This window comes from Ailuropoda melanoleuca, chromosome 4 (assembly GCF_002007445.2).
Source record: "Ailuropoda melanoleuca isolate Jingjing chromosome 4, ASM200744v2, whole genome shotgun sequence".
NCBI classification, from domain to species: domain Eukaryota; kingdom Metazoa; phylum Chordata; class Mammalia; order Carnivora; family Ursidae; genus Ailuropoda; species Ailuropoda melanoleuca.
Window position 1 is genome coordinate 12,079,394 of NC_048221.1, and position 114,168 is coordinate 12,193,561.

A 114,168-nucleotide genomic window follows, 5' to 3' on the forward strand; every position below is an offset into this window, starting at 1 on the left:
CGTGGCTCACAAAAAGCAGGCTGCATGTGGCTCGTGATGGAGCAGGCACGAGCTCTGCTTTCCTGATCCTGTAGTCTAGGAGGGGCAGAAACCCATAAATCAGTAAACAAATACGTCATTACAACGGTGTTATTAAGGAAAACAACACAGTTTTTGATAAGGGAGGAGGGTGGGTCTGCCTCTGGGAAGTGAGGGGTGTACTGAGATCCTAATCAGGAGTGAGCTACGTGAATACTCCAGGCAAAGGGAGCACGTGAGATTGGTCTGTTTAGTATAAAGCTCAGTAATTTGGATAGTGTGCGTATTTTTCCATGCCAGTAAAGATCTATATCGGCATTTTAATTTGTGATCTGCCTTGGGTGGAATTCAGAGATAGCACACTGTTGTACCTATATGTTTTCGTGAGTTAAAGATACACAGCATTTTTCAGATTCTTAACAGGATCTGTGAGCCAAAACAGGTTAATGAATCTGTGTGGTCATTTTTTTTTAAAGATTTTATTTATTTAATTTATATATATTTTTTATATTTATATTTATTTTTTAAAGATTTTATTTATTTATTATGGGAATGAAGATTTTATTTAAAGATTTATTATTTTTAAAGATTTTATAAAGATTTTATTTTAAAGATTTTAAAGATTTTATTTGAGAGACAGTATGGGGGGGAGGGTCAGAAGGAGAAGCACACTCCCCACTGAGCAGGGAGCCCAATGTGGGGGCTCAATCCTGGGGCTCCAGGATCACGACCCGAGCCAAAGGCGGAGGCTTAACCGACTGAGCCACCCAGGTACCCCTGTATGGTCATTTTTAATGACTACTTAGAACAGTGTGGTGTGGATGTACAGTAATTCATTCAAACCAGACTCTGGAGTCTCTGGGGTTGGTTCAATTTTTAGGCCGCTATTAAAAGCGTCTTAGTGTAGGATGTGCACATTTAATACTGATAATGCTCAACTGTCCCTTCAAAAGATTGTAGACCTGTGATCACTGTTATATTCATTTCTTAATGTTAAAAATGCCTGAGACTGAGCGTTCAAGCTCCATGTGGCTTCACCCAGACTCAGTTCAGTGGGCCAAATTAGAATCCACGGGTCCGAAGAAGGCAGAGTTGCCGAAAGTAGAGACTGCTGCATAGATGGTCTCCAAAAACCTGGAAACACGGCTGTTAAGGAACCAATTAAAATGCACTCTTCCTGGATGAGATGAACTTGCTGATGGGACTCACCTAAGAGGCAAAATGGAAAGAAGTTTAAAGCCATATGCATAACCACTTTGATCTGCAAACAAGCTGTGAGGAATTTATCCCAAGTCAGAAGTATGCGCTACCCTGTGCATGGCACAGTTATCGCATAAGATGGTGTATAAATAAATGTGCGGCAATAGGGGTTGGTTAATTACAGCAGATCCCTCTAATAGGATACTACAGTATGTACACAGACCCACAAAATCAAGAAAGTATTTAATAAGAAGGGGAAATGTTTTTGGCACGTTTTAAAAGCAGATTATAAAATAATATGCATATGCCTGTTGTGGAAAAAACGTCTATATATCCCCAGAGGCAACTGCTATGTCCAGTCTTTTGTGTGTCTTTTCAGAAATAAACTGTATATTCACATTTATATATCAATATATTTTGGAAATTGTTTTCTCTGTACACAGATCTCATTCTTTTTGATGTGTGTAGAGTGTAGATGTCTTTTAGCTTTAACGATTTTTTTCAAATGTAACAAATATACAGAAGTTGTTATTAGAAAAGGTAGTGGGTGACTAAGGAACTCCAGGCCCATCCAGGCCTATAGTCTCAATAAAGGCAAAGCTTGGTGTGACTGTCCCCTCGTTTCTTACAGTAACAGACCCCCACTGTGGTCAACTAGCCGAAGGCACGAAGGCAGGGCAGAAGGAATGATGTGGGAACAGAAGATCTTGTTCCCTTCTGGAGCAGGCAGCATTCCTCGGACCTCATCACATCACCGAGCAAGCCTCTGGTCACAAAGGAGTTGCCCTGGGGAGACAAACAGGAGTATTCCCGTCCTTGGAAAGGACACTCCCAGGTATGAGTTGAGACTGGTGTCTGAACAATGGGGCCACGCACAGCACAAGCTCTTATTCTCTGCAGGAACAGGCCCTGACTTGTTGGAGCTGCAGCGGCAGTCTACAAAGCCACCAGGTCGCCCAGACAGGGTGGGTCCTTCAGGGTCTTGGCAGTATGGCCAAGGCAACTGCAATGAAAGGATACACCTCACATGGCACCAGCTCATCTTACGAATATATGACAAAGGTGAGGCCAAACAAAACCGCTCACTTTATCTTGGCTGCTCTGCAGGGCAAAGGGCCCTGGCTTGGGGTCAGACACTCCTGGGTTCCAGCCTTGCTCCATTGGCCGAGTTGGACCTTGTTTCTACTTCCCGCTAAAATGGGGCTAATATCTTGGGTGCTGATGGTTAAATGAGATGTATAAAATACAAAATAAGCAGATAAAATATCCCGGGTATGAAAACATTCCACTCCCCTCAAATAATTACTCTGGATTTTCCTTAGCATTTTTCACATACCTCCAATACAGCACCTAAATCCCACTTACCTAGTTGCACATCCATAAATGAAGCCCGGAGTGCTCTGAGGCTTACGTATCTCAGTGTCCTGTACTTGACACACATTAAGTGTCAGTAAGTCATTGAACAAAAGGATTATGGGTTAAGAGGATGTGCACAGTTGTTTTAGCAGAAACTCACCCTTCAGTTGCTCCTGAAGGAAATTTGTTGGGACCTGGTTTCTGAGTAACGGGGCGGGGGGTTGGGCTCTGGAGGCAGACTTCCTTAGTCTAAAGTCCCAGCCCCTGTGAGCCTTGTTTTCTTCTGTAAAGCAAGGTTAATAAAGCCTAAACATGAAGGGGTTATAAGGATGTGTGTGAGAAACGCACCGGTGTGCTGGGCATGTGGTAGATCCTCAGTATTAGCTATTACTCCTCAGAAATGCACTTCAGAAGCACAGCCGCCACACTTTCTTGGGTTTTCCGTGTTTCTCTGGTCAATAAAGGCATGTCATTAACCGCTGAGCTGTGATTGTAGTTTTCTTCTACCATCTCGTAAATTTACAAATCACACGTCCTAGTTTTTGGCTCAGGAAAAAAATAAAAGGTTGCAGTTTATTCCGATGTGAGAGTCAAGTTGGTTTGCTCTTTCTGTCTCTCCTGTTTGTTGCTGGGCACACTGAAGACAGGGTCACTCAGAAAGACCCTCACTGACAAACTAAGACCCAATCGTGATTCCCTGGAGATCATCGTTTATTTTTGGTAAATGCCATCAATGAGTATACACGCAGTATCATTCCCACAGAAGTCGATAGCATTTAAATCTTGAAAACAAGTGACGGTTGAAAAAAAGAATTCACAATTTTCAGTTCCTTGAATAATTTAATGTTCTGTCCCCTTAAGGCTGTGAGACCTTAAGGTATCCGGGCCTGGTTATGTCCTACCAATAATAAAGGGCCTGTTTTATGATGTATGCCAAATACACAGCAAAATTTGGAAATCCCAAGTACGTCTTCACTTTCATACTTGGCTTCTCTCCTTTGTAAAAGGGGTGTGATTTTCCCTATAACGAATGACTTAAAATAAGGTGCTTAAAAAGTCCACACTGAGTCTTAATAGTGAACAAACACTATTCAAAAATGCCCTCTGAGCCTCAGTTTCCCCTTCTGTAAAATGAAGGAGTTGGGTTTGAGTTAGTGTCGCAGGCAAGACCATACCATGGATGGGTAGACTAATTCGCTACTCAGACCCCAGCAGGGAGGAGGGTGACGGTTTGGAACAGAGCTGTGAATGTGGGAGTGGGGTGGTGGGCCAGGGCCAAAGTGGCTGGAAAACTGGCCTTCGGGAGGTCAATGTCAGCTCTGAACCTTCAAGTCTCAAAAGCACGTCTTTGTCTTTTGATCTGATGATTTGGTCTAATACAGTTGTCTCGTTCATTCCAGTGTATGTACTTGCTGTAGATTTATGTACAGAATTAAATACCCCATTTATTAATTTATAAACCGTAATAAAACCAGTCATTTCCCCTCGCCAGCAGATCTTGCATTGGAAAAGGGAAACAAATTAATATACAAATTTTAGCAACATCAGAAATTTCATTAAACCTGAAAAGACGTGTAAGTTCATTTTGGAGTTCAATTATCTGTACAAGGAATCAGTTACTATAATCACAAAGACTACTGTAATATCTTTGTGGTGCAAAATTATCCCCATTTGTTGCTATTTCCCAGTGAGAAAAGTTCAGCTACGGATTGTAGTGCCTCTGATGGAGGCACTCAGCAAGCTCTTTTCCCAAATCCCCTTCCGGATTTCTCCTTCCCGTTTTACACGGCAACTGTGTCAAAACTTGGGACCAAAGTAATTATAAAGCAAATGAATGGTACAGGGACCTGAGGCTGGTGGTGTGTAAACTCAGGCCAGAAGGGGACCAGGTGACCTCTCCAGGAACAGCCCATTCAGAAGCTAACAAAGTAACCAAACCAGGAATCAAACATAAGATCCGGTGCTTCCTCTGGTGGGAAAATGCCTCAACCACCAGGAGGTAAAGGGTGACCCACTGTCCCATCTGCTGCTTGCTCCAAGCGCCCATTCAAGAGGTTGGACACAGTGCTGAAGGAGGAAGACAGACGTCACCAAAGACCCCACCAGCTGAGCCAGTGGTCCCCTCTGTGAGGGCAGGGTCCTCTTGTGACGCTGGGGAAATTGGGAGACGCTTAATGGAACCTTGGCACATGGGCTACCTGCTGGGGCCACATAATCTTCCTGATCCGATTTATCCAAACCCAAACCATAGCGTCGAGCTCGCCCCTCCTCCCCTTCACCAGGACATGATTCAGATCCTAATGCAAACACCACCAGATCAGGTCATGGAATCAAAGTGCTGTGGTCTTGTCTATTACACAAACTACTGAGATGATGTTCTTGATTCATTCGGATTTCAGCAGCGGGGCCAGTAGGAGCTTGAAAACACTTCATTGCTTCCTACTAATGCTGAAATGTACCAACAAGACAGGCAGCACCAGTCGGGAGCTTTTCTTGTTTTTAAACATTTAAGAACAAAAGGGTTTTCAGTCCATAAGCCAGTCCTCCCTCATGTGTCCGCCTTAGAGGGGACCGAGGCATAAATACAACTACAAAATATTCCCTAGAAAAATGCAAGATCCTCATGAAATTAACATCTCCCCACCAAACATCCTACTAAGTCATCACAGGAGTGGGGAGGACTCCTCAGAAAAGACAAAACGAGTATTACAGAAAGAGAGCTTGAAACACTGACATGATTTCCTAATGCTCCTTCTGACAGCCCGGTAATCACTTCCTCCTCGCTATCCCCAGAGAGGAGAGAGGCCCCGCTCTGGCAAGGGGAGCAAGGGCACAGGAGAGTGCAGCTGCCCTCCTTTGGTCTGGACACACACCAGCTCTGACGTGCAAGTCAAAGAATTAGGCTCCAAGGATTCAAGGCTAATTGCAGGAGCTTTTCTCTTTGGGACATTTGCCAGTAACTGCAAATGGCCATGGGGTTGACCGGAAACTGGGTCCATCTTTGTTGTTGGAGATGCTTTTAATAAACTCTGGTGCTCCTCTGCTCCACGCCTGCCTCAGCCCTGACCCATCTGAGCAGCAGAATGAAAGTGGCTAATCTGTCACTCTCGAGCACCACCCTACAAGTCCCTTCCTTGGCGCCCAGGAACCCTCTTGCCTGCTCGGAGGTCTGCATCCACAGCGATCCCGCCTTTTCGGAGAGTTATCTGGAAATACTATCTGGAAAGCAGAACAAGAACTCTCAAATACATGACTTGGGGAAGAAGTACACAAAGAAAAGTAAAAGGCTGGCCAAGATCTCCATACCAACACAGCCCTCAGGATGACAGACTCCAGGAAGAAAGGGTCTGGAACACCGGAGCTCGAGGGCAGTGGTCCTTACTGCAGGGCAGCGTCCTGCTGCCCCCAGGGGCCTGGGAAGCCCGGGGTCTGCTGATGGTTATGCACCGTCTCCTTGGCTGGGTTGTACATTCACTGGTTGTCAGAAGTTTCTCGTACTGCTAGGGAGTGGGGGAAGGAGTCACACAACGGTCCCGCCCTGCCCTCTAGACTCTACACGTCAAAACGGTTCAAACTGTAGGAGTTTGGGTAGCTCTGCCGGCTGTACTGGAAGTGATCTGTTAAGATGTTGTTGCGGCCATACTGATAGTCCCCGTGCTGGGGGAAGAGGATGCCATTGTGGGGTTTTTCCAGGGGGCTCCGATGATGCTCCTTACTGCTCAGGTCCCCAGCGGTGACGGGGAGGAGGTGCTTCCGGGCTTGCTGATGGGCATCGTACTTGGTCTGCAAGGTCAAGAGAGCAATGAGACCATGGGCTCCTTCTCCAGCGCCCGCGCACAGCACAGAGGGGAGCAATTCACATCCGAGCAGTCCTTCAAGGCCCACTGAAGCAATGACAGAGGCAGGCCTCAGGCATGGCCGGCCTCCCTGTTAGCCACCTGTGTCTCTGCACTGGACCCAACAGCGAAACCTCTGACAAAGCCTCTGTAGACCCAAGAGCCACGGCTGGAGTCTGGCACGGACCTAGAATCATCTACACAGGAAAAGGAAGGTTGGGCCAGGTAGGGCCGTACCAACACCATAAACCAGTCCGTGACAAAGCTGGAGCTTTGGCCCCAGCCTCTCAGCTCCTGCTGAGGTCCCTTTCTTCTCCCCCCACCAACTCCTGGTGCCTCCCTGGGCTTGGAGGGAACAGCCTCCCCCACCCCAGACTCACTTTGTTGTACAGAAAGACCCCCAGGATGGCTGTCATCATGCCCAGGACGTTGGTGCTGGTGACTGGGTTTTGCAGCATGATCAGGGACACTGTGATGACCATGATTCTCTTGGTGGCATTGGCGACAGAGTAGCTCAGAGGACTGATGAGGTTGAGGATGCTGAAGGCGATAACATTCTGGGCGAAGTTACAGAAGCCGCTGACAGCCAGGAGCAGGAGCGTCCAGGGCCACTGGGACACATAGGTCTATAGAGACAGGGAAGCAAGAACAGCACTGGGGTCACATGCCGGCCCTGGCAGATGCAGGGGGAGGGGCACAGAGTGGCTGACTGGGGTCAGTGTCAGTGGGGAGCAGGTCCAGCTGTGTGGTGTATAACAGGTGCTTGATAGCACAACCTGACCGTCACAACACTCTGCACACCTGGCACAATGATGACGATAATTCGCTTCATTCCTACTGAGGATGGGGAGGCTCCAAGAGGCGAAGGCAGGTGTACCCGAAGGGTGCAGAGCACGATGTGAACTCAAGCTTCCCTGGTTCCTGACAGTGAGGACTGGGAGCTCTGGGGTTAGCAGAGCAGGGTCTGCTTACTGGACACTGTCTCAGTCCAATCGAGCTGCTAGAACAAAATACCACAAACGGGGGGGTGGGGGGTGGGGGGCGCTTATAAACAATAGATCAAGGAGACTCAGTGTCTGGTGTTAGCTCCCCGGTTCATAGGCAGGGTCTGCTTACTGTGCCCTCATGTGGCGGAAGGGGGGAGAGAGCTCACTGGGGTCTCCTTTTTATAAGGACACCAATCCTGTTTGAGGGCTCCACCCTTAGGGCCTCCCAAAGGCCCGACCTAATACCATCATCCTGGGGGGTGAGTTTCAACATAGAAATTGGTGTGTGGGGGAGGAACACAAACATTCAGACTGTAGCAGACATAATGCATGCTTACAGGATGGGGAGGCCCTGGGGAGGCAGCCCCTTGAAGAGTATGCAAAGAACCTAGTAATAAAAGAGCCCCAGGCTAGGAGCCAGAAGCCCTGGGTCTGCCCTGTCACTGGGAGACCCCTCCCCCCCCAAGCCACTTGACCTTTCAGGTCACACTTTCTTCCTCTATGCAACAGAAGAGACTGATTGATCCCTGCTGAGCCCACACAATGCTGCTGCCCTGAGGATCACCAGGGATCCCGGCTGTGAAAGTGCTCTAAAACCCAAACCCGGGATGGCATCAAAAGTTTGAATCATCTGACCCTCACCAGAATGAAGCACTCTGATTAAGGGGGCCCAGAAGTTAACCCACAATCAGCAGACATCCTTGACCACAGAACCCCCGCCAGAGAGCCTGGGCTGATCCCAGAACAGGCAGCAGGCAACAGTCAGGTGGGTGCTGCCCGGCCAGGCGGCCAGGGATGCCCAGCACTGAACATTTATGGACATCTATTCAGGGCCAGACACCAGAAGGCAGGCGGCACCACTCCCATGCCTCCCCACCTCCCACAGTCCCATCTCAGCACCAGTCCTGGGGAATCAAGAGGCTGCGGTAGGGCACGGCTGCCAGGCCAGTGGAACGACCTCAGGAGACAGTACACCAGACGTGGACAGCTCCAGTGTCTCACCTAGTCTGGAATGCTAGGACAATCCCCATGTCCCTGTGCTCTGAGGACAGAGCAGCCTCCAGACCCAGTGTGGCTCAGTCCAGGGAACAAAGCCACAGCTGCTCGGTGGCACTTGCTCTCTGCATCCCAATTCTCAGGCTGCATTGGTATTGGCCACAGGAGTCCCTTCAGGAAGGTGGCATTTAGTGGCCCTGCCAGGATGGGAGCTGGAAGTCTTAGAATTGCTGCCTGATTCCGTCTCCACCACCCTGGGACGGAAGGATCATGAGGTCCTCTGGAAGGAGAGCAAGTTACACTTAGGTCGTGACCTCCTCAAGGTCACTCTGACTTTGCCCCTAGTTGGGATAATAGCCTCTATAAGGCACGTAAGCCCATCAGCATGCTTTTGTTGTGAGCGGGCTTGTTCTCTTAGGGGTCTTTCCCTGAGGTGACCGATAGGGACTTAGAAACTATTTTTACAAGCCAGCCAGCTTGCACAGATATCTTTCGGGAAAGGAACCCAGCCAATCCTGCTTTTTTTTAAAAAAAAAATTGACTTGGAATAAAGTCAAGTGTTTCTTCCTCACACTGCATAGTTCCATGTGTTTTAACACATGCACTGAGTCACATAGCCAACACCACAATCAGGATTCAGAACCACTCCATCACCCCAAAACACTCTCCCAGGCTTCCTTGTATGAATCCGCTCCCCCAATCCAGGGAACTACTGATGTGTTCTCCTTCACTTTAGGTTTGTCTTTTATTTTTAATTTAATGTGATTTTATTATATTTTATTTTAGTAGGCTCCACGCCCAGTGTGGAGCCCAATGTGGAGCTTGAACTCACAACTCTGAGATCAAGACCTGAGCCGAGATCAAGAGTCTCATATGCTTTTGTTTCTCTCTAGTCACTAATGATGTTGAACATATTTCACTTGCCTATTTAAGGCCATCTGGGAAATTTCAGTGGGAAAAAGTCTGCTCAAGTCTTTTGCCCATTTTTAAGCAAGTTGTTCTCTGACTATTGAGTTTTGAGAGTTCTTTATATATTCAGAACACAAGTCTTCTATCATTTGTAAACATTTTCTCCCTGTTGGTAGCCTTTCTTTTCTTTCACTTAGTAGTGTCTCCACAGACTAAAAGTTTTAAATTTTGGTGAAACTCCTTTACCAATTTCTTCTTTATGGACTTTGCTTTTGGTGTAATGTCTAAGAACTAATTCCAAGTCATAAAGATCTTTCTCCTGTTTTTTCTTTTTTAAGACTTTATTTATTTGTCAGAGAGAGCGCATGAGCAGAGGGAGAAGCAGGCTCCCTGCTGAGCAAGGAGCCCGACGCGGGACTCTATCCCAGGAACATAATAACCTGAACTGAAGGCAGATGCCCAACAGACTGAGTCACCCAGGCGTCCCTCTCCTGTTTTATTCTTCTTTTTTTCTAAAGGTTATCATTTTATAGCACTTCTTTTAATTTTTTAAGTAGGCTCCACAAGTGTGGAACCCAGTGCAGAGCTTGAACTCACAACCCTGAGATCAAGACCTGAGCTGAGATCCAGAGTCAGATGCTCAACCTACTGAGCCACGGGCGCCCCTATCATTTTTGTTCTTACATTTAAGTCTAGAATGCACTATGAGTTAAGTTTTGTATAATGTGTGATGTCAAAGTCAAAGCTCAGATTTTGCGTATCGATGTCTTAATTGTTCTAACACCATGTGTTAAAGAGACTTACCCTTTGATTGCCTTTGAACCTCTGTCAAAAACTAGTTACCCAGATTTGTGTGTGTTTAGTTGCACACAATTCTGCTCCACTGATTTGTGTCCCTCCCTTCACCAGTATCTGTTCCTTTATACTAAGTCTTAAAATTAAATAATGTGATTTCTCCAAGTTTATTCTTTCTCAGACTTCCTTTGACTATTCCAGTTCTTTTGCCTATGTAAATTTTCCAATTAGCTTTTCTATGTTAAAAAAATGTAATATGTATCTATCTACACACGCACACACACACAAACACACACACAGACACAGCATACCTTGGCCACATTGCAGACTTAGTTCCAGACCACCACAATAAAGGAAATATTGCAATAAAGCAAGTCAAGTGCATTTTTTTGTTTCTCAGTGCACATATGAGTTGTGCTTACACTATACCATCGTCTGTTAAATGCACAATAGCATGTCTTAAAAGATGTGCATGCCTTAATTAAATGTACAGAACTTTATTAATCAGAAATGCTAACCATCATCTGAGCTTTCAGCGAGTCATAATCACTGATCACCATAACAACACAATAATAATTAAGAAGTTTGAAAAATTTGTGAGAATTACTAAAATGCAACACAGAGACACAAAATGAGCAAATGGTACTGGAAAAACGGCACCAACAGATTTCTTTGATGCAGGATTGGCACAAACCCTCAATTTGTAAAAAACGTAGTATCTGTGAAGTGTGATAAAGCTAAGCACAATAAACAAATTATGCCTGTATACAGTAACGTATCTCAATTTTCTTCATCACCTTTTCCAAGGAAAGAAATTAAATCCAAGCAATTATTTATAATTAAATCAATGCTAAAGAGTAAGATTTTGTTGGTTAGAGAAAATTTTATTTCTTCCTTTCAAATCTATTTCCTTTATTTCTTTCTCTTGTCCTATTGCACTGGCCAGGATGTCAAGTATGATGTGGAACAGACATGTTGAGAGTGAACATCCTGAACTTATTCCTGAATTTAGCAGTAAAGCCTCCAGTCTTTCATCATTATGTTAGCTATAAATACCTTTGATCAGGTTGAGGGCGTTTCCTTCTATTTCTAGTTTGTTGATATTGGTTTTTTCATGAATGATGTTGGATTATGTCGAACGCCTTTTCTGCATTAGTTGACATGAATATGTGATTTTTCTTTGTTAGACTGTTACAGATTACACTGATTTTCAAATATTGAATTAGCCTTGCATTCTTGATTTAGGTCCCATTTTGTCATAGTGTATTATGTTTTTTATACATTGCTAGTATTTTGTTAACAACTTTTGCCTCATTATCCATGAAGAACACTGGTTTTGATATATGGCCCAAAGTGTCCCCTTGTCTTCTGTTTTCTAGAGGAGACTGTATAGAATTGGTATTTATTTTTCCTTAAGGGTTTGGTAGAATTTCCCAGTGAAACCATCCAGGCCTGATGATTTCTTTTTAGAAGGTTTTAAACTATGAATTCAATTCCCTCAATAGCTATGGGACTACTTAGGTTTATTTTTTTATAGTTTTTTTTTTAAAGATTTTATTTATTTATTTGACAGAGATAGAGACAGCCAGCGAGAGAGGGAACACAAGCAGGGGGAGTGGGAGAAGAAGAAGCAGGCTCATAGTGGAGGAGCCTGATGTGGGGCTCGATCCCATAACACTGGGATCACGCCCTGAGCCGAAGGCAGATGCTTAACCACTGTGCCACCCAGGCGCCCCTACTTAGGTTTATTTATTTCATCTTCGGTGGGTAAGTTTTGGTAGTCGGTGGTTTATGAGGAATTGGCCTATTACACCTATGCTGTTGAATTTATGTATATAGTGTTGTCAGTAGTATTCTTATCATTTTAATATCTGTGAGGTCTATTGTGATATTCCCTCCCTCACTCCTGATATTTGTAATGTTGTTGTCATCTCCTCCTCCTCCTCCTTTTTTCTGGGTCAGTTTTGCTTCAGTCGAAAATATTTTCTATTTCCCTTGAAGCTTCCTCTTTGGCCCGTGGATTTTTTAGAAATATGTTGCTTAATTTCCAAAAGTTTGGAGATTTTCCTGTTACCTTTCTGTTACTGTGTTCTGAGAATATACTTAGTATGTTTTCAGAACTTTTGTTAAAGTTTGTTTTATGACACAGAACATGGTCTATCTTGGTGAATGTTCCATGAATACCTGGAAAGAATGACTATTATGCTATTGTTCATAGGATGTTCTATAAATGTCAATGAGATAGATATCCAGTTGGTTGATGGTATTATTCTTTATTCTTGTTGATGTTTTATAATTCTAATGGTTCTGGAGATTCTATACTGCCAGATAGAAAATAATGTGTTAATAGTTTCAGTACTCTAAAAATGTTATTTCACCTCTTTCTGGTATTCATAGTTTCTTTCTTTCTTTTTTTTAAAAAAAGATTTTATTCCAGAGAGAGAGCAAGCAAGCAAGGGGAGGGGCAGAGGGAGAGACAGAATCCTGAAGCAGACTCCTCGCTGGGTGCAGAGCCCAATACGGGGCTCAGTCCCAGGACCCTCAGATCAGGACCTGAGCTGAAACCATGAGTTGGCTGCCCAAATGACTGCACTACCCAGGTGCCCCTGGTGTTCATGGTTTCTAATGAGAAATCCACAGTCATTTGAAACTGCTGTTCTCCTATAAGTAATGCATCATTTTTCTCTGGCTGCCTCCAGATTTTTTGCTTGTGTTTTAGTCTTTTTTCTCTCTGTGGGTCAAACTGGGTAATTTCTCTTGATCTGTCTTCAAGTTATTGATTTTCCTCTGTCATTTCCATTCTACTATTAAGTCCATTCAGTGACTTTTTTGTTACTATTTCTAAATTTCCAAAATTTCCATTTGTTTCTCCTATTTTCCATCCTTCCCATTTATTTAAGAATATTCACACTTACCCCTTTTTAACTTTTAAAAAGATTTTATTTGAGAGAGAGAGAGTCAGAGAGATCATAAGCGGGGGGAAGGGTAGAGGGAGAAGCAGACTCTGCAACGAGCAGGGAGCCCAAAGTGGGACTCGATCCCAGGAACCTGGGATCAGGACGTGAGCAGAAGGCAGATGCTTAACTAACTGAGTCACCCAGGCGCCCTCACCCTTACCTCTTGGGACATGATTATAATCGTTGCTTTCAAGTCTTTGTTCAAGGGGCACCTGGGTGGCTGTCGGTTAAGCGACTGCCTTCAGCTCAGTTCTTGATCTCAGGGTCCTTCCCTGCTGAGCAGGGAGCCTGCTTCTCCCTCTCCCCCTGCTCATGTGCTCTCTCTCTCTGTGTCTCTCAAATGAATAAATAAAATCTTTAAAAAAAAATAGAGTCTTTGTTTAGTAATTCCAACATCTGTGTCATTTAAGTGTTGGTATCTGTTATCTTCTCCTACAAGACTTGAAATATTCATGGTTCTTCATATGCCAAGTAATTTTGGATTATACCCTGGATATTTAGAATATTATGTTATAAGACTATAGGTCTTATTTAAATCCTATACGGAATGTTGATATTTTGTTTAGCAGACTCAGATGGGTTTAGACTACAAGCTTGACCAGCCTCCCCTCTCCATGATTACCTCGGTACTTGCCATTTCCTAGAGTTCCCCTTTTCAGTCCTCTAATCAGACAACTGGGGCTTAATTACCCCACTCTGCTATGTCCTTCCTACAACTGCACCTCCTCTTGGGACCAAGCAGTGGGCAGATAAAAAGAGAAAAATACTCAGTGGGGGATAATCCCACTCTCTGACTGCAGAGGAAGGCTGCCCTCGCTCAGCGTCTCAGGTGCTGTGGGACCCTGCTGCCACCACCACCACGGGATTGCCAGGGGCCTGGGACACAAGAGAACCAAGAAACAAAAATTATAAAAATCCCTAACAGGGGATTTCCCCTGCTCTAAGTGTCAGGAATCCCCTTTCCCATTTCCCTGATCCAGAAGGAGAGGGCCTCTGGCTCTGTCTCACCCTGTGCCCACTTCTGCATTTCGGGCTGCCTCAAGTCCAAGCTGGACATATTGGAGACAAAAGAGAGGCAAACTGACTGCTGACTCAGCACTACTCTGAAATCTGTCTGCTGCCCTTTACCTTCCAGTTCTCAAACAGCTGCTTCACTCATCCTGTCCAAGCTTTAAAACCAGGCCACCTGCTCCAGAGTCTAGCGAACCCTGCCTGGTTTCAGCCCGGCTGTCAGCAGGGGGCTGCCTGTGTACAGGAACTACCCACTGGAGCCTTTGATTCTTGGTAACGTGGCACACCACCCTCCAGGACATGCACACCTGTATGATCCTTGCCCCCACCACTAGAAAGCCCAGGACTGGGACAGAGCTAAATCACTGGCATCTGTGTGGGAGACCTGGGGCACAGAGGAGGAGCCCAGATAGGTGGGCACCCTGCCTTCAGACTGCAGCACCATCAAATACTGCACGCTCCTAGGGCTACCATGCCAGTGTCTAAGGGCCCCAGAGAAGGTAAGAAGTATCTACGGCCTCAAGAAAGGACACAGGTTACTAAAGGTATTCCAAAGAAGGTAATCACTAGAAGAAAACTAAAAAAATGTCCTGAATACAAATAAAAAAAAAGTAAAGTGCCCAGAGCACAATCTGTCAGTACATATTGTGCGCATGTACTCATACAGACACCAAGGAGCTGTAACATAGGATGGAATGAGAGAATGGACACCAAAGCTATCAGCAATATTCTGCAGCCGATAAAAAGAAGGAGAAAGACCTAAATGTAAATATGTTAATAGGGAGTGATCCCCAGAACATGTCTGAGTGAAAATAGCAAGGTGCTCTTTTCTATCTAAAAAGTGGCTTTTTGTGTAAGGAGGAGAAAGGAATATATACAGATTTGTTTATACGTGCCAAAAGAAACACTGTAAAGGGAAACCAAGATCATAAAAATGACTACCTAGGGGGGAGGGACAAGAAAGTGGGGAGGTGACAGGGACTGAAACCAGACTTTGAATAAACTTTCTCATACCATCTGGCTTTGGAAATATAAAGGTCTGACAAATTCGGTGTGGAAAAGAAAAGGAATGCCTAAAAAAGGGAAACAAATGGAATGAAAAGAACCCAACTGGGCAAGTTGGTGATACAGGCACACTGAAAACAATTATTTCCATTGCCCTTAGAACACAGCATACCAGGGGTGCCTGGGTGGCACAGTCAGTTAAGCATCTGACTCTGGATTTCAATTCAGGTAATGATCTCAGGGTTCTGGGATCAAGCCTGGTGTTAGGCTCCGCGGCACTCAGCGTGGAGTCTGCCTGGGATTCTCCCTCCCTCTGGCCCACCCCCTGCTCATGCTCTCTCGCTCCAAAATTAAAAAAAAAAAAAAAGAACAAAAAGAACACAGTATTCCAATTGTACATCTTTAATGGAACATGTCCTACGGACAACTAGAGCAACAAAGAAACCTCAAACTTCTCTCAGTATCCCACCTGCAGTTGTCCTGTGGGGATTCGCACTCTGCAGCGATTATGTGTGTGTTCAGTAGACTCTCGTACGTGAATAGTTGGGGTAGGATAAACAACAAATGTGGCAAGGAACCAAGTGTACCAGAAAAGACATAAATTTAAAAATCACAGCAGTTGTAAGTCCTGTAATGTTAAGCTGGCACTGGAATGAATTGGTATGAACTCTCCCCTCTGCCCCAATAGGACTTTCCTAGCTTGTCACCGCAGAGACTCAGAAGCGAGGCCAACCCCACAGCGGTGAGCACACACGGCGCTCAGCCTGTGTCTCTGGACAGCACTCTCTATTATGGCCAACCCGGGTTCCCGAAGGAGTGGACGACTGCAGGCCTGGGACAGGAGAGGCGCAAGATGAGAACACCTTGATGGACCAAAAGCTACCAAAGGCTGACCTGTGGCTGTCGAAAGGACAGGGAGCCAATAGGAAGGACTCCATTGACCTGGACAGGATAATCTGAATATGAAAAGAGTAAGATATGCAACAGACACAGGAGTCCACAAGGATATTGAAAAAAAAAAAAAAATAGAAGGACCTTCCTTCACTGTCCCCCCCCCAAACCCCCCCCCCCCAGTGGTTAACATTTGCAATAGGCTAGAACTCTTCTCTGAACATTGGTAATTGAAAAAAATAAAAATAAAAAAGAGCAGCAGTGAACTTCCGTGTACTTCAAGGTAACAAACGAGTCCTGGTCGAAGATGGAAAGTTCTTTGCAGAAAACTTACAGACCATCAATATGGAAAGGAAGTTAGAACAGAGCCAGTCTCCTTAACTAGAGCCTGGAGATAATGTGCACTATGCCTACAGGTAGTGCTGAAGATTAAAGACCAAACTCAAGAACTCCATCAGGCCTCATTAAGTCCTAATACACATTTACTCCACTCTCTGTAACTCAGACTGGGGGGGGGGGGGACCACGCCCACCTTCTCCTTATCACTGTCACCTCTGTGTGAGTTTCTACTGCATTGTCTGGAGGCTGGCCCTGCAGGTGGTGGGAAGATTCTCTTTCCTGTGCTCGGAGAGCTATGGATACCACCACAGTAAATGGGAATACAGACAGAGATGACACCGAGAAAGGAATCCAGCAATGCAAGTGCAGTTTTAACAAGTCAAAGTGACACCTGAACCAGACTGTCAGGACAGAAGAGTCGCCCATGCTGGCATTTTTTTCTTCCTGATGCCACTGGCACAAATTCAGCAGCTGTTGACACCTGAGATTTAGCCTGCTGGAGGAGGAAATGCAAAGGAAGCCGACTTCCTCGACTGCATAAGAAATGAGTCATGACAAAGCTGAGTGCTAAGAGGGCTGGCTGCCAGGGCCCCAGACGTCCCAAAGTCAACACAGGTGTAACTCCCCAGCAAAGCAACTAATCTGGAACTAATCAAGAAAAGGGTGTGTTCACCGTGCTGGCCAACTCACCAGGTCACTGCTGACCAGGAAAGCTGAAAGGTCCACCAGGACCCACGTGGGGATCATAAAGAAGACAGCGTGGCAGCCCAAGATGTTCAGGAGTCGGAGATGGTGGATCCGTGAATCTCTCAATACCTAAAGAGAAGAAAATCTTTGTAAAGGCCAATTGAAACTCTAAGTGGCAAGAAGGGCTCCAATTACCCAGGTCCTAAATACAATGACTGTACATTAGCCCTGACATCCAACCTTGACCACCAAACCTACAAGTGCACCTGCAATGAGACAAAGATGTCCCAAACAAATATGAAGGACTGAGAAATGAAAAAAAAACCAGCAACACTCAGTACTGGTGAAGTTGCAGTGAAACAGGCACTCTTAAATCCCACTGGCTTATGTCTAAACTCACATATAGCTGTTTCAGAATACAACGAGGCAAAGTGTATCAGGAGCCATAAGTATCTCATACACTCCGACCCAAGAACAGTAAACCTATGTAAGGAAATAACTTGACAGACAAGAAAACTTTATGCACAGAGATGTTCGTTACTGCATTACTTGGTTTTTTTTTTAAAAGATATTATTTATTTGAGAGAGAGGAGAGAGAGAGAAAAGGAGCAAGGGGAGGGGCAGAGGGAGAGAGAGAAGCGGACTCTCCACTGAGCTGGGAGCCTGATGTGGGGCTCGATCCCAGGACTCCAGGATCACGACCTGAGCCGAAGGCAGACTCTTAACCAACTGAGCCACCCAGGCGCCCCCATTACTGCATTATGTATGATGAGGAGTTGGAGACAGCCTATACTGCAGTAGGGGAACTGACTGCATTAACTGTCATGTCAGAAAAGAGTGTACTACAGGATTTAGAGCAATATTTTTTAATGATATGGGAGAATGTTTTAAATAGTAAATGAACAAAGCAAAATTTTGAAATGTATCTATAATATTACAACTCTAAAAACTGTGCAGAAAAGACCCCTAGCATTAATAGAAGTTCTCTTTAGGGGACAGTACTGTGACTTTACTCAGCATGGAAACCCCCAGGCAAGGGGCAGGTCTCTACTGATTACTCATCTCCCGCACCCACTATGGTGTCTGGCACATAGTAGGTGCTCAGTAAGTTTTCTGATTTGGCGGGGGGCACTTTTCTCTATATTTTCACATAGAGCATATGCTAATTTTATAAGAGGAAACGAACTCTAAAAAAAAAAAAAAAAAGAAACAACAAACACAAAACCGGTAGAGGGGCACCAGGATTTTTTTCTTGTTCCAACACCACAGAAATCCCTAATGACCACTCTTTCACCCATGCCACCCCCAATCATCAGACATAACCCAGATGGTGCCCAAATACCTTTTTTTTTTTTAAAGATTTTACTTATTTATTAGACAGAGATAGAGACAGCCAGTGAGAGAGGGAACACAGCAGGGGAAAGGGAGAGGAAGAAGCAGGCTCCCAACTGAGGAGCCTGATGTGGGACTCGATCCCAGAACGCCGGGATCACGCCCTGAGCCAAAGGCAGACGCTTAACGACTGTGCTACCCAGGCGCCCCGCCCAAATACCTTTTTGGAGAAAATATTCTGAAGCGAGAAGCACAGTGTGGCAGCGAGGGCACTGATGAGCCCCCACATGTCGAAGGACAACTCGGTGACAGTGGCCAGCAGGACGCCGCTGATGATAGGGATGAGTGACAGGTACACCTGTGGGAGGAGGGCAGGAGGGGCTGACGGCCGGAGTTGAGCTAGGCTGCCTGACACAGATGCCTGGAGGAAAGCCTCAGCTGCTCTCTCCTCCCTCAGCAACGGGACCCCACCTACCCCCTGGTCAACAGTGCTACTGTGATAGTGATGCTGGAGGGGTGTGGGGGCGGGGGGAAGATGGGGCAGAGTCCCTGGGGGCAGGGTGTGTCACTGTGTGCAGCCCCACTCCCTGCACCGTCACTTACACTAAGAACCCCTGCTCAGGCCACAAACTGGGGCTGGCCCTAACAGCTCTATCCAGCTGCTGCCATCAACACACCAGGGTCTAAAACCCTGATCTTCCGAGAGGCTGGCCAGGTACTTTTTAGTTTGGTCTCTTCCAAAATGCCATTACCCTCGGCTGGGACACTCCCTCTATGCCTTTTCTGACTAGAGACCTCCTTCCCCCTCAGGTCTCAGCTCACAGACCAGGAGAACATTCACCTCCCCCGCAAGACCCCGTCAGGTTTCTCTGCTGCGTGTTCTGCGGCAGTGCTCTCCACCTACTAAAAGGGCCCGTCTGCATCCCTGTGCTTTTAGGGCAGGTCCTTGTTCACCGCTCTGTCCTGGTGTCCAGCACATAGCAAGCACCCAACAAGTGCCGGCTGAATGAAGAGTGAGCACCGTGACAGGAGGCTTTCTAGAAGGTCCAAGCTTTCCAAGGCCAAGTGTATGCAATGGTTCCTGAGCTCAGGGGCCTAAATAGCTCCAAACTTCCAGAGAAATAGGATCCATTTCTGACATCCAGCTTTTCTGACTCCCAGCTCACCCTCCTCCTACAAAGGACACTTTAAAGCATAAATTTTAGGAGGGGTTGGTGAGGCCGCTTCATCCATCCCTGGAGAATAGAGCAAGGGCTCTGGCCTGGGTTGGGGGGCTCAATTCTAGCTCCCCTACTATTGGCTGTGGGCCTTGGGCACTTGACTGGCCCTTTTCTGTCCCATCTCTTCAGCTGAGATCAAGAATGACAATTACCTGCCTTATCTGTCTCATAGGGTGGGTCCATACATATTCTGTCTTTATCATTTGTCCTTGCCTGGCCCATTCCTCAGTCCCTCTTCACTGTGTAAGATCCCGGCTCCTTGCCCAAGCTGCGTACAATGTCCCATACAACAGGGAAACCTGATAAACACGATGTGATATCAAGTGATTAAGCTGCACACCTTCCGGGCAACTCCGACCTGGAGACAATCACACCTGACATCACCCCGGGGGTGGGCTACAGAGCACACCCAGGTCTCGCAAAGAAAAAGGCTGAAACAAAAAATCAACCAGAGGTGGCCCAATTTCCATAAGCTGATCCAGGGCACCACCACTCTGGGTTACATAAAATACAGGATGCCAGAAACCAACCACGTAGAAAAGAAGCGCTCTGTCCAGCATGAAATGGATTCCAGCTGGGACAACAGGAGTCCACTTCCACTTAAGGACACGGAGCAAGGCTGTGTCTGGCTGAAGCCACAGCTTCTCTTGCCCCAAGCCAGGAAATACCCTGGCTTGGCATCTTGAACAGACTCTGGATTGTGCCCAAAGCATCTTCCTTATGCAGTCCTAGGCTCTGCATGTTGCTTTCACTTCCATTCCCAGACACAATTCCTAGTGGTTTTTATTTCGAAGACTTTGCTGGATTTTGCCAAAATCAGGCTGTTTGGACTGGCAATCTCACTTCTGACCCCAGAAGTCCCCAACCTGACCACCGTCACTTGCAAAGAAGTGAAACTTTGTCAGAGTTCCAGCCAGGGATCAGATGTTCTATCCCTGGTCCCCCTGGAGGGGCACGTGGTGCCTGGCCATGATGGGACCAAGTCATTGCCTACCAACAACCAAACGTAGGGAATCAAAACACCAAGGAAAGTTGGACCTGAGAGGGACAGGAGCATCCCCGAGACCACAGAGCACAAGCAACTCGGGGACACACACCACTGCCTCTAAAGCGATCACAGAACATTAGCAGTAAAAGGCCACCAGAAGCCTCTAAGCTGACTTCCTGATTTGAGAGGAAGCCAGGAGACTGGACCACGTCACCAGCTGGGTACCAGCCAGGAAGCCCTTGGGGCCCCCACCTGCCCAGAACCCTCCTGGGTTACCTTGGTGCTCTGCTTCTCCTTCATGATGATCCGGGACAGGAGAACCACCCAGATAGGCATGGTGGCTTTGACTGCAAAGAGAGGCAAGGGGCTCTCAGGGAGCCGCCCCAGTCCCAGAACCCACCCTGGGACCCTGTCCCAACTCCACTAGTGCGATGGCAGAGCTTAGCAGTCCTTCCATCCTCCTCAGACCTTCTTCTGTGGCGCTTCCCCAACCCAACAGTTGTGATTCCCGTGCTCAGCTCCCAGCTCTCTTCTCAGCCACTTCCCTCCCCAAAACCCTTGTGAGAGTCCCTCCCCTGCTAAAAGCCTCGTTGGCCCCCAGCGCCTTCCTGACAGAAGTTGACTTCTCAGGCCGTCGGGCCGCACCCCAGCCAGCGGACTCCTATCCAAGCGCCGAAACCCCGGGTGATGCGTCCCGGCCGCCGCCCCCTAGGCCGACCGCGGCACCCACCGGTGTGCGCGTAGGACACTGGCACCTTCCAGATGCTGACGTGCGCTGACACGGATGCGAAGTACTTGCCGAAAGCGAGTGGCAGCACGTAGCGCGGGTAGAAGCGCGGCGGCAGCAGCGGGCCGGGAGACGGATGCGGGCCGGGCCCGGGTCCCGAGACGGGCGGCGCGGGGGGCACGCGCCAGGCGCGCAGCAGCGGCGGGAGCCCCGCGCACAGCGCCAGGATGTGGCACAGCGACACGGTCACGGGGAACGGGAAGGCGCTCAGGATCACCTNCCCGCGCCCGCGCCCACCGCCGCCGCCGCCGCCGCCATCCTGCCCGAGCGGCCACCTCTTCCCGCCCGTCCGACGGCCCGACGCCGGGCGGGGGCGGGGTCGGGTAGGGGCGGGCCGCCGGCCAACGCCGCTCTCTATTGGTGGCCGTTGCCTCGCGTCACCGCCTCGCGCCGGCCGACGGGCCTGCCACCACGTAGCGGGCGCAGGCCCCGCCCCTCTGGTGGGTTTCCGGCCGGGGCGGTGCCAATCGCGGAAGCGGAAGGTGGGGACGCGGACCCCAGCTTAGTAGGGTTTCCCCGGCGGTGGGTTGGGCCGGGGGACCCCGGAGCCGCGGCTCGAGCTGAATGGGCAGGAGTGCAAAGGTCCTCTCTCGTCGACGTCTGTGAGCGGGCCATCGAGCTCGGGGGTTAAACCTCGATTCCCATGCTACATCGGCGCCCTCCAACCAGATTCCTGATGGGTGGGCGACGGCGGACACCAAAGATAAAAGACCAGACCTTTCCGGAAAAGAAACCGAATTGTGAAAAGCTTTCCATAGGCTAAGTTTTTTCTGCAAAAACACGGGAGCGACTTCCATGGCCGGACTCCAACAGAAGGGTTAGCCCGGAGCGCCCTGTCTCTGGGAGCTCGTTCTGGGAACCACTGCGACGTGTGCTGTGCGGTAGGTATGACCGTCCCCATTTCACAGACGGACGGACCGAAGCCCAGAGAAAGGAGGCGACTTGGCTGAGGTCCCCTGGCCAATTCGGGAGCCGTGGCCATGGTAGCCTACTCCCGCACCTGTCTCCAGGGCTCTTGCAGGTGGGAGAGGTGCCGGGCCCTGACTGCATGCCAAAGGCCCCAGCGAAGGAAAACATGGTGTTTTCAGCAAAATGGTTTTATACTAAAGGACTTTGATTTGTCCCAAAAATCATGTACTGACAACTTTTTGGGGAAAGGGGGATTTAAAATGCCCTTTTACGATGTCTTTACTTGGCAAATTAGAAAGTGGCAGCCCACTGATTTCCAAAAGGTGGGAGAGAAAGCTTAGCTTAACTTTGTATTCTCAAAAACGGGCAATAATCTTTATCCTGGGGCTTACTGGATACTCAGACACAGAAGTGGACCTTCAGGTGAGGGCAGGGAGCAGGGACCTGTTGTCCTAAAGCCCAGATCTGAGAAAAGGAGATGCTCGTAAGATGCCAACCTGTACCGAAGTATCTTCCAGCTGTGCTTATGACCGTTTGCCACAAAGTCATTCACTTCCTGGGGACACCCACACAGCAGCACGGTGGACTTAGGAAAGTAATTAATTACTCCATAGCACAAAGGATTCTACTGATATGCTTCCCCCTTTTCCCCCCCTCCCTTTTTTTTTGGCTTAAACTCTGATCGTTTAACTTATCCTCACAGCTCTGGGGTAAGCACTTTCATCTCCCAGATAGAGACCTGTGTATAGGAGTGACGTGATTATCTTAGAGCCATACAGCTCGTAGATGGCAGGTCGAGTTCAACCTCAGCCTGTCCTCAGAGCTACTTCAGCCACTGCTGTTATCTTAGGGTGGGTGTGTCTTGCACCAAGGCCATGTCAGAAATCCCTGCTGCCTCTGAAATTGTGGTTCTGGGTTGACTGTTCTGGACCCCCTGGTTTGCCCTATGGGACTGTCCCTCTTCTTCTTCTTTTTTTTTTTTAAAGATTTATGTGTCAGAGAGCTTGTGTGCACAAGCGCACAAACAGAGGGAGTGGCAGGCAGATGAAGCAGATGTGGGGCTTGATCCCAGGACCTTGGATGAGGACCTGAGCCTAAGGCAGACACTTAACTGACTGAGCCACTCAGGTGTCCTGGGACTGTCCCTCATAAGGGGCAGCTGCTTCCTCATCTGTGAAATGAAGTAGGTACATCCAACATGACCTACTCTGGACTGAAAAATTTTGAAAACCAAAGTCTTAACTTATGGTTTCAGGGATGTGGGAGAAGGAAATATTATCACTTTTATAGTCAAGGCAGAAAAGTTATTTTTAAAAAATAGCACCTGCCAGATACTAAGACAGCCCCAAGCCTGCATGGGGAGCTAGCAGCCTGGGGCCAGAGCCAAGGGGTGCACTGCCAGACATGGCTCTGGGCCATGCCCTGTAAGAGCTACATATTTTGTGGGGTAAAACAAGGTTACAAAGACCTGGGACATGGAACTTCTTTGGAGGGCTTCTTTCTCTGGGGCAGGTGAGGTCCAGATAGAGACGGGGTAACGTTCCTTCATGTGGACCTTCAGTCTCTCACCCAAAGCTAGCAGGGGACCCCGGAGGTGGGAGAGGCAACATGGCCCTGAATGAATGAAAGGCAGGTGGAGGTCAGTTTTCATGCAGAACACTAAATAGGCTGACTTGGCCACTTTGCCCTGCCCACCTCCCTAAAGTCTGGCAATGGAGCCCAGACCTCGGACACAAAGGGCTGACTTGACTGTAAAGGACCAAATCAGTAACGATTCTGAGACTGGTTTGTGCAAATGTTTTTTTTTTTTTTTATTTCCACATTTATATCACAAGGTGTCCACTTACTGGACCAAATAGCAAAGTTGCTCCCTTCTGTGTCCTGAGAACACAGAAGTCTAGGTACTGTACATTCACTAAGGCTCCTTGTTTTTGCAAATCGCGTTTATGACAAATAACCATAAGGCAAACGAATCTAAAGGAATGGTTATGAGTGTTTCCAGCGTACAGACAGGTCTCCTCTTGCCCAACAATACAGCTTACACACCAGTAGCACCCGCGGTTACTTTTGTTTTTTTTGGGAGGGGACTCTAGAAAGGTGAAATTTTCAAGATATGCGTAGGAAGGGGAAACTGAAAAGGGAGAAAGAGGAAAATTATTTGGCTGGTGGTCAGATGGAAGAGGGGGATAAAATAAACTCCTAGAAAACTTAAGATTTTGCAGCATTTTTTCCAAAACTGGGTTTTAACCGAAACCAGATGAAAATGTGTGGCTGCCCATGGAGTGTAGGTCATACTGGCTGGCTGGCCAGCCCACCTGCTGCCAGCAGCTTGCTGCGGCCAACAAGCTTCTGGCGTCAGGACTGAAGCGCTGGCCAGGTAGGGTGCAAACAGAGGCCACTGTGTAGGTACACCCACTGCCTCAGACACTCAGGGCCAAATTTAAAAAAGGAAAATGCAAATAGATGAGATGCGTGCTTCTGTTGCTGTGTTTAAAGGTAACCTCTCCCCCAGGTTTTCTGTGCCTGCCTGCAACTGAGGTCCCAGCTCACAGGTGCTGGGAAGTGTCCGCACCTCTTCCGGGGTGGGGAACTAACGCTTTTTATAGCTGGTTTGCTATAGAGTTCTGAACTCACTTTGCCGGCCTTCCTTCCACATGGTCCTTCCTTTGCAATTTTGTTAGTAAACTGGTAGCAGCATTTCACAAAAGAAGGAGAATTTTGAGGGAAGAGCACGGAGAGACCTCGAGACTCCTGTCCCCTCCCTCCCGCCCCAGGCCGGACTCCCCGGATTCCCAACCACTGGAGGCAGCCAAGCCCCGGCTGCCCACCTGCCATGCTAACTGCAAGGTGGGAATGCACTTAGAGGCCGACAGGCTGGTCAGTCCAAGCAGACATAAGGCAGAATGTTCAATCGCCCGTCGTCGCCGTGCGGATCGAGCGATATGCACTGCGTCCAGTCATACCAGTTACCCTGTGTGTCCTGACACCCGTTCACCCCTGGCCACTGGTGGGCCTGGATTCTGTCCAGATCGTCCTGCGTGACCTCACGGTTCAGCCCCGGGAGGTCCGTGGGTGCGCTGTGAGGCACCAGCACGTGTGGCTTCCTGGCCCCGCGCCGGGTGCTCTCCTCCTGCTTCAGGTACTCAGACATGAAGTGGTGAGCCCCTGGGGTCTGTGCGCCTGACGACGAGAGCAGGCTGCTCTGCCGGCTCAGGTAGGACTGGATGATCTCATTGCGCGACAGCTCCTTCCAGTTCGTCTGTTCAAAAGGGCTCTGGACGCTGGCCTTGGCCTCGGGCTTGTCCAGCTCTGTCCTGGGCTGCTCTGTGTGCACAGGGCTGTCAGCCCGCACTGGCTCTTTCTGGGTCAGAGGTTTGATCTGTCTGGTCATGGGGTCAAAGGTGAGCTTCCGCTCTTTTAACCGGACAGGCTTGACACCCGCCTCAGCCACCTGCCCATCCAAGTTCACCGTGTAGTCACGAGGCCGGTACCTCTTCTTCTTTTTGCTGTCCGAGCCACCAGACGAGGCAGCATCGCTGTCCGCCTTGGAGGAGTCAGGGGAAAAGCCCGCCCGGGGAAGGAGGGACTCGGCTGGAGGCAGCCCCACCTTGCAACCCTGCCCTGCCAGCCGCTGGTGGCCCTCGGGCTGCTCCAGCCAGCGCACCGGGCTCTCTGCACTGGGCAGCAGCTCAAGCCGCCTCACAGGTGGTGTGGACGGCTGGGCCAGTGGAAGCGGTGATGGCACCTGTGTGGCATCAAGTGCCTGGGGCCGTGGAGAGGGGCTGGGCATGGAGCCCTTGGGTGTGTACGGGCTCCTCTGCCGGGCAAAGGAGCCCTCGTGCCGTGAGTTCCGGGGACTGAAAGAGCAGCGAGGCGGCCCCCTGGAATGGGGGGGGCCCGGAGTCTCATCCACCCGGTCCAGCTGCTGCAGCACCGCAGCCTTTGTCTGCAAGCAGGGGCCCGGGGGCTTGCCCAGGCCCGGGGAGCTGGTGTGCGGCCGAACGGCGTTGACGGGAATCTTGCCGCTGTGCTTGTCGCTCTCGCCGTGCTCTAGGCGGCCACCCTCAGGGCCCGTGTGCCCGCTGCCGTCCAGGGCACCAGGGAAGCTCTCGGGGCTCCCGCCGATCCCGTTGGTGGGGAGGGGGGATGAGTTGGGTACCAGGGAGTCATGGCTGGCTTTGGAGACCTTGGGAGGTGGGCCAGGGTGGCCAAGGTCACGCTGATCTCCCCGGCGCTTGCGGCTGCCCAGCCTGTCCAGCCGCTGTCCGGGCAGCCTCTGGATGTCGTTGCGGTTCTTCAGGTCATGGATGCTCTTGGGCGTGCCGGCCGCCCCCGCCTCTGGCCGGCAGTTGTGAGCACCCCCGTTGGCGGAGCCGGCACTGGCCGCCAGCCCCCGCAGCGCCGCCTCATTCTGGTGCACGGGCTCGATGAGCTTCTGCCAGCTCCGCAGCAGCTTCTTGGCCCGCTTGGCGAGCTCCTCGTTCTTCGTTTTCTTGCGGACGTCGTTGATGAGCTTCCCAAGTCGAGTTTCCTACAACCAGAGAGAGACAATGACATGCTTTTGGGACAGGAAGTCCCCCATGAAAAGGGAGCTGAGGTCCCCTGGTCTTTGGGTTAACCCCACTGTCCCACAAACCACGGAGTTCCCTGGATAACAAAACCCATGGGGATTTGGGGTCCTTTGTGACATCTAACTTCTCAAATCTAGTCCTCAAACTTCAGTGTCCCAGGGCCATAGGCAGCATCTTCAGAAGCACCGTCCCACAGGCTCCTGGCACCTGGAAGCTGTGGACCGTCAGGCCAGTGCAAGGACACTTTGCTAGGGAAGCTCTTTGGGTAAGAGCACACAATGGCCAAGGCAACAGCAGAGGGCCTGAGCCAGCATCACTCACTGCAGCCTCTCGCCCTCCTCCCCCCAGGCATGCCTCCCAGCCCTGGGACTGAAGCCACCCAATTCCTGCAGTGCCCATAGGAAGATGTTGCTTTTGGCACAGGCTAGGCCAGGAGGGTAGGTGTACCCCTCACTCAGCACTCCTAAGTCCTCACCGGGCCAGTGAGAGCAAAGGCTCCAAGAAGCCTGGAAGGACTGGGGTTGGGGAAGCCCAGGCCCTGCCCACCCTGCTCTTCCCAATGTTGGGTCCTGGGGACACTCACCTCCAGTGCCTCTTTGGTAATGGGGTATTTCTCCAGGCTGGAGATGACTTCCAGCACCGCCACCATGTTCCGGATCTGCGAAACAAGAGCCACTTGTCAGACCTCTGCCCTTTTCCTTGTTCCAGCCCACTGTGGCCTCTCCCTCCCCAAGAGCCAGTGGAGTCAGCGACATCAAAGTTCTCACCCCATGCTTGCTCCTGAGGCCAAAAAGGTACCCAGTGCTCACCCTCCCGTCCGCCTCCTCTAGTGCATGGGGTGCAGCTGACCACGAGCCCGTCCATGGCCACGCCCACTTGCCCAAGTGGTTGTCACATGGCTGAAATCCACAACGCACATGAAGTTAAGATCTGCTCCTGCTCCGGGAGAGGTGTTCTACTCTACCATCTCATGGGGGGCAGTGTGCCGAAGGACTTATCAAATAAAACACAACAAACTTAAAAGATCAATAAAGGGGGGCGCCTGGGTGGCACAGCGGTTAAGCGTCTGCCTTCAGCTCAGGGCGTGATCCCAGCGTTATGGGATCGGGCCCCACATCAGGCTCCTCTGCTATGAGCCTGCTTCTTCCTCTCCCACTCTGCCTGTTTGTGTTCCCTCTCTCGCTGGCTGTCTCTATCTCTGTCGAAAAAATAAAAACCTTAAAAAAAAAAAAAAAGATCAATAAAGGCGTACCTCCTTTTGTTGTTCTTAGCTTTACCACACTTCACAGATACTGTGTTTCTTACAAATTGAAGGTCTGTGGCAGCCCTGCATTGAGCAAGTCTATTGGTGCCATTTTTCCAACAGCATTTGCTCACCTTGTGTCTGTCTCTGTGTCACATTATGGTAACTCTCATATTTCAGATTTTTTAAATTATATTTGTTGTGGTGATCTATGATTAGTGATTCTTGATATTACTATTGTGAATGTTTTGGGGTGCCACCAAGTGCACCCATGTAAGATGGCAAACTTCATTGATACTGTGTGTGTTCTGACTGCTCCACTGCCCGGCCATTTCCCTGTCTCTCTCCTCTCCTTGGGCCTCCCTGTTCCCTGAGACACAACAGTGTTGAAATTAGGCCAAATGATAACCCTACGAATGGCCTCTACGTGTTCAAGTGAAAGGAAGAATCACACATCTCTCACTTTAAATCAAAAGCTGGAAATGATTACACTTAGTGAGGAAGACATGCCCCAAACCAAGATAGGCTGAAAGCTACGCCTCTTGTGCCAAACACTTAGCCAAACTGTGAAGGCAAAGAAAGTTCTTGAAGAAAATGAAAGTGCTAGTCCAGTGAACAAACACTGGTGATAAAGTGAAACGACTTTATTGCTGATGTGGACTAAGTTTGAGTGGTCCGGACAGAAGATCAAACCACCACAACATTCCTTTAAGCCAAAGCTTAGTCCAGAGCCAGGCCCCGACTCTCTTCAATTCTGGGAAGGCTCAGAGGTGGAGAAGCAGCAGAAGGAAAGCGTGAAGCCAGCGGAGGTTGGCTCCTGAGGTTTAAGGAAAGAAGCCAACTTCACAACCTAGGAAGTGCAAGGTGAAGCAGAGCGTGCCGACATAGAAGCCACAGCAAGGGATCCAGAAGGTGGCGGTGAGGTGACTCAGGAAGGCGGCCACACTGCACCACAGAGTTTCAGTGCAGACCAAACAGCCTTCTCCTGGAAGAAGATGCCATCCAGGACTTTCACGGCGAGACAGAAGTCAGTGCCTGGCTTCAAAGGACAGGCTGACTCTCTTGTTGGGGTGAACGCCGTGGTGACTAAGTTGAATCCAATGCTCATTTACCATTTGGAAAATCCTAAGGCCCTTAAGAATTAGGCGAAATTGACTCTGCCTGTGCTCTAGAAACGGAACAGCAGAGCCTAATGACAGCACATCAGTTTACAACATGGTTGACAGACTATTTTAAGCTACTGTTGAGACTTACTGCTCAGGAAAAAAGATTCCTTTCAAAGTATTACTGCTCACTGACAATGCACATGGTCACCGAAGAGCTCTGATGGCGACAAGCAATGAGATTCATGTTGTTTCCATGCCTGCTGACACAGCATCCACTCTGCAGTCCGTGGACCAAGGAGTCATTTCAACTTTCAAGTGTTTTTTTTTTTTTTAAGANCACGCCCTGAGCCAAAGGCAGACGCTTAACCGCTGTGCCACCCAGGCGCCCCTCAACTTTCAAGTTTTATTCTTTAAGAAATACATTTTGTAAGGCTACAGCTGCATAGGTAGTGATTCCTCTGATGGATCTGGGGAAAGTCAGGTGAAAACCTTCTGGAAAAGGCTTACCATTCTAGATGCCATTAAGAACATCCGTGATTCATGGGAAGAGGTCAAAATATCAACATGAACAGGAGTTTGGAAGAAGTGGATTCCAACCCTCATGGATGACGTTGAGGGTTCAAGACTTCTGTGGAGGAAGTAATCACAGGTGTGATAGAAACAGCAAGAGAGTTGGAATCAGAACTGGCGCCTGAGGATGGGCCTGAACTGCTCCAATCTCAGGCTGAAACTTGAACGGATGAGAAGTTCCTTCTAATGGATGAGCAAGGAACATGGTTTCTTGAGCTGGAAACTACCTGGCGAAGATGCTGTGAGGATTGTTGAAATGACCACAAAGGGTTTAGAATATTACAGAAAATGAGCTGATAAAGCAGTGGCAGTGTTTGAGAAGATTGATTCCAATTTTGAAAGAAGTCCTACTGAGGGTCAAATGCTACCAAGCAGCATCGCATGCTACAGAAAAACTGTTTGCGAAAGGCAGAGCCAATCAATGCAGCAAACATCACTGTCATCTCATTTTAAGAAACTGCCCCAGCTGCCCCAGCCATCAGTGGCCACCACCCTGATCGGTCAGCAGCCAGCACCATGGAGGCAGGACGTTCCATCAGCAAAAGATTATGATTTGCTGAATAATGAGATGATGGTTAGAATTTTTTTAGTAATGAAGTTTTGGGGGGGGTTCTGTTTTTTTGTTTTAGAGACCAGGGGAGGGAGAGGGAGAAAGAGAGAATCCTGAGCAGGCTCCATGCACAGTGTGGAGCCCAACGCGGGACTTGATCTCACCATCCTGAGACCATGACCTGAGCCGAAATCAAGAGTCGGATGTTAGGGGCGCCTGGGTGGCACAGCGGTTAAGCGTCTGCCTTTGGCTCAGGGTATGATCCCGGCATTATGGGATCGAGCCCCACATCAGGCTCCTCCGCTGGGAGCCTGCTTCTTCCTCTCCCACTCCCCCTGCCTGTGTTCCCTCTCTCAATGGCTGTCTCTCTCTCTCTGTCAAATACATAAATAAAGTCTTTAAAAAAAAAAAAAAAAGACACAGGAGAGTATCTCTGCAACCTTGGGGTAGACAAAGATTTCTTAGGACCACCAAAGCAGTAACCGCCCAAGAAAAAATACTGACGAACTAGGCTTCGTTAAGATTAAGAACTTCTGCTTACTACCAAGAAGCAAACCTCAGCCCAGGAGCACGTGCTGACAAAGCATGCCCAGTGAAGGGCTCAGCTCCAGAAGAGATAAAGAGCTCCTGTGGGTCAACACCCCCCAGCAGCTGCAGGTTTCGGTGGTGAGACAGGGAAGCCCGCGCCCTGAGGAAGCCCCCCTCCCCCCAAGATCACACAGTGCGCATATCACACGCCCACACACACTAGAACTGAGTTATGCAGGCACTCGAAAGGGCACAAGGAAAGGTACATCTCCAGCCACTGCAGTGTTTCCCTGTATCTTTTCCAAAAATACACCCTGCATATAGAAAAGCTTTTGTATATACTTATCACGCATTAAAAAAGAAAAGAAAAACATGATTCTATGCCTTACTTTTTCTAACATCAGAAACACCCAAAATCATAGACCTCCTCCTTTTGCTCTTCCTTCCAGTTGGGGGGGGGTTCGGGGAGGGAGGGCCCCACTGGAGCAGTGCTGTGTCCCTCCTCTTCCACTTACTGTTACAAACAAGGCTGCAATCTCCACCTTTACTAGAGGCGATTCAGGGCTAACACAAGCTGCTAGAGGGGTTGTTGGCACCAAGGCCATGAAAGATTGTAATTAGCCGCCAGGGAGGCTGCTCCCATTCCATGCCCACTATAGGAGAGGAAGATGGGGAAGCCTGTTTCCCACATCCTTGCCAGCACTATGATGTACTGGTTTCCTTTGCTGCTAAAATGATCACACAGGATCACAACTGAGTGGCTTAAACACCATGCATGTATATATCATGTCAGGTTCTGGAGGGCAGGAGTGTAGGTTGGGTCCCTCTGGGCTGAGATTCAGGTATAGGCACGCCACCCTCCTTCTGGGAAGCTCTTGAGGGCTGTTTCCTATTCTTTCAGGTGTTGACAGAATTACTCCTCCTTGCTGTACCGAGGGCCCCCTTTACTTGCTGGCTGGCTGTCATCTGAAGGCCATTTCCAGCTTCTGGAGGTGCTATTCCCCAGCTCATGGCACCTCAGTTCACCTTCCAAGGCAGCAACAGGGCCGAGTCCTCACACTGCACCTCTCTGACCTGGCCAGGAAAGGGTCTCCACTTCTAATGATTTATTGAGGCTGGGCCCACCTGGATAATCCAGGTCTGCACCCTTAGTCACACGTGCATCGTCCTTCTGCCATGTAAAGTACCACATGCCCAGGTTTTCAGGACTAGGATGTAGACATCCTTGGGGCTGCGACTATGCTGGCCACGTATATTCCCACCTTATCTGCCTTATTTCCAGCTGAAGGCAGTTGTCACCTCCACCCACCATCCCAGGTTCTCTGTGTCTCCTCTGAGTGTAAATTGCAGTGACCACAGAGCACCAACAGTAGCCCCCACTCTGCCCGACAAAGCTCTCAGAAAGCTGCCACCCTGCCAGGGGGCCCAATCCACACCTTGCCAACAAAGGCCTCCCCTCAAAATGTTCTCATTCAGGGCTGTGCCGGAGAACACACACGCATCCAGACGGCACCAAAAACCTACTCCAAGCTGCAACAAAGGAAGGGGTCTGAGAGGAGACACACTCCATCCTTCACATACCTTTGACGTGCCAGGGAAGAGATTCGGCGCAGGAGGAGACCACGAAGCAAGGAGGCCAGTACCATAGGAACAGCGAGGCCACCCACTCCCTGTCCCCAGCCCTAGGATTCCAGCCCCGATGGGGTCCTGAGCTTGCCACATGGCCTGTCTCCATCCCAGTGACCTCACCCTGGTATATTTAGAGCCCTGGGTCCTCACACACTCCTGAACCACAGTCCCTGCAGAGCAAGCTCGGCAGTACAAACTGTCCTTGTCCTTGGGCAGACACTGTCCTACTGCCAGACAGGAGGGGGGAGGCAGAACACCTGGGCAACCCCGGAGGCTGGAAGCAAGCTAGCACCGTAGACCTCGAGCAGTGGGAGCTGCTCCTGGAAGCTGTGCAGGAGTGAGGTGGGCTGAGGTCTGCAGGCCCTACCGTCCTTGCTGAACAGCTCCCACACCTGAGTGCATGGGCAGAGTCTGGCTTGGAGCAGGCTCTCCAGCTCTCAGCCCTGTGGAAGATGCTATCTCTGCCTAACCTCTTTCTGCCCTGGCTGCCTGGAAATTCAGGACCATCCCGGGGGGCTCACTCCTCTGGCTCTGCCCTGCCCTGAAGTCATGATGGTGAGGGCACTGAGCACTGTGTGGGAAGCACCACCTGGGCATTCCAAGTGCAGTCAGTCCCTGAGGACCAGGAAGCAGACCCTGAGAAATGCTCCAAGGAGTCTGGCCCTGAGCCCTGACACTCACCACACCCGACAGGCAGAAGTCTGTGCAGCTCCAGGCCCGGCCCGGCCTCTGGCCTCAGACCCAGTAGGCAGTGTCGCCCCAGCCAGCCCGTGGCTCTGCCTGGATTGGGCACGCAAAGATGGAAGGCTCCTGAACCAGCCTTCCCAAAACATCCACCCACCCACACAGAAGCAGCTGGCCTCCCAGGATGAGATGTGGTCATCAGGAGGCTCCCAACCAGGTTCCAGGCCTGCAAAGCCCAGCACAGGGCCCTCAGGCCAGGGAGGTCAATGTCAAGTGGAAGACAGACCAGGCATGCATATGGAGAGGGCAGCACCTAAGTGGGGCCTCCAGGGTAGACAGCGGAGGTCCTAGCACCTAGGGAGATGGTGACATGGCACCAAAGCTCTGGAGAGGGGAGAGGACCAGAGTGAAGACAGTGCCATGAGCAAGGATGCCAGGAGGAAGAACAGACGGTGGGGAAGTTAGCTGGCTCCTACACAACCCTGCCTTTCAACTTTAGCCACTGCGGGAGCTAAGCTGCTGTCACGTGGCCAAGTGGCCAAGACCACTTGTCTTTGGCCTGTTCTGGGTCCCTCCTGGCACCTGTCTGTAGGAAAATATACTCGCTCACAATCACAGCACAGACACTGTTCCGTTCCTGTACAGGAAGAAGCCTCTGGGCACCTGCCCAGCACCGCCCCAAGGGGGTTTGAATACGTCTGCAGGCCAGAGTCCCAGGGCCATATACAAACCTGCTGCTGTCAGGAATAGCCTGGCGCACTGGTGGCCCTTTCCTCCTTTGGCTATCTCCTTTGGGATTTGTTCTCAAGAAGAACAAAAACAAGAACACCTCTCAAAACCAAAGGGCTTTCCCAAAAGGGACAGAATTCACAAATGAAGGATGCCTGACTGCCCAAAGTCTCTTATTTTCTCCTTAGGGCTCCTTCAACAGATGCGACTTAATTCATATATCATTAACAATTAACAAAGCCAAGTGTCATTTCCCCTTTCCATCAATGAGGATTTCCCATGTGAACTGCTCACCATCTCAGCCCACTTATTCTCTCTTGGACTGCCCTCTTTATTGGAAGTAATTAATCACCTAGCCAAGGAGCCCACAGGGTGATGGTGTGCCCACGGCAGTTGGGCAAGGAAGGTGTCAGGAGAGGCGGAAGACCACTCTTGAAGTGCAGGGAGCAGGCAGGGCAAGAAGCCAGCAGGTGACTACTGGTGGAAGTGACTTCCTTAACTACCTCACTGAGTGGTTTTAGATCCTGGACTGGAGGCTCATGGGGCATAATCACGTACACTCCGTAAGACAGGAAAGTCAGTGTCACACAGGCAGCTCAACCAGCCAGTGTCTCCAGCATTGAATACACAGGCACCCCCTAAATAGGGCATCTCCCAGCTTTGGCATGGGGAGAGAGAATGCACATCCTTGTTCAAACCTACGGGACACCCCAGGGACACATGCTCCTCACCACCAACCTAGTGCCCAGGGCTTTTATGGGGTCTTCCCATGACATGAGAACCAAGAGCAGGCAAAAAGGAAGCAGAAAGGTCTTTGTTCCTGGGGAGACCCTCAGCTCATAAGTCACTGCTCCAGCCAGACTAGCTAGCGGTGTTTGGTGCACAGGAAGAAGGGGGGCTGGATGCACACACGTGACAGCACAAAAGAGGGGATGGCACCCCATAGAAGCAGCCTGAGCACAATTCTGGACCACATAGCACAGAACGCTACCACACTGCTCGCACGCAAGGCTGGTGACATCCCCGTCTCCTCACTCCGCCAGGCCAAGCAGGGGCAACAAAGAGCCCGTGCAGCGCTCCAAGGCACGCTGCATTCCGTGTGAGCCGCTAAAGGTGCACCGCTCACCCCCCAGCTTTTAATGACACGTTTCGGAGTATTTACTGGAGAAACGATGCTTGGGTGTGGGTGGCAGAAGGGGGATAGATGAAACAATGCTGATCAGCTCCACACTGGTTTCTACTGAAGCCGGGGCATGGTTACATTATTCGCTCTACTTTTGTGTCTGAAATTGGTCACAAATCTAAAAGGCTACAAAATGCACCCGTTTCCTCACATATGGATGGGACATCTCTGTGACTGGAGGTGAAAGGAGATGGCAGTTGGCAGCTGCGTGGAGGTGAAGTGAGCAAATCCCCTTTTTCCAATTCCACACAGTGACTTCTCCCTGTACCATCTGGTACCTGCGTGGGGAGGGAGGCTGAGGGCTGGTGGGACACTGACTCCCTCCACAGTGAGTCTGTCTCTGGCCCCCTCAACCTCTGATTCAAACTAGAGGGCATGTTCTATCTGGTGCAACCTCTGGAGCTTCCCACCAAGGCCCCTGCAGGCCACTGCGTTGCTGCTCAACGACTCAGTGTAAAGACCGCCCACACCCCTGGTGGGGAAAGGGATCTGGGGTCTGCTCTCCGAAGTGGGTGTATGCCTCCTTGCAAAAAAGAGTCCACAGAGAGCTGGAACCCGGGCCAGGCCTGATTCCTCACGCTTCCAGACCTGCTCTTTGCCTCAAATAGGGAGGATGCCACAGGTCTAGCGGGGCACCCACCTAGACATAGGCCAAACAGCTTCCTGAGGGGCTCTCCAGAGAGCTGGCGATGGCTGCACCCACGGAGAGGGCAGGTTCTGTGGCTGGGTTCCCAGGGTGCTGAGGCCAGGGAGGGAGGAGTCGGCACTCCAGGCTTCTGACATGACAGCACGCCCCAAGCCACACCAAAGCCCTCACCCGTCTACAGAGGCTAGCATGTATATGTTCACACACGCATGAGGTCAGAAGCCAGGGGAAGGTCGGTCAGAGTCTGGGGGCATCTCACAGTGGGTCCCAGGTTGGGTCACCCCGTCCAGGGAGGGTGGAAACATGGTAAAGAGTAACAGTAACGCAGGAAGGGGACAGTCAGCCAACGCTGTGCTGTGGCAGAAAACCTGCCTACAACAGGGTACATGGAATCATCTTTAAAACCATACCACACTGGAAAAAATATTTTAACTGGCCCTCATCACATGTCTGAAAGTTGCTCTGTGAATCAGATCGCTGGTCTGATGCTGGATCTGTGTTCAGGGCTGGGGCCAGCGCAGTGGGGTACACCTGCCATTGACCAGCCTCCTCCTCCCCTATTTCAGGGGCGATGTAGGTAAACCCCAGGGCCTGAGTAATTACCGCCCTGTGGGGGATTTCCAACTCCACGTGAAACAAGGAACCGAGACACTGAGCTGCAGAGTCTGTGAGGCCTGTTGCTCACTGTTCTTTCCTGCATACTTCAAGGGTTCCCGCCCTGCCCCAAATCCCCATTCTCTCAGGAATTAAGCTGGATGTGTGCAGCCACGGTGGCGAAGAGGAAACCCTGTGCTCCTTGAGGTCTGAGCACTGGTGGGGCCCACAGTCAGTTAAGGTGGGGCAGGCCCACCTCAGCCTGACTCTTACAGGACCACCACTTGTGGGGTTCCTCCAGGAGCTAAGCTCTCTAACTTTTCATCCTTGCAAGCCCACTTTTACAGATAAGGAAACTGAGGGTCTGGGAAGGTAATAGAGATCCAGGGCTCACCACAGAGCTAGAAGGTGGCAGAGTATGGTCTTATACTAGCCTGGCACAGGCACTGCCTATCACATACAGCCCAACTGGTGCTTTACTAGGTGGGGTGAGGGAGGGCACCCAGATGCCACCAGGCTGGTTGGCATCCTGCCCACACACTCACCCTGACCTGCCACAGCAGGTAAGTGCACAGGTTACAGAGCTTCTTGAAGCCACATAGGGCCAGTGGCTTTGTGCCTAGCAGATCTCTGGGCCGCCTCTCCCTTCCCTCCAGGGCAGCCTAGAGCCAGGGACACTCACATACCTACCCACCCCAACAGGGGCTTCAGCCCACCCAGTGCTCTCCCTACAAAGCAGGCCACGTGGTAAACAGCAGCAACACGGGAGCCCGTTCCTCACGCGGCCCCCGCAATGGCGCACACCACACATCTTCCTGCCTCTGATGAACTGCACACATGTTCCCAGGTCAGGGCCATTCTTTCTGTGGCTCAAACTGCCTCTTCAAGAGACGGCAGCACCTGCATCCCTCAAAGATCCTGGCTGAGCCCAGCCCGCGTCCCACCCCATCTCCCTGAGTAAGGAAAAGTCATCAGTGCGGCTTGATCCTCTCTCTTGGCTCTTGAAGGTGCAGCCTCCTGGCCCTGCTCTGCCCTGCCTGGTTCCACAGCCAGGCAGGAGCGAGAGCAACTGCCCTCAGGTTGCCAGCACTCGGCCTGGCCAAGGTGCCTTCCGCTGCCAGCACCCGAGTGGGAGCCTCACACCTACGGGGTGAAATCGCTCTCATTCACAGCTTCTTAGAGGAAGAACGACACAGCTGGCGGGGAGGAGGCGCAGCAGTGCCGTGTCCCAGCTGCAGCGGCCAAGCTCACCACTTGCAAAAGCACAAAAGCACTTCCTCATCAGAGGGGCCCATATGCTCCCCAGGAACATCCACAGCTGGAGCATGGCCACTGCCTGCATGGCCCCGACTGTCACATTCACAGCCCACAGCTCTGTGGTCAGCCAGAGCATGTAATTGCAGCTGCAACTCAGGGGAGCTGCCCAGGGGACGGAAACCCCAGCCTGAGCCCAGGGAGCAGGCAGAGCAGTGCCTACATCCCACGAGCGGCACAGTGCAAGAAGGGGAAGCTCAAGGCAGTGGCTGGAGCTCCCCATCAGCACGCAAACAGAGCAGCACCTGCCATCCTGGCTGCCATCCTTCTTCACTAAGAGGCTAGCAGATGGGGAGGGGGACATGGGGGAGGGAAGGAGAGGTAGCACTCTCCCTACAGCCCCAGCCCCCAAACTGTCCCTCTTTCCCTCCTACTTTTTATCTCAGCAGCTCCTTCCCAACAAAACTATGTACTTAAACTTTTCTGACCTCTGAATCAGGTCAACAGGACACACTCAATTCTCATTATAATCCAGCCTCATCTGAGAGCACAAGAGCTCTCAATATGTCATCTGTGAGCTGGTTCATTCCTGCATTGATACAACTGGAAAGTCAGAAAGCCAAGCAGAGCATTTTTTTTCTGCCACCCATGCTCACAGAAGGGTCTGGCTAGCAGAGAATCTGATGACAGCACTTGTGGTCGGGTCAGGGTTTCCCCCTCCCATCCTCACACTTGGGAAGAACAGCCAGTAAGAATACCGGCTGCGCAAGACAGAAGGGCCCAACACCCACGGGAGGGGCACACACAATGCTCGACCCACATGCATGCAGAATATAGGCAATCCAAAGTGAGAACCGGCCAGCATTTTAGGAACTGATCGGGGCCGACCTCTGAGAGACTGTGAAGTAAAACCCAGAGGTGACAACAGTGCACTCCTGTGCCAAGTGAAACAGCCGGTGGTGGGGCTAGACAGAGAAGGGCCAGGCAGTGGAGCTGTACAAAGATACAGTGGGGCCGAACTGGGCCTCTAATGCTGTCCAGCTTGGACTTAAGCAAGACCAGCCCAGCTCCTCCTCCGTGAGCAGGGAAGCCCAGGTGGAATGTTGGGAAAACCACAGATCATCTCTGTAGATCCTGAATGGAGTGCTAACCACTGTCTTGAGGGACTCTGCCCGTGGGGGCCAGGTCAGGTGGGCCCTGCAAGTTCACCAACAGCCTGCTCTGTGGTCTCTGAGACCCCCTGAGGCAGTGCAGTGCCCAGCACGGAGCCAGGCTACAAGTCCACCAACCTGGGCTGCTGTAAGATCCTGGGAGCCAAGGATATTTCAGAATTCCCCTCGACAAGTCACCAAATCCTTTCTGAACACCTACTACAGGCCTGGAGTACGCAAGAAGGCATGTATGGCCCAGTCCTGAAGGATGGGTGGAGATGGCCAGAGACAAGGGCAGACACTATAGGGGGAACACCACAATGAGGCTCAGCTGAGCTGCCAGGAGCCCTGGTACAAGGAGCGCGGAACCATGGCAACATCCAGCAAGCTCTTTTAGAAGAGGATTACAGGGTAGGGAATCAAAGACACACCCCTTCTCAGAGGGACTCAAGCCCGGAACTGGCCCCACAACCTGAGGCTGCCATGCCACACAGGGTAAAAGTGACCACAGCACATACAAAGTCCAGGATGCCCCTGCTAAGCAGTAAGAGTGTATTACTGACATGTAAATAACATGCAGGGTCTGGTAGCCCTCACTTTCCTGAGCACTCCCACGGGGTCACCATGTCCCTTCTGAGCTGGGTGGACACGAAAAAAGCAACGGGAACTGCCAGAACCTGGGTGGGGGCCACACTGGTTAAGTAATTTGCCAAGTCTCAGGGTTAAGTATCAAGGAGCTCTTGTCTCCTTTTAAATAGGAACCTGACAGCTCTGCAAACTCATCAGGCCCTAAACATAATTAAAGGTGGGTGTGTCTGTCCTAAACGGGGTGGTGGCCATCCGCTAGGCCATGAACTCCATATTGAGTGCTCCAGGGCATAAAGCACCAGAGAAGACTATGCACCAGAGGTCAGTGGATGGCTCTGAGCCCACCCACCCACCCAATCCACTCAGCTGTTCCCTCGGCCACTAAGTGGGAGGATGACAGAGCTTCCTACAGGCTCCTGCAAGGGAAACAAGAGACACACATGGACACCCAGGATGCTGCCTGGCACACAGAAGTGCCCAGAAAGGAGTCACCTCCTACACTTGGTAGGGATATCAGGCCCAAGGCCGCTCCTCCCCCCACCTGCTAGCCTGCAACTCAAGGGCTCTGTGTGGAGCTGGCGGAACCACAGTGGGCACAGGGACTTTGTCAGTGGGCATTCCTATAATAGGGGCCACCTTGGAGAGAACCAAGGAAACGGTCATGAAAAAGGAAGGAGAGTCTGTACATTCTGTGTCAAACGTTGTGTAAGGATGGACGCTCATACCCCACGACCCAACAATTTCACTCTGAGGCACATAACCAACAGACACATGAACACCCATGCATGGAGAACATATTCAGAACAGCCCCAACTAAAAACCACCTGAATGGCCATCACCAGCATCGTGGGTGACTAAATCATGGTCTATCCTTTCAGCATGGAATGAACACAACATGAGATAAACCTCAAAACAGTGTCCGGCGAAAAAGCCAGGCACTAAAAAATACATTCTGTATTGGATTGAAAGCTCACAAGCAGGCAAGACTTCTCAGTGGTGACTGAAGTCAGGGAAACTGGGGGTGGCAAGTTGCTAGGAGAGGGAGCAAGAGTGGCTTCTGGGGAAACGCTCTATTCCTTGCCCTGGGTGGGGGGTTACTCAGGCGTGTTCATAAGCATTCAATAAACTGTAAAGCTCACAACTTGTGCACTTTTCTGGGTGAGGCCATCCCATCCTGGAAACAGATGTCAGAGCTGCTGGGGTTGAAGAGGAGGAGACACTGGTGAGTCACTGTGGCTACCACACAGTGGCATAGACCCACCCTCTGAGGGTCCCACAGAGAGGGCTGCACAAGTTCAGGCTACCTCTGAGACATGCAGCATGCCCTATACTTCAAAGTTCACAGGGAAGCAGGTCCACACACTCCTGCCCTGAGCAGGGGGGTCAGGTCTGGGGAGGACAAGGGTGCTCTGCAGGTTCCAAGGAAGATGCACTCAACAGCTCAGTGTCCTCAAGAAGAAGTAAGCTCTAAACTTACTGGAGAGGCAGGCAGACAGCACCCACTCCCTGGGCACTACTGGCCAGCATTGTGCTGGGCATCTCTTATGATACCACAGTCTCTTCTGAGACCACAGACCCCAAAGCAGGTATCATGCTGTTTCCCCAGCATGGAAGCCAAGGCACCCATTAAACATCTGGCCACAGGTTCATTACTGACCTAAGCTACTAATCTTGTGCAGTCAGCCCATGCCAGACTCCATGCAATAGGCCATTAACAAGTCATCCTGGTGACCTGGGCAGAAACAGACAGCTGGCTTGAAGGAGAGCAATGAGCGATTAGGATAAGGAAAGTCTTCAAGCCTAACACAGGAAAGAAGATATCAAAGCAAAGGAGACTAGAAATTAAAGTGGGGGAGGCAGATAATATTTGAAAATCAATGTAATTTGTCCTATTACAAGGGCTGAAAATGAAAAAGCCTTACGATTATTCTAAAAGGTAGGGGAAAAAACATTTGACAGAACTGGGCATTTCTTCATGATAAAAACTTTCAGCAAACTAGGAAAACAAGAGAACCTACTAGGCCTGATAAGTGCTTCAACAACACCCACAGCTGACATCATACTTGATGGTGAATGGCTCCATGTTTCCCCCTCACAGGTGCAAGACAAGGACAGGCGCTCACCACTTCTATTCAGTCTTGTCGGGAGGTTCCAGCCAATGTCATAAGGCAAGAAAAAGAGGGGGGGGGACATCCAAATCGGAAAGAAGACTGTATTCACAAATAACAGAATTGTCCATGTGAAAAATCTTATAACACCTATAAAAAAACTACCAAAATAAATGAGTTTAGCAAGGTGGCAGGATACAAGTTCAATAGGGAATTTGGCTATATTTCTTTTTTTTTTTTTTGAAGATTTTATTTATTTATTTGACCGAGAAAGAGGCAGCAAGAGAGGGAACACAAGCAGGGGGAGCGTGAGAGGGAAAAACAGGCTTCCCGCCGAGCAGGGAGCCGAATGCGGGGCTCAATCCCAGAACGCTGGGATCATGACCTGAGCCAAAGGCAGACGCTTAATAACTGAGCCACCCAGGTGCCCCTGGCTATATATATATATATATATATATATACAGGCAACAAACATTCAGGAAATGAAAATTAAAAAAACCAATTCCATTTATAATAGCAATTAAAAATATTAAGTACTTAGGGATACATTTGACAAAAGACATGAAAGAGGGGCACTTTCTTGTGGGTGGCTCAGCCGGTAAGCGTCTGCCTTCAGCTCAGGTCATGATCCCAGGGTCCTGGGATCAAGCCCCGCATCAGGCTCCCTGATCGGCGGGAAGCCTGCTTCTCCTTCTCACACTCCCCTTGCTTGTGTTCCCTCTCTCGCTGTCTCTGTCAAATAAATAAATAAAATCTTTTTTAAAAAAAGAAAAAGACATGAAAGAGTTCAACACTGAAATGTGCAACACTGAAAAGTGCAAAACATGCCTGAGAAAAATTAAAAGAAGCATCAATTAATGGAGAAATATACTAGATAAATGGATTGGAAGAGTCAATAGTGTTAAGTTTCTCCCCTAAACTGATCTATATAGCTTCAATGCAATCCCAATGAAAATTCCAGCAGGATCTCTGCGAGAAATTGGCAAGTTGGTTCTAAAATGTATATGGAATCATACAGAGGTCCTAGAGTAGCCAACAAACTTGGAAAAAAAGAAAACCAGAAGATTATAATCAAGACAATCTGGTACTTGAGTAAAGACAGACAAACAGATCAATGGAATAGAACAGAGTCCATTAACAGACCCACACATGCATGGTCAACTGTTTCTTAACAAAGGTGTTAAGGAAATTCAATGGGGGATGAATAATCTTTCAACAAATAGTGCTAGAATAATTGGATAGCCATATGGAAACAGCAACAACAAACAAAATCCTTGACCTCTGCCTCACAAGATACACAAATATTAACACCAAATGGATTACAAACCTAAATGTAAGAGTTAATTGAAACTATAGACCATCTAGAAGAAAACATAGGAGGAAAACCTTAGTGACCCTGGGTTTGGGAAAGACTAAAAATATGCCAGAAAAAGCAAAAAGTTTAGAGAAAACACAAACTGGATTTCATCAAAATTGAAAATCTTTCCTCTTTAAAACGTAACACTTATGAAAAAAAAGAAGGCAAGCCACACACAGAAAATATACATGAATCACATAACTAAGAATGGACTTGCATCTAGAATACATTAAAAAACTCTTTCAACTCAATGATTAGGCGAAGAACCCAAGGGGAAAAAATGGGGAAAATGGTTTGAAAGGATATTCAAATCTTTCATCAAAGAAGAGAGATGCACAGCATTATTAGTCATTAGGAAAATGCTTAAAACCACCATGAAATATCACTACATACCTATTAGAATGGCTAAAATTCAAAAGACTGACCATACCAATTGCTGGCCAAGATGTGGAGCAACTGGAATTCTCATACACTGCTGGTGGGAGTATAACACAGTATAACCACCTTGGAAGACATTCTGGCAGATTCTTAACCTGAAAGTCCATCAACACATGGGTCAATAAATGAATCATAGTATATCCACGAAATGAACTAATACTCAACAAGAAAGAAGAATGAACTATTGATAAACACAACATGCATGAATCTGAAAATAAATATGCTGAATGAAAGAAGAGCCCAGACCAAAATAAAACAAGAAACAGTACATAACGCATGATTTCACAAAATTCTAGAAAAGGCAAGCAAATTCTACAGTGACAGAAAGCAGATCAGCAGTTGCCTGGGGATTGGGGTAGGCCTGGAGGGAAGATTACAGAGGGGCAAAAAGAAACTTCTGAGAATGATGGATATGTTTATTACCCTGTGGTGATGGGCTTTGCAGATGGATATAGGTCAAAATATATCACACTGCATACTTTCAGAGTGCACAGTTTACTGTATGTCAATTATACTTCAATAAAGCTCTAAATAACTGTGGAGGCCAGTGATACATGCAACAAGGGCCCAGAAAAAAAAAAAAGTGGTAGTCAAACAGCAGGAACACTTCTTTGTTGCAGGGGAGGCACAGACCCCCACCTGGGCTCAGCCCTCCCCGAGGTTGGAGGATGAGACCGAAAGTTCCTTCTCCCCTCAGTAAAATGAAGAGGACCATCATGCCTGGGCATCCCAGGGGTATCATAAAGACTGAACAACAAATTCAATGTTGCATGTAATAGCTCCAGCAGGCACCAAACATCAGCTTTTCTTTCTGGGACATTCTATGCGTCCCCACAAACACCTGTGCATCCAATAGACCGCACATCCAAACTGAGCCTTGGAATAGGTGATCTGTGGCTTAGAGCCGGACCCCAGCCCTCTCAGGAAGACATGCTACAGCTGAAGCTGGGTAGCACTGTCTCACGGTTATGAAATAAAAGGCTCACTAGCCACCAAAGGCTGAACTTAAGGACATGTGCCCTCCTCAGCCTGCCCTGAGGGTTTTATCATACTTCTAACTGGAGACCCAAGAGAGGGAGCCAACTTCCTGTGCTCACATGAAAGAAAGGCCAGTGGCCACAAACAGCTACAGAAAATCTGAGGCAAACGACAGTCTCTTCTTCCCCCACACAGTGCCATGAGCAATAACCTACATCCACCCTCCTGACATGAAAATAGCCTCCATGCGTCTGACAGCTTCCTTTCCCTCCTAGCTCTGCATGTTTTTTCCAATCAGACTTAAGCTCCTGTGACTGAATTTGTCTGAAACTCTGATTTTTCCCTCCAGACAGCTGAGCTAGACCCCTACTACTCTCAAGTGTGACCTGGGGCTCAGTAGCACCAGTGTCACCCAGAGCTGCTTGGATGGGTACAATCTTGGGTCCAATCCCAGACCTCCCAGATCAGAGATGCATTTGAACAAGCCCTTGAGAAGATTCACACACAGAGAGATGGTGGACAGAACCACCCTTCCTAAGGTAGAAGGTTCTGCTTGGCACCTCGTGCTCAGCCCATTCAGATACTCCCCAGCAGTAATGCCACCAACACCACCTGCATCGTGCTTTCCAGAGCACAGGGCTCCTCCAATTCTGATGCCAACCCTAAATCTGGACAAGGATGTGATGTGCCCAAGTTCACACATCTACAGGCCAGACAGATCACTGGACTGCCCCACCAACGGTGCCCTAGAGAATCCACAGAGCACACTGGGCCCAGCTGTGGGACCCTGCCCATCCCATGCCAACCCCAGAGACGGCTCTGCCTAGAGGTGGTATGACAGGGTCCAGGTGAACCACCACAGAACAGAAGGACAGTGACTGGCCAGGCTGAGGGGCAGAGGAGGATGTGCCGCCATCGGCCAGCAGTGGTGCCGCTCATGGCATGTGGCAAATGTAGGCTTCGGGGCCCACAGAGCCCTGTGCACAGGCAGTCCCCCTCAGCGAACATTAGCAAATCATTCCACACATGTGCCTTCCAAACAGGAGCCCAAGACCAGCAAACCTGACCCACTAGCCCCACAGGACATATGGAACCTGTCACCACCAGCTCCACAACCTACGGCAGCCCCCACCATCCCCCAAGGGCTGCCAGGGCCCAGGCCTCATCCACTCCCAGAGCTCCTGTCCCCAAAGGCACCTCCCCTCTTCCAAACCACAAAGCCAGGGTTTCTGAAATAATTCTGCTTCAGCTCTAATGAGGACCAAGTAGCTTCTGTGGGCTGGGCTGATGACCAATTACAACATGGGTGACATCTTCTAAGGGGGAGACGACACTTTCCAGGTTCCAGTCAACTGCCTTCCATACCGCTGCCTTGGAGGAACACACCTGCTTCAAAGGTTAGCAGCTGTGAGAACATCACCAAACCCTCAGTCCTGAAAACACAAGTCAACTAAAAAACTCACAGACACCTCACACTCACAGCTGCACCCCTCACAGGACTCGACCAGTCAGCACGCGCAGGGCTGGTGCTGCCTCTGCCGCAGACTCCTACCCGTCCAAACTCCACCTACTGCCTGGCCCCCTGACCTGCAAGGGGAAAAAGCACACGTCCCCAGAGAGGAAGGGACTCAACAACCCTTGGCAACACCTCACCCATCAAGATCCTGGTGCCAAGGACCCTACCTGGAAGGGCGCCCCTCTCCCACCTGTGCGGAAAGTAAAGCCAAGCCACCATGTTAGCCCTGGCCAGGAGCTCTGACAAGCTCACCCTTTCCTGGGAGGGTGGCTGGGCGGGGGAGAGCGAGCTCTGCGAGCAGCCCACATGCTTCCTCTGTCTTTCCTTAGCCTTCACCCCTCACAACATTCCAGCTTGCTGTTCACTGTCTTACTTGTTGTCCGAAGGTGCCCCCCCACCTGCAGGAAGGCTCCACAAGAGCAGGGGCTTATTCACTGTCACCTCCTCAGTGCTTAGAACAGTGCCTGGCACAGAGCAGGGACTGGAAAAGCGAGTGAATGAATGAACGAACAAAGGGATAGATGAATAAGGTCCCATTTTACTATCCTCGGTTGAGAGGCACCATGTTTACTCCAATATTCAAATATCTCAAAGTTCTCCCTCTGTGGCAAGTCGGAATCTGCTGCCACCAACTTGGTGTCCAGAAAACAAATATGCCCTGTCCCATCTCTAGCTGTCACCTGCACTGGTCACCTACCTCCCGAAGGTCTTGGGAACAGGGAGGTGACTCTCAGTGGTCTTCACACATCCCTACAAAGGAACAAGGCAAAAGGCACCATTGTCTGGGGATGGGGGAGGGCAGCCAGAGGGAAAGCCAAGGCAAGAGCAGGAGGAGGCTGGCTGTTCTTGTCCCGAGGCTGTGGCGGCACAGACTTTGTTACTCTTCCAGGCAAACGTATTTGCTCAGCAGGACTCAGTGGCTTGGGGAGAGTCTTTCATTTTCAATACAGTGGCCTGGAAGTTACTACAACTACAAATATCTTCTCTAACTTACCTTCTTGGCAACCCTGAAATTATTCCAAAGGGTTACATAAGGAGGGAGAAGAGAAGCCATGTGAGGTTTTTGCAAAGCCAGACATAAAAGTAACATGGAAACCAAACATCACAATCCACTGTGGTAACTTGGGGACAGCAGTGACAGCATTATCTGCAAGGCGGCAGTGCTGCTTGGCATGGCAGACGAGTGGAAGACTGCTGTTGGAGGATGAGGGCACACTGGAGGGTCACCACAGCTCCCGAGGCCACTTGCTACCAGAAGCCAAATCAACTGCTTCTTCCCAACCTTCCCTGCTGGAGGCCTCAAAAGGGAAAGGCTGACCGCCCAGCAGCGGCCCACAGGGCCGGAGTGGACTCCTGTGGCACTTCTATCTCGCTCCAAACTACTTGCCTCTCACAGGAAGTGGCAGCAAAACTGACCCCGAGGCCAGGAGCCTGCCGGATGGCTTGAGTGTCAGAGGACAAAGCCCTGCAGTGAGTCTGAAGGTCCCCTTTACCAAGGTCCAAGGAAGGCAGGGTCCTGGCTGGGCCCCAGGAGAAGCACTGCAGCAGCTTTTCCTCATCTTAAACGCACGCAGGCAAAGAACGCTGAGCAGCACTGGGAAGAGAGGATTTCGCTTTTCACTGTATTTCCTTCTACGTATCATTTGCTAACATTACTTCCTCAATATTTTAAACCTATTTTTTGACGTGTTGTCTTAAGTCTGTTTTTTCCCTTTTATCCTCACCGTACAGTTGGGTAACCAAACACAGTCAGCCACAGCAAGAAAAAATGCAGTAGTGCAACTAGAGGAGGAAACAGAAGGCAGGATTTTACTACAACCTACGATAACATTAAAAAGGATCTCTACCTGTCACCGTACCAAAATGGCTCTGCCTGGGCAACCTGTCACCAAAGCCCAAAGCCGAGGAGTTGTCGGCCCGGCCTCCTCTCATCTCTCACAGCAGTTCTTCTGGGCAGCCCCTCCGCAGCCTCATCTCCCTCAGTCCAGCAATCCTCAAGCCCCAGCCCCACCTCACGCAGCTCCAAATCTACACTGCAAGCCCAGGCGCCACATCTGGACCTCACCCACCACCTGGGGGCTCTTCTTCCACATCTCCGAGGCACCCGGGGCGTCCACGGGCCACTGGCCAACTCCCCGGCCCCACAATGGACCCTGCTCCTGCAAGGCTGTGTGCTGGGAGCAGCACAGGCAGAACAGGCTCGCCCGGAGCCCATTAGCCAGCCCCCTGTCCCCTCCCCTGCTGCAGACACTGCGCCTCCAAACAAACCCACCCACACTAACCCCTGAGTGTGTCTTCTTTACACTCTCATTTCAATCCCCTGACACGGGGGGCCTGAGCCCACCTCCTTAGCCGTGACAGGTGCTCTGTCTGAACATGCCTGCATGTGGCTCCGTAACTCTTCACGCCAAGTCTCCTCAACCCCTTTGGTTTTCCTCTCCTCTGAGAGCATCTTCCGAGCCCCCACCTGTGTCATATGTGTGTCCTCGAACTCCCACAGCCCAAGAAGCAGATACCAACATGGCTCAGGTCTGACCCCAAAGGTCAAACTCTGCAGCACTGTCTCCCCAGAGCTCCTAGCATTCCCACCAACCTGAGCCATGGCAACGTTTCTGTGGGTGACTTTCCCACACTCGTCCCAAGCAAGCGACAATTAAGCAGTTGAAACTGCATTATAGATGCTATTTTCTCTTTTCGGTTAACCCTTACTTCCTCCTGTTGCTACATAATCTTTATAAAGATCACGTTTAACAGCTCAATGTTTCATCAATGCATCATAATTTCCCTGACCTCCAACTGCTGGACACACCTTCTCCTTAAGGGTTCTCCTACTGCAATCAATGTTGAAGTAAACATCTTCACACATACCACTTCCCTCATTTTTTTTTCCTTAGGAATAAACTCCCGAGTATTAAAATTTGCTCCAAGGGTCCAAATACTTTAATGGCAACTGGTATTGCCCCGACTGTTTTTGACTCTCCGCTTACGCAATGCGATGACCCCACTGCCAAGGGGAGGAAGAAAGCAAAGGGTCCCAGAGAGGTGGGCCTACCTGCCTGACAAAGCCGCACAAAGGTTGTCAGGGCTGTTATCCTGCTCTTATTATCTATCCATCAACTCTGCATGAGTATGGCAATGTGTCTCCAGATGTGAGGAAGCAGAGGAAGGAAAGAGGACCCAGCACAGGCAATCCTCCAAGTCTGGCACTGAAGCCACCTCCTTGCACAGAAACACAGAGAGAACTGGGCTCCCACCACCCAACTGCTGGAGAGACAGGCGCATTGTCAATGAGACTGTCACTCTACCCAGGACGACAAGGACATACCTGCATGGACACGATGGCACAGGGCTGGGGACATTCCCCAAGAGGGTTTAAGTCGAACATCACTTTCTTGTACCTCTCCAAAAAGGAATGGGGGCAATAGGATCTGAGGTGGGATCTCTAGAGACTCCTCTGGGTGTCTTGGGCAAAGTGAGGCCCTGAACAGGGTATGACGGCTTGCTCTCCCTTCCTGTCTACCCCACCTCTCAACCCATGACCACTGTGTGGCACACCATGCTACAACCCCAAGCCTGAAAACAACCAGCCTAAGGCAATGCAGATTCAAACCCCACAAGAGGACGGAGACCCCACCACACGGGCTGCATCCTGTACACCGTGCACCAAGAGGCTGGCCCTTTCGTGCTCACACGATGGAGGATGGCAGAGGTACAAGGCCCATGAAGACAGCAAGCATGAGCCCTTGAGCACGTCCACCAGACATCACCCAGATGGAGGCAGCGTATGGCTCCCCTTCTCCCGGAGCTCTGGGTACTTTTAGGACCTGTGTACAGTAGGTGAGCCAGAGCCTGGGATGACAACCCCAGCCGCTGTTCCCGTCTTTGCGCCCAGCACTACCAGCTGGCGACCACAATCTCTATTCAGAGCAGCCTCTGAGGCAAGTTTAATTCTCATTTCACAGATGAGGAGACAGAAGCTCTGAGAAGTAGAAGAACTTGCCCAAGGTCAGACAAGGTGAGGCAAGATCTGAACCCACACCCATCTGACTCCAAAATCCACGGGCTCTCTCTGGTGCTGCTACCCTATATAGTGCATCGTGGTATAACAAATTCTCTAATGTCTACTTTTTAGAGTCTATTTTAGCAATCTATTTCTTTGGAAGCAAGAAATTGTCTTCCCACTGTTGTTTAATGTCCATCTACTCAAGATGAGAAATTGGAAGCAACCAACTAAGACAATCATGCACAGGCAAGCATTAGGACAAGCTCCTTTTCAAAAAGTGACACTGGAAAACACCAAAGAAAGCACACTGAAACCACCTCCCGAGTCTGCCCTCTCCAGTTCCCACTGGCGCACAAAGGTGCCCCTGACTCCATGGGCTACTTGGGGGCCCTGCAGCCATCGTCTGTCCATAGTCCTGTGGCATCACAACATGGCCACGTGAGGCTGTTTTCAAGCTGCCTCTTTGGAGCGACCAGAGCCCAGGCCTGTTCCAGACCCAGGCCAATCCAAACACAAACTATCCCCTTTGATCCAGGTCCCATGTGGGCTCTGGGGACACAATGGTGAGGGAGCTTCATAGTCTTAATTCAGCAGCACCTGCTGATAGCACGCCCCGCATCAGAACCCTTGTTTTTCTCTCTCCCAATACAGCAAATAAAATTCACGAAACTTGTTACCACTGAGAAGTCACATCAATAGTTAGCATCCTCTGCACACCTTCTGACAGCTGAACTGTGCACACAGCACGGCACTGGACAACAGTCCCAGTCTCCTGGGCTGCTCCAGAGCTAGGCCCCTAGCTTGCCGCCCCAAAGCCCCATGGGTCCACAGGCCCCAGGCCACCTGCAACACAGATGATGAAGATGACATCACTTCGGACACTGCCACATCAGGCCTGCCCAGCTATGCTGATCATCTGTAGTAAGCATTAGGACGAACTGTAAGGGAGAAAATGTGCTAACACAACAAACGTATCAGAGAGAACAAGTTCAGCAGTAGCTGAAAACTCAGACACTGTTAATGAACAGAAATCTAACAAATGCAATAAACAAAACAGAAGTAATAAGAAATACAGTACACTGACTGCAAAAACAACTGATACCAAATCCTGGGCCCTTCTCAGACTTCCTGAGCCCCACACACATCCCGAGGAAGCTCCCAGAGGGGGTCCATGCCTCCCTGGATCCTGAAGCAGGAAGAAGCCTTGGAGAGAGCTCGCTAGTCAGGCCAGGGTTCCAAGTGCCACCTGAACGCTTGCCCTTTAGTTTTCCCACTTCACTCTTGTCCTGAACAATAGTACCTGGGCTTTGGGAAGCAGGTTATATTTTTTCTAGTACCATTACAATAAATGCACAGCTATCAAAATAAAACATGTTCACCTCCAACAAACCCATAAAGTCCTTCTCCATGGTGAACAATACTGATCCCCCAGCCCACAGCCTTTGCTTTACTCACTGGAGTCCTCATCAACTCACAGATGAGCTTCAGTCTCTGCCCCTCCAAAACAGATGCCACGCATCTCGCAAAAAAGATCATAAATATGACACAAAGTATCTTCAGGCCCTGCAGGAAGCAGATGAGCGGGACAGCAGCAGCAACGGGCGGGAAGAGGAGGACCAAGCTTATAGTAAACACTTTTTCTGACCCTGAACCCCACATTAAGGTGAGGAGAGCCAGAAAAGAACCATTCAGACACTGCTGCATTTCTGCTTCTGCCAAACTCGACCAGGGGATCTTCTCACTCCTCCCTGTTTCTCTAGGACTTCGGTTGGGGCCTCCTTGGGGGGTGGCAGGCATTTATCTGATCCCCGTTCAGTGCCTGCTATGGGCCAGATTCTGGGTGGGGGTGGGGTGGGGACTGTCCTCAAGCCCTGGGTCAAGGAGTCCCATCCTGGTGGTGGAGACAGGCAACTGTACCAGCAGGGCTCCAGGGAAGGCACTGCAGAGAGGTGAGGCTCAGGAGGGAAGAATGGGGGGTGCAGAGCCATAGGCATGCACAGACTTGGAACGGGGGGGGAGGTAAGGGGGACTGTGAGGACAGGAGAAAGAGGCAGGCAGAGGCCTGCTGTGACAGATATTGGTTTGGGAACTCCAAACTCAGCCTGCCTTGTAGAAGTTGGGGTTCCCCAAGGGTGTGCGGAGGAGGGGGATGAGTTGAGCTGCAGTTCCCATCACCCCTGAGGAGTGTACTGAGCCCATCTGAGTCCCTTGGCCGAAGTCTCTACTGCCCATCTGTGCCCAAAGCCCCTCCTCAAGTTGCTGGCACTGCTTTCCTTCTCCCTGTCAGCCTTGGGCTGGAACTGGGGTTCTGCTGTAGCACCCTGCCATAGGGCAGGGCCAGTTGCTTCAGGCCTCATCTGTGCCTTGGGGGGACAGCACCATCCAGCTCACAGGTGCTCGGAGGACTGCAGTATGTGCAAAACCCACTCCCTGGGGCCCTATGTGGGAGTCTCTCCACCAAAGGGCACTAACTACCAGTTGCCAAAGGGGCACCCGCTCTGCCTCTGCCTCCCTCTTGACATAACACTAGATTTCCACCAGGCTGAGTGAAGGAACAACAGACACATTCTGCCTCCCCTTCACTGATCACTGACCAGGGCCCCTTGCTCCTGAAATTGGATCTGGCCTCACAATCTTCTTTAACCCAGAGCTCAGAGCAGGTAGACCACTGAGCACTGGGGTGCAGGGGAACCCTGGCCTATCCTCTTCGGTTATACCCAGCAATCTCCCTCTCCCCTAACCTGAGTTCCTCTAACTGCATGTCTGCCAACAACACCCTAAGGGGGCCCCTGCCTGAGTGTCTGACCAAGACACTGAGACATACAAACACTCAAAACCACACGTGCCACATACACACACACACACACACACACACACACACACACACACATACACACACAAACACACCCCACCAGACCCCAGAGGCCCTGTCAGGAAGTCTTGGCCCAGCTCTTAGCCCCAATTAGCTCCCCAGGGTTCTTGCTTCCAAGGCCGCCTTCTCACTGCAACTCTGATAGTGCTCCCCCACCAAGCATGAGGCAGTCTCTGGGTCCTCCCCCCCAGTCTGTCACTCCCAATGATAAGCCTGCAGGCGCTGCTTATTGTGGAAGCTTTGCCTGGAAGATGTACTATGAAGAGCCTCAATAAAGCAAACTGGGCACTACTTAAGAAATTCTTACTACACAAAAAAATTAAATCAAAATTAAAAAAACAGAAAAAAAGAAGAAAAGAAATTCTTACACATAGCTCTACAAATTATTGTCCAAAGTGGTCAGGCTCTATCAGCCCCTTTTTACAGGGAGGAAGTTAAGGCACAACGAGGTCACCTATTCCGCCTGAGGTCACACAGCTGGGTTTGGGGCCCCAGCAGCCTGGCAACCAAAATCTGGCTCTTCACCACATGCTCCACTGCCTCTCCCAGAAATACACAGATAAAGCACAGTGTGGCCTTGAAGGCGCTCCTGGTGTGACCGGGCAGGCGGGCAGGTGGGACGGTGGGATATTCAGGGTATTCTGAGGCCTCTAAGAAGCGGGATGGAGGGTGTCTCTGAGGAGACCTGAAGAGTGCACAGAAGTCTGTAGGCCAGACCAGGAAGGTCAGGACTCATCAGGTTAAGTTGGGAGCAAAGGGCCACGGGCACACAGTAGCACCACCAGATGAGAGTGAGAGGAGGGCTATGGCAGGTTACATAATGGACCCCAGGCCATACTCAGAGCAAGGAGTGACATGGTCAGATCAGACTGCAGTTTTAAACAGCTGGATCCAGCTGCCTGGTGGAGCGCTCAGAGCAGAAGCAGAGAGAAAATCGGTAAGTGCTGGCCAGCCCCACAGAGTGAGACGGTGACAGGCAAGACGGGGTGGATGTGAGATGAAGGGGGACACTGAGGCAGGACCCAGGGGCTCAAGGCTTGTTGAGGAGAAGGACAGGGCAGGAAGGGAGGGCCTGCAACTGGATGCCAGGGAACTACTGTGGCACTGTCCCAATGATGTGTGTCCGTTAGTGCGCTCACTTCCCAAGGCTCTGAGGACGGACTGCTCATGGATCACCACGTTTCACCTACCATGAGATGCGCCAGTATACCACTAAGAGACAAATGGTGCTAACTGGATGACACGGCCTGACCCCAGAGACATTACAATGTGACTGAAAGGGACACACCTCACTCCTCAGTCCTCGTACCCCGAGTGCTCACAGGCAGGCAAAGGTACACGGTCTCCCTCACACCTGACTGAACCTCTGGGACCAGGTGCTGTCCCCAACCATCCCCTCCCCCCAACCATGTCTGAACAGATCCCAAGGCATGCATACAGCTTCTTTCCTCCCACCGGGCCTGGGGTAGCAGCTGCCACACCTGAATGCCACATCTCCCAGCCCAGCCCGCGCACAGCTCCACCAGCAACCTTTCCAAGCTCCATTCAAAAACAGCTTTGGGGCCCTAGTAAAAAAGCCTTAGCACGCCTGAGCTCCTGGGAGGTCCTTCTGCCTGGGCTGCCCTTCCTCCGGTTTGCCCCACCCACCTCATCCATCTTCTGCACTGAGCCACTACGCCCTGTCACCCTGTTCATGCTCACACAGCACTGTGGCTGACAAGCACTGCATATGCAATTGGATGGGGCAGCCGAAGGAGTGAAGAGGCGGGGCATGGAACCCAGAACCTTCTGCTGTAACATCAAAAGCTTCTGTGTCTGGGCGGGGGGGGGGGGGGGGGGGGGGCAATCGCCCTCCCATGGGATTGTGTGACAATCTGCCCGGCACATGGTCAAGTGCTGGCCAGCTGGGGGTCCTGATCCGTGCAATGGGAATCATCACAGTCATCGCCTCTCTGGACTCCTGCTAAACCAGATGTGCTCCTGAGTGCTTGAAGGCTTTCCTGAATGCTAAAGTGACATCCGACGGGAGCTGCAGAAGATCCAGGACCAACAGACTTCAGCAGTCTCCCCGTGGATAAACAGCAGGGCCCTAACACTGGTGCTTCTGTGTGTCAGGGACAGACATGACCTCGGGCTCACCTGGCCTGCCTCCTGGAGCCAATGTCAGTTCCGCCGGCACCTGCCCTCTCACGCCTAACCTCAGCTTTTGAGAAACAGAGTACGGGGGAGGGGTGGCGTGGCTTCAGGGAAAGTCTCGGGCCCAGTGAGGCTCCAGGCAGTGCTCACAGGGCCCTGTGGTAGTGCAGGATGCTGCCTCTCCCTGCTCCCCATCCTTCCAGAACCAGCTCTGAGCAGAGCTATGGAGGAAGCTGACTGCTCTGCCCTGCCCAGAGGGGGCCCCCACAGAAGTTGCCCTGCCACACCTGCCCCTGTGAAAACCAGCACTCCACACTTTCACTGTGTGACAGACTCAGTGGAGACTTGCACACAAATACTCAATAACACTGTTTTATTAATCAATTCTGGGAGCCAGTTCCATGACAATGAAACAGATATGATCACGGAATATTATGCTGCAGTGAAACCAATGAATTATACTCATATGTAACAAAGACAGAGAGCCAGGACATGCTGAGGGAAATGAGCTGCCTTTAAAATGACAGACTTGTGTGCCATGCATGGTGTTCTAGGATGTATCTCTACACACAGTGAAGTACTCCCGACTCAGGACAGTGGTTCCCTCCACAGTGACAGAAGAAACTGCCTTAGTGACAGAGGCCAAAGTGGCCTTAGCTGTAACTCACTTACATTTTAAAAGAAAAATGTATTTATTCCTTGTGTAGTGACAGATCAGTGAAAAGAAAAGGAAAGAAAACACAACACTGTAGGCAGAGGAAAGGGCGAAGGAAGGCCCAAGAGCACAGGCCACGCCCATGTGCAGGCTGAGGAGGTCACAAAGGTTCTGGGGGGCTGTGAGTTGCCAGAGTCGGTTCTGCAGAGGGGACATTCTGGATCTGCAGGGACTGCACAAAGGATCATCAGCTTTCAACCAGAGATGGTAGAGTGTGGAAGGTGACCCTAGACCTGGTTTGCCAGAATACATATTTACACCTGTTGTCCACTGTCACTTTTAATAGTACCTCGTTCACTCTAAACGTGTCCTGGTATGGAGGATAAGAAATATAGTCACCCTAGCTATGCGGACAGGGAAGGAATCACAGCTAGGCCTCCTGACACACTGTCCACCACCGCTTCCCATGCTTACTGCAGGCTCCACACTGTGCCACCACTGTAAGGGCACTGTCCCACAAGTCTCAGAGCTGCACTGGCGTAGAGCATTTTACAGATTCAGAAATGGAGACTCAGAAATGAGATTCCTGCCCAAAGTGACACAGCCCACGCAGAGTTTAAGACACCAGCACGGGCAGGACTTGGGAGAGGCCCTGGGATCCTCAGACTGAGAGGCAGCCTGAAAGCCACAATGACCAGATGAATAAAAAGAAATGGATGTAAAAGAGAAAGACCCCGGAGCTTGTGTCCACAGGAGGAGGCACAGAAAATTCCACTGGCCTTTGCCAGCACCCATCTGCAGTCCATGTCCACACACACACACCCCCACACACACACAGAGCAGCCACCGAAGGGACTGGCACGGGGCACCCAGGCGAGAGACAGCACCTCCGAGATGGCACCTCCAAGTTGCCGAGGCAGTCCAGGAGTGGTGTCTCCATGCTGGTGCCGGTCAGCACTACCAGACAGGTGAGCGGCTCAGAAGAGCAGTGGGCAGGGAGATGCCAGTGTGACAGAGGAAGGGGTCAGGTGGAAGATGGCCAGGGAGAAGAGCACCAGCCGAGATTCCGCAGTGCTGGGAGGGATGGAGTTACAGGGCTCATCCTGTCAATGAAAGCCCCTCGGAAAGAAACAGCTGAAGGCTGCACGGGGCTCTTAGTAACAAAGCACCCTTTCACATTTGTCTTCTTATCCAACTCTTAGCCAATCTGCCATTCAGCGAGTGGGGCCAGCTTTCCTCCTTCCTCACTCACCTAACTCACATACACACCTCTTCAATTCTGTCTCCCTGCAAAGGGATGGGCGTCAGGTCACCAGCCTACCAGGCAGCTTGACAAAGTGCACTGGTGACTCCACCTCATCCTTAGCGGATCACCGGGGGGCTCCACAGGCCTGGGCCCGCCTGGAGACCACAATGGATTGGTTTCTCGGGACTGCTATCGTCCTCCTCCCTACAAGACCAGGGATGCGATGGCTTTGGGACTGGGTCCCCAAAAGCACAAACACCTTCATCTAATTAGGAACGACACAAGTTTGCAAACTGGGCCAGTCCTCCCATCTCACTGACATGACAATGTGACTCTCCATAAAGCAGGGATGCAGGGGGGCGCCCCCCCCCCCCGCGACCAGCAGGGGAGAGACCAATTAGCCTCTGGACTCTCTGAAGCTGTCTGGCCATGTCAACGAGGCCCACACCATCGGCACACAGCAGTCTCAAGATGCACTGGGTTTAGGTTTTATTCTTTCCTTTTTTGAGGGAGTGGAAACAAATATAGCATTAGCCATGCTGAAAACCACAGCAACTTTTACGGCCTGGTGATGAGGTTAGCAACAGTGATTCCTTGATCTGGGAGGAGAAAGTAGCCAGAAGATGGAGCTGCTCCTTTCCAGTGGGGAGGGTACGCTGCACAAGCGGAGAAGGAGCGCTTGTCTCTAACATCAGAAAGCCTTGGACGCGGGAGCCCAAACCCATCTGGACTGCACACTGCCAACTGCTGCAGCCAGCAGAGAACAGACACGAGCGTTCATTCAGCAGCGATCTATTTATGGGGAAAATAAAAATGTATTGTGCACATGGTGAAGAGGAAGTCAGGGAGCAGACAGAGCTTGTGGGACTGACACGCGTGTCGGGGAAGGCAGACAACAGACAGGCGAACAGGACGATGTGAGTGTACCAAAAGCTATGAAAAAATAACCATGCGGCATGTTACAGGAAGGCTTCCTCTGACCCTTGGGCCAGGAGACGTGGGCAACTCAGCCCCAGAGGCCACAGAGAACCGGGATGGCACAGGATCTGGAGGAGAGTTCTGGCCCCGCGCCACCTTCAGGCAGCTGGCTGCCTGCACGCCCGAGGGGGTCCCAGCACAGCCCCTCTGAACCAAGAGAACCATGCCGGCAGCCTGCCGCAAAGGCAGTGATGCTATCTTGGACAAAGAGCCTGTGGCCTGAAGCCAGGGTCCCCACTAGCTAGGAATAGGGACTCTACCCAGGGCTGTGCTGGAGCCAGCTCACACTAACCCACGAAAGCCCGGGGTGAAACTTTCAGGAATCTTGGGGGCCAGCTGTTAAACACAGCCACTGTGAAAAATGCAATGATAGAGGCTCACAAGAAGCTCTATTGAAAACAAAGGCGATGAAATACAACTCATCACTTCCTACTTATTTTGCCATGTTACTATTATTTAGGTTTTTGAGTTCATTCATGACTATTAAATCCACAGGGAGAAAATGGTGTGCTACTGAGGCATCTCCTCCCAACTCCACGTGTGGTGACGTCACGTTGGTGGCTGGAAACCTGCCACAGTGAAAGTATTTACACCATGGAAATTGGCAAACACTACAAATCAGGGCTCCATTCATTCCAGGGCCATATCCAGTACAATGTCTGTTTTTGTAAATAAAGGGTTTTCTTCATTTTATATTATTTCTTATCAAGATGAAACTCAACATAAAATTAGCTATGTAAATAAAGTTTATTGGAACACAGTTATAACCATCCACTTCCATATTGTCTATGGCTGCTTCTGTGCTATAAATAAAGGCAGAGTTGAGACAGACTCTATGGCTCAAAATATTTACCATCCGACCCTTTACAGAAATAGTTTCCCCAACCCCTGGGGTTTAGATTTAAGAAAGTGAGGGAGAAACTGTTAATAATGCAGATTAAATTTAAAAGTGTGTTACGCCTGTAGCCGTTACATTAGGAATAGCACAAATGAACAAGGAAATATCCTTTCAGTATTTGAACACTATTATCTAATTCAGCATTAACATAAACAAAACTATCAATCGATATTCATGTCAGAACTACACTCATAAGCTGACTACAGATACAAAAGTTCAGCAAAAATGAAGGAAAGCAATCTGTGAAACAACTGGTACACAGAACCGACAATAAAGAGGGCTGTACATTTTATTGTTTGTGAACTGTATACTACCCATCCTGTATATCAGTAAAACGTATAAACCTACATGTGTATATGTATGCATACTTTTTTTCCCAGAAAAGCCAGTTGCCAAACATTTACTGGCACACCACAGAGTAAATGAGAGTACATTACTTCAAAGAACCTGAAATAAAGTTTGAATGAAACGAAAATCCATTTGCATAATTACTGTATTTCAACATTACATGCAAACGGAAACGAGGGAAGAACCTGTATTCATTAGATATAGCAACTCTTGCCAATTATTGAATGTTTACTAAAAATTGGCTGTAAGTTTCATCACCTGCACATGCAAACAGAATTTCTCTATAGTGATTGCCAGAGTCAAGCGAAAAAAATCCAACCTAACATAATAAAAGTTAGGTTCATGGACAAAGCACTCCCTCTTATAAAAATTAATGACATTATTTAGAAAGTCAATACGAGTTAATTATTTACACATTCCCTAACATTTATACTTCATTTTTCTTATAATCACACTGAAGAAATGTTATGCTCGAGTTTTTTTTCCCCAGTCCCACCTGGACTGTTCTCCCAGAGCACTGTGTGGACACCATCATTTCCTACGTGTGCCATGACATGACAGCACCCAGAGGCAGTGTGACACAGCAGGGAGGCGATGGGACTCTTCACACTGGGCGGCCAGGAGAGACCTGAGCAGTCTGATGGTCACAGACCTGGGGAGAGGACCTGGACAGTCATGAATGAGGGACAGGGAAGTACACATTGAGGAGAGAAGGAAAGAAGGGTCCAAGTCACAGAGCACCTGCAGATCATGATAATAAGGAGTGGGATGTCTACTCTGAGTGCACAGGATCTTAACTGGCGGAGTGATGAGATCTGATTCGGGTTTGGAAGGAGCAAGAAGGAAGTTTCCCAACAGGGAGATGGCCAGGCATACACCAGAGATAGAGAAAAGACATTTTGGCAGTAGAGCCGGGGGACTTACAGAGGGACCGGACATAGTAAGGTGGCAAAAAGCAGGAAGCACGGATGACACCGGGAGTTTAACAGTAACAGAACCACAGACACGGCTCCACTGGCTGCGATGAATGAAAGCCATGAGTCCACGCACGTCCTCTTTGTCCTGGTGGGCTGGACCCTAGTCCTCTGAGAGCATGAAGAACAGGACTGGTGGCCCTGACTAGAGCAAAGCATTGCAGGCCGCTGCTCTGAACCTCCCCGATATGCATGAGAAAGAACTCTATCCTCTCTGCTGGTTGCAGTACACACCAGCCCTGCGCCCACTCCACATCTGATTGCTCTCAATAGTTCTCGAGTGCTCTTGAGGCTAAAGCAGTCTACTTTTATTTTCATTTTTTTACTGTTTAATTAAAAAGACAATGGAGCATAGGAAAAACAAAGTGTTCCTACTTCCTCAAGTGGTTCTCATTTATCCAAAGCTCTAGTTTTTGCGCCTTTCCTAGTTGTGCTTGGCTGACAAAAAACCTCCTTTCCTTCATCATGGCCAGGCTTGTCCATTTTTCCAGAGCTTTCAGGACTGTTCTTCACAGCTCTATGCTACTTGACTCCGTAGATGCACCGTGTTTCCTAAGCTTCTCCCATGCCGTTGAATTAATGACATCAACAATCATTATTACGTGAATATATCTATTAACATTGTCATTAAAATTCATCGTGTACCTGTTAATAGATTCCTAGGAGTAAAAGGACTAGATTAAAGGACACAAATGTGGCTATGCCTCTCCCTACATAAAAACTTTCCTAAAGGGTGAAGTATAAAGTAGCTCCTGGATCCTGCCAGCAGGACGGTGTGGGATGCGGCAGGCAGGATGGGAGACAGACTTGGAGATGTAAAATAGCAACAGGGTAGCTTTAACTCGAGTCTTGATTTTCTGCCAATGCCATTCTTCCCATATGTTTGAGTACAAGGTATATTTTCTCATTATTAATCCCATCAACATTTCTTTGTCCAGTGATGTCTCTGAGATCTTGGGACTGTTAGTTGTGAATACCCTCTCCATACAGAAAGGACGTTGCTTCCTAAAGGTGATTTCACTCACAAATTCTTATTTTGATCACCCCCATCTGCAAATGCACTACAAAGGAAAAGTCCAGACAGGTTTTAATCCTGACTAGGAGTTCTAACCGAAGCACCTCTTCCAAAGAAGTGCGCCTTTCGTTCTACAAGCCTGAGATTTTATTCTACAACCTATTTCTTCCTGTTTCCCACCCCCAAGGAGCTTTCAGAAATGTGTAAAATTATGCAATGTTGTCTGGTAACTGCTCACTGCTCACACTAAAGGGAAGACTATCTTTGAGAAAGAACAGCATCTGTGAAATCCAAAGTTAAATGTCTACAAATTCATCCAGGGGAATAACTGCTCCTGCCCCCGTTCCCAGAAAGGTGGGGAGGGGCTTGTACATGCTCAGTGCCCACGACGTGCCCTTTAGTAGGGTCGGGCTTGTTTGGTTCTCACCTTATAGATAATGGCAAATTTGAGATTGATAACAAATATTTAATGTGATTTGTCCAACGACAAACATCTCAGAGACAGAGCAGTAGAGATTTGAACCCAGGTCTCACTCCAAAACCCTTGCATGTTAAATACTTTTCTTTCTTTTTTCTGTCTGTCCATCTCTCTTTTTTACTTAGGAGGGAGGCTCAAAGGATTTCTATCTGATTGTCAACTGCATTCATCAACAGACTTAAATGAGAAGAAGGGTTTCCTCTCTATAAAACAAGACCTCATGAATGGAGCGGATATGGCTCAGAGGCTCTAGAGACACTGGACAAACCAGAGCTGTCTGGCTGGGGAGGGGCTGAGACGAATGGGTGGCAAGGAAGGGACAGGAGTCCCATTCTGCATCCCTCTGCTTGCCCAGGTGCAACCTCCTCCCCTATTTCCCATGTGGAAAAAGACAACATAGCCCCAAGCCCTTACCCAAAGTACAAGTAATCTGAGTCCCCAGAAGTGTGCTGTCCAATTCAGGTGTAAAATTAAACAGAAATTTAGAAGTCAGTTCTTTGGTCTTACCAGTCACAAGTTAGGTACTCGCCACCCATGCGTGGCTCAGAGCTACCACACTGGACAGCACACACAGAGACCATCTCCATCACCAAGCAGTTCTCTGGAAGGAAGGAAAGACCTCTGCAGGAATTCTCACATACCCCTCTTTTCTCTGCAGGCTCGCAGTGTTGTCTCATGATGAAAGCAAACGCTGTGAAGTCAGCTATGCACTGGCCAGATGACTAGCTACTTCACCCAGCTAAGCCTTCCACTCCTCTATGAAATGGGATAATACCTAGCAGAGAGCGAGGACACCTTAAGAGCTGCTGCTTTCGTCCTCCTATTTCTTCTATTAAGGCCCAAAGATTTAAAAAATTACCTTTATGAACTCCATCTGCAGGTCCATGGTCACTGTTAGGATTATTCTCCCCTTTCTGCATGGCCTCCAGCAGGGACAACCTCCCTCCCTCTTTTGTTCACCTATCACACAGATAGTACCCATTCCCTCATGGTCATCTCGATGACTCAACGGAGGCTGGCCACTGTACCAGGCACCAAAATGCTCAGCCTCTCAGAACACCACCACCAGGTAATGGGTCCAATAGCCACAAGCCACAAATAGAGACTGAGCCTCAGAAACAGGAAGTGATTTGCCCCAAGTCCAGACAGACAGAGAAGCAAGAGAAGGACCTGAAGCTGCTGCTCTCACAGCACAGCTGGTGCTCAGGGTTCAGAACCCCCTACAAGGGGGAGTCATCCTGGCGCAGGCCTCACCCATGAGAGGGAGGAAGCCAGTGCTCTCCTGCAGGACTGGGCCTGAAGGGGCTGGACACCACCCACTGAAGGGGCTGGACAAGTACAGCAACACCGAGAGCACCCTCCCCCTTCCCTGGGTCCTGTCACTTGGACACACGGGGGACAGGTCAGTGCCTGAGTGCTAACTATGCCACTATGGTTCCAACAGAACCTACTACATGCCACAGGAAGACCCCAAAAGGCTGAGATCTGGAGAGGGCCAAGTGTCCTAACAGGAACAGAAGTCCTTCAGGGAATCAGCCACCCCAACCCTGATACTCATGAGCTTAGCAGCTGCCCTGCCCAAGCCCCACCAAACCTGAACTCTTACCCTCAACCCAACTCAACCCTCCCCAGTTAGGCACTACTTGTACTTGTCTATAGTTTGAAATCAGAGATGGACCCACATCAGTTCATAAACTGGTCACTGACCCTAACAGAATGAACAGGCTCACTATGCACCAGCAGAAGAACCAAGGTGGGGGAGGGTGCAATACAGGCCATGTCAAACAGGTTAAAGGTGCTGTGGGAAAGATCAGACCAGGACAGCAGAACAGCCAGAAGACGGTGCTCTTGAGATAGCTGGCACTGGCGTTGCTGAGGGAGGCACCCTGGGCCCAGAGCCCAGAGAGGCAGGTAGGAAGTGAGGGGGGAGGGAAAAAAGAGGCAGGGTGGACAATCCAGGTGTGGTACACTAGCCGGCCAGGAGCTGACTGATGCGCCACTAAGTGCGGCTGGAGCAGCGGGGAGAGAGGACTGGAGCATAATGTGCTTGGCTGATTCTGTCTAGACTCTCTTGATTGCAAGTAACAGAAAAGCCAGCTCAAAAAGGCCTCATCCAGGAAAGAAGCCACTGGCTCACTTAACTGAAAAGTTCAGGCAGGGCTTGCCTTGGGCCAGTCAGGCCATGATGACTTAATCCTCTCTCAACTCTCTGGGTTGGTCTCACTCCTGGGCAGGCTGTCCCCAAGCGGAGACCCTAGCAGCAACCTGCGCATATCCTCTCCCATTCACGTCTCCCCCCAACTACCCCAGCAAAGTGCTAAAACTTTCACAGGCTCTAACTGGGTCATAGACCCATCCTCAAAACAACCACTGGCCAGGAAGATGCAGCCCCGTGATTGGCTAGTTCCCAGACACTAACCATCCAATAGGCGTGGACCAGAGGGTAAGGACCGGAACTGGCCGCTAGAGGGGCTGCCCACTACACCGCCTGTGAACTGTTAGTGGCCATGTATGTCAATACCCAGGGCACTTCAGGATTGGGGCCATATCCCATCCTCAAGAGCCTTCCGAAGCAGCGTATGTACATCCTCCTGAGAAAATGAAGGCTGAAAACCTGACCTCATCCAAGGCCGCAAGGTGAATAGCAGAATCAAGATTCTGGTATAGTCCTGTCTAATGACAAAGCCCAAGTCTTCCACCCACAGAAATACTATCTTCTCCACTATATGCTACCTAAAGAACTAGACTTTATCCAGTCAGCCACACAGCCCCAACATAGGGGAGGAAACGTCTGTGTTTTGGGGTATTCACTCTTCAGCTGGTATGGAGAGGAGAGGAGAAGGCAGACCAGCTGCTAAGCAGCTGCACTAGACCTCCCAGGAGATCCCATTTTGCAGAAAGGGGGCTGCCATGGGAGGGGGACCCCAGGACAGCTCTGAGGTCACCTGCGGAGTGGTGGTACTGCCAACCACTACAGTGCAGCATACCAACGGCAGGAGGAAAAAAGGTGCCTCCACTCTAGAATGGGCTGCTTGCACATCCAGGACAACAGTCAGCTAGAGAGAAAGGGTTCAGGTGCCGCTGGAAGCCATGGCTCTAAGAGTACCTGGGAAAAACCTTAAAGGCAGTCAGGGCTTTGGCAGTACTAGGCAAAGCCCAAACACTCGGAGATAAGGAGGCACCACTGGCAGAGAGTTTGGAGAGAATGGAATGGCCAACACAGCAAGGTGCAAGGGGAACAGGGGACGATGGGCACCAGTCAGTATTAGGCCTCAGGCTTTGTTTACTCTTGCAGAGGTGCAAGGAACTGAAGACAGCATGATGACCCAGGAAGACAGCCTGGAGTGACAAACACAAACACATTCTTACGCCCAGGGTCAGCTCGCCCAGGGTCAGCTCACGTCACAAAGCAGATGAAGCCACTTCCTATTTCCCAATGTGGGGGAGCCTACCCCCAGATAGAAAACCATGTTCACTGTAATCCTAACAGGAGTGTCATCCCCAGGGCGACAAGCAGGTACCCACTCCCCTCCCTCTGAGTGGAGCTTACAGGCAGGCTCACCAGAAACCCCAATATAGCCCCACTCCCACCCCAGACCAGTGTCCTCACCATTTCTCTCCTGCCACATGGGAGAACGACAGCATGCTGGGGGTACCTATTGTTTTTGTTTGTTTGTTTTAAAGATTTTATTTATTTATTTGACAGATAGAGAGACAGCCAGCGAGAGAGGATACGCAAGCAGGGGGAGTGGGAGAGGAAGAAGCAGGCTCCCAGCGGAGGAGGGAGCCCGATGCGGGGCTCAATCCCAGGACCCTGGGATCACGCCCTGAGCCGAAGGTAGACACTTAACAACTGAGCCACCCAGGCGCCCCCCTACTGTTTTTGTCTGAACTGCAGACCCTGCTTCTACATGCTCCTCCCTGACTTCCTGTGGACACTGCCACTTTCTTACAAGGCCTCCTTCACCCCCAAGCCAAGCCAGAGTGATTCTCCACGAGTTTTCAAACCGGAAGCAAGAGAGTGAATCCCCTCTTCTTCAATGGCCTACCTGTCAAGAGGTCAAACTCAAGCTACTGCATTTCCCACCACAAGACAGAGAGATAGACATACATACGCTCACAAACAACCACTCTGACTCAGTGATGGGGTGAGGGAGGTTACAAGCAAAGGCAGTACAAGCTCACATAACACCTGGGAGGGTGAGGTTTCTCCCCTTTGGTGAGAAGTTAAGTTCCTGCATTCAGTGGCAGCACTGCCTTGTCACCAACCTTCAAACTGAGAATTGTAAATGCTTGAGAAGCTCCTCTAAAATAGAAGTGAAAGTGAAATACCCATTCACAAACCTTTCTCCACATGATCATGCCTAAAACCTAACATGTGGCCACTTCTGTCGCTGCTAGGCTACCAGCATCCAGTAAAGGGGGAGCAGACATCACCAACTTCAGGTACTTGCTGAGAGCCACCTCCCCGCCCCAAACAGTGAGAAGGAAAAATGGAGAAGGCTGTGAAAGATCATCTGACTCCTCTACCCTTCTCAGTTAACCTAAGGGGAAGAAGCCAGTCCGGAAGTGCAGGTACCAGTTTCCGGTTACCCAGGTTAACCAAGGGCAGGAGGAAATGGGCAGGACGATCAGATCTGAACAGACCATCCAGTGCCCATCCATGCCTCTGAGCCAAGAGGACAGAAGTCTGGAGAACTCAGCTCTCGCCTGGTCACAGGTGCCGCTTCATGGCTACAGGAGGCCTGCATGAGTCTGGGCCTCCTGGACTATACCACCTCCCCCTGCCTGGGCTGAGTACAGCACCAGAAGAGATGATGGGGACCAGGCAACAAGAAGGCTCTCCTAGACTTCCAAAGTGCTCCTCAGCCCAGATGGGGTCAGAAGATGCACCCCAGCACCGGCACTAATACAAGGTAACAGCAAAGTACCCAAGTGTGACTACAGGCAAATCAGCGTCTGCAGGTTCAACCAGGAGTGGGTACTCAGAACCTCGGGCTGTGACCTCAGAACATCCAAACCACTCCATTGCTTACTCCAGACCTTACAGTTCAGTTCCACCCATTTTTGTGTCTGGACCCAAGTCTCCCAGGCCAGCACCATGCTCGACTATTTGATGGTATTATCACAGCAAAGAGATGATTAAACTGGCATGCACTCAGGGGACATTGTCCACTTGTTCCCCACCTCATTACCCCCTCCCACCAACAGGACCCTGATGTTTCCTGGAGGCATCCCCTCTATTCTGGGCCTGTCTGGAAGAAACTAACACCATGCCCAGATTTGGGGGTGAACCAAGCAACACTAATTCCATCAAAGCCCAGAGAAGGCACCAGGAAATGTTTGCTGAAACTTCTAGGAAAGCATCGCCTTCTCTTCCTTCCCTTGCATGATGGTCAAAGAAGGTGAATCCCCAACTAGGGGAGCTGGGAGGAAGACACCCCACTGTGTGAAGGGAACAATACAAAAGAGATGGAGCAAAGCCAGATCCTCACCTGAGAAAAGACTCACCTCTGAGCCTTTGAGTGGCACAAGCCAATCAGCCCTTTTGCATTTAAGTTCCTGTCATGAGCACAGTATGACTCTCCCCCTGGGGTTGGCTGGCCAAAAGAATTAGTAAAAGTAGAAGACAAGGGCTCTGCTGGCATCTAACTGAACATTTGAAGGAAATAATGTGAAACAATTGGTGAAAAGGGTAAACTGTTCCTATTTTATATCCTACACATCAGTGTCGCTCCTCCATAGACAGCACTAAAAAGCCAGCTTGCCAACTGCTTGCCTGGCACAACTGCAAGATGCACAGTGTAAATAAAGTTGGAAAGTGTCCACCTGAAGTGGTTTTCAGAAGGGCTGGCCTTAAGAAGAGGAGGGCAGTTAGCTATCTGGGGAAAGAGAACGCAGCCACAGCCCCATACCCCAACCTGAGCTGGACGAGGGACTTGATGGCAAGAGGCGTCAAGACAGCTAATGGAACTGAGGCGAGGGGGCAAGAAGAACCCAGCCCCCATGTGTGCAAGCAGAGCTGAGGCCAGCTTGGTGGATCCGGTGGCTACCCAGAGCCAAGTGTGACCAGAGGTGTGGGTAGGGGATGGAGCCGAAGGTACAAGTATGGGCAGGGCAGTGGGGCTACCAGTGCCTGGAAGAGGGCTGCCAGGCCACCTGCTGAGCTCTCCGTGTGAGCGGTGGTCACATACACATGAGTCTTCCATGAGAGGACCACTGAAATCACCCCCCACCACCACCACAGAGTCAAGGCTGGCTACAGCCAGCCACCTATGAAATCACTCTGCACACTGTGGATGGGTGACCGGGATCTCCACAGCAGTCATGAGTGGACCCACCACAGGCTATGGCCTGGAAGAAGCATCACCCACTTTCTGGCCCTGATGAAACCCAGGGGAGTGGGGTGTCCAGGAAGGGTCTGGTTTGTCATGGGACCAAGAGAGTCCCAAGGAAACATTTGAACAGTATCTCCAGGGTCTATAGACAGGCAGGGATCTAAGATAAAGAGTCATCTTTTCTCTGTCAGGGGTGAAAAATGCCAGCCAAGAGACAGAAAGGAAAAAAATGCCTCACACCTTTTCCTCTGCCAGTTCAAGAGAAAGCACAAAGCATTTCAGGTACAACTTTCCTCCCAGCCTGGCATAAAAACAACACAGACCAATCCAGCATGAGGATCCAGACTCGGGCAGGAGAGTGGAATGCCCACCTTGTACCTACTATGCTATCTCAGGTGACATGGGAGGCGGCAGCAGGTGGGTAGGCCTGGTGGGGGCTGGGGAGAGGAGGATTCCCAATTCCAGTGTGATCCCTTCTAGCTATTTGTCTACTAAGCCTCAGTTTATGCACCAGTACCTCCCACCCTGTGCTGCTGTACAGATTAAATGTTCTGAATTCATGAGAAGTGCTGAAAAGTACCCGCCCCTAGTACCTGCTCAGTAAGTGCTGACAGCCAGCTCCCAAGATCAGCTCTTTTCACAGGAAGATCAACAAGCTTCTGAGCACCGGCTTGCTATGGAAGTCCTAGAAACATGGGGATTAACTCATGCTCCACTACCAAGGAGCTTGCAATCCCGAGGAAAATGTAATCAACAAGACCTGTTATCAGCAGGAATGTAGGGTTTTTAAGTTATGTAGAGTGCCTGAGGGCAACTGTCTGGGAAAGCAGGATAGGTTTCTGGAAAAGGAGAGCAGTAGGGATGACAGAAGGCCACAAATGTGAGTTGCAGAGGGTCCCATCCTAGGTGTCACACACAAACAACAAAGGTTAGCTAGCAAATGTAAGTAGATGCTGTTCTGATGATAAGACACAACTTCATTTCAAAGCATGACTACATTAGGAGGAGCTTCTTTCCTTGAATTTTCTCAAAAAACAGCTACTGAAAGCACACCTGTCATTGTGTGGAAGTTCCTGTGTATTTCTGACCACAGGAATGGATCCTGATAGGCAAAAAGGTTAGGAGCCACTAGGCTAGAAGATTTCAAAAGGAGAAAGGTTGTGGGAACTGTGAAGGAAATGAACACAAAACTTAACATTTAAAAACACTTTGTATTTATGAGGTTAAACCTCAGAAGACACAGTGGAGTCCAAATTCCCTGCTGGGCACTGCTTATGTGGGAGGCAGGAGACTGTCATTAAACCCACCACTTTTGAGCCTACCAGCACCGGGTATAGGCCCATAACGTCCTCTGCAACACCGGAGAGGTCATTAATCTCTACTCTTCCCTAAAATGAAGATGAAGCATCTACCTCTAGGACTAGTTGAGAGAGCAAACCAGGATGCAAAGCGTTCCATGCCATAGAGGGTCCTCTGCAGGCTGTGGCTGTCCATTCTAGAGCCTCCAGTGGATAGAGACAGGAAACCTCATAGCAGGCCCAGGAGCATTCAAAGCCTTTCAGCTCCACCAGCCTGGCAGTGGCACATCACCTGATGTGACCCTTCTCCTTTTTTAGTGGGGTCCCCACACAATCACAGAACCTCCAGGAATTCTTGGGCAGGAGTATGGGGGTCCAGATGGAAGGCCCAGGCATGTCTGCACACCCACTTGGCACAGTGGTTCTGCACTGTCTCGAGCCAGCTCTGACAATACTCAAGAGCACCCCCGAATGCAGCAGGGCCTACCCTCCCAGGACCTCCTGCCCCCCCCTTCTAGGTTTGCCTCAGAAAGCCACACAGAGCAAACCTAACCCCAGGGTACATCAGCTCTTCAAATACTTGAAAGCAGACCCCACGCCCTTCACAGAGCCTGACACTTGCCCCCTTCCCATCCCACTGCTGAGAAGGCAAACTATTCAAGGATTTGCCAGCCATCCCTCCAAATCCTGTTTCCCTCAGGTCAGAGACGAACCAAGAAGGGACTTCCTGCATCTAACGCTAAAACTTTTCATTCTGAAAACTCAAATTATGAAGTGTTCTAGAAGTCATTTCATGATCTCCAGAATCCTAAACTACCTCTGAATAAGACACACAAAGAACTGTTCCATTTGGACCTAAGAGCTGTAGCCCTGTAAGACCACCCCGGCCTCCACCAAACCTCACCCCACCCCAGACTGCCTATGTGCACATTCTCTTCCTGTTCCAGGTCCCTCGAGGGCAGGGACTGGGCATCTCCAGGTCTTAGCCCCTCAAGCCCAACACCATAAGCAATTGCTAGAAATGTTTCTTCAACTGCTGAGCCACCTTTTTCAGTTTTACCATATTTCTCCATAGAAATATGGAGATCAGTTGCTGACTGAGATGTTAGTGTATGGCCTCCCTAGATCTGGAATTCAGAGACCACTTTTAAACAGTGCATGCAAAATACTGGTATGTCTTCCTTATGCAGGAAATACCCTCCAGTTCATGGAATCCCCACGTCAATACTTGCTCAGTTCTACATGTGTGCCCTGAGAGTGAACAGGAGGAGTTTCAGATGGGGGCTCCAAGTGTGGGCACTAGAAAGGCGGCAGTCACTCACCAAACCATAAACTCAGTCACCCATTCCAACAACCAGCTGAGGGGTCCCAAAGGGACCAGATAGACTCAGAACAGCACAAGGGGGGAAAAAAGGCACGACTTCTACTGACAGAGACAAAGCTCCCAGCTTCCAGAAGGTGATTTAGAGTGGGGGCTGGGCAGAGACCTGCCCACAGAACTGCAGTCACCTAGGAACTGGACTGAGTTCTGGTTCTGGTTAAACTGGTGGAGCTCTGAGAAGATGCTTACACAGGCACCAAAACTGAGGCACTCTCCTTCACCTAACCCCAAGGCTGGCACCCTTGAGGTGCACGTCCTACCACATGCAGCGATATCTTGATCCCAGGTGACCATGAAGCCTTTTCATATCTGTATCAAGACAAAGGCCCCTTCTCACAAGCTGATCTTGGACAGTCCTCCAGGCCTCTGTGACTTCCATCCAGGACAACATACTCTGATTACAACTAAAGCCACTTCTGAAGACCACTGGGAGACCTCTGCGAAGACACAACGTAAAATCCACCTTCTTCTGAGGGACAGAATGAGTCAGAACAAGGACTTACACCTGCTCTCTTCAGACATCCTGGCTACATAGAGAGGAACGTCACTGCACTTGGGCAACCAGAGTGATCAGAGAACATCCACGTGTTTAGATTTTATATCCTCTAATATGTTGTAGAGAATCAGAACCTACAGCCTTCCCTTTTATAATTTTTAACAATCCTCCTTTTGGCAGGATCAACAGCATTTCAAGTTAACATCATAAGTGCTATAATCTTGAAGCAAATAACAAAATTGGCATATGAGACTTACAAAAAGTTCCATTATCAGTTGGCAGTTGCCACACCGTGGTACGGTCTGGCCCAGGATTCAGTCCCCACCAGAAACCTTAAGATGTTTCCAGGACAGGCTAATATCATCAACCTGTTAGATCTATCACAGGTAAATCTAAACCAATTTGTAATCTCATATAAACTTACATGGGACAGAAGAGGCTCCCCACATCTTTTCTTACCAGCTCAAGAGCACTGCCCTCTCAGGCCTTTTCTGAAGCCATCTCTCCACCTTTGAGGGGAGGGTGTGGTGGCATTAAGAGTTAGAAACACTGTCAGTTAAACTTTGGGTAAGTCCCTAACTTTAGGGCAGTCACCTCAAATGAAGTCAGCAGAAACAAAAGCATCTTGTCCTCTCCTGGCCACAGGAGGCACCCGCTAAACGGCACCGACTGTCATGATGCTGTTGGCTTCTGCACCTGCAGGAAGGGGAGACGGGCTGCTCACTCCCTCCCTTACAGGGCTGCTGGGGGGAAGGAGGAGACCCCACTGAAGTGCTGCAAAGTCATATAAAGTATATATCTCTGTGTTGAGTTCTGTTAGAATTGTTATTTTAAGAAGTTCACAGAATGCACCTTACATTAAAAGAAAAAACTTTTAAAACAGTTCATGTTAGAACCCAAACCCTGGATCCGGAAGGAGCTTTATGGGTGCATATACCAGTACCCAGTCCCACTTTGGACCCTGCAGCCCAGAGAAGTTAGGTAACATCTTAATCTTCAAATTCCCAGGTGGGAAAATTATCATTACTTGTGTGCCTTTCTGTAGAGGCCCTATGGTCTCTGACCACCTCCCACTGGCGCCCGATGTTTGCATAAGTGTGAGAAAGTAAGTAGTTTGTGAAGTTTCCTGCTGGAGAGCCTGACCACTAGGAAGCCTTTACACAGACATCTTTGGCAAGTTCAAGTCCCTTTCCCCCCGATGCCTTCTCTGGCCTCTCTCTGGTCTGATTACAGAGATGTCCACCTGCTTTGAGCAAGGCCTGCCCTGTGCCACTATTCAACTTGTTATGGGGATGCAGAACCCACTCCACCATCTGTCAGACCTATTCTCAGATGCCAGACTTACATCCGTGTTCTTCACGGTTCTAGACAGTTCTGAATTAGAATACTCCAAGACTGAACTGCAGCGCATATAAGAGTCACACGAGCCTCACAGGCCCAAGAAGGATTCTACGGTTCAGTCAGTTTAACCAGCACTTAGCACTCTAAAGCGCCTAAAGCTTCTGCTCTAGAGAAAGAAGAAACAAACATGCTCACGAAGCCCACAGCGGTCAGGAAGACAAAGCCCGAACTTCCATGAAACAATGAGTGTCCAATACAGACGAGAACCTAATCACCTGCTGAGGAGACTGTGCGTGGGTAGATGGACTCCAATTTCTGGGCAGAAGGAAGACACGGCCCTCGACTCTATCCACCAATGTTAAGCTGGGACAAACGCGCACACTGCACTTCTGAGATTTTCAACATCCTGGCTGACATACGCCACAAGGAAAGTAAGGCTTAGATTGTTCTGAAAAAACTGTTAGCTGCTTTTTGAAAGAGTGTAGAGGATTTACTTTATTACTGAGTTGGCAGAAATTATTAACTCAGAGCCTGCTGTACAGAAATTCAAATACTCCAGAGGCTAGAATTGAGAACATAGAGACAACTTTCCTCTCAAGAATTCCTTTGTCAAGCAGATGGTCAGTTACTTTGTTACTTCGCTAACTTCTCAGATACTTGTGGATATTAGGTCAGCTGCCTGACATTGATTTTTCAAGCAAAAGCTAAGTTTGTTAACCATAATTGCATGCCCATAAAGGTAAGCATTACATGACACAATTCTCTTGTCGCTTCTCTCAGAAGAGGTTTAATTTTAGTGTTGGCTCTTCAACACTGTCCCCATTTTTTTTTTTCCATGAGCATCTTAAATATGTGTCAACTAACTATCCCAAAGTGGAGTTCACAATTGGGCAAGGTAGAGAAAAGCAGCTGGGCGCCAGCAACGCCTTCGTGGAGCTACCTCACTCTCACCTGAGCCCAGGTCAAACCAGAGAAACTGCTGAATTATGGTCGCACCATCTCTGCTGGTGACCTACTCTGCCATGGCTCCAGTTTCCATATGGGGTTTGCTCCAAGCCACACTCCTGTCAAAAGGTTCTAACAACGCTCACGGATGGTCACTGGCAATGGTGGCATTTAAAGGAAGCACTTTCTTCATTGCTCATATTCAGAGACAGTTTCCCAAGTCCATCCACCACACTTACATTAGAATTCTATGCACACCCATCAGTGATGGAGTCCCCCCCAAAAAAACAAACCATACAAAATGTGAATCCCAGGCCATGGAAACAATCACGCACTTCTATGAATGTAACATTTCTGCAAGCACTAAAATACAAAAACCTGAGATTTGTTTCCTTCTCCCTCTTCTGGCTAACCCCCCCTTCCTCTTTTCCCTCCTCTCCCCCTAGGAACCCTTTAGATTACAGCCTTACACAACACTGGAACCCCTGAGGTCACTGCTCCACCTAATCTACAACATCGTGACCGCCTGTCAAAGCGCCTCCTGATCCCAAAGCTCTCCTAGGTGGCATTAAGGATCAGTGCTAATATCTCAGCAACCTCTCAGATTCTTCTGAAGGCAAACAAGCAAGTGGAATTCAAGAAATTATATTCTGGACAAAAGATGCAAAAGTCACGAAGGTTATGTTTCTCACGTCACTTGTTTTATTCTCTAATATTTCAATCTTGGAAACCGCAGTGGCAACAGTAACTGCAAAAAATTCTGGAAGGTTTTATATAGCTTGTACCTACTCCACCCCCAAAGTCATAACAAAAAGTATACAACATCTGTTTAAAACAATTACCTCCAAGTTAATCTTAATGGGGCCTGAAGACTAGGGATAAGAGAATTATTTATGATACAAAAATCAGTCTTACGTTACAAAGACCGTAACTCCTCAATCTCTACCAAAATTGTACAAGCCAATGTGAATTACTCCAAAAATACAAAGCTTAAAGCATAAGGCTAAGAGTCATTAGTCAAACTCACATAAGGGAAAACAAAAACCCTACAGTGAGAGAAACCTGAGTTACCTGGCCCAAGACAATTTTTTTCTTCGATCTCCAGCATATTAAAAAGTGATCTCAATGGCCATTTCCTGGTCTCCCAGCAAATGCAGGGGCTCACTTCATACCTGGATGCCACAACATCTTCCTATTGCTCAACCTGCTCCTGCCACAGGGGAAAATGACCCCTACTGCCAACAATCCCTTGGAGAAAATATGAGAACACTATGAGTCTTCCCCTACACACACGAAGGGGGGCAGAGGAGATCCCTCTGCAAACAGTAGCCTCGGTGGAGGGCCATCTGAGAAATTAACACCCTGGGGTTAACCCTGACTGTCTAGGTGACAAACCACCAAGCTAGGACCCTCAGGCAGAGGAAGGGATAGCCAAAGGAGGATTCTTGAAGGAACAGGAGACAAAATAATCACCTCTAATTCACACCAAAAAGTGGGGCTCTGGCTTGATCAGAGATGCAATGGGCATTTAGGCCCAGAAAGGTAACAGGAAGAATCCCACCCTCCCCAAGATCATCTACCGTCAGCAGCGATTCCAGGAGGGAGCCGGCAAAGACATATCCACTCGCAGAACCAAGGGGGCTCTCCCCACACGCCCTGGCCACCCGGCTAAGAGCAAAGTAAGCTGGGGGGTTCCCTCTGAAGCCAGGAAGGTGCTTCCAGCCGGGAAAAGAGGGAAGGAGGACTTCCTTGATCAGCCAAAAGGCCGAGACACCGGCGGCACAGGCCCCCGAGTCATACCCCGGACACCAGTTGCTCCACAGCCTTTCTCCCTCCCCTCCCCCCACGCCGGGAGGACTTCCCGGGGGTCGCGAGTCCCCAGGGAAGGACAGGCAGGTGAACTCCGTCAGAAGCAGCAAGGGTCGTAGAGCTGGAGCGAGAAAGAAGGGAAAGCTCTGGCTTCAGCTCCCGTCCGCTCTCTCCGCCCAGGCCGCACGGAAGCCTCGGCCTCACGTACCGAGCGCCGCCAGACCGCCCGACCTGCCCCCGTCTCGGGCTAGTGGGGCGAGAGACCGGGATGGCAGCGGCCCTCGGGGGTAGGTGGGCGTCGGGCGGGTTCCCTGGAGCCCGGCGGGCGAGGGGCATTGGGGAGGGGGAGGGTCCCAGGCCCACGCGGCCTCCGTCCCGGCCCGCGCAGCGGGTACTTACGTTGCTCTGGGGGTCGATGGCCTGCAGCAGCCGGTCCCTGATCTGCTGCGGAGACGCCGGAGCCGCTGTCATTGCCTGGGCGAGGCGGGGGGGAGCGGCCGGGCCAGCGGGCGGGCGGGCTGAGGCGGGGGACGGGGGTCACTCACTCGCCGGCCTCCGGGAGCGGAGCCTCATGTTCCCCGCGGCGCCGGGGGAGGAGGGGGCGCGCGGGGTGGCGGAGAGGGGAGCCGGGGCTCGGGCCCGGGGCGCCACCGCCACCAGAGGAGGAGGAGGAGCCACCGGAGCCGCCGCCGCTGCTGCCGCCGCCTCGAGAACCAAACTCCAGTGAGCTGCCCCCGCGCGGAGCACTCTGGGTAACCCGCGCCGCACGCAGCGTCGGCGCCACGCTGAGGAGGTTGGGAGATGGGGCGGGCGGAGACGCCGGGCCTGGGCGGGGCCGCGCGCGAGCCCCGCCCCGCATCCCCACGCATGCGCGCGCAGGCGCACTGGTCCACCGCCACGCCACGCCCACCGCCCGGCGGAATGAGCCGTTGGGAGGCGGTTGGGCGGGGCAACGGCCGCCGCCGGGAGGCTCTGCCCCCGGCTGGGCCGTGGGGAACTGAGGTTTCCGACGGAAACGCGCGTTGCGCGCCGAGTCCTTGAACCTGGGCGCTCCAGGCGGTCGCTTGAGGGGAGGGGGCGGCGGAAGGACTCCCCACTGGGGAGAAAAGCCTTCCCCGTACCGACAGAGGTGACGGGAGTCGCGGGCGGAAGAAGCTGCCAAGTTTTCCGAGCCGGGGGTCCTCAGCGCCTTGATCGCCGTTCCTGGGGGCGAGGGAGGAAAGTCCACGTTGTGATAATGTGCGCGGAAGGGTCACCTCAGGGGTGCCGGGGACTGCCCCACCCTTCCAGAGGGAGGGGGTGTAGGGCGGGGGTCTGCAGCGCTTCGCGTGCTGGGATCACGAAAACATGAGACCGCAAAACGCCTCAGGGGAGCCGTACCGCCAGCTAGGAAAGCCCCAAAGCCAGCCCCGTGAGCCCACCGACCCCAGGGTTGCAAACCCGTGTCAACGCCAGGGTTTCTCATCCTGGGCACCAATGACATTTGGGGCCGTATCACTGTTGCAAGAGGCCGTCTTGCGCATTTTAGGATATTCAGCGTCCTGGGTCTCTACCCACTAAACGCCAATAGCACTCTCCCCTCCAGTCAGGTCAACCAAAAATGTCCAGTCATTGCCAGATGTCCCCTGTTGAGAACCACTGCTTTAAAAGACCCATCCTGCTTTGCGTGGAGGTGCTGGAAAACTGAAACCCTCATTCTCTGAACAAAATCCTTCACAAAGGAAATTGAGGCCCAAGGTCACCCAGAGTTCTAGGTCAAACCCAGAATGGTTAAATGTCAAGTGTAAGGAGTCCCCTTCCCCACCCCCACCTTATTGCCTTCTTCCTTTGCTCGCACGCTCTCTCTGGAAGCCCTGTTAGAAATACTGTTATAAGAAGGGGTGAGAAGGCAGGCTGAGTGGATTATTAGCTGCAGCCTGCGGAAAAATAACTTTTTTTGTTGTTACAGGAAGACCTAGATTTAAAAGACGAGGGAGGCAGCTGATGAGAACCACACGCGTGCCTTGGAGCTGTGCTACACCTGTTAGTCTTACATTTGTCATGCTTCTGGGAAGCATTTTTATTTGCAAAAACGGCTGTTTCTGCACGTGGTTGTGGCTGCTTCCTTCTGGACATGTGAAAAGTTTTACATCACACTTGCAGAAGAAAATAAACACAGGCAAAATACTTCCCTTCAGTTTACTCACTCTCTCTCCTAGAATGAGGTGCTTTGTGTACATGGTCCAGGTTGGAAACCAGCCCGTTTGGAGATACTCTTTATCTCACTTTAGATAAGCAAAATAAACAAGCTCTCCCCCAAGCATATTCTGGTTCTGCCTTTCTAACTCAGATGTTCAAGGTATTTTTTTAATCAAGGATCACACAGAAGCAATTTGTTTTGCACGGGTCAGGTCATTTAAGAAAGATGTGGAAAGCCCTCAACTTACCTGCTCTTTTTAAACTAAGAAGCAACATCAAGATGACTGAGTTCTGCATGGCCAACTGTATACACACACCCAGACATAGGTATGTAGTTCAGCTCCATAGATGTGGCACAAAGTGGGGCTCCATAAATATTTAACGAATGAATGGAATATTAAATATACTGTATACACATTAGGATGCACACAGACACAGATAAGATATATAGTTTTATTCCACATTTAACATATATGTAGTAAAAATTAAATCAGATCACCATTCAATGGGAATCTTGAAAACATTAGCTTCTCTTAGGCCCAGGATAGATACTGACTGCAGTTCACCTAGCAAGACCTTCTGCTTCAAGGAAGAGATACTTGAAATGGCTCTATCAGTCATACAAAGATGGGGCTCAAGGTAAATCCTCTTGTTGTAATGGTTCTTTCCCAGCAATGTGCCCTTTAAATTCATTAGATCCAGAGAACATCCACCCCCCCCCGTCCTGAAAAGGCAAGATATTTTGTGCTTGTGATGCTCCTGAAAAGGCTGCCTTACCTCCTAGTGAAGTGGCCCCCAAAAAGGTAAGAGGTTCTGAGTCCATGACTTGGCTCTTGCCATGGGAAGTAGCAAGAAGGTAGTTTTAGGAACCTGGGTGCACAGCTTCCTCAGCCAGGCTTGCCAGTGAGGGTGTGGGCTCGTTCTTCCTCAATGAACTGCAGTGGCTCAAGCCGGATAGGCAAGGGCATCAGAGAAGGAAGCTGTGAGCAGGCCCGCTCCCACAACTGCTTAGGACCAGTCTTCAACAGCGACACCACATGATGGCAAGGAACAACAGCAGGGACCTGCCAGGCAGACTCATGCAATGAGAAAGGGAAAGGCAGCTGTGACCCCTTAGACACCTACACCCCTGGGAGTTGGGCAATTCAAAGGCGAGAAAGTGACTGGACTTACCCCAATAAAGTATGTGAGGGCTTTGATGATTAATAGGAAAAATGAACGCAAGCAAACCACCACCCCACTTTGACCAATTTGTTCTGAATTTAACATCTGGTGGGAATTTTTTAAAAACACTCTCGTATATTAATTCATTCAACCCTATCAATTATCTCAGAAGTACCCAGAGATGGGTTTCAGAGTTCCGCTTGGCTTTGCAGCAAGTCCTATTTATTCTAAAAGCGAAAAAATTTTCAATTAGTTTTGAATAGCCCTGAAATGTCACTGCTTTTAGGAAGGGCTCCAAAGACAACTCAAAATAATTTTACTGTGTCTTCAAGTAGGGGGATACAAAGGCACATTAAGAGGCACAAAGCCTGCTCCTGACGATCTAGTTTTGAAGTTTCCAAGCACTGGAAACAGGCTGGGGGCCCAGTAAGACACTGCCGTTAACTAACACTATTGTCCGAGCAGTGCAGGTGCACCAGGGAGGGCAAAGCCACTCTAGAGCCAGGAGTACCAAGAAAGATGTCTGACAGCATTTCCATGTGTTCATACCCTTTGCCCCAGTATTTCCCAACTTCTAGAAATTTATCCAAAGAAAGCAATCAGATACAAACACGTACATACAGGGAAGTTGATGGCAGCATCATTTATAAGGGCAAACGATTGGAAGCAACCCAAATGTTCAGTAAAAGAGTATGTAAATAACTTAGGGGTCGATTCGTGCAAACGGGAAGGTTATGGACGGGAAGGGACCACGGGGTTTTATAATTCCACCGGGTAGTCATCTTGTCTTACGGGTGTACGCAACGTGTACAAATTCACGAAGCTGGACATTATGCTTCAAAAATACGTAAATAAAAGGATCTAGATATAGACAGATGACAGATAATCTTAACCACTGAAATCAGTATTGAACAACACAGAATGCTCCCAATTTCATATTAAATGTTAAAATGCAGCATATGAACCACATACATTATGATCTTAGTTTTGGTTTTATAAAAATATGGATACTTAATGTACCCGACGTACAGAAAAAGTACTGGAAGGAAAGAAGCCAAAATGTTTACAGTTCTGACAGGCAGGAAAACAGGTGGTTTTTCTTCTGACACTTGTCCCTGAAGTTCCACATTTTCTAGAATGCACACACGGTGCCACCTCCCCCTCTCCTCCGGTGCTGGGGTTATTCTGACCTCTAGTAGCCTCTAGTTGTCATCTTCTGACTTGGATACCGCTAATCTGAAGCGTGCCCATAATCTCCAAAATCCTGAACAGGGATTTACTATCAGGCCTAATGATGGATACCCATCTAAGTCCTAACAGTGTGTTTTGCCTACTGCCCCAGTTCTGTCTTAGTAATAAAGAGAATACCATTTATTGAGTACCTACTACGCTGAGGGCTTTACCTGAGGGCTTTACCTGAGGACCCAGATGAACCCCTCTGGGCGATCAGGCCCTTGTGTCAGCCTCTCCTCTTGACTGGGCGGGGGGGGAGGGGGAGTGGTGCTACAATTTGCTTTAGAGAATCCAGTGGAACCATGCTCTGCCTGGTCTAGGTTGAAGCTTTAAGGTGGCCTAGCAGTTACCACCCAAGCCAGCAAATCCACTGCTATCAACCTCACCAAGAAAACCGAAAACCTACACTCAGAGACTTATACAGGTCAATGTCCACAGCAGGACTATTCACAGGCACAAGGTACAAACACCAGATGTCCATCAACTGGTGAACAGATCAATGAAATGTACATCCACAGGCTGGACTATTATTCAACCATAAGAAGGAATGAGAAGAAGTGAAAAAGAGGGAGCAGCAGCCTGGCAGCATCCACCTTTGCAGACCTGGGGGCAGGGAGCTGCCATGTCAGAATCTAGTGACAGTGCTGGAAGGCCTCTCAGCAAGAGGTAGGGGCCCCAGGCCTCTGTGAAGGAGAACAAGGTCCCCAGTGACAGAGAACACTGAGCCCCATATGCCTCACCCCAGTAGGCTGGGATGCCCTGGGAAAGGTGCCAGGTACACGAGCTGAGAAGCCCTTGGGGCTCAGAGCCAGCCCCCACTGTGCCCCATCCAATTTCCTGCCCATAGAACTGTGACTCAATAAGAGAGGTTTTAAGCCACTTAGTACTGGGATCATTTGTTACTCAGTGCTAGCTAACAGAGAGAGAGACAGTTGCTAATGTAATCCTCAAGCGACACACGAGGAAGACCCTGAGGTCAGACAGTGAGGAGACACACACGGCCCCTTTGCCCCCCAGTGGTACAGCGGGGATTCCAGGCTGGATCTTTCTGATTCTGGACCATGCTCTCCAGCCCTCATGGCTCCTTATTTCCTGGGCCCCTCCCACCTGGCCTTTGTCTTTGGCCATGTGTCCCCCGTGTTTCTGTCCTCTCCTGAACCCGTGCCCCATCCCAATCTTCTCGCCTGCTGACAGTTCTCTCCTCCAATCTGCAGCACACACATGTCAAGGCAGCTTACTTTCTTTAAAGCTGTAATTATCTCCTTTATTACGCTGACCTTCAGCTAAGTACGGGGTAATGAATAATCATACAGAAAAACAACACCACGCACATCATCTTCATGTACACACGAAGAAAACAGAGGAACACTCTGTCTCTCTTTTGATTCCACTTTTCCCACTGTGGACCACGCTTTTTTTTTTTTTCCTAATAGCTACAAGAACACTCCTATCGATCTCTTTCATTTACACTTAATTCTTCAGAAGACAGAACGGGTAGTATGATGGGGAACCTGTACAAGCCATTTTGTCTGTTTTTGGTTTGTAGTCAGAAAATTATTCTTCTTGCCTTTTCTTTTTTTAAAAAAGACCTCCAAAAACTTGCTGAAGTAGTGTTTTTGAAATGTTCAAATAATCTCATCACTCGCTCGGGTGATCTGAATCACTGTTAGATTAGAGGCTATTATTTTGCTTAACGCAGTTTTCTGTTCTCTCAGTAACTCTTATGAAGCAAAGACACAAAATCAGGAACTGTTCTAATTCTCTAGTGAATGACTTTGATAAACATTCTTATTTAAGTGTCTACAGAAATAAGATAATCCTTTCTTCTTCAGTAAAGGAACTGCAGGATAAAGTAACCATCTCTTGCAGCACCGTTTGGATCTTCTTGTCCCCGGCTCCAAAAAAACGAGACCTCCCATTTCATCTCACTTAAGCCCTTGGCCTTGTGAGACCCCCTTGTCACACACCACGTCCCACACATACACACTGCCCACGTTCCTGGCCAATCTTATGCCTCACCACCCCTAGGGGTGGGTTTCCTCCCCTCCTGTCACACTGCTCACCTCACTAGCCAACCAGGTGACTTGGTCCTTGTTCCTCAGAGGAGGCATCTGGCTAAAGTCATGTGACTGGATTTTGGACAGGATGATGACTCCAGCCCAGCGCTCAGGGTTCCCAGACTGGCAGAGAAAACACATGAGCCAAGTCAAGTCAGGTGCAAGCCATTTCCCCAAGGAGCAGAACAGGGCCAAGGGACTGATGTCAAAAGGCCACCAGGAGCTGACAGAAGCAGATAGGAGCCACAGCAAAAGGTCCCCAACTGGCCAATGGAAATGTCTCAGAAACAAAGGCTGTGTTGGGCCTCAATGCAGAAAGCGACATGATGAGAGGTAACATGATTCAGAAAGTGTTTCCTACAAACACTACAGGCTACACAGAGAGAAGAAGGAGTGTTAAGTCCTGGCAACACTGGGTCCCAAGCCATCAGGGTCACAGATAGAGAAACTGACAAATAGGAGTGATGACCTGTTCCCAACATTGCTGGCAAGTGAGGGACAAGGCGGAGACTCAGTGCAGGCCCACGACCCCCTCCCCACCGTTCCCAAACCCCACAGCTCGAACAGCCCAAAGAATTTCTTTAACTTTGCATCGGACCCATGTGGTTGGCAAAGCTTATCCGAGGCCATTCAGTCTCTGCTGGCCCAGCTCTGTGTGAATGTGAGGCTGTTTTGCTGCAGCAATATCACTCTTTGATGAGTGAGAGCTGGCCCAGATGCCTCGGGACATCATGGCATATACAGCGTGTGCTGCCGGAAAGCAAGGGAAGTTCTGAATTTGGAACTGCCTCTGGTGCCCCAGGCTTCTGGACAGGTCTCCCAGGTGTGCTGGGCATGAGCCATGTGCTTTCCTAATCCACGCCAGCAAAAGGGTGGCAGAGCCCAAATAAAAGTGTTCGGGTGGGAGTGCGGCAGCATCGGAGGAGAGAAGGGTCAGGGGACCAGGGTTTCATGCCAGTTCTGCTGATGACCCCGGGGACTTTGGGCAAGTCACTTCCCTGGACTGGCCTCAATTTCCTCATTGGGAAACACAGGATGACGGCGATACTTTGGTCACCCCTTGTTGTGCCAAAGCATAAAGGTTATGTGTGTAAAGCCCTGGCACGATGACTCTGACTTATGTTCATGTAGTAAGATAAAGGGCAGTTCAATAAAGAACCCCAGGGGCACCTGGATGGCTCAGTCCGTTAGGTGTCTGTCTTCGCCTCGGGTCATTATCCCGGGATCCTGGAATCGAGGCCCATGTCGGGCTCTCTGCTCAGTGGGGAGTCTGTTTCTCCCTCTCCCTCTGCCTGCTGCTCCCCCTGCTTGTTGCTCCCTCTGTCAAATAAATAAATAAAATCTTTTTTTTTTTGAAACTTACTGTTTCTTTTTTTTTTTTTTAAGATTATTTATTTATTTATTTATTTGACAGAGATAGACAGCCAGCAAGAGAGGGAACACAAGCAGGGGGAGTGGGAGAGGAAGAAGCAGGCTCCCAGCGGAGGAGCCCGATGTGGGACTCGATCCCGGAACGCCGGGATCACGCCCTGAGCCGAAGGCAGACGCCTAACGACTGCGCTACCCAGGCGTCCCTAAATAAATAAAATCTTAAAAAAAAAAAACAAAAAACAAAACCACGGGACGTCTGGGTGGCTCAGTTGTTAAGTGTCTGCCTTCGGCTCAGGGCGTGATCCCAGAGTCCTGGGATCCAGCCCCACATCAGGCTCCTCCGCTGGGAGCCTGCTTCTTCCTTTCCCACTCCCCCTGCTTGTGTTCCCTTTCTCGCTGGCTGTCTCTCTCTCTGTCAAGTAAATAAATAAAATCTTTAAAAAAAAAAAAAAAAAAGCAAAAAAATTCTTTAAAAAAAAAAAAAAAACCCATTCCCGCCTCTGGCGATGCACATACCGCACACACCACAGACACCAGCTCCACTACACACAGGTCTCACGCATGTCACGCACAGCACGGGTAACACACAACACACTGCACATGGGCACATCCCACACCACCCTCACCGCATGCAGAATCTCACACCACACACAGCACAAGCACACACACCGCAGCTCCTAGAACACATCACATGCATGCGCCACACACATCACACAGGCCACAAACTCAGACGACACATGCCATACACATATCCCGTATGCCACACGTACTTGTGCATACACACCTCCATCTCTTACACACACACACACACACACACACACACACACACACATGCACAGGACCAAGCCGTTTATCAAAATTCCTCCTGATCTTTCCTGAACCTGCGGTGTGCTCTCCACCGGGCTGCTCAGTCAGCTAAGCGTCTGCCTTTGGCTCAGGTCATGATCCCAGGGTGCCAGGATCGAGTCCTGCATCTGGCTCCCTGCTCAGCAGGAAGTCTGCTTCTCCTTCTCCCTCTGCCCCTCTCCCCTGCTCATGCTCTCGTGCGTGCTCTCTCTCTCTCTTTCTAGGAAATAAATAAATAAATAAAATCTTAAAAGAAAAAAGAAAGCTAAAGATGGAAAAAGAAGTCGCACAGCAAGCAAGGCCTGGTCAGTGTATGCAGTCTCTGGCTGTTTTCACACTACAACAGCAGAGCTGCATGGCTGAGGAAGAGGCTGTGTGGTCCACAAAGCCAAAAGTATTTCCTGACTGGCCCTGTGTTAAGCCGCGTCACCTCCCCCCCGCCCCCCGCCAAAGATGTCCTGGTTATAATCCTTGGAACCTGTAAATAAATGATGATACATGGCAAGAGTGAATTAAGGTTGCAGATAGAAGTAAGCATGCTAGTCAGCTGAGCTTAAGACAGGGAGATGATTCTGGACGATCCCAGTGGGTGGGCCCAATGTAATCACAAGGGTCCTTAAACGGGGAAGAAGGAAGCAGAAGCAGATGGCATCATGACAAAGACCTGCACAGCCACTACCCGCTTGGAAGGTAGAGGGAAGGGCCACAAACCAGGAATGCGGACAGCTTCTAGAAGCGGCAAAAAGCAAGGAAACAGATTCTCCTCTAGAGCCCAGAAGAAACCAGCTCTGCCACCACCTTGATTTTAGCCCGGTGAGGCCCATTTTGGAACTCTGACCTCCAAAACTGCAAGATAATCAATCTGTGTTATTTTAAGCCATGAAGCTTGTGGCCATTGGTCACAAGCAGCCACAGGGCAACTAACTCATGCAGGCTCCTGACGAGGAAAGCTTACCACTCTCTTTTAGAGGCAGTGCTGCCCAATTAGAGGTTTCTGCCATGAAACGCACTTGAAGTGTACTCGTGACTCGGGGGTTGGGGTTTTAATTTTAGTTAAATGACAGGGACACGGAAATAGCCACGTGTGGGGCTATGGCTACTGAACACAGTGTCTTACTCAAAGTGTGGTCCGGGGACCAGCAGCATGGGCATCACCTGGGAGCTGGCTGAAACGCAGAACCGCAGCCTGTGCCCCTCTCCCCGCCTGCTATGTCTAATCTACACTTAGCCAAGCCCTCTAGGGGATTCATGGGGACACCAAGGTCTGAGACGCTATCACCCCACTTCCACACAAATACTACGGAACATCAGGAAGCAAAATCCCTCTGTACCAGGTGTCAGGGTCAGCTTTCCTAGACCATAGGGAGTTCTCTGAAGTATTTAATACCTCGAAGCATACTATTAGCCAAGGACATGAACTGACAGCTACTGAATTTCTACTACAGGGCAGACCTTTGACCATCTGTTATGGACTGAATTGTGTCCCATAAAAATTCCTATGTTAAAGCTTTAACCCCCCAAAGTGACCACACGTGCAGATAAGACCTTTAGAGAGGTAACTAAGGTTAACCGAAGTCACAAGGGTGGGCCCCTGATCCAATATGGCTGGTGTCCTCGTAAGAAGAAAGATGCGCATGTGCACGCGCAGAAGAGAGGCCACGAGAGCGCACAGCAAGAAGGCAGCCATTTGCAAGCCAAGGAGAAAGTCCTCACCTGGAACCAACACTGCTGGCACCTTGATCTTGGACTGCCAGCCCCCAGGACTATGAGAAAATAAACGTCTGTTGTTTAAGTCGCCCAGCCTGTGGCATTTTGTTATGGCGGCCTGAGCAGACTAAAACACTATCTCATTTAAGCTTCACAAAACCCCATCAAGGAGGTCTTTTAATAAAAGGAATGACAGCAATGAAAATACTACCACTTACTGAGTGTCAGCCGCGTATGAGGCAGACTATAGGTACGTGTCAAGGCTGTCTTCCTCACTGTCCCCGTAACACAGATGAGGACATGGAGGTGCAAAGATGCCAGTTTGCTGCCCCACATCACACTCTGTAAGGGACAGAGGTGTTTGCAATCTGGCCCAGACCGCCATCTTGCTTTCTACCATAACTATCTTCTCCACGTTTTTCTGATTCACAGAGTAAACTCTAATTAACTGCACCAACGCTTTATTTCCCCTAAGGTAACTTCTACAACTTCCCTAGCATACTCCAGTACCCTGTGGCCCACATTTATCACTAATGGCCGCAACAATAATGTGAACCAACCACAGGTGAACGTGATCCACTCTTAAGGTATCTTTAAAACAAAAAACAAAAAAACTGTCCAGTCTAGGGGTTGGCCAACCTTTCCAAAGAGTCAGACAGTAAATATGTTTAGTTTTACGGGCCAGATGGTCTCTATCGCAAGGAATCAATTGTGTTCTTGCAGCTCAAAAGCAGCCACTGATGGTACGTAAATGAAGGGGCATGGCAAAGTTCCAATAAAACTTTATTTATGGACAAAGGAACCGGAATTTCCTTCCATTTTCTTCTGGATCCTTTTTCAACCATTTAAAAATGGGAAAACCATTCCACCTTGTGGGCCATGAAAACAGGTGGCGAGCCAGATGTGGGCAGCAGTCTGTTGACCCCTGGTCTGATCTAAAACCACCCACTGGTCAAAAGGAAAACCACAGAGCCATACGCTGAACTAGTTCTTGCTGTTTTCCAATTGAAAAATGTGGATTTCGAATTTCTAACTTGCTCTCGACCCCTCTGCCCAATTTCCCATGCAGGAAGGCTCACTATTACCAAACTCTCATTTCCAGCAACTCTCAGAGAAGGGCTCAAAGCGGATCAAGTACTCTTCTCTGTGCAATAATGGAAATCAAGGAATGATGAAAACAAACCCCCAAGTTGAATTTACATCTTCCTTTTAAAAAGACCAGGCCTTTTGCTTTATACACAAACAGCGTCCGTGTTTCATCAACACGGGAAAACATCGGGAGGTTTGTCAAATATTTCATAAACACAAATGCGGTTAAGGAGATAATGAAACAGTTGAAATGAAAAGAAAATGCCTCGCTAATGACAGCCTCGCTCGCTTTTCAAATCTAACCACTTCAGAGGAGAGCCGATCTCATCAACACATTGTGCTGCTGGCGTAGAGGAACCCCCGCTCGGGAGAATCACAGGGAGCCCAGAAGAGATCTCTCCCCTAACTATCAAGAGAAATAAAATTACGTTTTGGTCTATTAAGCACATGCTTGAAAAGGCTGGCTTGATTTTCAGCAAATTCCAATGTTTATTAAAATTTAGACCACAAGGTGTGCCAATGACTCCACTTGAGTGGTTCTGGGGGGAAAGAGCACCTCGAGATTCTCTATCATCCCCTAGCTCAGGGGTCAGCAAATGCATCCCATAAATGGGCCAGAAAGACCGTATTTTCAGCTCCATGGGCCAGATGGTCTCCGTCACACACTGCCATTGTAGCAGGCTTAAAGCAGCCTTAGACAATACATATTGGAAGGTGCGTGGCTGGGTGCCAATAAAACTTTATTTATAAAAACAGGTGGCAGGCCAGGCTCTTCCTGGGAACCATAGTTTCCAACTTCTGCTCTAGAATAGCTGGAACTGAAGTGCAAAGAGAAACCCACCAGAGGAGGGACATGTTCCACCTCTTGAGATGCCAAGGTGAAGGAAGCGAAAGGGGGTTTCCAACATGAACCCCAAAGGGCAGGTGCTGCAAACTGTGGCCTTGTTTTCATTCTCAACATGCAGCTTCTCACCTTGGCCATGACTCCATGTAACATGCTCTGCGGCAAGCAGTAGTGGGCATTTAGTACTTAGATGGTAGTGGAGATCCCTAACCATCAGGACCAAGGTGGAATGCCACCTGGCGTGATGTCAACTGCAGTCGCTTGCACAGCGAAACAGTTACCTAATTCTCGTCCTTATTAACGGGTTAAGCAAATTGAAGTAGCCTAATACCACTCTCGATCAAAGCTGATGGGGATCCAGAACCCAGTTCTTGTACGTATGAACATACATATGTATGAACAAATGAACAAAGACGCAAGTCATCCAAGGTGCGTTTTTCTTTGGAATTCTTAGCCCAAAGCTGTCCAGATGGATATCTTTTTTAAAGTGATCCCAAGGGGTGCATGGGTGGCTCAGTTAGTTACGCATCTGACCTAGGCTCAGTCGTGATCTTGGGCCCTGGGATCAAGCCCCACGTCAGGCTCCATGCTCAGTGGGGAGTCTGCTTCTCTCTCTGCCTTTCCCTCTGCCCCTCACCACACTCATGCATGCATGCTCTCTCCCTCAAGTAAGTAAGTAAATAAATAAATAAATAAATAAATAAAATCTTTCAAAAAGTGACCCCAAAAATTCACTAGGGATGACATACTGAGATGTTCATCACAGTGTTATTTATAATAGACAAAAACTGGAGACAAGTTTCCATCAGCTGGGGATGAGTTCAAGTAATTATGGCACATCATTATAATGACTTATCTGCAGTTATGAAGAACGGTGATTGTAGGAAAAAAAAAAGAAATTTATGCACAGATGAGAAAAGCAGGCTAGAAGGCACACAGATACAATTTACGTCACGAAAGTGTGTGCACCACCCCCAATGCACATGCATAGAGGAAGAGCCATCCCTTGAGTGATGCTCTCGGAGGGAAGAGGATTATTGGTGGTTTTACCCCTTAAACCAAAGCTACATTTTATAATTCTTCTATAATGAACAAGCATTAATAGTAAGACACTTGACAACAAAACAAACAAAAGCCACTGAAGCTACAATGGTGGTACATACCAACGTGGCCTTCCTAGCTACTACAGCGGTACTAGCAAAGGGAGCCAACCAAGGTCACAACAATGAGGGTCACAGTGGCATTTATAACAGTAGGCAAAGTACAAGTTCAAAGCACATATGAGAGGACCAGCTAGAGGGCCAAGGTTAAAGAGAGATTTACTGACAATTAATGAAAACCCGGCACCATGAAGATAGGCAGCCCGCAAGATATGAAGGAAATTATGCTGAAATGCACGGTAGAACCTAAGCCGCCTTAACCACGATCAAACTATGTCGTATCCAGGCATCCCTCATTTTACTGCACTCCGCAGACATCGTGTTTGCTACACACCAAAGGTTTGCAGCAACCAGTCTCTTGGCTCCATTTTTCCAACAGCGTCTGATCGCTTCCTGTCTCTGTGTCACACTTTGGTAATTCTCACAATATTTCAAACTTTTTCACGCTGACTGTATTTACTTTGGTGATCTGTGATCAGTGATTATGACTCTCTGAAACCTCAGATGACGACTAGCATTTTTTGGCGATAAGGTATTTTTTTAATTAAGGCATGCACGCTGGTGTTTTAGATGTGATGCTACGGCACACTTCCACAATGCAGTGTAAACGTAACTTTCGTATTCGCCGGGAAGCCGAAACACTCATTTCACTTGCTTTATTGCAATATTCGCTTAACAGGGTCTGGTCTGGACCTGAACCCGCAGTATCTCCAAGGTATGCCTGTATACTGATAGGTATAAAGGAAAATGTTGGAAAGGAAACAGGAAGGCAGGAAAAGGTTTTCCATGCTGGAAAACTATTTCTAATATTTTTAAACGATGCCATCTCTCTTTCACCGCGTGAGTGCAGACTACATGCACAAACACAAGTGAGAGAATAGAAGATGCTGGCAGTGAGGACACCCAGGTTTTGAGCGCTTCCTGGGTGCCAGGCACTCGGTCAAGCACTCAGCCCGCATTTGAGTGTGCTGAGCCTTTCAACAACCTCAGGCAGGTGGGACTTACAGACCCATTTTGGAGCTTGGGAACTGAGGCAGGGAGTGGGGAAGCAAGTGGCCAAGGTCCCACTGGCAAGAAGCAGAGAAGGGACTTGAACCCACGTCTAACTGGCCCAGAACACTGAGCCCTTAAATGCTGGGGAACACTAGGCACCCAAAACTCAAACTCTGATAACCTGTGATGTTAACGAGCGTTCTTGAAAAGCTTCCTAAAGATGCAACTTTTAAAATGGACAGCCGCCTCTGAAGCTACACTGCTTGTGAGAGCTTAACAATGAGATAACAGTTCTCTGGAAAAAAAACACAACTATTGAAACAAAATCTCAATGACAGCATTCTCTTCTCAACGCATGATTCATCCCCATAACGTACGAGTGCCTCGCCTCATTGAAAACTCAGCACCAGTCTGAATAAGGCAGTGAGGTTTCCTCGCACCACTGACACAGCTCGAGGAGTGACCAGCCAAGATCTCTGCACGTCTGTTCTTGCCGACAAGGACACAGGCCTGTGCGAAGCTCCATTCAGCAGCTATGTTCCCGGCTACTGACAAAGCATAGGCCCGGGTTTGACAAGGGAATAAATTATAGAAGCAGTGAAGGAGAATGACATCAGCTAAGCAGCAGTAAAAGTGGATTTGCCCCTCGTCTAGCAAAACCCCACTGTTCTCACTGGCTCTTTCAATACTTCCCAAAGCAACCAAGTCAAAAGACCCTTTGCCCAATTCTGGCCTGTTTATTAAGGAAAATCCAAAATGGGAAATCTAACATTGCCTCTCTTCTGACTTTTTGACAGCCTCCAAAATGAATCCTCCGTGTTCCCCACAGTGTAATTCAAAACAACTCCAGTTGGAAGTCAGATAATTTCTTGGTTAAAAAAATGTATAAACAAAAGATCCTTTTTAGAAATAAGCTTTATTTTCAGTACTTCTTAGTTCTGAAAAGTCTGCATATTTACTTTTTCCTCCCACCAGTTTACCAGCAAATCAGGAATTCAAAACCCACACAAACAAGTCAAAACACCTGTAGGATCTAGGTGTTGACCACTGGCATTGCATTTTGGCGATAAAGGACCTGCCTTTCCAAGGAGGTTCTGTGCAAAATGCTGTTATTTCCTCAAATGAGGCTCACTGCTTTTCAACCTTGGAATCACTCACTTGAAAAGAAGACTCAAATTCCAAACTTTCAGAACTAGGGTCCCAGTATCACCACATAAGTCACTCTCATTGTTGAAACTCTACATTTAATGGCCCCAAGGGTTACTTTCACAGAGGGCTGCAAGGCAGAGCAAAATTTCTCATAACACCCATATCTGCCCCTGCCAACTGTTCTGTACCTCTCTTCCACGGGAAGCAGTAATGCTTCACCCTTAAAGTCCTGGGGATGACCTCAGAGGCACTCAGTGGCCAAGCACAGCCCATCGAGACAGGAAAGGAATTTGGACACAGGCCCAGAAACAATGAACTTGCTTGTTATTCCTCAACACAGTCCAATAAAGAGGCTGCATGAATCTTGAAAGCCAACCTTTCTGTTTCAGATCCCCAGATAAAAATTATTTTGAAAATTCTGTATAATTTGAACCAAAAAGAATGGTTATTAAAAATAAACCAAGAAATATCCAGAAATGAGTTTCTAGTAGAAGCTTGCTAGAAGAGGAATTCCAACCTAAAAAAACAATCTAGACGACGTTCTTTTACCTGGAGAATGCAATGTTATCACATTCCCTTCCATAAACCCTCCTAAAACTCCTTAAGTAGACAGTATTTCAACGAAGAGACCAAAGTGAAAATATCTTTGAGAAGAAAACAATGACGTGGCTGGGAAGCCGTGTGCAGCTTGGTGAACATTTTTTCCACCCACCACGAACTTGGGCTTTCTGGGAAGGTCGCTGGTTTTCCAGTCAAAACCATTCTTGAAGTCGTCACGAATGGAGAAAGGGAGACTCGGCATCTGGGAAGGTGTTTCCTCGTTCCTGGTTCCCAGGAAGGTGACTATCTGGGGCTCAGGAGCCAAACAGCCTGGAAAATTCAGAGGGCAGAGATGTCCGTGAGGACAGGAAGGATGTAAAGCTATAGCTCGGAAAACACTTTCAGAAAATATTTTATGTTACTATTATTAAGATGATTTTGTATTACTTATGATTTTATAAGTAACTCTTCTGTTACACAACATGAATATACTTAACGCTACCAAACAGTACATTTTATTTTATTTATTTTATTTAAGTAGGCTCCACACCCAGCATGGAGCCCAATGTGGGACTTGAACTCATGTCCCTGAGATCAAGATCTGAGCTAACAGCAAGAGTCGGATGCTTAACTGACTGAGCCACCCAGGCGCCCCCCAACCGGTATATTTTAAAAAGAAAAAAGCTATTTAAGAAAGTATCTACTTCATCAGAATCTGTAACATTTTATTTTAGCCCATTCTTTATTACTGCAAGTCAATGATGACTTTCATAAATTGAAAAAAAAGATGATTTTTTTGAGTAAACAGATGATTACAGTTAACTGTTCATTGAAGGAAATTGAATAGGAAAGGCCTGGAAAGTGTATTAAAAAAACCCATGAAGTTGAGAATGGGTACGTAAGTTATGACAGAGGTCTAGAGGGGAAAACCATAGAGCTGTTAAAAAGATATATATATATATATGGGAACTCTGTTATATATATATATATATATATGGGAACTCTTATATATATGGGAACTCTGTTATATATATATATGGGAACTCTGATATATATATATATATGGGAACATTTCTATAAATCTAAACTCTTTTCAAGATAAAAAGGTTTTGTGAAAAAAGAACAAGAGATGGGGCAGGATCACCACGTGCAAAAGAATGAAGCTGGATCCCTATCTCACACCATATGCAAAAATTACCTCAAAGTAGATCATAGACCTAATTATTAAAATTAAAACTATAAAACTCTTAAAAGAAAACTTAAGCCTAAATCTTCATGACCTTGGGTTGGGCAATGATTTTTAGCTACAACACAAAAAGCACAAGCGACAAAAGGAGAAATAGATAGACTGGACTTCATCAAAATTAAGGTTTTTTTGTGCTTCAAAGGACCATCATCGAGAAAGTGAAAAAACTCAGAGAATGGGAGAAGATACTTACAAAGCATGTTACCTGAAAAGGGACTGGTTTCTAGACTATAAAAAGAACTCTTATAACTCAGTTATAACCCAATTAAAAAATGGACAAAGGACCTAAATAGACATTTTTCCAAAGAAGGTATACAAATGACCAATAAGCACACAGAGAGGCTCAATGTCATTAACCACTGGGGGAATGCTCATCAACCTTCATGTCCACTAAGATGGCTCTAATCAAAAAGACCGACAATAACAAGCATTGGCAAGGATGTGGGGGAAACTGGAACCAACACACACTACTCGTGTGAAGGCAAATTACTGCAGCTACTTTTAAAAACTGGTCTGGCAGAACCTCAAAAGAGATAAATACAGAGTTACCATATGACCCAGCAATTTCAATTCTGGGTATATACCAGACAGAACCGAAAACTTAAGTCTGCCTACCCACAAACTTGAACACCAGCGTTTGTATCAGCAATGTTCATAAACAGCCAAAAAAATGGAAACATTCCAGATACCCATCGACTGATGAGCAGATAAACAAGCTGCGGCACAGACATACAATGGACTATTCTTCAGGCACAGAGAGGAATGCGGTGCTGACACACGCCACAACACGCTGGAACCTTTAAGACATCACGCTGCGTGGAAGAAGTCGGACACAAAAAGGGCCATGTATCGTTACGACTCCATGTAGGGGAAATATCCGAACTAGCAAATCCATAGCGACAGAAAGCAGGTAAGTGGTTACCAGAGGCTGGAGGGAAGAAGAGGTAGTCACTGCTTAATGGGGATGAGGTTTCCCTCTGGGGTGATGAAAACGTTCTAGAATTGCACTATGGTGGTTTCACAACCCTGTGAATATACTACAAAATACTGACTTGTGCAGACCGACTTCTACTTTTCACTTATTAACCTTGCTCCGTGATTTGACACCCACGTTTTCTCCATATTGTCCCACCCAGTACTTTATTTTGAAGATTTTAACTTATATAATAGTTAAAAGAACAGTTCAGTGTTCACCCACATATATACCACCTCCATTCTACAATTCACACTTTGCTTTACGTGGGTGCCTAGGTGGCTCAGTCAGTTGAGCCTCCGACTCTTGATTTCGGCTCAGGTCACGATCTCGGGGGTCGTGGGATGGAGCCCCACGTCCAGCTCCAGGTTCAGCAGGGAGTCTGCTTGGGATTCGCTCTCTCCCTTTCTCTCTGCCCCTCCCCCATGCGCTCTCTCTCTGTCAAATTAAAAAACAACAAAGAACTTTGCTTGGGGCACCTGGATGGCTCAGTATGTTAAGTGTCTGCCTTCAGCTCAGGTCAGGATCCCAGGGTCCTGGGATCGAGCCCCACGTCTGGCTCCCTGCTCACTGGGGAGTCTGCTTCTCCCTCTGCTCCTCCTCCCGTTCATGCTCTCTCTCTCACTCACTCTCTCTCAAATGAATAAATGATAAATAAAAAAATAACTGCCTTACAGCGTACCTAATACAATTATCTGTCTCCCTTATTTTTGGTATGTTTCATAGTTAAGTTGCAGATACCAATACTCGGTCCCTAAACACCCAGGCACATTTCTCTCTGTATTTCAAGTTTTTCATGACTTCTTAAAATTTCCCAAGTAGCTCAGTTCAAGCAATAAAAAGTGGGTGTGGGGAGGACCCCCTCAGGCCCTGTTAATCTCCTCAATGATCCAAGCATGGTCACCTCTGTGGACAGCCTGGAGTAGATCCTTCCAATTCCCTGGCCGGAAGTGTTTTCTCCACAGACTTCAGGCATTTATTCAGTGTTTACTGCGTGCAAATCGCAGCAGAGGCCAGAGTGTGCATGTAAGTGACACCCAGCCTTCTTTGCTTTCGAAACACTCCCCTGTGCAGACAGAGCGTGCAGCACATCATCAGTGATGAAGCCACGATGGCGGCTCGTCTGGGCGTCCTTCTGAGCTACCTGACTCTTCCCCTCTTCTTGGACATTTAGATGATTTCCAGTTTTTTCATACCCTGGGAAAGCCAGCCACTGCCTCCCTGAACAGAGTCCTTTCTGAAAAGGATCTTCCCTCACTCGTGGCATCTACTGAATAGGGGGGCCCAGGTCAGGGGTTGGCAAAAAAGCCACACAGTAAGTAGTCTGGGCTTTGCAGGCCAGGCAGTTTCTGTCACATGGTGTCAACCCCTCTGCTGCAAATGCAGTCACAGAAATGGGTGTGTGACACCTGAAAATAAAACTTCATGCATGAAAACAGGAAGCAGATAGATATGGCCCATGGGCTGTGGTTTGCTGACTCGACCTCAGTGATTATGCTGGAATCAGGATAGCTCCAATCTCACTGGACCTGGGTCACACCTAGCTAGGTCAAGCAGGCTCTGCGCCCAGGAAGCAAAATCAGGACACCAGGCTACAGACAAAGATAGTCTTGAGCTGAGCTAGGAGGTCACAGAGCCTAAGGTGACCATCTTGGTCACGGGCCAGCAGATTAGTAAAGGGAGCTAGTTGGGCAAGAAGATGAATGAAGCCGATAGACAGAAAAGAACAACGAACACACAGAGTTCTGCCCTGCCTCGGACCTGTGCATATGCTCCCATGCCTCTCTTCAGCTCTGCAAATGGCAAGGCTTCCTCTCGTTCTTTAGGTTTTGATTTAAATAGCACTTCTCTGTGAGCCTCTTCCCGACCATCGCCTAAACTGAAGGCCTCCCATTTGCCTCATGAGTCATTTTTCCCTATTTGTTTTTCGGTCCCTGTCCCATCTGCTATACTGTGCATTCGCTGATGGCAAGGACGATGGCTATCTTGGTCTCAGCTATAAGCCCAAGGCGCAGCCCACGGTGGATAGTTGTAAATAAATAGATGAAGGAAGGAAGGACAGGTGGGAACCTGGAAAGACCAACGCTGTTCTACTTCCCATGAATCCTAGTTATATTCCCTATTCTCTTCTGCAAACTCCCTGATCTCTTCACCAGCCCTCTCTGCACCTGCGCAGGTCTCATCTGAGCTCCCAAAAAGGGCTTCTCTGGGCATACATCACAGTGCTCATTCTGGGCTCTAAAACACTTTCCGGTGGCACGGTGAAACTCCTAAGCTCTGGAATCATACCCTCAAACAGCCACTGGGCTAGCACAAGGACCACCCAGCAACCCCAAATTCAGCATCTCAATTACTCAGGAGAGCCGACTTTTCATTCTCGTCCTCTTCAGTGGGAAGAATGGGACCAGCCCAGCACGATTAGCCCAGATGCTAACACGCCAGATTCTCCTACGGTTATTCCCCTGAGCCTGTTTACTCTTGAGTCTCACAATTCATGAGAATCATTAAGGCCCCAATGCTGGAAGGAAAAACAAGCTGATTAGATTTTTTTAAGCCTAACGAGGAAATGAAAAACGGGCATGAAAACAGAGAAAAGTCTGAAATACACTTCTGAGGGCTACCAGTGGGACAGGAGCAGGACCCAGCAGCACACTGGCCATTAAGCCACACTTTCCACCTTGGCAGACACCAAGTATAGGCTAAACACAGTACAGCTGGCAAGAGGTCAACAGGGCCATGGGCTCTAGGGAAGGCATCTCTTGGCAGCCTCTGCTGAGGCACCAGAACAGCCAGGACTTGGAGAACACCATGTTCCAATCAAAGCTCCGGCCTAGACCACAGTGACACAGTTTAACCTTTGCAGACCCTGCTTCCCGCTCTAGCTGGGGAGAGTTCTTATTTTCTAAGCGGAAAGCGGGACGTGAAAGCACAGAGAGAGAAGACAGAGAATGGGCATCCAGTGGGTCATTCTGGAGAATGACACCGAGGACAGGACAATGAAGGGGACAGGCAGGCCAGACTTACACGATCATGCAGAACATCATGAAGACATTCCACAGGGCGATGAAGATCCGGAAGTATCTGAGGCTCAGTAAGAACTCCCGGATGTTGTCACCTGGAAAGTCAGAACGCGTTTTTACAAGCACTGCCGACGTTTCTGTTGTCGTGGCTGCAGTGTGCTTCTGCAGCTTCCATCCGCCCCCTGTTCCGGGGACAGCACGGCACTTCCTGCGGGTCGCCTCTGCTCCCCAGCCCTTGGCACTCTGGCAGTGCCTGCCACTGAGCAACCCCTGAGAGCCCCCAGCCTCTGACTGGCTCAGGGAGGGGCACGTGACCCAAGTCTGCCCAGTGAGAGTCAGTCCCGGGACTTTTGTTCCAACTACTGGGGAGGAGGCACTTGCTTTCTGTCAGCCTTTCTGGGTTGGAAGGCGTAAGCCCAGTCCTTTAGGGCAGGCGTTGGCAAACTATGGCCCATGGGCCCAAGCCAGCCCCTACCACCTGTTTCTGTGTGGCCCATAAGCTAAAAATGTTTTTAAAGACTTTTTAATGGTTAAAAGAAAATCAACAGAGTATCTTTTGAGACACAGAAAATTGCATGAAATTCACATTTCAGTGTCTACAAATAAAGTTTTATCAAAATACACCCATGCCCGCTCATTTATATACAGGCATACCTTGGAGATATTGTGGGTTCGGTTCCAGAACACCGCAAGAAAGCAAGTCAAATGAATGTTTTGATCTCCCAGTGCCTATAAAAGTTATGTTTACACTATACTATGGTCTATTAAGTGTGCAGTAGCATTACATCTAAAAAATGTCAATACGTGAATTACAAGAACACCGCTAACAAACACTAACCATCATCTGAGCCTTCAGCAAGTCGTAATCACTGATCGCAGATCACCAGAACAAATATGACAATAATGAAAAAGTTTGAAAAACTGCAAGAATTACCAAAATGTGACATACAGACACGAGGTCAGCAAACCTGTTGGAAAAATGGTACCAAGAGACCTGCTTGCACAGGGTTGACACAAACCTTCAATTTGTAAAAATACAGTATCTGCAAAGCACGACAAAAAAGCACAATAAAACAAGGTATGCCTGTATTTCCCACGGCTGCTTTCAAAGAACAGAGCTGACATGCTGCACCAGACAAGGAATGACCCACAAAGCCAAAAATGTTTATGATCTGACCCGTTACAGAACCCTGGGCCAAGCCCTGCTCTGGGGTCATCTTTTGTCAACACAAGCTGGCTTGATAATAAAACCAACCCAGAAGGAAAAAGAGAGCTGGTGGGGTCACACATAGGAGGGCTGGTTTGAGCCCTGAGGCCGGGGGTGCCTTAAAACAGTCCCACCCTTGGAGATTTCTGTTTGCTCTAAAGACTTTGGGCTGGGTTTTCAGTGTTGGCACCTAAAAAGCATACTAATTCAGGCAAGTAAAAGAGGAGTTCTGCTTTGATGGTGACTTACTCTAGTCCCCTGCCACAGAACAGAACCTGTTCCAAGAGGAAGCAACTTGGTACATTAAGACTCCAGAGGCATGGGTTCCAGACCCTTCCTCCAGGTTTTTAAGCCACTCACCTCTCTAATCCTCCAGAATGAAATGAATGGGTCCCTGTGGGGTAATCTACAAGGGTGCTACCTAAAGTGTCATCTATAGACCAGGGCTGTCCCATAAGTACAGAATACCAGGCGGGAGCTCAGAAATTCACACAGCCACCTGGCACCACTGCACCATCCAAGCACACGATGAGCACACACAGTCTTGCTGAACACAGTTTAGACGAGTCTGGTATCATCCAACCCACGGGCATAGCCACATGCAGCCCAGCCCAGATCGCCAATGTCAAACAAGGGTCCAGCCCCAGGATGCCTTGAGAGGCGCTGCCTGACGAGGTCCTTCTCTGGGCCCATCATCACAAAAACAGGCTCTCCTACCATCAACAGATGCTAAGTGATGGCCACTTGTTCCAGGCCACAGCCAAGTGCAGGGGATACAGGGGGGACCAAGACAGGTATCCCTGCCCTAAGAAGCTCACATGCAGGACAAATACTAAACAAGTAATCACACACCTGATTACTCACCATGGCCAGTGCCATGGGAGCATACAATGGGGGCATGCCAACCTCGCCCTTGTCAGGGAGTGGGGGTCAGAAAGCTTCGAGGAAGTGCATAAGCTCCGACCTTAAACACGGGCAGGAGTTTACTGCCCTTCCACCCAGGTGACCTTGCTCAGTCCCCGGCCTACGTATGTCCCAGTTTCCTATGTAAATGGGGGTGCCGAGCGACTAGGAAGACCTCAGCGCAGTGCCTGGCACACAGACGGCTCTCAACAAATGCAACCACTATGGTATCGAGGGTGAGCCAGGTACAGGGAGGGGGGCATTCTCTGCAGTGGCAGCAGTAAGCACAGATTGCTGGCTGGAAGGAGATGTGCAGAGAGCCCCTGATCAGAGGGAAGTCACTGTTGTGACTGTCCTAGTCACCGACACTCTCACCGCCACCAAGCCCTTCTACCCTTGCACCCCCTACCCCAGCCCCGAATTTAGATATCTAGACCACAGCCCCAGGAGTTGGTGTAGTACCTTCCACAGCGCAGGTAAGCGATATATACAGCTGCATGAACATATGAACGAAAGAACGAATGGATGGATGCTCTAGTGACTGAAGGGACAACCTCTGGGGTCAGAAAAACCCAGGTGCAATCAGGATGCTGTCACTGATTTCACACGTGGCCACACGCAAGTCAAGCCACAGCCCTGAGCCTCAGTTTCCTTGTCTGTAAAATGGGAAAATGCCCTTTACCTTTTAGGGCTGGAGGTGGAGTGACACACCCACAAGAAGCAGCTAACAAAGCAGACACCACCAGGTAGGCCCCCAATGAAAGGGAGAGGTCCAATCGTCATTCAAGTCACTGCTCTCAGGGTTCCTATCGTTCCCATGCACGCTCCATCATGGCACCCACCACCCTGGCTGCAGTGCCACCCGCTCAGGGGTCCTTCCCTCCACACACTGCAGCTGGAGCAGCAACACCATCCCTGTCGTCACCTCTCCTCACCTCCGTCACCATTTGTTCCTTGTTCAAATAGTTACATGAATAAATTCCAGGGCCCCGAGGACAGGTGAGATGATATAAAGATGAGGGGGTTGGGGCTGGGACGAAGTAGAGGCCACAGGCCCTGACTCAATGGGATCCTTTTTTTTTTTCATTTTCATCCAATACGTGCCAAGAGGATGAACCCTGAGCTGTAGGATGTTCAGATTTTTCTTGATAAACCAGACATCTGAATTTTTATGTGACATCTGATTTATTTGAAAGCTAATGTTGGCATCTAATTACAATACGTCTTCAGCACTCTGAAAGCAATGGCTACTTGTTCATTCATTCATTCATTCATGCTGGAGGACGGGCACCACAAGGACAGACGAATGCGACAAAACAAGCAAGAGCAAGTGTGAGGGACAAGTATCAGCCAAATGATAGTATTCATAAAGGAAAATCATGACTTTAGAAAGTTATATGAGTGGTGACACATGCAGGGAGGTTTGACAGGACAAAGAAGTGGGTGACAGAGGTGAGCAGAAGGAACAGCACATCTTGGCAGGCCCATCTCTCCCTCTCGCAATCACAAACACACACACACACACACAAACACACACACAACTAAAAAGAAAACTAAGGTAGGGCTTGGTGAGAAAAAATTGTCCTCTCTGAAATGGACCAATTTCAGAGTCCAGAAAGGAGGCCTTACCTGTGCTGGGCTCCCTCGACTCCTCCCCAAAGACCTGTGTGTCCTTCTTTTTCCTACAAAGAGGAACAGACAATGTCCACTTTCGGTGGGACATAAAGACCACTCGATCCCCTGGCCCTGACCTCCAGCTCAGAGGGCCTCAGACACTCACTTTCGGCTCTAGCCCTGCAGCTGGGTTGCTGTGTGACCTCGGGTGTTTCAATGCCCCTTTCTGGGCCATCATCTACCTGCCAATCACAGGCCTGCAGCCACCAAGGTGGAGAGGTTGGTCCGTGGGTACAGAATAGGGCTAAGAAGTTTGGGGAGGAGTTGAGGGCTCTCCGGGATGCGAGAAGAGAGATCCTCGGGAAACGGGAGCTGCTATTTCCAGCCACCGTGGAGCGAAGGGTCACAAGAGGATGGACAAGGCTGGAGGCGTGGCCAGAGGGAGGGCTGGGGCTTAAGGGCGTGGCCTACGGCGCGGGCGGGCTCACGCTCGAGAGGCGGGGCTACGGGTCCCCTGGGTGGAGCCGCGATCCAAAGCGGCCTACTCACAGCTTAAAGTTGAGCACCGCCCCTGCGTTCATCAGCAGTGTCCTGCGAAGGGAGAATGAGGTTACCTGGGCCGCCCCTCGCACCTCTAACCCTTCTTACCCCAGCCTCTGGCCCCCCTAATTACCCAAACAGCAGAATGTCCCCGATCATCGTTACGGCCGAAGCGTCCGTCAGAACCGGAAGCGGAAGTCCCGGAGGGGGAGGAGAGAAGAGCACGAGCGGACCAATCTCGAAGCTGCGCTGGCGAGGGCTGGTCCAATCGAAGGCCAAGGCAGGCAGGGTCCCGCCCTCTGCAGGCCAGGCCTCTTTAGGAAAGAACTAGCGCCCCTTCTCGCTAGGGAGGCCCGGAGGGTAGCGAAGAAAGGGCGGGGCGAGGGTGTGACGTCACCCGGGAGTGGAGTCGTCCGGGGCGAGATTGGGTTACGCAATGGAGGCGTGCCGCGCAGGCGTGAGGCCCCTGCGCGCTGGAGAATTAGTGCCGTAGCTCTTCCTTCTGGGCTGGGGTCTCGCACGCGGCTCTCGGAGAAACCCGGCCTCTTGACCACTGAGTTGCGCAGGGGAATGGATCCTGATGCATTGGGCTCTCCCGGGCATGGACTCCCGCGGGGAGGATGTTCCTCCTGGGCCAAATGGAAGGCAGGGTTCCCCACTAGCCTGGAGGTACGGGGGGCGGAGGTCCGACCGAGCTGTCCCTTCGGAGAACAGGGATCCCGGGGCGGAATGGAAGTCATGACTTACAGAGCCCCATAGAGGAGTAGGGTCATGACAGCTCCGAAGAGGACCGGGATCCTGACCCTCTAGGGCACAGGAAGATGGGGTTCACAACTAGTCGAGACCGACAGAGGATGCAGATCCAGATTCAAGGGCTCGAGAGGACATGGATCCCATTTGAGTCCCACTGGAACAGGGTCTTGACTGATTTGTTCCTTCTGGGTGAGCTCCGTACGGGAAGGACCCCCAGTAGACAGCTACCCTGTCCCAACTCACACCACAGGGCCCTCTACACCTTGCCTCGCTGGGCTGAAGGGGGTCGTGATGGCCCGAGGGACGGAGTATGGGACACCCTGCTGGGCTTTATGGGACAGGACGGCCCCACGACCCGCCCCGGGGCCAGCGGTCGTCCCTCCTCTCCCGCAGGGGCCGGGTTGGGGGCGGTGCCTGGCGGGCGGGGGCGGGTCCTGCGGAGGGGCGCAGTCGCCGGGCAGCGGGTTGCGGGACTTACTGGGCAGGGGGGCTGGGGTGGGACCCGGCGGGCGCCATGGAGCTGCTCTCGGCGCTGAGCCTAGGCGAGCTGGCGCTCAGCTTCTCGCGGGTGCCGCTCTTCCCCGTCTTCGACCTCAGCTACTTCATCGTCTCCATTCTCTACCTCAAGTATGAGCCAGGTGAGCCAGAGCCAGCAGCCCGCGGGGGCTGGCATCGCGGGGCGGGGGGCGGGGGTAAACCTGCGGGTCGCGAGGCGGGGGAAGCCTTAGATCATGGCGGGGCACAGCCCCAGGGACTGTTCGGGGGAGCAGCAGGTGCTGGGATCGTGCGGTTCTTCCACATGGAGTGGGCGGTGCGGGGGGGAGACAAGAGGGAGGGCAAGGAGAGAAACCCCCGGGATGGTGGGGCTGGGGGAGGGGGAGCAGGAGAGGAATGCGACTGTATGGAGGAGGGGGAACAGGTGCTGGGGAGGGGGCTGGGAGAGAAGGTCAGGGGTCCCGGCAGGGTCGCATGAACTTGAGCAAGCGGCATAGGTCTTGGTGAGGGCGCAGGCGGGGGTCGGTGCTGTCGGTCAGTCCAGATGTCCTGGCCGCCCGCAGCCGTGACCTCCCTCCTTGCCCTTGGCCCGCGGAGCCCGAGCGGCTGTTGAGTGTCTATATAAGGACCGGCAGTGCCGGGGGCAGTTATCCGGTTCAGAGAAAGTGACACCGGTGCCCCCGCTCCTCTGCGGCCCTCGGGCAATCTCTCCTCCTCCTCGGGCCGAGCGAAGCTGGGTTCTCCCGCGCCCGGCGGGAATTCTTCCAGCCGTGGCGCGGATCCTTTCCATTACTGAGCAGAATCTGCCCTAGGGCAGGGTGATTTGGGGTTAGCTAACCCCGCCAGCTCCAGACCCCCGCGTAGAATCGCGGAAGGGAAGGAAGACTCTGCTTCTTGGGGTTTTTTTACAGCATTTTTTTAGATGATGGTAAATAGCTTCCTTAGAATATGTTCTATTTTTAGGTAAGGCTCACTGATATTTCTTGTTCATCTTCTAGCCTTTTAACTATTATAGCACACTTGCAAACGAAAGGGACTAGAGCATTTAGCGTTAGAAAAGGGATCATCCCGAATCTTTGTGACCCTTTCTCCCACTTATGTAAATTACCTCTATATTCTCCTCTCAGGACTGAAATTGCTTTTTTTTCAGATTGTAAAAATAGGTGCTTCTGTGTATTTAAAAATCAGGCTGAGAAACATAAAGAGAAAAAAGATCATTACAGTTGACGTATTGCCGACCCTTCCAGACCTCTCTTCTATGCATTTGTAACCCTGTAGTTAGAGATGGTAAAGCACGATTTTATGCAAATAGGATCATATTCTGTGTGCCAAGTGTCTTTGTTCCATTTTGGTTTTGCCCATCCACAAGCCAGAGCCGATTCTTTAAAAGCTATTCTGCAGTTCAGTTACTTTGCAAAGCAAAATAAGCTTTGTATTGTCTTATCGTGAACACAGGACTGCATTTCCTGTCCAGGACAAATTTTTGGTGGCTCAGGCCGGTCCCCTGGGCAAATACAGAACCTAGCATACCTTAAGAAATCTAAAACTGTGGAGGGCTGGAGCCTCATAGGGATGTAGGACACAAGTGTCTGAAGGAAAGAGGTCTTCAGCCTGGCTGGGAGCATGCTGGAGGGGTCTAGAAATTTCTGCCAGAGTAAACAAGTCATCTGAACTAGAGGTACTGGAGCCTGAAGGTTCCTGAAGGTGGGGAAGATTCAGTGGTTCATAACCCTAGCTGCTTATTAGGGGATCCTAGGGGCTCTTAAACCCCCATCTCATCTCCACTCCAGACAAATCGAATCAGTATATCCAGGATAGGGCCCTGCATGCTCATGTTTCAAACTCCCCTCCCCAGTGATTGCTGCATGCTGTCAAGATTGAGAAACCCCTGCCCAGTTCAAACCCCCTCTGTTTGTAACTGGGGAAATAGGAAATAGTGGCTAAGCTAATTTACATACACAACGAGCCCGTGGTCCTATGGCTGGTAGATGTCAGCCTTGGGATTCAAACTCAGGTCTGCTGGACCCCAAGACTCACTCCAATTGCTCTGGGGTACTTGCTTCCCTTTAGAAAAGGGAGGAGTTGGATTTAGCTCTTGCCCACCCACCCCCCCNCCACACACCCCCCCAGTTTGATGTTCCTGCCGAGCCTCTACAAAGGTTTCTTCTCAAAATCTATGTGCTGACTGAAGAACCGGCTACAGAATTTGCAGGGCCCCCCACTCAGGAAGTCAGAATTTCAAGATGGGGACAACAGAGCACTAAACTGAACGTGGGACCCTTCTGATCACAGGGTCCTGGGCAACGGCACAGGTAGCACACCTGTGGAGCCGAGAGCCAAGCTGGCTTTTAGGGAAAAAAAATCTCTGAATTAGGAGTCAGCTCTTCTCCACCACTAAACACCAGGCTGGTTACCGTGCCTCCGTGAGCTTCATTCAGCTCACTCATCTATGAAATAGGCTCGTCAGAACATGATCCTGAACTCTCCTGCCTGCCTCTTGTGAAGATGTATTGAGAACTTTGTCAGTAGTAGGGTCTAAGGTGCTTGGGAAAGGTGGTTACAATTATTTGTAAGGCCGTGGGTGGATGTGTTTCCTGGGACGCAGGCATTTTCTGGGTCAGGCTTTCATGAGAATCCTGAATGAGGACAGAGCTCGGAGTGCGGTCCTCAGGTGAACAGCATCTGAGAGGTGGGAGCTGGTTAGGAAATGCAGAATGCCAGGCCCTCCCCTTCCCAGACTTGCTGAATCAGAATCTGCATAACGTGTAAGAAGGGATGAACTAAAAGAGTCAGGAGCTCCTTATTAGAACCTGGAGCTCCTTAATAGGGCAGGGAGGAGAGGGTCTGGCTCACCTCCAGGACTGCTAGTTCTATGCAAGAAGAGAAGTTCTATGCTAGACGTCGGCTACATGATTGAATGAATGAATGACAGTCCTGGATATCCCAAGAACCTTCCAGACCAGTGGTTCTGGAATAATATGCCTCCACATTAAACTCACCGGGGGAGCTTTTCAGAATCCTCTCGTTCCTGCAGCATCCCTCCATTTAAATCAGAATCGCTGTGTGCAATACCAGCGTATTTTTTTTTAAAGTTCCCCAGATGAGAATCAATTCTGTGCACCAGTGTTGCCCAGCCTCTGCACAAGTCACAGTGAGGGCCAGAGTGTTCTCTGGGGTGAGGGCCATCACAGGCGTTTGGGGATATTTCGCAGCCTGCCTGGCTCAACCCACTAGTTGCTGGTAGCACACCCCAGTTGTGACAACCAGAAATATCCCCAGATGTAGTTGCTACCAGTTGAGTAACAGTGATCTAGACTGAGTCTCAAACTCCAGTGCTTTCAAGAGCCAGGCAGGTGATGTATGGGAAGCAGTAAGCCAGCCAGGTGGGGACTGTCCCCAGGTGAGATCCAGCCATGCACATCTTTGCCTGGTTGGGGCAAGAACCACCAGAAATGATTTTTCAAGGGAAGCTGGAAATGTGATTTGCAGTTCCCTATGTGTATATATTGGCTGTTCAAGCTTTTTTTTTTTTTTTAACAAAGTCGTTATAATAAAATAAAAACATTTTTAAAATAAAAATAATTAACATTTTTTTCTTTTTAAGAAATTGATAGGCCATTTTCTAGAGCAGTCTTAGATCCACAGCAAAATTAAGCTGCAAGTACAGTTTTCGTGTACTCTCTGACCTCCCCACCATCAACATTCTGCACGGAGGGGTACATTTGTTATAATCCACAAGCCCACATCATTATTATTATATTAGCACTATCACATATCAACCAAAGTCTAGAGTTTACATTAGGATTACTTTGTGTTGTACGTTTTGTGGATTTCACCAAATGTATAACATGTATCCACTGTTACAGTATCATAGAAGTAGTGTCACTAACCTAAAAATACCCCGCGCTCCACGTGAGCATCCTGCCCCCTCCCCCAAGCCCTTGGCAACCCCCAATCTTTTTACCATCTCCATGGTTTTTGCCTTTTGAAGAATATCACAGAATTGGAATCATACAGTGTGTAGCCTTTTCGGACTGGCCTCTTTCACTTAGCAATATGCATTTAAGGTTCTTCCATGTCTTCTCCTGGCTTGAGAGCTCATTTCTTTTCATCTCTGAGTAATATCCCATGGTATATGCACCATAGTTAGTCATTCACCTATGAAAGGCATCCTGGTTGCGTTTTGAACATCTTCTGAAATGCTGTGGGGCTCACGAGACAGCTCCTTGAGCCCTGTTTTGAGACCTCTGGCATGAACCGTAAGCTTTTCTCCTCCAACCTTGCGAGGGAGGGGCTGCCATCTCTCACAGGGAAAGAAACCAAGGCAGACAGCTGAGCTCGAAGGCTCAGAAGACTTGCCTTCAAGTCACTAAGAAGCTCTATAAATACAACCTCCCATGTTTAGACCTCAGACTAACTAGCACGGAGCCCTGGCAGTGCTGAAAGTGCCCCAGGGAGGGGCGCCTGGGTGGCACAGCGGTTAAGCGTCTGCCTTCGGCTCAGGGCGTGATCCCGGCGTTATGGGATCGGAGCCCCACATCAGGCTCCTCCGCTATGAGCCTGCTTCTTCCTCTCCCACTCCCCCTGCTTGTGTTCCCTCTCTCGCTGGCTGTCTATCTCTGTCGAATAAATAAATAAAATCTTTAAAAAAAAAAAAAAAAGAAAGAAAGAAAGTGCCCCAGGGAACATTCTAGGGCTTCCCTGCCTTCCATAGACAGGACTCTGACCCCCAGAGAGGGAATGTTGTGATGCCCATCCCAGGCCAGAACTAGGGACGCAATCAGGGCTTCCTTCTCCCTCCTCAGGCAGAGCTGATTTTTATAAATCCATCAGCTAAAATTTCCACCCACAGGTACTTTCCATTTCAGTTCAGTTCCAGGAATAACTCGTGCATAATTGCTAAGCATTAAGCAATTTCTTTTTCTCCTCACCGGCACCCTTTGAAATGAATGATAGCACTGGGGTGACCACCTCACCCAGGTTCCATTAAGACAAGCACCCAAACCCCCACGTTCCAGGAACCCCTCGGTCCCAGACAAACCGGGATGGGTGGTCCCTCTAGACAGCACCCCCGTTATACACAAATACACCTGTTGGAGCCCGGAGAGAGGAGTGACTGGCCAAAGCTCACCCAGCAAGAGGGGAGTGCTTTGGCGGCAAACCTGGGATTGCAACCCACATTCTCCTGGTTCCTGATGCTGCCCCAGAACCCAGCAAGAGAAGCCAGGAAGGAGTATGGCAAAGGGAAAGAGCCAGAGGGAAGGTTCTCGGCATCACCTTGCTGTGGATCTTCAGGGCAGGCCCATCCCCCATCAGCCTCCATCTTCTCCTCTGTGGCAATGGGGAAACTGATCTGGCTCTTCTGGGGTTGCTGAGTTAAGTAAGTTTGATAAAGCTAAGAATCATCTTGATAATCACTCACACCACGTTGAATCATCAATACAGCTTGGGGAAGGGGTGCCCTCATCCTCTTCTTTCGAAAACAGAGGAAGCTGAGGCTGGTGGGGAGCAGTCATTTGTCCAAGACCACACCAGAGTAAGCGGCAGAGCCAAACCTGGGTCTGTGACTTTTCTACCAGGACTCACCCATGGTACAAACATGGGAGCCTGCTTTACTCCCACACACCCCCCGACCCCCCCTCCCCCCAGCCAGTTCCCTGGCCTCAGTCCCTGGGATGGTCCCAGAGGGCACAAGAATGACCCTGGAGAGAATTCAACCCCTAAGGATTATTTTTAGATGCAGAGGTATCCGTTTCTGCAAAACATGGGTGCCTCACCTGACCCAGCCCTTTCAGGACCCACCAGCTGCTCCGAAGGATTAACTCTCAGCTGGCAGCATTTTAAATAGATACCCTGGAGAAAAGAAGAGAACATTCTGCTTCAACCTGCAGGACCTTTGTAAATGCTGAGACTTAGGATGACCTCGAAGGCAGGGAGAAGATGCACTGTGGGGGAGATGGAGGAGGGAAATTTCAGTTCCAGCCTTTGAAGGAGCTGGGCAAAGAAGGGATTGGGGTTCGCAGTTCACAGAAGGAGCAGGACACAGAGGAACAATGGTGGGTCCAAGGTCACATGGTTAATTGGGGGTGGCGAAGAGAAAGGGGAGTGCGTTTATGATTTTCTCTCAAACAACTTTTATTAAGCATGTTTCCTGATTATAAAATGTAGTTTGTGCAAGAGAATGGAGAGAGAACTTGTGATCTATTCCTATGTTGGAATACCTGACAGCAGAGAAAAATGAATATTGCTCCTAAAAATATTGTGTTCAATGAAAGAGCTAGAGGCAAAAGGCTATTTTATATTATTCCACTTATATGAAATATGTAAGTTCAGAACATTTTCCTCCCCCAAAAAAGAAACCCCAGCCCCATGAGCAGTCACTCCCCATCCCTCTCTCCCCCAGCCTCCGGCAACCACCAGTCTGCTTTCCGTTTCTGTGGATTTGCCTGTTCTGGACATTTCATGTAGATGACATCACACACTATGTGACCTTTTGGGTCTGGCTTCTTTCACTTAGCGTGTTTTCAAGATTTGTCCATGTTTGTGGCGTGTGTTAGGACTTTAAGTCCTCTTTAAGGCAGAATGATACTCCATCGTCTGGACCTACCACATCTTGTTTAACCGTTCATCTCTTGGTGGACACTTGGGTTGTTTCCACCCTCTGGCAATTGTGACTAGTGCTACTGTGAACACTATTTTTTAAGAGTCTTCTGGAACCTTTTGCTGGGTTCTCTCGGTAGGATATAGCATGGTTCCCCACTGTCCACCTCCTGTTCCTGGACCTCTGATCATGGCCATCAGAGAGGGGGCAGGTAGTGAGGGTCCGATGAGGGGGCCTGTGGAGCCCAGTGTGATGAAGCAGCTGAGCACCCCATGTCCCTCCTGCTTGTCAGCTTTCCGGGGGACTCTTGTTTTTGCTAGTTTTGATGATTAAGTATTTCATACACACAGAATAAATGTCATAGACACCTCTCTCCCTTCCACAGAGACTGAACGGATGTGAACAATGATTTGCTTCATATGTTCTTTTTTTTAAGATTTTATTTATTTATTTATTTATTTATTTATTTAAGAGAGAGAGAGAGAGAGAGTGTGAGTGGAGGGAGGGGCAGGGGGAAAGAATCTCAAGCAGACTCCGAGTTGATCATGGAGCCTGATGCAAGGCTCCATCCCACGACCCTGAGATCGTGACCTGAGCCAAAACCAAGAGTTGGACGCTTCACCAACTGCACCACCCAGGTGTCCGTCTTCGGATGTTTTTTTTTTTTTTTAAGATTTTATTTATTTATTCGACAGAGACAGAGACAGCCAGCGAGAGAGGGAACACAAGCAGGGGGAGTGGGAGAGGAAGAAGCAGGCTCATAGCGGAGGAGCCTAAAGTGGGGCTCTATCCCATAATGCCGGGATCACGCCCTGAGCCAAAGGCAGACGCTTAACCGCTGTGCCACCCAGGTGCCCCTCGGATGTTTTTTTAATAAATAAATAGATTGAGAGACGCAGCCAGCCTCGTCCCTTCTCCCTCCCTCCCTCTCTAGATGTGACCACCACCCTAAGATCCTTCTGTATTGTTTCATGCCTGTATTTACACCTTCTCTGCTATATATGTGTCTGTGAACTACATGGAGTGTGTTGTGTTTTAAATATATGCATAAGATATACATATAGGTATCATTTTGCAGCCTAACCTTTTTACTCAGTAATAACCTAATGGGGTTTATCCGTGTTGATTTCTCTATAGAGTGGTGCTTCTCAACCAGAGGGGATTTTGTCCCCAGGGATATTTGGCAATATCCGGAGACAGTTCTGGCTGTCACAAGCAGGGTGGGGCATGCCCCTGCTATCTAGTGGGGGGAGGCCAGGCGGGCTGCTGCTCATTGCCAGGGCACAAGACAGCCCCGTAGGAACGCACTGCCAGATGCAGTTGAGGAGCCTGGGTGTAGACCTAGTTCACTTCTAAATAGTAGCTCTGTGTGTGACTCTCCAGCCTGCCCCTGAGAGATGGTAGACTTTACTTTTCTACCGTAACAGTGTGGCAGTGAAGTCCTCCTCCCCACATCTCCTTTGCTAGTTTCTTTTGGGTCAGGAGTGAGGATTGGAATTGCTAGGACATGGGCAATGCACGGCCTCAGATTTGCTCAGTATTATTGCCACGTGGCCTCCAAGGTGGTGATGCCTGTAGATCCTCCCAGCCGTGTGCTGGAGGAAAATTTGGGCTTTTTTCCGTCTGGAGGAGGGACAAATATTCCCGCCACCCCCATCCCCACTTCTCCATGAGGTTGACCAAGCTAAGAAGCCCCTTCTATAGAAGGAGTGGGCTTCATGTTTTTTGGAATGAAAGACCCTACAATGACCCCGTTCCAAATAAGGTCACATTGTGAGGTTCTGGTGGACATGAATTCTAGGCTGGGGGACACTGGTCCCCTATATACCTCACTACAAGTGGGGATATTGATCCTTATATTATTCAAGGATGGAATGAAGGCATATAGTTGCCTGGGACAAAATAGTAACTCCATAAATAAATGGAGCAAGGGAGGTGTTGTTATCGTACGACCCAAAGTGCCTGACACAACCTCAATTCCTAGGAGGTGTTCCGTCCACATTTACTAGAATGTAAGCTCCGTGAGGGTGGGAGTTCATTCACTCACAACTAATTATTGAGCGGCTGCTATGTGTCAGGCATAGTGCCATGCACTGGGGGTGCAGCAGCGGGCAAGACTGATGAAAAGGTCCCCATACTCACCAAAGGATTAAGATCAAATCAATTTGTTGAGTGTATCAACAGTATGTATAGGTATTTAGGTGAATAGCTTCATCCGTGGCACATGTCATGGAGAGGCCAAGCGTTCCGATTTGACAGCATAGAGACAAAAGGCATCCAGTTTCTAGAAACAAAATGACATTTTCTTTTTTCTTTTAAGAATTATGTATTTATTTGAGAGAGAGAGCACAGGGGGAGAGGGAGAAGCAGCTCCCCCCCTGAGCAGAGAGCCTAATATGGGTCTGGATCCCAGGACCCCAAGATCATGACCCAAGCTGAAGGCAGACACCCAACCGAATGAGCCACCCAGATGCCCCCAAAGTGACATTTTCAAACAACAAAAGACCGGGCGCCTGGGTGGCTCAGTCAGTTAAGTATCCGACTCTTAATTTCGGCTCAGGTCATGATCTCAGGATCGTGAGATCGAGCCCTGCATTGGGCTCCAGTGAGTGTGTCTGCTTGCGATTCTCTCTCCCTTGCCCTCTGCCTCTCCCCCCACTCAAGCTCACTCTCTCTCTCTCTCTCTCAAACCAATTATTTATTTTTTTTAAATATTTTTTAATTATATTATGTTAGTCACCATACAGTACATCCCTGGTTTCTGATGTAAAGTTCGATGATTCATTTAGTTGCGTATAACACCCAGTGCACCATGCAATACGTGCCCTCCTTACTACCCATCACCAGTCTATCCCATTCCCCCACCCCCCCCGAAGCCCTCAGTTTGTTTCTCAGAGTCCATAGTCTCTCATGCTTCATTCCCCCTTCTGATTACCCCCCTCTTTCTTTATCCCTTTCTTCTCCTACCGATCTTCCTAGTTCTTATGTTCCATAGATGAGAGAAATCATATGATAATTGTCTTTCTCTGCTTGACTTATTTCACTTAGCATTATCTCCTCCAGTGCCGTCCATGTTGCAAAATGTTGAGAATTCGTTCTTTCTGATAGCTGAATAATATTCCATTGTATATATGGACCACAACTTCTTAATCCAGTCATCTGTTGAAGTGCATCTTGGCTCCTTCTATGATTTAGCTATTGTGGACAGAGCCGCTATGAACATTGAGGTGCATATGGCCCTTCTCTTCACTACGTCTGTATCTTTGGGGTAAATACCCAGTAGTGCAATGGCTGGATCATAGGGTAGCTCAATTTTTAACTTTTTAAGGGACCTCCACACTGTTTTCTAGAGTGGCTGTACCAACTTGCATTCCCACCAACAATGTAGGAGGGATCCCCTTTCTCCACATCCTCTCCAGCAATTGTTGTCTCTTGCCTTGTCAATTTTTGCCATTCTAACTGGCGTAAGGTGGTATCTCCATGTGGTTTTGTCAAATCAATTATTTATTGCGAGAGAGAGAGAGAGAGAGAGAGAGAGAGCACAAGCAGGGAGGAAAGGTAGAGGGAGAAGCAGACTCCCTGCTCAGCAGGAAGCCCTTCACAGGGCTCGATCCCTGGACCCCGGGATCATGACCTGAGCCAAAGGCAGATGCTCAACCTACTGGGCCACCCAGGCGCCCCTCAATAAATAAATCTTAAAAAAAAAAAACACACAAAACCTGAATAGATCATTTCTTTTGATTAGTTTTTGGGGTTTTTTTTTTTTAAGATTTTATTTATTTGACAGAGAGAGAGCATGCGCACAAGCAGGGGGAGCAGCAGAGGAAGAGAGAGAAGCAGGCTCTCCACTGAGCGGGGAGCCCAACACAGGGCTCTCAGTCTCAGGACCCTGGGATCATGACCTGAGTCAAAGGCAGGCACTTAATCAACTGAGCCACCCAGGTGCCCCTTGATTAGTTTTTGATTAGTAGATCACATGTAACCTTGTCATCTCATGTCCACATTGAGTGCAGTTGTCATTGAATTCAAGTGAATTGTTTAAGGAGAGTTATTGGTACCAGCTCTGGCCCTGAGAGCTAAGTAGCTGTGCCTTACAACTTAATCCTAAAAGCATTCTCTGGAAAGTGAAACTAACGGGGGAGGGAAGGAATGTAGATGAAGAAACACTTGTCACACCAGGAGACACCCAGGTTGCAACTCTGGGGTGTGGCCATAGGGGATTATGACCATATTAACATAAAGATGGGGGCGCCTGGCTGGTTCAGTCAGTAGAGTATGTGACCCTTGATCTCTGGGTTGTGAGTTCAAGCCCTACATTGGGCACAGAGATTACTTAAACGTAAGTAAAATAAATAATTTAACATACAGATAGGACCTGTTTATAAAAATTCTGAAGACTTCAAGTGGGTAATACAAAGTGTAAGACTTTGACTAATAGACATTAATCCTGTACCCCTAGTGTTTTTTGTAAACTTATTGAGAACTCTTCCCCTCTATTTAGTGTGGGATTTAAACATTTTTTTAAAAGTTTAAAACTCCTAAGAAGTTGCAAAAGTAGTGTGAAGAGTTCTCAAATCCCCTTCATCCAGCTTCCCCCAATGACAGTGTCTTACATAATGGTGGGTCATTACTAAAACCAGGAAACTGACATCAGTACAATCCCATTAACACCAACTACTGACTTTATTCAGCAGTATTTACAGTTTTTTAAATACAGTTCTATATTTTTTTAAAGATTTTATTTTTAAGTGATCTGTACACCCAACATAGGGGCTCCACCTCAGAACCCCAAGGTCAAGAGTCGTGTGCTTGCCAGCGGAGGCAGTCAGGCGCCCCTGTACCATTCTGCATTTGATCATGCGTGTAGATTCTAGTAACCACCACCACAATTGGGGACAGAATGGTTCTGCCACCCAAAGAAACTCCCTAGTGATGCTCCTTTATAGTTATATCCTACACCAGGCCCTAACCCCTGGTGACCACTGGTCTGCTCTCTGTCACTCATCACTATGGTTTTGTTACTTAGAGAAACTCATAGAAATGGTATCATGTACTCTGAGACTGGATCGTCCCTGTTTTCCCTCTGATGCATTTTGAGTTTACTCCTGCTTGTGCTCTGATGTCTACCCAACTTCCACAAAAGCTTTGAACCACTTGCTGCCATAAATGGAGAAGTGCCATAGCATGACAGGACAGAGGCTGGAAACATGATTGCACAAAGAACAGTAAACAATCTGGAAATCTCTATCTCTCCCTGAATTTCATGGCCATACATAACTAGATATTTTACATTTTTAATGCTTGTCAGCTCCAGCAGGATCTGATAACCAACTAAAAGCTCTGTTAGAAGTAAGTAGGGAGAGAGGAGGTTAAGATGGCGGAGGAGTAGGGGACCCCTTTTTCAGCCGGTCCCCTGAGTTGAGCTGGATAGGTACCAGAACCAGCAGGAATATCCACGGAATCAGCCTGAGACGCAGGAAGATACATCTGGATCTCTACAAATGAACATCTCCAGCGCTGAGTATCGAGGTACGAAGCGGGGAGCCGTGAAACCGCGCACAGATATCGGAAGCTAAACAGAAGGGGGAGGGAGCCGCCGTGTCAGGGCGCCGGGAAGCGGTAGCCACCT

The 114,168-nt window shown here is 49.4% G+C and overlaps 4 protein-coding genes across 10 annotated transcripts in view; 1 reads left to right on the forward strand and 3 right to left on the reverse strand.

Annotated features, from left to right (window-relative positions):
* Positions 1-3,267: 3,267 nt before the first annotated feature.
* SLC35E1 (solute carrier family 35 member E1) lies at positions 3,268-22,295 on the reverse strand. Its single transcript, XM_002912777.4, has 7 exons — positions 22,232-22,295; positions 21,257-21,814; positions 20,803-20,873; positions 18,539-18,676; positions 16,990-17,115; positions 6,791-7,036; positions 3,268-6,357 (listed from the first exon to the last, which is right to left on the reverse strand). Exons 1-7 carry the CDS (start codon positions 22,293-22,295, stop codon positions 6,127-6,129), a joined length of 1,434 nt encoding a protein of 477 aa, XP_002912823.3. The 3' UTR covers positions 3,268-6,126.
* Positions 22,296-24,008: 1,713 nt separating this feature from the next.
* On the reverse strand, positions 24,009-82,831 carry MED26 (mediator complex subunit 26). 4 transcript variants are annotated; one of them, XM_034657992.1, is made up of 4 exons: positions 81,495-82,831; positions 75,256-76,059; positions 27,377-27,451; positions 24,009-26,753 (listed from the first exon to the last, which is right to left on the reverse strand). In XM_034657992.1, exons 2-4 carry the CDS (start codon positions 75,325-75,327, stop codon positions 25,101-25,103), a joined length of 1,800 nt encoding a protein of 599 aa, XP_034513883.1. In that variant the 5' UTR covers positions 75,328-76,059; positions 81,495-82,831; the 3' UTR covers positions 24,009-25,100. The 4 variants fall into 4 exon arrangements, with proteins under 4 accessions (XP_034513883.1, XP_011220170.2, XP_034513882.1 ...); XM_011221868.3 differs by lacking the exons at positions 75,256-76,059; positions 81,495-82,831 and adding an exon at positions 65,593-68,152; XM_034657991.1 differs by lacking the exons at positions 75,256-76,059; positions 81,495-82,831 and adding an exon at positions 62,108-64,952.
* Positions 82,832-90,395: 7,564 nt separating this feature from the next.
* SMIM7 (small integral membrane protein 7) lies at positions 90,396-100,971 on the reverse strand. Of its 4 annotated transcripts, XM_002912709.4 has the most exons (5): positions 100,824-100,957; positions 100,700-100,741; positions 100,166-100,218; positions 96,431-96,521; positions 90,396-91,517 (listed from the first exon to the last, which is right to left on the reverse strand). In XM_002912709.4, the coding sequence occupies exons 1-5, from the start codon at positions 100,847-100,849 to the stop codon at positions 91,502-91,504; spliced, it is 228 nt and encodes a 75-aa protein (XP_002912755.1). In that variant the 5' UTR covers positions 100,850-100,957; the 3' UTR covers positions 90,396-91,501. The 4 variants fall into 4 exon arrangements, with proteins under 4 accessions (XP_002912755.1, XP_019652631.1, XP_034513885.1 ...); XM_019797072.2 differs by lacking the exon at positions 96,431-96,521 and having other exon boundaries at positions 100,824-100,971; XM_034657994.1 differs by lacking the exons at positions 100,700-100,741; positions 100,824-100,957 and adding an exon at positions 100,317-100,676 and having other exon boundaries at positions 100,166-100,244.
* A 146-nt stretch (positions 100,972-101,117) lies between these two features.
* TMEM38A (transmembrane protein 38A) overlaps positions 101,118-114,168 on the forward strand; it is a 27,905-nt gene continuing 14,854 nt past the window's right edge. The window contains exons 1-2 of the mRNA XM_019798057.2: positions 101,118-101,359; positions 101,501-102,081. Of these exons, the coding sequence (XP_019653616.2) occupies positions 101,754-102,081 (328 nt within the window). The 5' untranslated portion in view covers positions 101,118-101,359; positions 101,501-101,753. The remainder of the gene's footprint in view (positions 101,360-101,500; positions 102,082-114,168) is intronic.

Bases quoted from the DNA above. Each gene is read 5' to 3' on its own strand.
- MED26 (XM_034657990.1), bottom strand. From the start codon at position 32,512: ATGTGGCAAGCTCAGGACCCCATCGGGGCTGGAATCCTAGGGCTGGGG. The intron at 27,452-32,371 runs GTATGTGAAGGA...CTTGTTTCGCAG, and splicing joins TCTTCCCTGGCACGTCAAAG to ATCCGGAACATGGTGGCGGT. The intron at 26,754-27,376 runs GTGAGTGTCCCC...CTCTGGTTGTAG, and splicing joins TTACCAAAGAGGCACTGGAG to GAAACTCGACTTGGGAAGCT.
- SMIM7 (XM_019797072.2), bottom strand. From the start codon at position 100,849: ATGATCGGGGACATTCTGCTGTTTGG. The intron at 100,742-100,823 runs GTAATTAGGGGG...CTCCCTTCGCAG, and splicing joins GGGGACATTCTGCTGTTTGG to GACACTGCTGATGAACGCAG. The intron at 91,518-100,165 runs GTAAGGCCTCCT...TGAATTTTCCAG, and splicing joins GTCGAGGGAGCCCAGCACAG to GCTGTTTGGCTCCTGAGCCC.